At 37.7% G+C, this 124,107-nt stretch overlaps 5 protein-coding genes and 1 long non-coding RNA gene across 12 annotated transcripts; 3 read left to right on the top strand and 3 right to left on the bottom strand.

Moving 5' to 3' along the window:
- Positions 1–19,907: 19,907 nt before the first annotated feature.
- On the bottom strand, positions 19,908–21,829 carry LOC127799804 (uncharacterized). Its single transcript, XM_052334023.1, has 6 exons — positions 21,702–21,829; positions 21,434–21,597; positions 21,123–21,388; positions 20,610–21,005; positions 20,376–20,510; positions 19,908–20,249 (listed from the first exon to the last, which is right to left on the bottom strand). Exons 1-6 carry the CDS (start codon positions 21,827–21,829, stop codon positions 19,908–19,910), a joined length of 1,431 nt encoding a protein of 476 aa, XP_052189983.1.
- Positions 21,830–26,671: 4,842 nt separating this feature from the next.
- On the top strand, positions 26,672–28,395 carry LOC127800157 (ethylene-responsive transcription factor ERN1-like). The gene has a single exon (XM_052334613.1). It carries the CDS (start codon positions 26,811–26,813, stop codon positions 27,975–27,977), a length of 1,167 nt encoding a protein of 388 aa, XP_052190573.1. The 5' UTR covers positions 26,672–26,810; the 3' UTR covers positions 27,978–28,395.
- Positions 28,396–30,852: 2,457 nt separating this feature from the next.
- LOC127799521 (SNF1-related protein kinase catalytic subunit alpha KIN10-like) lies at positions 30,853–71,830 on the bottom strand. 2 transcript variants are annotated; one of them, XM_052333627.1, is made up of 12 exons: positions 71,651–71,830; positions 71,415–71,554; positions 69,497–69,695; positions 52,685–52,869; positions 52,348–52,530; positions 52,092–52,223; positions 45,822–46,007; positions 39,423–39,512; positions 38,942–39,025; positions 38,433–38,573; positions 37,865–38,104; positions 30,853–31,233 (listed from the first exon to the last, which is right to left on the bottom strand). In XM_052333627.1, exons 3-12 carry the CDS (start codon positions 69,684–69,686, stop codon positions 31,120–31,122), a joined length of 1,545 nt encoding a protein of 514 aa, XP_052189587.1. In that variant the 5' UTR covers positions 69,687–69,695; positions 71,415–71,554; positions 71,651–71,830; the 3' UTR covers positions 30,853–31,119. The 2 variants fall into 2 exon arrangements, with proteins under 2 accessions (XP_052189587.1, XP_052189586.1); XM_052333626.1 differs by having other exon boundaries at positions 71,415–71,830.
- Positions 71,831–80,314: 8,484 nt separating this feature from the next.
- LOC127799049 (uncharacterized) lies at positions 80,315–81,182 on the top strand. The gene is made up of 3 exons (XR_008022527.1): positions 80,315–80,430; positions 80,712–80,772; positions 81,045–81,182. It is a non-coding gene; the product is annotated as an uncharacterized LOC127799049 (long non-coding RNA).
- Positions 81,183–89,652: 8,470 nt separating this feature from the next.
- LOC127800393 (uncharacterized) lies at positions 89,653–94,992 on the top strand. Its single transcript, XM_052334979.1, has 10 exons — positions 89,653–89,828; positions 90,551–90,876; positions 91,148–91,231; positions 91,627–92,112; positions 92,433–92,568; positions 92,662–92,824; positions 92,991–93,119; positions 93,999–94,193; positions 94,303–94,425; positions 94,615–94,992. The coding sequence occupies exons 2-10, from the start codon at positions 90,621–90,623 to the stop codon at positions 94,723–94,725; spliced, it is 1,683 nt and encodes a 560-aa protein (XP_052190939.1). The 5' UTR covers positions 89,653–89,828; positions 90,551–90,620; the 3' UTR covers positions 94,726–94,992.
- A 5,003-nt stretch (positions 94,993–99,995) lies between these two features.
- LOC127800479 (protein IMPAIRED IN BABA-INDUCED STERILITY 1-like) lies at positions 99,996–110,051 on the bottom strand. 6 transcript variants are annotated; one of them, XM_052335095.1, is made up of 8 exons: positions 109,418–110,051; positions 107,778–108,062; positions 107,281–107,598; positions 106,060–106,287; positions 105,476–105,561; positions 103,366–103,474; positions 101,926–102,066; positions 99,996–100,551 (listed from the first exon to the last, which is right to left on the bottom strand). In XM_052335095.1, exons 1-8 carry the CDS (start codon positions 109,742–109,744, stop codon positions 100,366–100,368), a joined length of 1,680 nt encoding a protein of 559 aa, XP_052191055.1. In that variant the 5' UTR covers positions 109,745–110,051; the 3' UTR covers positions 99,996–100,365. The 6 variants fall into 6 exon arrangements, 4 of the variants coding, with proteins under 4 accessions (XP_052191055.1, XP_052191057.1, XP_052191054.1 ...); XM_052335094.1 differs by having other exon boundaries at positions 99,998–100,529; XR_008022818.1 differs by lacking the exon at positions 99,996–100,551 and adding an exon at positions 102,777–103,262.
- Between the last annotated feature and the right edge of the window lie 14,056 nt (positions 110,052–124,107).

Genomic DNA, 124,107 nt, shown 5'->3' with positions numbered 1-124,107 from the left:
ATGTTCTTTCTCTCCTCTAAAGGCTTGGGAGACATTCTCTTAGAGAGATGAATTCCATGTTGAATGGGAATGAAGCCTTTCTCAGAATTCTCCATGCTAAACTTCTTTATCATTTTTTCTATGTACAGGCTCTAGGAAAGACTTATTTATCTCCTCACTATATCTCTATAGACGTAAATTCCCAAGATGTAGGTCACATCTCCCAAATTTTTCATGGAGAACTTATTGGACAACTAAATTTTCGTCAACATCATGTCAATATCATTCCTCATAAAAAGAATTAGGGTTGCAATCGAATTAAACCAAACCGAGTCGAGCCGAGCTTTGCTGAGCTTAGGCTAGGCTCGAGCTCTAACTTGAGCCCGAGCCCTATTAACCTGAGCTAATCTCAAGCTCGAGCTCAAATTTTTCAGAACTATGTTTAAAAAAAAAATGATAATCTGATATGCAAATAATCAACAAATATAACTTTAAATTGAACATAATAATCAACAAATCCCAATAGTAAACTAGGTATTAATTGATTAATCTTCAAGTCATAGCATATCTTATTATCAACACATTTTAATAGAGAAAGTGTATTAAAGTTTTGCATTTAGTTTCTCATCGTCAAAACATTCTCAAAATCAAACACAACAAAATTTAATGATATTATTATAATAATTTAAAGTTTGATAAATTTATGTTACATAATATTTTTATAAAATTATGAATAAATTTATTAATGTATTTATAAACAAGTCTATTCAAGAGCTATTCGCAAACCTCTAATCGAGCCAACTAGTGAACTAACTAGATGAGTTTTATTGAGCTCAAGTTTGACTCGTATACAAATCGAGCTTCAAAGTTAGGCTTAAGATCGGCCCATTTACTTTAACGAACGAACTCAAATGAGATTTTATCGAGCCAAACACCAAGTTACTTGTGAACGGCTCGACTCATTTGTGACCCTAAGAAGAATATAATCCATGTACAAGATAAGGAACGCTAGCACACTCCCACTAACTTTCTTAAACACACAAGCTCACCTGGATTCCTAATGAAATCAAACTTTTTGATCTCATTGTCAAACTTGATATTCCAAAAACAAGAAGCCTGCTTAAGACCATAATTGGATCTCTTAAACTTACACACTTTACTATAATCTAAGGATTCAAACCCCCGTGACTATTCCATGAATATATCTTCCTCGAGATAACTATTCAAGAACATGGTCTTAACATCCATTTGTCAAATCTCGTAGTCATAGTACAATGCAATGGCTAGCATCAACTTGATGGATTTTAGCATAACGACCAGCGAAAAAGGCTTCTCATAGTTAACACCTTGCCTTTGACGATACCTTTTCGCCACTAGCTGCACCTTGAAGGTCTGTACCTTTTCATCAGACTCGATCTTCCTCTTATAAATCCATTTGCCCCCTATAGGAATAATTCCTTTAGGTGGATCCACTAAACTCCATACCAAGATGGAAAACATGGATTTCATTTTCGATTACATGGCCTCCTACTAGTTCTTAGAATTGATATCTAATATAGCCTCTTCATAAGTAGTAGGATCAACAATTTAATCACTATCTCCATACAGGAACACTCCATGTATCTCCTCCATAAGTAATCTATATCGTTTTGGATGATGAGATACTTTACTAGACCTACGAAAACCTTGTGGGATGGGATTACTTGGATCAACGAGATTGAGATCGGCCTTCTAACCAGGTGTGACTTGTGGCTCAAGAGACACCTCTGCCAAATCTATTTTTCTTCCAACACTAGCTTCTTGAAGAAACTCTTTCTCCAATAAGCAATCCACCTCTGCTGATTAAGACTCCTTGATTACTAGAAAAATAGAAATAGTACCCTCTACAATGTAAATGATATCCCACAAATCTACCTTTGTCAGGTCTATGCTCTAGCTTATCTATTTTGAGCCTTTTAACATAAGCAGGACAACCCCAAATCCTAACATACTTAAGATTGGGTTTCCTGTCATACCATATCTCATATGGCGTTGTCTCAACAAATTTTCTTAGTGCCCTATTATGGAGATATATTGTCATGGAAAGAGCATAACCCCATAGTGATATGGGCAAATCAGTGTAAGAGATCATAGAGCATACCATGTCCAATAAGGTACGGTTTCTACACTCCCCATTTATCTATGGTGTAGTAGGAGGAGTTAACTGAGAGATGATGCCACAAGTCTTGAGGAAGTCACTAAATTCAGTACTTATGTATTCTTTATCTCAATCTGATCGAAGTACTTTGATACTCTTTTTTGTTTGGTTCTCTACTTCTGCCTTAAACTTCTTAAACTTTTAAAGGGCCTCGAATTTGTACTTCATTAAGTACACATAACCACACCTTGAATGGTTATCGGTAAAGATTATGAAGTAGGAGTAACCATCTTGAGCCATCACAGAAAACAATCCACATACATTTGTGTGGATTAATCCCAATAACTCATTGGCCCTCCCACTTTGTCCAACAAAGGGTAATTTGTCCATTTTCCTGAGAAGGTAAGACTCACAAGTCCGCCAAGGTTTAGAACCTACTAGATCGATAAACCCTTGCTTAGCCAACTCGCTAATCCTCCTCTCATTAATGTGGCCTAGTTTAAGGTGCCATAGTCATCTAAGATGAACATTGTCATCGCAAAAATGCTTTTCACTACTAGTGGTTGTAACATTTGTATTTCGATCTCTCATACTCTCGTGCATTTCAAGAATGTAAAGACCATTCACCAAAGTATCCATGCCAACACATTCATTTCTAAAATGAATATAGCACATATTATTTGCGAAACAAAATTCATAATTATCTCTTACAAGTCTCATAATGGACACTACATTTCGAATGATATTAGGCACATATAAACAATATTTCAATCTTAATATGTGCCTAAATGGTAAAAGTATAGAAGAAGTCCCTATAGCTAATGGATCAACACATGCTCTATTTCTTACTCTAATGACTACTTCCTACTTTTGAATCGGTCTACTTTCCTCGAGATCTTGCATGTGAATATATATGTGAGATGTTGCACCATAATCGAGAATTCAAGACACGGGATGGCGACCAATCGAATTGATCATTTCAATAACAAATAAGGAGGAAGTACCTAAACCCTGAGCTTTAGATTGCTCAATTCTCAAGCTATATTTATTACTTTGGGCAGTTCCTTCCCTAATGACCATCATTCTGGCAATGGAAACACTTTCATTTGCGTGTTCTTTCCTTTAATTGTGCTTTGGATGAGTCTTTCTTTGGCCCCAACTTCTTCTTCTCCTTATCAGAACTCTTCTTTTTGGAAGATTTAGAAGAAGAGGATATGACAAGAAAACTTTCTTTACCCTTTATCCTTAAACTGGGCCTAAGATATCCTTAACATATTGAGTAGCTCAGGGAACATACATTGAATCTTATTCATGTGGAAATTAACAACAAATTGAGAAAATGAGTTTGTCGACGACCGAAGGATCAGATCGACCTAGAGATCATGATGCATAGAAAATTTAAGAATTTATAACTGACTAATCAAATTGATCATCTTGATGACATGATCCCCTACATTTGAACCCTCTACCATGCGTGCCTGGAACAACTACTTTGATATCTCATATCTACCTATTCTACTTTGTTCCCCGTAAAGATTGCAAAGATTCATAATCATACTTGTAGCATTACTCATGTGCTCATGTTGACGCTAGAACTCGCTACTCATGGAGGCTAGAATATAATTCCTAGCCCGCATATCATGCTCCCTCATTTCTTCCCACAAGACATACTACTCAACACTTGATCCTTTAAACAACGAACACGGGACTATCTTATCAGTACATATTCAATTTTCTCCATTCTTAAAATAATTTTTAAGTTCCTTAGTCAATCCTTAAAGTTTGGTTCAATTAAAATTTGTTTGTCCAAAATTTGCAAAATTGGGTTTAAAAACTTTTCCATTACTGAATAAGAGACAAAGCTACAAAAGAAAATAAACAAAAGATTGTTAGTTGATTTTATCTTGCATAACCATCTAGTTTTGGTCTCAAACCAAATGGTACCTCCCACTAATTTTTTTTAATCCCACATTTCCCGAGTGGATAAACACGAATCCCAAAAAGGGCTCATAATGGATGATTGAGTTCTCTTACACATGAGTACCCTATAATGCTATGGTAATTTCTAACAATACCCGTGTATTCGAGTAGACAACTCTTGCATTCCACATCTCATGTGGGGTTAGATCTTCGACCCCTATGCCATCAAATCTGCAACACTATGGTGGTTTTTAGACAAATGATAGTTAAATTTGACCCAACACCTTAGTTAATGATCCACTTTAATGTAATATCCCAAGAGCCCAAAGAATGGTAGTATATATCGAGGATAAGTAAGGAATGAAACAACACTAGCTGGATACCTTTTGGACTAAATATAGGCAAAGAACTCCCGAGTTAAGTGTGTTTGAGCTAGGGAAGCTCAAGGATGGATGACCCATTGGGAAATTTGCATAGGCCTATTAGGGTAAGTTGTTTTGATCCTTCATATCACTCGATGCGAGATGTTACAAGTGGTATCAGAGTTGACCCTTAGAGAAGGCGGTTTGATGAGGGCGGGGAGTGGCACCAAGGCTCAAGGGCTTGTACAAGGAGCGGCTTCTAGTAAGCTTCTAGGATGGCAGCCCCTAAAGGGAGACGATATGGGACCAGTTGTAAGGTTGCATGACGAGGACGTCATATGCTCAAGGGGGGCAGAATGTAATACCCCAAGAGGCCAGAGAAGGGTAGTATATATTGAGGATAAGTAAGAAATAAAACAATACCAGCTAGATACATTTTGGGCTGAATGTCGGCAAAGAACTCCCAGATTAAGCCTGCTTGAGCTGGGGAAGTTTAAGGATGGGTCGCGTAGGCCTATCAAGGTAAGTTATTCCGGTCCTTTCTATCGCTTAATGTGGGATGTTACATTTAATGTCTATGACCGCAACACTATGGTGGTTTCTATGTCATATCCGTGTGGGTACACCGATAACATCACATGTTTTAGACAGGAAACTCAGTCCATTCTCATGAAATGCATCCTCCTATATATGGGCATCCAGAGTACACTCAATCCAACGACGGATTCCTATGATGATGGAGGGCCACGATAAATCATATTTACCGCTTTAATCTAATATTAGGTTTGCATATTTTGGGAAGATTTCTAGTCTTTATTACAAGTCTCACTTTGCACATGCAAATCTTTTAATTTTGTATCTCATACATAACAAAAATAAATGCATATAAAATAATCGAATGATCATTGACTTTAGCTATTAATTAAACCTGAGCACTAGATTTAATCAAGGAAGCATAAGAGACATACATACACAACCACATATTATATATGTAGCTTCTAGGCCCATCTTGAGTCACCAACTCTTGATGTCTCCATGCTCCATCACATCAACTATTGATGCTTCTTCTTCAATTTTACATAGATTATTGTACATTACAATTTAAATCTCCTACATAAAAAAAATGGAGACTTATGTCTCTTACATACCGAATGAAAGAATAAGTTATATATTTAATTGAATTAAATACCTGTAACATCCATCCATGCATTCAATCACATTGAATCTAGTCCATGATCATCCATTAAATCACATTGAACAATAGTGTATCAAAAATAAATTATTTTATTTATGTAATGTATGCCACTTTTCAAACTAATAACATCTCATGTAACATATTTTTTGTTTTGTCACACAATGTAATCTCTTTGCATTTGGACATCCACCACACATCGTAATTGGCCAGCATGATAGTGTTCACAAGTGTCGAAAGTTTTTTAGCAAAATTAGAAAACGATCAACCGTTTCTCAAAATGTTGACAGTTCTCCCATTGCTATCAAATGGTGGACTATCCTAAAAAAATGATCAACTATTTTTGGTGTATTTTCCAGGACCAATTGATAGTTTTTAGCACAGGTTGACTCCAGTTTTGGGTCTCCCAAAACTGTTGACCTGTTTCAAAAACAATCGACTGTTCTTTAGGGCATACTCCAAAAATAGTCGACAGTCCGAACAACTAGTCAAGAGCTTCTACAAATTTCACAAAAATAAAAAATAAATCCATGTCCGAAACAAGCAAAAGATCACACAAATACACCGCATAGGCTAAATATACTGAGCCGAGGCTCTGCTACCATTAAAAGGAATGCACCAATACTTAATGTATCATGCAAAGAAGTCACTGCGGTTTTCAAAACTTTTTCAAACACACACACACATCAAACAAAATGCAGAAGTAATTGTTACCTCATTCATACACATTTAGAGAGTAATTAATGAAGAAATGACCATTTTATTAATTGCAAGAATATCATACATGTATTTCCATTACATATTAGATATCATCTAAATCTAGCATTAGGGCATACATCACTGACAGGAGGAAGTCCTAGGAGACTCATAGGTCTCTCGAAGGCCTCTTCTGCGAGGTGTTTCCAATAAATGTGTAAACTGATAACTTCGATAGTTGAAAATCTTGCAGAAGATAGAGCTTATATATTAGAAGTTTTAATTCTAGTTGATATTGAAATATCAGGGTTGCTTATCTCGAATCCCCACGTTTTCCTATAAATAGGTGACCTTTCATTACAAAAAAAATTACATCTCAAATATCAATTAAAATTTTATATTCAACTTTTCAACAATCTCCAGCGTCGAATTAAGTATCAGGGTGCTTGATGCCCTTTAATCATTCTCTTTCTTGCAGTTCTCGAGCAACTTGACGATGAACTTCTCACCAAATAAATTTGTTATTGTGTTCAAACAACAACAATATAATACAAATAATTTTACGTAATGGGTCTGTGGAAATTTCATGTGTGTTAATGGAAAAATTGTGTAAATTTTTTGTGCTTAAGACATATGACATTTCCTCAACAATTAAAAATCATGGAATTTAGTCTTTGATGTACAAAACGTCACGATTATATATCTCAACTATTAAAAATTGTTACTTAAATCCTTACTATAACAGAACGTTAGCACGTGTATGAACATACCCATTGTTACAAGTGACATGTCCCGTGAATGTCTAGGTTAACAATATTTGAGTAGGTCAATTGGTTTGTTGTGCTCTCTCAACAATTAAAAAATATGGCATTTGGTCCCTAATGTGCAAAATATTAATATTCTGTATGTCAACTATTAAAAATTGTTACTTTAAGTCCTTAATTTGATTGATAATAAACAAAGATGTTAAGCTCAAGGGTAAGTAAATATGATTTTGATGATAACAAAAATATTTTTATAATATAAATATATTTTTTACTCATGCAAAAAGTAAATTTATTTTGAATTAAAGGAGACTTGATTTTAGACATGTTTTCTTGTTTTAATTATTTATGTCTCAAAAGTTTATATTTGAATTTTCAAATCTTGAATTAAACGAGAATTATTTTTAGACATGTTTTCTCTTACTTATGTAAAAAGTAAATTTATTTTGAATTGAAAGAAAATTATTTTTAAACATGTTTTCTTGTTTTAATCATTTATGTCTCGAAAGTTTATATTTGAATTTTCAAATCTTGATTTCTCATGTAAAAAGTAAATTTATTTTGAATTAAAGGTGAAACATGTTTTCTTATTGTTTGAGAAAGTCTAAACATTTTTTTAATTTCAAAATTCATATTAATCTTTTCTTTAATGACTAGTGTTAAGAGTGTTCAAAAAAACCGTTGGATTGCGATTTCTAGCCAAACCGAACCAAACCGGACCGAACCGACCGATTTTTTGAATTAGCGGTTCGGTTTGGTTTGGAAAACTGCCAAACCATGTAGTTCCCAGTTTGGCAGACCAACAGTTCAGTTCAAAACCAAACCTCCCCCACATAATATATAATTAAAAAAAATTATAAATTATAAATATAAAACCCGCAATGCTTTTCGTCTTCAGCTACCTCTCCTATTTCTCTCCCATTTCCTTTCAACCAAACCCTAACCCATTTGCACCAACCCACCCACTGTACCTTCTTTCTCTTTCCTTTCCCTCAGACATCGTCGATCAGTGCCAACCCACCGGCAGCCCCCACGTTGCAGGCTCTAGTCGCAGCTGACGCACCTCACACTGGGCGTTCCACTGGCACCGACGCCCGTCGCCTCCTTCCTCCTCCCATTCCGATCACCAATCGCCGGTTGCGGGTATGCCGAGTCTCTCTCTGTTTCTATTGTTTTACTTATTTTTAGTCTTCTTCCTGAAAAACTTTAACGACTTCGTCTTGTATTTTCTGTTGTATTGAGAATGCATTTTGCAATGACTTTATTTAGTGAGTCGATCCTTCATCTCTGGGTTTTGTTTGGTTGCTCAGAAAGCGTAAGAATGGAGGTTTTTAGTATGTGTTTAATACATAAACGTGTTTGTGTATGGATTCGGAATGATAAGGACCTAAGAAATATTAAAATTATTTAATTAAAAGTTAAAAAGGACCAATTGGTCAGTTCAATCAATTGTCTTTAGTAATAGAGGGTTTAGATTTGATGTATCTGGAATATGGCTGCTCTATCAGTGGATCCATTGATGGGTGAAGTTTTTGAGTCCTCTTGGTTTTGTACTTCATGCCTAACCTTGTTGGTTGAGTTACTGTTATTCAAATGTAGATCCTTGTTGTGTTGCAAAAATAAAAATTTAGTACCAGTTCGGATCAAAATGAACTAAACCAAAATAGAAAAAACTGAAACCGCAGAAATCGAACTGCGAAATGTAGTGCGGCTCGGTTCGATTTTCCACACCAAATCAAACTACTTGGTTTGATTTGGTAGCAAACCAAGCCTGTGGTTCAACGCATTAAACAGGCTCAAAACCTGCCAGATCGAACCGCGAACACCCCTAACTAGTGTGTTTGGAAGATGTATATATATAGGGTAAGTATGGAGGCTCAAGGTGAAGAACAAACTTGATAGAGCATTCAAACAAGAGTGAGAAGGTTTGAAATACTGGAAGTGTGCTGGCTGGTGGAATTCTCAACCGTTGGTAACTTGTTTGTAATTGTCTTTGATTGTAAGTTTGTTATTTTTACTCACTTGTTGTGTGAGGGGATTGTATTTGCTAGTAATGTGCTAGTGGTTCTTGCTTGGACAAGGGATTGTATATTGGTTCTAGCTCCAATTAAAAGCTAGTGTTGATTCTCCCTAGTGGAACCTCAAGCTAAGGCTTGAGATAGAGGATTAGGCTTTTTAGAGACGAACCTCTATAAATTTCTCTTATTCCTTGTGGTTGTGTGATTTTATTGTAATCATTACATATTAAGATCACAAATTTAAGAATTTTCAAAAGAGTTAAAATTATTAATTATTTTTTGAAAAACCCAATTCACCCCCTCTTGGGTATTTTTTTAGGCAACAAAAGATGTTATCTTCGCCACGTAAAATGTACACATAAAAAAAAGAAAGTGCCATATCATAACTTTAAATCCCAAATAAATAAATCTCAAACACCTAAATATCTTTTAATCACTAACTCAAAAAACGCTACTAATACAAATGTTAAGTTCAGGGGGGGAGAGGGGTTAAATAAGTTTTTTCACCCTATTTAAAATTTGAATTTAAGTAGAAGAAATTGAAATAAGAATGCAGTAAATGAAAGAAATAATGCAGTACACTGGATGTAAAGTGGTTCAACCTTAATTGCTTAGTCCATTACTTTGGTTCACAACTAAGGATTTGGCAAACACACAGTGTATTCGATTATCTTGATTTTTTCTCACAAGGCTTAGCCACAACCACTGTCTTTCAAGGATGAGGCGTAACCTATACAGTTGGCTTTTTCTCACTAGGCTTAGTCACAACCATTGCTTTTCCAAGATAAGGTGTAACTTATTACAGTTAGCTTTTTAAACTTGAGTCAATCAAAACCAATACATAGTCTTTCAAAGGATTAGATGTAACGTTTACAAGTTTCACAAATGATGTGAAAGGATTTCTCAAGAGAAAAATAGGTAATGAAACAGTAAGCCCTAAAGCTTTTCTCTTGAATGAGAGAGTTACAAGGTTTTGAATAAAGATCACTCTCTATAAATAAATTTCACAGATAGATTTTGAAAGATTGAGCTTATGAGAAGCATGAAGGATTTTAGAATGAATGTTGTAGGCTCTTGAAGGTAGCTTTTAAGTTTATAATCAGTTCTTCTAACCTTCTTTAAGCAGCTTCATCTCCTATTTATAAATTTCTTGCATTGAATGTTAGCTAACATGGAATATAACAATTGGAATGTTTCAATTGTCTCACAATTGCCACTTTTTGTCTTTATAAACATTAAACAACATATATTAATTCATACAAGGACACTCATGTTGTCTTAAATGCATTAAATAAACTAAAAAGTTAAAATCTGCAAGCATTCAATGCGCCCAACGACTATATTTTTTAATGTCTAATAGTCGATACTTGACTATCATAGTCTCACTCGAATAACATAGCGTCTTACTCGATTAGACTTTTCAAGTAATCGATTATAGAGAGGGCTTACTTGAGTATGACCAAGTCATTACTCGACTAACACAGAAGTCACATAAACTTGCATTACTTACTCAATTACCAGGCTAAGATTACTCGACTAATATAAATCTTCACTCAACTAACACAAATATTTACTCGATTAAAAGAATACTTTAGTTGATTGAGAAATAGGCTTTACTCGAGTAAAAAGATGCTCAGATTTATGAAGTTTTAAAGATACTCAATTTTTCAAAAAAACTCACTCGAGTGACGAAAGATCCTTATTCAATTTTCAAAAGCACCATACTCAATTTATTTTCAAGATAGTAGAACTTTGCATAACATACTCGAGTAGGAACTTATGATATTTGATTGAAACAATCCATATACTCAATTGTTTTTGAAAGCATGTTGAGCAATACTCAATTGAGTTTTGTTAAAAAAGGGTTTTTCATATTTAATCAATTTTCATAAAAGTTTTCTCATAAGTTTTATAATATATTAGACTAATACAAAGATATACTCAACTATTTTGAAAATACATCTGAGTATGAGATTCATCAAACTTAAGAGTATTACAAAATGTTTTGGAAATACAAATTTTTCAACAGCTACCTTATTTTATTCTCACTCACAAAATATGACAAGACTAAATAGATTGATTAGTCTTAAGAGGAGGGTGAATTAAGACCACCCTTAATAAGATTAAGATATTAATAAAAACAAAATTACTAGAAGTGCAAATAAAGTAAGAATGTAGAGCACAGTATTTTGAGTGGTTTAGCCCTAACTATCTACTCCATTTCCTTAGCACTTTATTAAGAATTTTAAGCAACTTACTATTAGTAGTTTTTCATAGGCTAAGTTATAATATTTACACAGCTTTTTAATAGGCTCAAGCTGGAACCTTTACAAACACTTGACACTATATGGATCAAACACTCTATAAAGAGTGCTTTTTATGGATCAAACACTTGACACTCTATAAAGAGAAGGAAAAAGGTTTTTAAAAAATGCACTCTCAAAGAAGCCGTAAGGATTTAACACTCTATATCAAATAGGCTTCTCATTCGGGTTCAGAGAATAAGGATATAACTATGTACTTCTAACCCTTTAAAAAAAAATCTAGCTTTGACGAACTTGTGCTTTTAATCAAGATTTTGATTCTTTCTATTCAGATTAGTCTTCTATATGTTATCTTCAAGCGTCAAATATTTATAGTTTTCTTTATTCAATATATTTGGCAGATTATCCAATGGATAATTCATTAGGCTTGAAAACCTCCCTTTTGTCTATAGCAACAGTTATAATTAAGTTTGAAGATCAATCATAGGTAATTTTAGTGAAAGAATATTCAGATAACATTTAATAAAGTTCTGTTTGTCTGAAAATGAAGAACAACTACATTTAATGTAGTCATAATGCCTATATTTTTCAAATTTTAGAGACAGTTAGTCTAGTAAGATTAATAGTTACTCGAGTAGAATTAGAGGTTACTCAAGTGTTTTTAACACTTAGTCGATTAAGTGATTCATTACTCGACTATTGAACAATTTCACTCGATTAATGTTTTTAGAAAGAGATGTCAATACTTGATTATACAATTGTGTTACTTGACTAAAGAAAATAAGACTCGATTAAAACTAACTCATTGTCGATTAATTTTTTGAGTACCTTACTGTCTAAAAACTTTTGAAGAATAATAGTCTATTAAACAATTTTGTTATTTGACTAAAGAAGATAATACTCGAATAAAACTAACTCTTATTCGATTAACTTTTTGAGTCCAAAAACATTCAAAGAATAATACTCGAATAGCACAAATGATACTCGATTGAATTAAAGTATTAGTTGATTAATTCTTTGGTTACTCAATTTAAGTCACTTAAATGTCTCTATCATTATTCAACTAATTATAAGCAATTACTCGACTAAGCTTAAGCTTATAGATAACTTGATTTTACTCGATTACACAGTGAAATTTGGTCTGTTAACATATTTGTTACTCAACTAAATATTTTCATTACTCGATTAAAAAGTGATTACTCAATTGAAATGTATTTGTACTCGATTAGAACTTGAGACCTTTTTTGTGACATTCTTATTCAACTATCCTACTCGATTAATAGTATTATTACTCGACTAAATTAAGTGATTAGTCGATTAAAATTTTGAATCTTGAATTTTTAGTATATTTTACTCGACTATTTAATTCTTATTACTCGAATAACTTTTAAATATCAGTTTAACTCGGACTTCTTAGAGATAATTACTCAACTAATTACTCAAGTAAAATTATGTTATTCGATTTACTAAGTGTATTACTCGATTACTTTTCTATTTTTATATTTTATTTCAACAATTTGTATTTTTATTATTCGTAGGATATGTAAACATCAAAATCGATGGTTCAACGAGGATTAATCTCCATTCTTTCTCTCTCTTACTCTCATGTTCATATCATCTTTTGTGTTTTAGGATAAGAACGTAAAACAAATAATTTTTAATAGTTGAGATATAGAATGTTAATGTTTTACATATCAAGAATCAAACACTATATTTTTGTCGACGTTCAGAATTGGTCGACGAAGATTTGTAGGCCCGCACCGGTATGGTAGATCCAAAAGAGGAATAGTGAGGTATCCGGTCCGATTTGCTGAGTCGCAAACCCGTCCCTGCAAGGTACTCCAAAGCTCAAGTTAGTGAGCGAGCAAGTAAGTGTATTGGGTGTTTGTCAGTTGGCAGAAAAGAGTACATACCTCGGCCCTCAAAAGGGCTGGTCGATATATATATGAGCAGAAGCTTCTCTGCATGCTCCGTACTTGTACAGGCGATGGGATGGAATAACTGGCGGGGGCATCCCTACTGCAGCGAGGTGTCGATGAGACTTTCATTAATGAGGATGGGATCTGCCATTAATGAAGATGGGATCTAAGGTGGATGTCCAGAAACCTAGGCGCGACTATAATGATGTTGTTGTCAGAAGACCAGGATGGGACTGGCATAGGCCGGCCAAATGGGCTTAAAGGGTCCAGTCAGGGCGGCCCTTGGCCTACCGATATGCCGCGACACACGCCCCTTCTACAATGTGAGCTGACGGGCTAAGCCGACGAGCTATGGAGATCATTGGGAACTTGCTCAGAACATAGCTGGGGGCCTCCCCGAATACGCTGACGAGTTAGAGGTGCTACCGGGAGCTCGCTTGGTTCCGACGTTTGATCCTGGGCTTCAGCATTATCTGAGCTCACTTTGACGAGCTCAGTTCGATTCTTACTAGGCTGAATCACTACATTAAGTCCAGCCCACACAGAGTAGAGCGAGAAAAACCCATAACATCAAGCCCCTCAGCTCGCAGTGCGATCTACGGGCTGGGAGCTGACACATACCCAGCTACATTGACCTTCAATACATCTTTTCAACTTTCCACCCAATCATTTCAAATCACGTTGTTTCATGCAACACGTCTTGTCTGTGGCGCATTTATTGTGCATGTTTCTCGTAACTGCCAATCATCATGTCCGTAGTCCCCGCACTTTTGCCCACCGCCATTGGATCTGGGGAAGCTCGTCAGTCTCTTTATCCAACGGCAGGCGTTCTGAACCATAAAAATGGGGAGGGGGTCATTCTACTCCCTCTTTATCGTCTTGTTTCAAAAATCCCCCTCGCTCCTGCAACTTGCTTTCTTTTGACTTCGAGATTTCATTGCCGCTAGTTTCGAAGACCCTTTGCCCTAGTTTCTCTGCTGGTTCCCGTTCCTGATTGCTGCAGCTACTAACTTAAGAACAGTAAGTTCCTCATATTCCTTTAACGTATTTCGATTCTATCTTCGGTCTTTCCATTACCTCTGCCTCCGCTCCCCGCCACTCGGCGATGGTGGGGCGGCTTATGGGAATAGGATTTGCCTATCCCAGGAGGTTCAACAAGCTTAGAAACCTCAGCCCCCCTTTTTCTTTTGAGTAATGCCCTGTTGCGAAGCGCTCGCAACATGACAGGTAGAAGGCATCTTTAGGAACTTTGATTCAACGTTCTGATTCTTTTCTTCTCCTTTTTTTTTTTTTAGATGTCGACATCAAGTTAGAGGCGCCGCAACCATAGGGTAGAGAGCGATGACACCTCCAGCTCTTTGGGGAAAAAATGAGTAATGTTGCTGCGGACTATTCAGGACGTGGCTTTATCTTGTTCAGAGGTTGCTGAGATAGCTCTTCAGTGTACCACCCCCGTATTAACCTAGCGATTTGCCGAGGAGCGTATGGCTCGTGAGATCTTCAAGCGGTATCCCTCAAGGCTGACGATCGATGAACTAACATCGTATGCCGCCTCATACCGCTTTCCTTGTGGGACTCGTCTGATGGTCCCTTCCCCTGATGACCACGTAGCTTTTCCTCCCATGGGATTTGTTGCCATTAGCCCCCAACACTTAGAGTTCAGTTTTAGGTGTCCACTCCAGGCCTACCTCATAGATATCCTGAACGACCTTAAGCTCGCTCCTTTCCAGTTAACTCCTAACTCGTACGCCCAAATAACCTGCCTAGCCATCCTTTTTAAAAAGAACAAACTTTCTCTTCCAACCCCTAGAGTACTTAAGTACCTTTACTCTCTCAAGGGTACCAAGGATGGGCTGTACTAGATGGAACATCGCTCCTCGGACTGCAAGAGGGTCTTGCCTCAAGGAAGGGCCAAAGGCAGGTCCAATGTTGGAGACTACAAGTCCCAATGGTTTTACCTGTCCTGTTCCTCTCTGAAAGACCTCAACAACTTCAGTTTTGTACTTGTGCCGAGTGAGTAGAAGTTTTTTTTTGCACCTGTAATCATCAACTCGGTCATGCCTATCTTTGCTTCACATGTGTCTTTCTAATTTTACAGACGTCACCGGGGGGGCAGCCTGAACTAACCATCTCCGAAGCGCAAGATCTTCAAGCAGCTTCGGACTTAAAAATCGACGAAGACGATTGTGATTTCTGTGAGTCTATTCTTTGCGATTATCAGCTCACCCCTCCCTTTAGTATCAAGGAAATCAGGAAGGGCGACATCAGGATATGTGGCCAAAAGGAGGTAAGGTCTATTTTTGATGACGCTGATTTTGATGGGAGCTCGATTAGGGAGAGCGAAGCTCGTGGTGAAGTTACTGTTGCAGCTTTACCGACACTATTAGAGGCGATGAAGCTCCAACTCGAACGACCTGGTTCTTCCATGATCTCCGGTGTCCCTAAGACCGTTCGTGCGGCCTCTTCCCCTGCAAAAGCTCGAGGGGCTAGGACTCATACTGAAGAAACCAGCTCGAAGCGAGATCTCGATAGTATGCCTTGTGCTGGTTCCGCACTCGTAGTCACAGCTTTCGTAAGGCCGGTTACCACAGACACTTCCTCGCAGCTCAGGGCGGCCAAGGCTGCCTTGAGTCGTGGAAAATCCGTGGTTCGCGAGGAGACTTCTGGAAGTAAGAGGAAGGCCCCTCCGACCTCACAACCTGCCCCGCAGGCCTAGGTTGATAAGAGGAAGAAAACAAGCACCCCCACAGGACCGAGCGCATCCGATGTAGTGGTTGGTGGGATGTACTTTGCCCCCTCCTTGATAATATGGACCGGGTACTTGGTAACTATGCCAAGAGCCTAGACATGAAGGAAGTGTCGGGTGAGGCGCTTGAGGATTACATCGCTCGCCACAGTCTTCTGGTGAGGTTCTTTTCCCATTCTTGCGTTTCTTTATTTCACCCTCTCTCTTTTTTCTTTTTTTTTTAGCACGCTGACCCCTCCAATTTTGTAGGCTTCCTTAGGCGTCTTCAAGCTGAAGGAAGAGAGGGCTCATGCCATGAAAGAAAAAGAGAAGCTCGAGGCTGCTACCGAGGTGCTGAAAAAGGACAAGAAGAAGCTAGATGAGAGCATGGCCTTTGTGACCGGTGAATCTAGAAAATATCGGGGAAAGGTTGAAGGCTTGGAGGATTGAGTAAGGGAGGCCGAGCGAGCCAAAAAGGAGACCGAAGATGAGTTGTATCGCCAAAAGAAAATGCTCGACTTGGCCTATTCCCAAGCCACCTCAAAGCTGAACAAGGCTGAAATGGACTTAGCTGCAATGCAAGGCGAACTGGAGTGGGCTCGGCAGGAGGTTGATCAGCTGAAAGTCGATGTCGAGGTTCGGGTTGCGAGGGAGCGTGAGGAGGTCGAATCTGATGTATGCAACGCATTTCTTTTTACTTTGTGGAAAGCACATCCAGATCTCGACTTCTCGTTCTTTGGTGAGGAAGCGGTGGAGGCGATGAAGAAGTATGCCTCTGATGCTGCGGACTTGAGAATCGCTGCCCCCGCGTCTGGACCCAACCAGGTCATGGTCGATCTTTCTGTTGAGGATACCACCAACCCTATTTCCCAAGATGTGGCAGCTCCAAACCAAGATCCTTTAGGATGCTAGACTGTTGTTTTCTTTTTTTTTTCTTTTACTCTTGTATCTGAATTTTGGGAGCAATTCATTTATTTCGTTCAATGGATTTTCGCTTCTTTATCATTTGCTGCGAACTTCGAAAACACAGCATAGAAATGAGCTTAAATTCAGTTAACTTAAGTATACCTTTAACTTGTAAACAAGAAATTTTGAAAACAAGCGGCTTTAAATAACACATTGAATAAGATATTGTTAGCTCGAGCCGCATGCTCAGTAGGTCATGATCGCGAGATCAAATCCAAACTAACGTGCGGTAGCTTGATAGTTGTTAAATTAGTTCACATTTTGCCGTCAAGTTATACACCCAAGTAAGTCATAGTTTGCCCCCAGCTAATGTACCGTGACTTTTGAGGGTTTTGGCGAGGTCAATGGTGAACACTCAGGCAGGTTGCAATTCATGCATTTTGTTAAGATAAGAGGACCCCGGCCGGTGAACCATGACTCAAGAGTTTTGAGGGTGGTGCCTTGTTTTGGCGCCAAACCATGACGCTGCGGTCAAGATGAATGGGCTTCGCTTTACCAACCACGACCTAGGGTGAAGACTAAGATGAATGCTCAGATAAGCCACAAACCATGGCATGTTGGCCAAGTTGAATGGGCCCCAGCTCGCAAACCATAGTCTTATAACCCTCCAATTATTTTCTTATTCTTATTCTTAACAACCAAAGCGTGGGTGCAAAAATATTTATCAGAGATAAAAGATACGTTAATATAGTTCAAACAGAATTTTGTTGCTTGACTTAACGAAGAAAATATCAACAAAGTTGAAACGTCGATTGGTAATTGAAAATGCGAGAAAAGGGAAAAGTGTTTGCTTATCGAAAATATGGTTTTAGATGCCCCGCGTTCCAAGCTTGCGGGAGAGTTGCTCCGTCCATGTGGGCCAAGTGATATGCTCCGTTGTCGAGATTTTGCTTCACATTATAGGGGCCTTCCCAGCTTAGGCCCAATCTCCCTTCACTGTTCTTTCGAGCTTCGGGAAGGACAAGGCATAACTAAGGTCGTCGACTTTGTAGCATCAGACTCGGACCTTCCGATTATAGTATCTTGCCACGCGTTGTTGGTAAGTTGCCACTCTCAAGCCAGTTGTCTCCCTTGTTTCCTCAAGTAGATCGAGACTTGAGGCCAGTAGTCGGTCATTGTTCTCTTGGTTGAAAGTAGCTCTTCGCTGGCTTGTTACTTCATTTTCCATTGGGATCATCGTCTCGGATCCATATACCATAGAAAAAGGGGTTTCTCCTGTGGTTGTGCGAGCTGTAGTTCGATAACCCCAGAGCACGATTTGTAGTTCGTCCACCCAGGCTCCCTTTCTCGATTCCAACTTGGTCTTTAATATTTTCTTCATTATCTTGTTCACGGCTTTGACTTGACCGTTGGCTTGTGGGTGGTCCACGATTGTGAAGCTTTTCTTGATCCCTAGTGACTCGCAAAATTGTACGAACTGCTCGCTGGTAAACTGGGTCCCATTGTCGATGACTATTTGTTAAGGGACACTGAACCTGTAGATGATGTCGTTCCATACAAAGTTTTCTACCTTTGTGGTAGATATCTGTGCGAGCTCCTTTGTCTCTGCCCACTTGGTGAAGTAATCTATAGCCATGATAGCATGCTTACATCCGCCACGAGTTGTTGAAAGTGGCCCAATCAGGTCAATGCCCCATATGGCGAAAAGCCAAGGGTTGCTCATTTGTTAAAGATAGACAGGGGGAGCTCGTGGTACTTTTGCGAACCTTTGGCATGCGTCGCACCTCCTCACCAAGTCCGTAGCATCTTGCTTCATGGTAGGCCAGTAAAAACCCTGGCGAAATGCCTTCTGAGCCAAGGATATTCCCCCAGCATGATTGTCACAGTGGCCGGCATGGATTTCTTCGAGAATCACTCGGCAATCAGGCTCATCAATGCATCTAAGTAACGGGACTGAGAACCCTCACTTGTACAGCATATCGTCACAAATACAATATCTGGCCGCCCAGGCTCGAAGACGTCGTGCCTCTAGTTTGTCGCTTGGCAATTATCCTCCTTGTAAATAGTCCACAATCGGCTTCATCCATGAATCTGGCCTTAGCTCAATTGTCACTGTCTCGACTTTTTCCTCCGTGCTCGGTGCTACTAGGAACTCTATGGGGATGGCTCCCAATGAGTCAACTTCTCCAACCGAAGCCAAACGTGTTAGGGCATCAGCGTGAGAGTTCTGGCTCCGCGGAACATGATTTACTTCGCACTCCTCGAAGAAACAGAACAATTCTTGAGCTTTCTAGAGGTACGTTACCATCTTTGGGCCCTTTTCCTGATACTCCCCTTGTACCTGACAGACCACGAGCTGGGAGTCACTGAAAATTTTTAATCGCTCTGCCTTAACTTCTTTTGCTAAGTGGAGACCAGGTAGCAGTGCTTCGTATTCAGCTTCATTGTTGGTCGCTCTAAACCTGAACCTCAATGTGTAGGGGATCTTATGTCCCTCTGGGCTTACCAGGAGTATGCCAGCTCCAGACCCGTGTTCGTTGGACGAGCCGTCAACAAATAATTCCCAAACTGGCGAGGTTGGGGGGGCTGGTTCTTCCACTGGTCCTGTGAATTCTGTAACGAAGTCTGCCAGTACTTGACCCTTTATGGCCGCTCGTGTCCTGTACTCTATGTTGAATTGAGCGAGCTCAATAACCCACTTGAGTAGGCGGCCGGATGAATCAAGCTTCTGTAAAATCTACTTCAGTGGATGTTTGGTCACCACACTAATCTGATGAGCTTGGAAATAGGGGCGTTACTTTCGAGACGCGATCACTAGGGAAAAAGCGAGCTTCTCCATGGGAGAGTATCTTGTTTCGGCATCGAGTAGCCTGTGGCTTACATAGCATACCAGGTATTGGACCCGATCTTCTTCTCGAACCAGAGCGGCGCTCACTGCGTACCCAGACACCACTAGGTAGACAATCAGTTCCTCCCCTTCCTTTGGCTTTGACATAAGGGGAGCCCGCCCCATATATTCTTTCAACTACTGGAAAGCAGTCTCCCACTCTTCCGTCCATTCAAACCTATTTGCTTTCTTCAGAACTTTGAAAAATGGGATGGATTTATCAGAAGATTTGGAGACGAAACTACTAAGGGTCGCGACCTGTCCATTTAAGCTTTGCACTTTCTTAGTCTTGGTGGGTGATTGCATGTCAAGTAGAGCTCGAATTTTCTCTGGATTGGCCTCAATACCCCTCTCATTGACCATGAAACCCAAAAATTTTCCAAAAGCCACACCGAATGAGCATTTGAGTGGATTTAACTTCATCTGGTACTTCCTCAGAACCTGGAATGCTTCTCCCAGGTCGCTGACGTGGTTGGCGACCTATCTGGATTTCACCAACATATCATCAACATATACTTCCATGGTCTTTCCGATCAAATCTCCAAACATCATGTTAACTAGCCGTTGGTACGTCACCCCTGCATTTCTTAGTCCGAAGGGCATTACCTTGTAACAGTATAGTCCCCAATCCGTCATAAAAGAGGTATGCTCTTCCTCGTCGGGGTTCATAGGGATCTGATTGTACCCGGAATAGGCATCCATGAAGCTCAGAAGCTGGTGGCCGGCCGTTGCATCCACGAGCTGGTCAATTCTTAGCAGGGGGAAGCTATTTTTTGGGCAAGCTTTGTTTAGATCAGTGAAGTCAATGCAAGTTCTCTACTTCCTATTCTTCTTTTTCACCAAGATCGAGTTTTCCACCCATGTCGGGTATTGGGCTTCCCGGATAAATCCGCTGGCTAAGAGCTTGTCTACTTCTTCCTTCAAGGTCGCATACCGCTCAGCCGTTATTGGCCTCCTCTTCTGACGAATCGACTTATGGTTGGGGTTGACATTGAGCCGATGTTGCATTATCCTTGGGTCTATTCCCACCATATCTTCGTGGTTCCATGCGAACACGTCCAGATTTGTTTCAAGGAATTCGGTCAGTTGGGATTTTACCTCGAGGAAGAGACCTTTGCCCACCTGGAGGTGCCTTTCAACGTCTAAGCTACTGACTGCAACATCTTCTAGCTCGTCCGCTGGGCTGGCGGCTTGGTTGCAATCCACGTCGCGTGGGTCTAGGTCGTGGCTAACTCCCTGGCCATTGACAACTCAGGCCTTCCCTTCGGAAACCATATTTATCTTTTTTCCTTTGAGCCCTATTTTTAATGCTTCCTCGTAACAGCGCCTCATTAAATGCTGCTCGCCACTCACACAACCGGTCCCTTTCAGGGTCGGGAATTTGATGGCCAGGGCCTTGGTTGAAACAACTAGGTCCAGGTTGTTCATGGCGGGCCTACCCATGACGACATTGTAAGCGGAAGGACCGTCAATGATGAGGAAGTCCGCAATTGTCGTGGCCTGGAGGTCTGATTCCCCAATTGTTAATGGGAGCCTTATACGTCCTTTCGGGATTACTGCATCGCTAGTGAACCCGTGTAGTGGCTCCAGAGAGGATGTCAGCTGGTCCGGCCTTAACCCTATTTAGTCGAAACATCCCTTGTACATGACATTCACCGAGCTACCTGTGTCGACCATGACCCTCCGTACTTCCATATTACCAATCCGAGCTCGGATCACAAGGGCGTCATTGTGCGACCAGTGTACGCCTTTAGAATCATCTTTGGTGAAAGAGACGTCTTCCAAAGCTATCTTGGCTTTCTTGGAAGGTCCTTCTTGGCTGCCATCCCTGACAAACAGAAGGTGGACGGCTTCCCAAACATATCACTCGTCCGACCTGTTAAAAGTTCCTGCGATATGGGGCACTCAATGGATAGTAAAGATAGTTCTCACCGTAGGTATTTGGTCCTGCTCGGGAGCTCGGTGAGGACTTTGTTGAGCCGGATGTTTGGGCTGTTGATCTCTAGGACGCACCACACAGTCACGTAGCCGACCCCTTCTAATAAGTTCTTCAATTGCATCTTTCAGAGCCTAGCACTCAGAGGTGGTGTGCCCCACTTCGTTGTGATAGGCACCGAATTTTCTCTTAGTTCTGTATTTGTTGAGAGTTTTTAGAGGGTTAGGCCTTCCGAAATCCTCCTTGTTGCATTCTGTGGCGAAGATCATGTCTTGGGAGTCATATAAGATACTGTAACTTTCATACCGACCTCGGCATGCTGGTCATTCAACCCCCTACTCGAACCTCGCCTTTTGCCGCCTGATCGTTGGGGCTTCATCCTCGACCCTCCTTGCGAGAGTCTTCATCAGCCCTCTTCTTGCTTTAGCCGGTGTGTTCTGCCCCCTTCTTCTAGTTGCTCGGCTTTTTTAGGCCGAATGCTTCCTCCCACCAGACCTCCTTCGCAGCTCGTTCGTAAAATTCACCGAGGTCTTTCACCGGGGACTTGTAAATGCTTTCGTAGAGTTTCCCATCCTTCCGGAGCCCGACGGAGATCGCGGTCGGGATACTTTCATCGGAAAGGCTCTTGATATTATTCACTTTGTGCCTGAACCTTTCTAGGTAATCCTTCAAAGATTCGCCAGACTGTTGGAATACTGTAGCGAGGTGGCATGTTGGAGCGAGTTGCCTTTGGAGCGACCTATACTGATCTATAAATTTCTTTTGGCATTCCTCCCAACTGCAAATACTGCAGGGTGAAGTCTCCTTAGCCACGCCCGGGGGATATCTCCCAAGGTCGCAGGGAAAGCTCGGCATTTGGCCAATGAACTGGAGGTTTGTAGGTCCATCTAGACATTGAAAGTGTCCAGGTGGTCAAAGGGGTCGCTGTCCCCATTATACTAAGGGATGCTAGGGACCTTAAATCTGCGGGGAAGGGGCTCCAGCTCGATTTCCCTAGAGAACGGGGTCCTTTCTTCAAGGCTTTCCCTCCGATCGTACGCCTCATGCCTGGCCTCCAGCTGTTGGATTCTCAACAGTAGTTCCCCCACTATGGGGTCCTGATTCGTCGAACGCCCGGTGGGGAGTTGTTCTTCCCGTGCGAAAACTTGTCCTGAGTGATGGCGGTCTTGCGGGGGAGGTCGCCCCCTATTCTCACAATCAGAGGAGTCGCGGTGGGTGCCATGGCTACTGCTGATCCCGACCGAGGAATCCCCACGTCGTGGATTCTCAAGTCGGCAATTTCCTCCATGGATGTATTTGTGGTGATTTCTGCAAGGGCTTGCACCGGTCCTTTGTTTGGTGAGGTGCACCCCCGACTCCCCATCATAGCATCGCCGCTCTTCCGCCCTTTGAGAGTGTAGGTTGGAGGAGCGGATCGAGCCAACTCGTCGCGTGTCCTTTCTAACTTTTCTTTCCTCTAGAGAGGGTCTTCCACCTATAGGTCGAGAGGCAGTCACCTGCGCATGTGCTGTCTGGACTTGCGTTTGCGCTAGCACTTTTACTATATTAACGAGCTGCATGACAGTGTTCTCCAATGTTTCTTGACATTGCTGCCACATCTGTGTTACTCCCGCGTCGGTGGTGGAGTCACGGGTGGGTAGGGGCACCGCGAAGGGACTCCATGGATGGCTTCGATTGGAGGAGGCATGGAGGTGGACACCACAACTCCCCCAGCTTGTGAAATCTCCAGCATAAGGTCGGCATGATTCGCAAGTCGGTTGGTCGTTGCTCTGGAACCTCTTGTGTTTCTAGTTTTCGGCATTGATGTTTTACCGATGTTTTACCAGAGCGGGCCCTTCTTCTAGCGCCAAAATGTTAACGTTCGGAATTGGTCGACGGAGATTTGTAGGCCCGCACTGATATGGTAGATCCGAGAGAGGAATAGTGAGGTATCCGGTCCGATTTGCTGAGCCACCAGCCCGTCCTTGTAAGGTACTCCGAAGCTCAAGTTAGTGAGCGAGCAAGCAAATGTATCGGGTGTTTGTCAGTTGACGAAAAAGAATACATACCTCGACCCTCAAAAAGGCTGGTCCATATATATGAGTAGAAGCTTCTCTGCATGCTCTGTACTTGTACAGGCGATGGGATAGAATAGCCAACGGGGGCGTCCCTGTTGCAGCGAGGTGTCAACGAGACCTTCATTAATGAGGATGGGATCTGAGGTGGATGTTCGGAAACCCAGGCGCGACTGTAATGATGTTGTTGCCAGAAGGCCAGGATGGGACTGGCATGAGCCGGCCAAATAGGCCGAGGGAATGGGCCTAAAGGGTCCGGTCAGGGCGGCCATTGGCCTGCCGATATGCCGCGACACGCCCCTTCTACAATGCGAGCTGACAGGCTAAGCCGACGAGCTATGGAGATCGCTGGGAACTTGCTCAGAACATAGCTTGGGGCCTCCCCGAATACGCTGACGAGTTAGAGGTGCTATCGGGAGCTCGCTTGGTTCCGACGTTTGATCCTAGGCTTCAACATTATCTGAGCTCGCTTTGACGAGCTCAGTTCGATTCTTACTGGGCCTTGAGCATTTGGGCCAAATCACTACATTAAGTCCAATTCACACAGAGTAGAATGAGAAATACCTGTAATAATTTTTAATTATTAAAGAAGAACGCATGTGTTTAAGCTAATTTTTAATGAATTAAAATATAGTTTTGAATACTAAAATATTGATGAAAACTTACTAGGAAATAAAATAAATAGACGAGGGATATTTCAGAACTGTGTTTGTTTGTATTATATAGCGATGGTGAATAGATTAAATATTTGTTACTATTTGGCTGTAAAAACAGTAAGCATAATACTTTTATTTTACAAAAAAAAAAAAAAAATCACCAAATTTAGAGGGCAGAAGGCTTCTGGACAACAAGGCAGGGGTTCCCTTACAGAGTTCCTTGTTTGGTTGGTGGGAAACCGATAATGAAAAAGATGAGAAAGTTTTGAGCAACACAACCACCAACCAAACAAACAAACACTATTCGATTTATTGAAATTTAAATATGCCTGAATTATTCATCCAGATAAGTTGAAAGAGAGGACTGCGAATGTGGTGCTACAAAAACCATCATATATTCTAATTCTTAAAAACATCAAACAAATTGATAATTTTGCATTTTACAACTATCATTATCAAATGTTTTTTTATACTATTTGGGCCGTAAGAACAATCTGCCTGGGAGGCCCAAATAGCTGGGCCCATGAAAGTGGTTACTTGGGTTGGGCTAGCCTACTGAACTCTTTGTATCACAAAAATACTTTTATTCTGTCGTACCCCCTTAAATAAATAACCATGCTACATGTACTGATGAAATGTAAGATGTACAAATTTGATGATTAAATTGAACATAATCCGATGATGAAGTCCGACTAGACTTCATAAATTAAACTTCATCATCAATTATTAGGGTTCATTAATCATGAAGCTCAACTGGGCTTCATTAGGGCTGACAATTTTGGACACAACCCATTACACGACACTGAGTTAAGCGGGTTAAGGTTGGGGTTAATCGGGTTCGAGTCATAAACGAGTCAGCCCGCTTATGACATGATTATATTCGTGTCTTAGACGGGTCAACCCGTCTAACCCGTTTAGACACGAAATGACACGTTTAATTAAACGTGTTAACGGGTTGACCCGAACACGTTAACACAATTATATACGAAATGACACATTTAATTAAAAGGGTTAGTGGATAGATTTGAACAAGTTAACATAATTATACACGAAATAACACGTTTAAAACTAAATAACACGTTTAACAGGTGACGCAACACGACCCGTTTAAATTAAACAGGTTAACAGGTGACACGACACGACACGTTTAGTTAAATCGGTTAAACAGGTCATGTTGTGTTACACGTTTAATAAACGTGTCGTATTTGGGTTTAAGGAATTTGACATGATTATTAAACGGGTCGTATTCAGGTTAGCCTGATACGTGTTATACGTGTGTCTCGATATGACACGATTACGACCCACCAACACGAATTGCCACCTCTAGGCTTCATCATAGGATGAAGCCCAATCGAGCTTGCTTCGTGAAGCCGGATCGAGTTTCATCCAGACGCAGCAGTGACAAATTAGGTGAAGACATTTTTAAATTTTGACACATTCGATCATCCTCTTAGTAACCCAATTATTTGTACAAGCAATATTTTTCTTAAATAAATTACCCTTTTAAATCTTCTTTTTAGATGTATAATTAACGTCGTTATCTCCGCGTAATGCGTAGAGATATATAAATCGAAAGAAAATAATTAGTTATACTAATCACTCGGTTTAAACAAAACAAATAAAACCTGGAACCTGTCAGTGTCAGCTCAGGAGGCTTTTGGGCGTGCTTATTGTCTGGGTTGGGGCTTTGGAATAGCCGTTTTTCTTGACATTTAACAGCAACGACTTTGGCATTTAGCATTTGATCATGAAAATCCTTATTATATTTATGGTTAGATACCCAAAGTTAATTAACTTGTCCATTGTCATCCCATATAATGCTAACCGTTACCATTAGAGTAATCATCAAGGTACAATAAATATACATTTATTAAAACAATGGTTAACATTACCCAGGCCATATAATAAACCCTTTCTTGGTTGAATATTGCTAAAAGTGTAACATATAAATAAGAGAAAGCAAAATTAGTCACTTTCCACACTCTGATGACTTCTATGCTTGATCCCTTCAACACAGTTTAAATAATTATTCACCACTTGTCAGCCTCATATAAGAAGAGAAAGCAAATTAATAAAGATGGTAATAATAAATAAATAAATGAAAGAGAAAAAAATAGTAGAAATAATAAATAAACCCTTTGGCTGGGTCAAAGCATCTGTGCGTGTGTGTATATGTATATGAATGATATGAGGGGCATCCAAATGGTTTGATATATGAAGCTTAAAAAAACGAGAACAAATAAGTGCGAACAAACATTAAAGACTAATTCAGCTCTGTACTTTCATTTGAGAGGATCTTCCTCCCTCTCTCTCTGTTTGTGTGTGTGTATATATATATTGTGCGGCTTCTGGCAGTGGCACCATTGGAAGAACCAAAACCAGAGCAAGTAAATAAATGGCTAGGAAGAGAAAGCCCAGTGAAGGAGCTGAGGATAACAACTCTGAACAAGGAAACTTGGCCTGCTGGGATGAGGAGATGGTAAAGGAGACTGCTGAAGCTGCAGCACTGGGCGCAGCCCGGCGAGCTCGAAAGAGATTTGTTGGGGTTAGGCAAAGGCCATCAGGCAGATGGGTGGCTGAGATAAAGGACACCATTCACAAGATCAGGGTGTGGTTAGGCACTTTTGACACAGCAGAAGAAGCGGCAAGGGCCTATGATGAGGCTGCTTGCCTGCTTCGAGGCGCCAACACTCGCACAAATTTCTGGTCGCCTTCTCCTACATATTCTTCAACTCCAGCCCTTCCCTCTAAGATCACTAACCTTCTCCTCCATAGGCTTAAAGCAACAAACAATTCTTTAGTTGCTTCATCTACTACTACTGCACTACCTATTAGCCAACACCAGAAACAGGCATTCAGAGACGAAGTACCTGACCTTTCAGATATTTCTGATGCTCAATTCACTGATTTCCTGAATGATCCTGAAGACTACTCCATTGACAACATGATCACCAACACTGGTATTAATACTGATGATTACACAACTACAAGTTTTGAGTCGTGTTTAACTGATAAAGAGAAGCCGGATTTTGAGCATGCCTGCAGTGATCCAGCAGAGTCATATAGTGTTGATGGAAATCGTGGAGCGGGAGAAATAGAAGATGACGAAGAAGAGGGGAGTGATCTAGGGGTTGGGGATTTGCAGTTTGTAGATGAAGTTGGATCACCATGTTACTACTCTCCTTTTGAGATTGCTGAAGAGATAGCAGAACCTCTGGAACAGGATTTTTGTGGGGATGAACCATCCTCCATGCTTGGAGAGGCAATGAAGAGGATGAAATATGAGCGCAAGTTCTCAGCTTCGCTCTATGCATTCAATGGTATACCGGAGTGTCTAAGGTTGAAGCTTGGCTCGAAGAGTGTCAACCCCAGAGGATATTCTGATCACTTGACCAGTCTCAGGAATGCATGTAACAAGAAGCAAGAGGAGATGATATTGGAAGGCAAAACAAACGAACAGGAGGAAGGTGAACAAAGTTCAACTATGGAAATGGGATCGTCTGATGGTGAGCTCTCACTCTGGAGCTCCCTTGACCTCCCACCTATCTGTTTTGTTAATTGACTAGTAGACATTTCATGATCTAATGGATGAGCTAACAAAGATAATTAAATGCTCTATCTTGTGCTAATGTTTCCTTTCAACATAGAAGGCGGCAATCCTACTTAGGGTCTGGATTGCATGTAACTTTACTTTACATGTTCAAGAGATTTTATCAATTGGGACTGAGGGGAAGCAAGGATCATTTATCTGATGGCAATAGATGTGATAAAGAGTTGGAAAATTTGAGGCTTCTAGCTCTACAGCTCCAGGATTTAATTTTCAACAATAAATATCATCAACTGCCCTGTTCTGCATACCACTTTCCTGGGATTATTGCCACTTTCTTTTTGTTGTATACTGGGAGAATCTCAAGACAGAAAATAGTTCTTTAGAAACTCTCATTGGCTATACTAATAGGTTACTCAAGTTTTCATATATATCGTGTGCTAATAGTGTTTGATTCTTTTGCTGTTTTCTTGCATGTGAGTTATTTACTTTTATTTTCTTGCTAAGTAAACATTAAAGAAAGAAACCCAGCCAAAGGCATTACACAATCCAGATCCTATGGGACTGCAACCATAAGAACGGAGGAAGATAAAAAAAATAACTAAAAAAATATAGCCAACAATATTCCACAAGTACAAAGAGCAAATAAAAGGGAATAGATCTACAAAGGAAGATAAAACTTATAGATCAATTCATTTGCAGTCACTTCATCATCGCCTAGCCCTGCACTCAAAAACCAACTCCAATCACCAATCCATTAACAATCCAAGGAACCTAGACAAACGTCCAAAAGAGGCAGCTACAAATAGCTCTAACATCCCTAAAAATGGATGATAATGACCTAAGAAAGTCCATGCACTCTCTAGGAGATGTTGACGCTACAATCACTGCAGCATGGCTCTAAAACCATTGTAATGGGAAACGGATCAGCCCAATGGCTCAATGAGACCACTAATCGCTGATGCTGGGCTTCAACTCCCAAGCTTAATTACAATGCTATTCGAGTTAAGGCCTGAGTGTAGACACCAAGGTATCAAAACTATCCCTGGATCCCATGGTTGTATTGTCTGAACGAAACTAGCTTCCTTATGAATCACCATGATTGGCATGAGAGCCACCACGAGTCATGAATAGAGTCAATTTGAGGGATTCCATGTGGAGGGTTAAGGTTGGACCAAGTCCTAATCTGGAAGGAGGACGAGATTGGGTTCTGGCCATGAGAATTAAGATTTAACAAGGCGAGGGATGTATCTGGAAGGGGATCAATTTTGTGTTCTGGCCAAGAGGGATTGAGGAACAAGGGCGTGTCATGGTTAGGAGGGAAATAATAGAGAGGATCGATTTAGGGTTCTGGCCAAGAGGGATTGGTGAACTAGGGCGTCTGATGGTGAGGGAGAGAATAGAGATCCCGACACCAGTGACTGAGGAATGCCAATGATGGATAGATCCATTTGCAAGAAACAATTTGAGAAACATTTAAACCCTGTTTTCATTGCTATTTTCATGCCGTTTTCTATTTTCAATTTTTCAGAACACTCAAAATGTTTTTAATTACCCATTTTCAAAAATACATTTTCCAAAACACGAGAAAAATTTATATACAAAACTCAAAACGCTGAAATCACATTTTGGCTATTTTTAGCCAAAACACACTCTTCGAATTCAAAACGTGAAAAATACTCTCCATCCTCTTAAAGACTGAAATCCAAGTTCAACTTTTCCTTCTCTCTTTTTTTTTCTCTTTTTTCTCTCTTCTCTTCTCTTCTAGGCTCAGCTATTGACCACGCCTACCATTGCCATCACTGCTGCGAGCTGTTGTCGACCTCCCCCTATTGTTCAACTATCGAACGATTGAGCATCACGATTGACAAGCTAGATTTGCCAAACTATCGTCGTCAACCGCCCCTTATTGCTCCCCTCGCACCGCAACTGACAACCCAAATTCGTCGCCTCCGACTATCGTCGTTCATCTCCAACCAGATCCCCATCATCGTCTATCTCCAACCATCACTGCCATTAGAATTGCGACCTCACCTCGCCTTTGCCAATCATTTCTTCCTTCTACGATTTCTTCCCCCCCTGTGACTCCTCTTAAAGTTTTAGATTTGAGGTTTAGTTTTAATTTTAGAATTAAGATTTAACTTGATGGTTTATAACCTCAATGTGGCTATAATAATCTTGTGCAACAGTAATGAAGGAAATCAGAATATATATGCAAGGTTTTTTGTTTTGTTTGGTTTGAATACTAAACTAATATGTATATGACATTTCTCCATTAATTTTTCTTTCCAATAACATTTTTAGAATTCTGTAATTTCAATGGTTTATAAGCACTCTACAATTTTAATGCATCATATACATATGGTTGAATTATCAATTATCACTAGTTAATCAATTTAAAATCTTTGAATCAAATTTATAATTTACTAAAAAATGTTTACATTTTACTTTGAATAAAATATCATAAAATAATTTTTTAAAATTCTAAAATAAATGTTTCTTTTTTTAATTTTTTATTTTAAAAAATAATTTTTTAGAATTACAAAAACAATGCATTTTCCCTAATCTCCAAATAAACATTCAAAACACAAAATTAAAAATAAATTTAAAACTTCAAATTAAAAAATAAAACACAAAAATAACAGTCATTGGTGTGCTTCAAAGAGGACAGCAACGAGGGTGTGGCTTGCAAAAGGACGCTGAGGGTTTTACAGGGGGGTTGCAGATTTGAGAAACGATGGCAGTAGCTGTGGGACCAATAGTGGCGGTGGGAGTTAAATTTTTGCTTACACCATAATCTTGCTTCTGATAATAACGTTAAACCTATGAAGTCGAACTAATTTTCACCCCACTGAGATAAATTAATCCTGAAGATAGCTCGCACGAGAAGGATATCAATTATAGACCTTCCACATTGCCTCAGACAACAGAAAAGGAAAAGAACAGAAGGTGATGCCATTCCATCATATAAAAGAAATTCAAATGAACCTAGGCATCATTAAAATTAAGCAAAACAAAAGTTGCAAGTTCAAAATAACTTGCTCGCAGAGCATATAAACTGACCACAGAGACAGGTTATATACAGCATTAAGTTATCCTTCACAAGAAGCCCAAGATTCACTTAACCATAGGCCTCCAGCTCGTCTGGCTTATCCTTTTAGAGAACCCGGAGTTGAGCAAGGAAAGCAGCACAAAGATCCAGGAATAAAAGTTGCGGGCCCTGGACCCTCTGAAGATCAAGCAGATATTTCTCCTCACGAGTTTTGTAAAGCTGTAACACAAATTTGGCATTAAAGCAAATTCAGTTCGACCAGCTCCACTATGGTTAGGATTGCAATAAAGAATGCTAAAGAACAGCATGTTTGGATTAATGAGATCAAAACCCACTAGCCACAAATATACAGACCAAGATTTATCGTTAATGATTATTGCTCTTTTCTGGAGAACATTAACTTGAAAGACCTCTCTTTCCGAGAACCAGCTTTCGTAGTGGTTTTCTTTTAGAGATGTCCATCCATTGGTTTGTTGTTTTGCCTTTGATAATGTTTTGATGATGAAAAACTTTATATATTTGGCATTTGAAAATGAATAATATTTTATATTTGAAAATTGAAAATGATCAATCCAATAAATGCCAAAGGATAAATATGCTTTCAATGTATGCAAAATCTTTTATATGTATTTTGAAATCAAATGTGTAGAGAGTGTTAAAATATTTTCCATATCATGAACACTCTATTTAAAGGAAAATTTGTCGACCGTTTTGTGCCTTTGAGTTTTGGGCTATCGAAACAAAGCAAAACGGTCGACCGGTTTGTTAAAACTGTCAACCGTTTTTGGCCTTTCACAAAAACAGTCGACCGTTCTCTTGAATTGTTAATAGGGCAAAGTTCAACTCTTGATTGTTTTTGTGTTAAATTCAAAATCTATCAACATTAACTATATAATGCCGACTTTTTTCTCAAAACTGTTGACTTGCTAAAAATTGTCAATCAGTTGACAAAAGAAGTCTACCTCTTTTATAAAATGACGACCATTTGCCCAAAGCCATAGCGTGCTTCAAATTTCTCAAAAAAAACTGTCGATCATTTCTTCACTGACATATTTAACGACTTTTGCAGGCTCTAAAAATTTCCAATGGCTCCAAATAACGGCTCGGGAGCAGCCTATAAGTATCAGCCCAAGGATGCACTAGAGAGGCTAATGAAGTGATAAGAGCTTACAAGTGTTTTCATTCTTTTCAATAATGCTTATAGTTTAAATTTTTCTCTCAACCAAGGCTATTTATCTTATATGAAATATCTTGTTTAAGCCTTTTTGTATTTATTTGAGAGATATTGTAACGGAGAGATTCATCTCTCAGATCATCTCTTTTGTAATTCATTGTTGTAATCCCTAGCGGTTGTGCTAGAGGGCCTACTTTGATATAAATAGGAGGTTATAAATTCTTAGAGATTTTGCTAGAAGGCCTACTTGGTTAAGTAGGAGGTGATAGTGAATTTTGAAATCTCTAGTGGGAACTAGAGTAACGGAGTAGACTGGGTTGAGCTGAATCACTCTAAATTCCTTGTGTCTAGCATATTTTGATTCATTCTTTTGCTTATATTTCACTGTTTCGCTATCTATTTTTTAAAATCTCCACAAATTTTAAAATTTATAAACACCCAATTTACCCCCGCTCTTGGGTGTGGGGCGCCATTGATTACACAAAGCTAACATGGTTGTCATGAAAGGAGAATATCAAGGTAATCTGACAATTCCAAGGTATACCAGCCAAATTGAAAGTATGATGTCTATAAGAAAAAATACAAGAGTATCCAATCAACATGGTATAGAAATTTATTGTACGGCGATCTTGCAGAAATATAGTTAGCCCCTGTAAGGTTTTTTTGTCTTTTCTTTTTTTTTTGGGGGAAGGAAACAACAAGCCAAACTTTATACAGATGCTCCTTGATATCTACTTTCCAAAACTCAAGACATGTTTCAGCTTTCTTGAATACATGGATAGTAGTATTATGTGGAGATTATGGGTGGCTGTCTAATTGATTATTTTCCATCTGTCTAAATTAGTGTGATTCCTAATTGCTAAGTTTCCTTACTCTGTAAATTCCGTAAAGTCAATGTGCTTCCTTTTTGTATAAAGAATAAATCTTTCTATGTAGCCATAAGTTACCTAATTAGTATACTATAGATGTATCTTCTCAGTTTAGGTTTCCTAAAGTCAAGATTGTATTCTGTATATTTATACTGATCAAAATGATAAAAAAGTGAGTTTTTCTTCTCAATTATTTCTGCATGGTATCAGAGCCATCCCTAACCTAAATCCTACACACCCGTAAACCACAGCATGGCTGGAAAAACTAACCTATCTTCGGAGATCATCCCTGGTACATCCACCAACATGGGAGCCACAGATAATAACATCTTTACCATCACTGGCCACAAGTTGAACGGGCAAAACTATCTACAACGGTCCCAATTCGTAATGATGTTCATATGTGGAAGGGGGAATTACAAGCCAACTAAAGGAAGCAAATCCCCGAATGTGGAAATTCGAGAACAACATGGTAATGTCATGGCTTATTAACTCTATGACTAACGAGATTGGTGAAAAAAATTTATTGTATGATACTCATGATATATGAGAAGCTGTTAAGGAGGCTTATTCACATGTTGAAAATACATTTGAGTTATTTGACATTGAGAGCATACTTGGAGATCTGAGACAGGGAGAGTCTAGTGTTACCAAATATTTTAATTCCCTGAATAGGTATTGGCTGCAACTGGATAAGTATGAGAATATCCAGTGCACTTGTACAGAAGATGCAGCCATATACAAGCAGATTGTTGAGAAAAAGAGATTGTACCAAGTTCCTTATAGATTTAAACAAAAACTGAGATAGAGTGCGAGGGGGAATCCTAGCTAGGTACTAAGCCTCTACCAAGCATCTGAGAGGCTTCTTTATAGGTTCGTAGAGAGGAGAGCAGGATGAAAATAATGATGAAACCCCCTGCTTCAAATCTGGAAACTTCAGCCCTAACTATTCGGGAGAATCAACAACAAAACAAGCAGAAAAAAGGACACCCTTGGTGTGATCACTACCATAAAACCAGTCACACAAGGGACACCTGCTGGGAGATTCACGGCAAACCAGCTGATTGGAAGCCTGCTCATGAGAGGAAAACTCGAGGCTATACAGCATCCATGGAGGAACCTAATACAGTCTTTTCAGCAAAGAACAGATGGAACTGCTGAAAAAGATGTTTGGCCAGTCACAAACCACTCCACCTACAGTGGTTGCCTTCGGATCCATAGCACATGAATTATCAACTGTATGGATTGTTGACTCAAGAGCCTCAGACCACATGACTGGATATATTCAGTTATTGACTAAATTTGATCCCTGCCATGAGAATTGAACAGTCAAGATTGCAGATGGATCCCTATCAAGAGTAGTAGGGACAGGTTCTATAGCTCTCTCAAAGGAACGTACACTAAATTATGTTCTCTTGGTTCCTAACTTACTACAATCTATTATTAGTCAGTAAACTAACCAATGATCACAATTGTGTGGCCAAGTTCTCAAACAATTTGTGTGAATTTCAGGATTTGGATTCAGGGAGGATGATTGGCAGTGCTGAGAGATGCTCAAGATTTTATCTCCTAAGACAAAGGGCCTCCAGAGCAAACCAGCTCATCCCGACAGTTGCTTAACCTCAGAAAGTTCTGTTTCTTCCCCTGTTTTTCCTTCTGATAATAATAGTGCAATTATGTTATGGCACTATAGGTTACGTCACCCAAATTTTGTCTTATCTTCACAAATTGTTTCCTTCATTGTATAAGAATAAAGAGTCACATTTGTTTGAATGTGAAATTCTAAACATATTCGAAACAATTATCTTATTCAACCTTATAAACCATCTCATCCCTTTTCTATGATTCATAGTGATGTGTGGAGGCCTTCTAGGATAAGAAATGTTATTGGTTCTCATTGGTTTAAAGATCATACTCGCCTTCGCCTTACTTGGGTATTTCTTATGAAAGAAAAATATAAAGCTAGTCAAATCTTTCAAAGCTTCAATTCTATGATCCAAAATTAGTTTCATACCAAAATTCAAATTCTATCATTGGTAACTATCTTTCAACTCAGGGGATCATTCATCAAAGTACATGCATGGATACCCCCCAACAAAACAAGGTTGCTAAACATAAAAACCAACATCTCTTTTGTTCTCCTCCGATGTCCCTAAACACTTTTGGGGTGAAGCCATTCTTATGGCAACCTATCTCATTAATAGAATGCCCTCATGAGTCCTTAATCATCAAACTCCCAGTCAGATTGTTCTCCAATCATTTCCTCACTCTCAGGTTATCTCAAACATTCCCCTAAAGGTGTTTGGTTGTTCTGCTTTTGTCCATATTCATCACCAATTCCGCAACAAACTTGATCCCAAATCCATTAAATGCATATAGAAGGCTATTCTCTCTATCAAAAAGATTACAAATGTTATTCTCCTGAACACAAGTGGTTCTATACACCAATGGATGTAACCTTCTTTGAAAATCAACCCTATTATTCTAAAATTGATATTCAGGGGGAGGAACCTCAAAATAGCTCCCAGGACTATCATTTTGGGAATATTCCAGCCACTCCTAGCCCACTGCAGCCAACCATTTCTAGCCCACTGCAGCCAGCTACTTCTAGTCCACTGCATCCAACTGTTCCTAGCCCATTGCATCAACATCCTTCACAACCTAGGCAACCAACAACCAACACTGAACTCCAGGTCTACTCTCAGAGGAAACCTAATCAAGAAGAGATTGAGCCACGAACATGTTTTGACACTGATCAAGAACCTGACTCGAATATGGAGGTAAGATGATCTATATTGGCATATTGCATTATGAAAGGGGGTTAAATCATGCACACAACACCTAATTCAAAACTACATCTCATATAGGGGTCTTTCATCTACTTTTAGTGCATTTGTTTCATGTTTAAACAAGGTGCGCGCTTCACAATATACTATACGCCCTCAAACAACCAAAATGGAAGAAGGCAGTTCTTGAGGAAATTCAAGCCTTGGAAAAGAATGAAACTTGGGACATAACAGAATTACCAGCTGGAAAAAACCCTGTGGGCAGCAAATGGATATTCACAAAAAAGTACAGAGAAGATGGACAAATTGAAAGGCATAGGGCTTGCCTAGTGGCAAAGCGTTTCACACAATCATATGGTATAAATTACCAAGAGAACCTTGCCCTAGTTGCTAAATTAAACACTATCAAGGTACTACTCTCCCTTCTGCCAATTTAAATTGGCCACTCCAATTAGTCGTAAAGAATGCTTTTCTAAATAGAGATCTAGAAGAAGAGGTCTACATAGAAATTCCTCCTGGTTTTGAAACTGAAACCACAAAGAACAAGATTTGTAAACTAAAGAGATCACTTTACGGACTCAAGAGCCTAATTCAAAAGATTCACAAAAGTAGTCGGGAAGCATGGATATGTTCAATGCCAAGCTAATCACACTCTCTTTGTCAAACATACCTTGGGAAGTAAAATCTCTATCCTCATTGTTTATGTGGACGATATTATTGTTATAGGAAACAATTTTTTTGAAATAAGATGCCTTAAAGAGGTTCTTGCAAAAGAATTTGAAATTAAAGACTTTGGGAAACCTAAGATACGTCTTAGGAATGCAAGGTTAAGAGATGGGATCTCAATCTCCCAAAGGAAGTACATCTTAGACCTTCTAAATGAAACGGCAATGATGGGTTGTAAACCAGTTGACACTCCCATGGAATCCACCACAAAACTAGACATTGGTAAGGAAAGTGTTCCGATTGATAAAGGGAGATATAAAAAACTAGTAGGAAAACTTATATACCTCACATACTAGACCAAATATAAGTTTTTCTGTAAGTATGGAGAGCCAATTCATAAATGACCCCAAAGAAAAACAAATGGAAGCAGTATACCACATCCTAAGGTATCTAAAGTTAACTCTGGGCAAAGGATTGATGTTTAGAAAAACTACCAATAGAGACGTAGAAATTTACAGTGATACAAATTGAGTGGTTCAATTCAAGACCGAAGGTCAACTTTTGGATGTTGTTCATATGTGTGGGGAAATCTCGTTACGTGGCGGAGTAAAAAACAATATGTGGTTTCTCAAAGCAGTGCAAAGGCTGAGTTTAGAGCCATGGCTTATGGGTTCTATGAAGGGATATGGTCGAGAAGATTACTACTTGATATGAAAATCAATGTTGAGAAACCAATAAAGGGTACCATGTGATAACCAATTTGCTATTAGCATTGCAAAAAGTCCGATGCATCATGACTGAACAAAACATGTGGAAATTGACCGACATTTCATCAAAGAGAAGTTGGAAAAAGGGGTATTCCTACTCATTTATACACCTACAAACAGCCAAATTACAGAAATTCTCACTAAAACATTGCCAAGGAAAACATTCGAAGAGTTGAGTTGCAAGCTTGGTCTGAACAATATATTCAGCCTAGCTTGGAGGGGAGTGTGAAGATTACGGTTGGCTGTCTAATTGATTCTTTTCCAGCGGTCCAAATTAGTGTGTTTCCTAATTCCTAAGTTTCCTTATTCTATAAATTCTGTAAAGTCAATATGTTTCCTTTTTTTGTGTAAAGAATAAATCTTTCTATGTAGCTGTAAGTTACCTAATTAGTATAGATGTATCTTCTCAGTTTAGGTTTCCTAATTAGCTGTAGGTTTCCTAAAGTCAAGATTGTACTCTGTATATTTATACTGATCAGAATGATAAAGAAAGTGAGTTCTTCTTCCCAAATATTTCTGCATATATTACTTGGAAGTTAATGAGAAATAACCACCATAAGAGAAGGCATGCAAGGCAGGGGAAATTACCTGCAATTCAAACTTGACCACATTGGGTGATCGGTTAACGGCATCATTCTCTATAATGGTAGATTCATCTGCAAAGTAATTATTACTTTGCATAGGATTGATCATGCCTTCATGAATACTAGGAATGTCAGGAATCCACCTGCACTTCATGTTATAGTGCCCAATCTTTTTCCAACACACATTCAGTTCTTGCAGAGCTTTCAGAACTTCTGTCATTATCTCACGAGGATGGGCTCGAGACTGTGTAAAACAAAACCAGCAATCTGTTCAGTGATTATGAATTAAGAATTGTACATTTAAATTGGATTGGTACAAGAACCAATTCAGCCAGCATCTACAAATACGATAGCCCATACCTCTTATGCAAGTTAATAAGACCAAACTATATCAATAATACTAACCAATAGAAGATCAGTTAATAAGCACCATATGTCGGTGGAGGCATTGAGAATTCTCACAAGCCATGACAGTCAACCTAATCCCTCCATTCATTTTTCCACATCTATTGCAGGTTGATTTCCTGGCATAATTTCTGAAACATATTAGCAAGAAAAATAGACAGCTTTACCTGAAGGCCAAGCGCCCATTTCCTCTCAACTGGGAACTGGGGTCTCGAACCCATTCCTTGATAATCCATGTATCCTGGAGTACGTTGCCCAAAAGCAGAAGCAGTGGAATCATTTGAACTCATGCGGTTGAAACTATATTCCTACAGAATATGCAGGAAACATTTCACATAATGTTCTTTTGATTTAGGGGAGAGACAAATGAGCAACAAAGAAATGATTTACAACCGTATAAGATATTGCAAATAGAGCTTAAATAATGTATTACTACACATTTTAAATCTAACAAGCAAGAAACATTACATTTCATACCAAATTATTTGAAAAGGTTAATGCAACATCAGATCAATGACATCAGCTATTAAGTTGTCACTTCAATAACTCAATCTTTTAAGTAGATGTCCATTGCATACAGACACACAAATGCTTCTTTGTTTATGAAAGAAAGAATAAAGGTGATAAAAACATGGAAAAAAGAAGCATAAAAAAAGTTGGTTTATGAAACACATACCACAGACTCCTGGAACTCAGCTCCAAGATAACCACTGGAAACACGGAACCGGTTGTCTAATAGCAAATAGTATGCCACAGTACCCTGAAACATGAGCCAAAAATGAGGACATGGCCATCTCAAATTTACCAGAAACAGGTCATTAGCTAATGATGACATAGGATATAATGGCCTTATAGAAGGCAGGGCCATGGATAGAGATGGTTGGAGATCTATAATTCATATAGCTGACCACACCTAGTGGGATTTAAGGCTTGCTCTTGCTGTTGTTGTAGGTCATTACCTTAACAGTTATCCTGTTAATTCAGGCTTCTAGAAGACTGAGTACAGACCTAGCTTCAAGCTTTATTTGCATGAAGTGGTTTCCTGACTCAATCTGTGATGTCAAACTTCTAGGTCTAGAGTTTTTCCATTGCATCGAGCAATGGCCACCACCTCTCATAACTAGGGAAGCAGATTAGAGTAAATCCTGAATGACTACCTCATTCTGTACTCGGCTGCGAAGAGAATCAACGAGGCCATTCCTATCAAATCCCATCTTAACCACTTCTTGTAGAATCTCCTCATCAATCTGCATTTAGCATTACCAGAAATTGCTTCTCAGAAATAGAAAATATGAAATATAAGGATTCACTTGAATTTCCAGGTAAAACCCACAAGATCATACTCAGAAAGCATGAACACTAGAAACTATGACAGGCATATCTAAATTAAATTGAACGCAACTGAGAAAAACATCTCCACCTGTGATACAGTGAAAATATGAAAATCATTAAATACTGTGCTTGGGAAAATAATGAAACACAATAAAAGGCCAAAATACTATTTACCTTTGTTTCAACAGTTTTCTTCTTTCTCCCCTTTTGTTATATTTTCCTTTTTGTTTGTTTGTTCATTCATTTATTTGTCATGTGTCTTACTTTTGTGTAACAACTATGTTAGTAATCAAGAAGGTCTATCAAATATGAAATATAACTCCTATAGAAACCTTAAGAAAAGAAACTATAGGAGTGAGCAGAAAAAATATGGATCTGGGCAGAGTTACAAAAATTTATAAGCAATTGGAATGCACACTCCGGAATATGGTACACATCTAAACCAACCATAAGTTTCTTCAGATTTTATAGCTTTCCTTGCTAAATAATGGGGATTATGAATCACAAGAAGAATATTTATTTGCATGTCAAGTAATAAGAAAAATGGAATATCCAAATCCTAAAAACTATATGGTTGATGTGGATATATGGTTTGAAATGAATAAGTTTGGACTTAATTATATCAAAAATACAGATCCAATCTAACAAGAAGAACACACCAGACCTAAATCCCAAAGCCACGAGTTGGGGTCAGCAACACGGGTCCTAGAACATCCACCATCTTTATCTACGGTTATATCCTCTAGAATGCCAATACATCCGTGCCAAGCTTAAGACATTCCCACCAAGTTTTTCTTCCGGTCTTTTTCTATTTCCTTTGGTGCAAACTCATTATGTTCCATCCACTCTTCATTGGTGGGTTTATTAATTTTCTTCTCACATGACCAAACTTAATAGTGTCTCATGCATTTTATATACAATAGGCACCATTCTAACTTATTACATATAGCCTCATTTCTAATTTTGTCTTCTCTTGTATGGTCCTTTCGTCTTTTCTTGTATGGTCACACAACCACCTTAACATTCTCACTCAATTATGCTTATATTTTGCATATGCTGGTGCTTAACTACCTAATATTTTGTGTCATATAACAGAATTGATCTAATAACTGTGATAATTTTTTAAAAGCGTTGATCTAATAACTGTGATAATTTTTTTAGCTTTTAAAAAAGGTCTTACAATTGCATAAAATGTTGGAACCACTCTCTGTTTTAATCATCACTTTAATTTTATGAGTAATATCCTCAAAAATCTCCATCTTTTCAAATAATTAATTCGAAATATCTGAACTGATCTTTCTTAGGAATGATCTGACACTTCAGTCTTAAAATAACATCATTCACACTTTTAATCTTACTAGACATAAATATATTCGACTTCCATCTGCTCAACTTGAAATATTTAGATTTTAAAGTGTGTCTCAATATTTAACCTGAATATGTTCTCTTTTTTCTCTATTAAGAAAATGCCATCTGCAAATAACATACACCAAAGCACCTCTCTTTGATGTGTTTACCGAATTCATCCATCACTAGACCAAAGAAATAAGGGTGCAAATCCTTGCTGTGATCAAATTTTAATTGAAAAAACCTCAGAACTCCTTCACAAGTCCAAGCACATGTCTTTGCTTTACAATATATTTTTTAAATAACCTATATATAAGCAACTTAGAGTCTCTTATTCTTTAAAATTCTCCATAAAATTTCTGTGGAGACTTCATCACACGCTTTTTTTATGTCTATAAACACTAATGTAATTTTTTTTTTGTGTATCTTAGACCTCCCCATCAAATGTCTCAACAGTTACACAGCTTTCATTGTTGACCTACTAGGTATGAAACCAAATTAACTTTTAAAGACCTTGATTTGTTTTTCTTTAACCTTACTCAATCACCCTCTTCTAAAGTTTCATAATGTGCCTCATTAGCATGATCCCTCTATAATTTTTACGACTTGAATCGCTTCTTGTTCTTGTAATAGGTACTAAAGTGCTCTTTTTCTATTCATCAAGCATCCTTTTTGATTTAAGGATCACATATAATAGTTTTGGTAGGCAACCATAAAATGCATTCTTCTCCCATACATTTCCATGCTATTGAGGTATTATCTCATCCAACCAATTTACCATTATTTATCGTCTTCATGGTTTACTTCACTTTTTATAGGTATATACATCTACAGAACATATAATTTTTATCTTTCGCAAAATTATTAAAATGTTAACAACATAATATTTGTTTCTCCATATTCATTGAATGACTTGGAGAAATACTCCTTCCATCTTTACCTGCTTTGCCCCTCATTTACCAATATCTTTTGGTTTTCGTCTTTTATGCATTGTACTTGGTTCAAATCTCTTGTTATTCTTTATCTTGCTTTAGCCCGTTCACATATCTCTCTTCCTCCATCTTGTGTCAAATCAACTATACAGATTTTCATAAGCTTTTAACCTCACTCCAGGAACTACCTTCTTTGTTATCTTTTTGTAAAATAAGGATTTTCAAAATTTTCATATTGTAGAAGATTTGTAATAAGTTCTCTTGGTCTTAATTTTTTCTTATACTTCCTCACTCCACTATCATGACTCCTTTTAGTTTGGAGCTTTTCCTTTCAACTCTCATAGAATGGTTTCTGCCATATTTTGAATTATTGTAGCCAACTAGCCATCTCATTCCACAATAAATTTGTCTCACCTTCTACAATTCAATCTCTTCCATCAATTTTTTTTTTTTTTTTTTGAATTTAACTTAGTTTTCAACTTGTAAATCCCGTCGTTTGGTTTTTAGGCCCTACATCTAATCATCTTTCAGGCACTCTCCTAGTATAACTTTATAATCCTTACACAATAAGAATATTTTCATCTAATAAAAGAGAGTTTGTTTAGATTGTTAATATGCTATTTTTAATATGTGATCAAATGTTCATCCCACTTCTTAAAAATAGTATTAGCTATGATGAGCTCATATGCAATAGTGAAATCCAAAATAGCTTTTCCCTCATTATTTCTTTCCTGAAGCTATGATCTCCATGCAGGTCTTTGTACCCATTCACTTCTCTACCCACTTGACCATTCAAGTTACCTCATGTAATGATATTACGAGTTACTTATTCCTTGCAATAACCCTTCTAAATTGTCAAGACCATAGGTTTCAAATCTAGGGTTTCTAATTGACAGTTGAGAAAGATGAAAGAAAGAGAGAGAAATGAGAGAATTTAGAGAAAAACAGAGAGAAGAATAAAGGGAAACAAAGAATGGATAGAGAAAAAAAATGAGAGAACATCAATTAATTCATTCATAATCCCGGTACAAAGTGGCATAGGCTTATATATAGTTATCCACAACAATTATTTATTGTAGTGATTTACTTACTTGAAATAATTATTTGGTTATATTGTTAACAGATTCTACTCATGGTTATAATTGTAAAATAACACTTCCAACTGTTGTTTTTTGTTATCTCCTAATTCTTCGGGTCATGACATTTCCCTTCCCTTCAAAATTTTCTTGTCCTCAAGAAAATCAAAGAAACTGAGGAAATTGAGCAAGGAGATCTGATAGAAATTCCCAAGTATCGTTAACTAAGTGCAAAGGGGTCCATAGAACGAGTACTTGAATAAGTAAAACTTGGTTCCTATAGATGCTTCTTGAATATGGCCTCTTCTATCAATTCCTGCAATTTTGCCTTCTCTGCTGCTTGCTTCACTGTTAGCCTAAGTTCTTCACTAAGGCCACTTATAAAACTCAAAACAAAATATGTTTTAGAAAGAGAGGGGTTGATAATGATCATTAGTGATTTAAGTTCTTCAAACTTGGTTTGATATTCCAAAACCATTCCAACCTATCTCAACTTATTGAGTTCTTCAATAACATTAGTCATTTTCTTGACCCTAAGTCTCTTGCAAAATTTTTCCACAGAGTCTTGCCAACCACATTCTTCTCTAAGCCTCGCCAACCTTGAAACCATGGATTAGCAACATCGTTCAAGTAGGCTGGAGCTAGGTTAACCTTTTGAGACTCTCCTATGTTGTAGAATTGAAAAAAAATTTGACATCTCCTTATCCACCATCTAGGGCTCTTTCCATCAAACATAGGAATCTCCAATTTTGGCACCTTTTGAGACTCTCCTATGTTGTAGAATTGAAAAAAATTTCGACATCTCCTTATCCACCATCTAGGGCTCTTTCCATCAAACATAGGAATCTCCAATTTTGGCACCTTTTGAGACTCTCCTATGTTGTAGAATTGAAAAAAATTTCGACATCTCCTTGTCCACCATCTAGGGCTCTTTCCATCAAACATAGGAATCTCCAATTTTGGCATAGGAACAACACTATGAGTATAGAAATTATTCACTGAATTGTTTTCCATCCTTTATCATTCATCCTATTAGACATAAACTCCATGTCATACATATTTTCCACTTCTATTATAGGAGTTCTACTTTGTCTATGATTTAAGCCATTACCTTCCAAGATTGGGTCTCCATTCTCCTTGGGTGGAAAATCCCCTGATAGGCTTAACTGTGGAATCTTGGAAAACACCTGCAAGAATCCATCCATCCTCTTGGTCAAACCCACCATTGAAGCATCCAACTTGTTTTCCAATGACTAAATACTTTCTTGATTCTTGCTTGCCCATTCTAGTCTGCAAATTAGTCACCAAGGAGTTAATTTGGTTGACCTACGACTCTAGTTGCTTCATTCAAGTACCATCCACCATGACCCTAAACTTCCAGATTCAAGCTGTCGTGGATGGCAGTCCAAGAACCAACCACTCTGATACCAATTGTCGAGACCCTAGGTTTCGAATCTAGGGTTTCTAGTTGATAGTCAAGAAAAAAGAAAGAGAGAAATGATAGAATTTAGAGAGAAAACAAAGAGAAGAACAAAGAGAAATAGAGAATGGATAAAGAGAAAATGAGAGAACTTCAATTAATTCGTTCATAATCCTAATACAAAGGTGCATAACCTTATATATGACTATCCACAGAAGTTATTTATAATAGTTATTCCGTTATTTGGTTATATTATTAACAGATTCTGCTAACAGTTGTAATTGTAAAATTACACTTCAACTACTGCTTTCTACTATCACCGAATTTTTCAGGTCATGACATAAATCCTCTCAAAAGTTTATAGTTCATCTCTTCTCTGAATCAGACTTGTGGTGTATATGCACTAATAATATTCATAATCTCTCCTTCCTAAAACAATTTCAAGTACAATAATCTAACTTTGTTCCTAGTATTCCTTGCAATAAGCCCTCTAAATCTTCTCAAAATTTTGCCATCATCTTTTCTCCTAATATAGATGGTGGTTCATTGTGCTTATGATGTGCATAATATGTTCTTGCAAAACAACTTTAACTGCAATGATCCTATCTTCCAACCCATTCACATCCATTACCGCATCCTTTAAAATCTTAACTATAACAATTCATACTCTATTTCTCTTAGGTCGCCTGTGGATATAGGATCTCAAATATGTCATTTAAAATTTGTAATTTGAAATGCTAGTATTTCACATTTTGCCATTGGAATTCGTCTATTTTTAGTACAAATCTAGGGTGAATTTCGACCCAAATCTAAATGCTTTCAACAAAAGTGTGTCCAAACAATGAACTTTGATTTCAAAGTCAAAATGGGAAGGTCAAATGATCTCATCCAAACACAGCCTTATAAGTTTTTCCCTGAGTATTTAAGTCTATATCTTGACTAACCCAATATTTTAGCCTTCTCACCAACCCAACTCAAATCTTGGAAACAAATAATATTGACTCTTTTCCTAATCATCACATCCACCACCTCCATATATTTCTTGTTAGTTTAATTTTAGACTGAACAAGATTCAATTTTAAATCAGATATCAAGATAATAATATTCTTGGCTTGAAATAAGTAAAAGGATTGATTTAAAAATCAACCCTAAGCATCCTCCCATGTGTCTCCCAATTATAGTGCATATTATGAATTTCCCATCATTTAATGTTAAATTCATCCAAATATTACCAGAATATAGTTATTAATTGTTTTCTTAGAAGTTCCAATATAATTGGTATAGACCACTGGTATGAAGCAATATACCAGGACAACATATACAAATATCTATCAAGTAAATAAATGTATTTATTTATCCAAGGTCAGCATTAATCCTCGCTGCAAAATTATAAGCAGCACATACAATCTAACTCCAATTGGAAACAATAATTAAAAGTTTTTCCAGTACCTTTTTTGCTTGCTGCATTGTATCTGGTGGTGGCACGGCTAAATAGCGCGGAAGGTGAGCTTGAAACCAAGGGTGCTGACGAATCTCAGGAATAGTGATTCTCTTCATAGGATCAACAACAAGCATCCTTGGAATCAAATCTCTTGCACCAGTAGATAAATGGCTAGGAAGAGTATATATCCCACTCTGGAGTTCAAAATCAATGACAGTTCACATGCAAGAGTAGCAGTCACCATTTTAAAAAGATGATACAAATGGTAAAGTAAAGCCTAGGCAATTATGGATCTAAAACTTAATCCAGAGAAATGGTTGATACTGACAGTAAAAGAGGTTAAAGTTCAACCTAGAATCTCAAATACCATAAGGTAATTGCCAGTAAAATCATCTGAGTACATATAAACTGGTAAAATGTTAAAACTCTTTAGATAAGTAGGCTTTTCTTTTTCCTTTTTCCTCAATTTTTTTCTTGGTGACACTCTTAGCAATTTTTTTCTTGATAAATCTATACACTTCTTTACTGAATCTTATCTCCATACTACTGCATATAATAAACTTAGAACTTCACATGTATAAACCAAGGACATAAAGGGCTTATAATAGATAAATCAACAAAGGAATGCTTCACACGCATACAAATTCACTTTTTGAATTAGATAAAAATTAAGACTTCAGAATTCATTAAGCACACAAAAATCATCTTTAAAACCACTGACACATCCCATGGACTAATGCCATATCTCAATTAGGCTTCACATTGATGCATATCTCTGCCACAATTAGAAAAAATATTACCATTAAATTTTAAATTTATCAAACAAAATATCTGTGCCATAATTTAAATTTAATTAGAAAAAATAAAAGCCAAGAGAACATGCTACAAGACTTTACATACATGCCATAGCAATGAAAACCTGAAGATGCATATTTTGACAGAAAAGACATCAAAGAAAGCAGTTACTGAAATAAAGTTAAAAGCATATGAAAATTTGCACCAACAACTTGACACAAAAGACAAGAAAAAAGATATATATATATATATATACGGGCTAAAGCATGAGGAGAGGAATTTGAGCCAAGTGCATAGAAAGACCAAATTCATTAAATGTTAGCAAATGGGGAGTGATCAGGGAGAGATGGAAAGAGTATTTCTTGAAATTATTAATAAATACACTAAAATAAATGTTACATTGAGACATCTTCCTAATTAAGAAGAATTACATGTTCTAGATCAAATTATCATAACAAATGAAATAAGCCATGAAAAAAAAAAGAAAAAATGATAAATCAGTTGGATCAGATGATATCCCAATTGAAATATGGAAATGTATACATTTAATAAAATACTTTTAACAGTCCTTAAATTGAAGATAATGCCTGAAGAGTCGAGAAAGAGCACTACTGTGCCCATTTATAGGAATAAAAGAGATGTTCAAAGGTGTGAAAGTAATATAGGGATCAAGTTAATGAACAACCATACTATAAAAATTTGAGAGAGTAATTGAGCAAATGTTAAGGAAAGAAATTAAGGTCTTAGCAACTAATTTGGTTTTCTAACTGGTAGGTTAGCTATTGAAGCTATTTAATAAGGTGTATAGTGGAAAGGTTCAAAGATAATTAAAAGAATTTGTATGACATTTATAGGCTTGTAAAAAAAGCCCATGAAAAAGTTTTCAGACGAGTCCTGTAAAGGATTTTAGAGAATAAAGGAGTTTGAATTTCTTATATACAAATTAAAGACACATCACCAAGAAAAAAAGTGTCCTGGAACTTGTAAGGAGAAATTCAGATTTTTCTAATTACAATTGAACTACATCGAGGATCTTATTAAACCCTCACCTCTTTACTCTTGTGATAGATGAACTCAAAAAGCACATTCATGAAAAGGCACTTGGGTATATGTTATTTGTGGAAGATATTATTTTGGTGGATGAGATAAAATAAAAAATAAAAAGATATGATTGCTAAGCTTGAATTAGCCTTTGGAATCTAAAAGCATCAAATTATGCAGGTCAAACACCAAATATAAAGACTGTTCATTCAACAAAAAATAGAAGTGTGAACGAAGTCATGGTGAGAAATGAAAATCAAGTTATTTTTATAAATGATCAGTTTAGATATCTTAGATCACTTATCCAAAAAGGCGAGATTATCAAATATGTTACTCAAAAATTTAATGCAAGATGGCTAAAATAGAAGTCTATCCAGCATCATGCAATCCTAAAATCCCTTTAAAGCTAATGGGGAAGTTTTTTTTCTGATGGCTATAAAATTAGCTTTGTCATATAGCTAAAAATGTTGGGCAATTAAGGAATTTTTCACCAATTCACTACTTTTTAAAAAAATTGGCAAAGTGCCTGTCATGACCCCAAGGATATAATAGTAATACATGTTATATGTTTTTCCTATTTGCTGTATTTTCTGTTATTGTTGTTAATACCTTCAATTGTAAGCCTATAAATAGGCTTGAGTAGTTAGAGAAATGAGCTTAATGAATGATTTGAATCTCAATTCCCTCTCTCAATACTCTCCCACGGCTTTTCTCTCTCTCCCTCAATTCTGTTCTGTTCTTCCTTACCCTCTTCTCTGCTCTATCTTCCTCACTCTTATCCAAATTCCTTCCTAGACCCTAGCTAAACCCTAGGGTCACGACAGTGCCACCCATTTAAAAATATTTACCAGAATAACAGTGATGCCATGCTGGAGAAGTGCCAGCATGGCTGGTTGCTAAACACAGAACTGCCTGTGTCACAGACAGGTCTATGCTCAACACAGACAAATGTAGGCCAAAGCTCCTCCTGCACCAAACAGCACCATAGAATTCCTCTTCCAAATGCCTGAATTTGCAGGCCAACTGCCTCCTGATACTGTGACAGTGCACCCTGAACTTCTGTTATTTTCACTACCAAATCCTGAACTCTTGAAACTAAAGTAACCTAAAACCCATAAACTTATGTTAAACAACAAATCTGATTGTTGGGTTTTGGAAAATTCCAGACAGTGATGAGAAATGGGTTATCTGGGAATTTGAAATCCGCGGACTGAGCTTTGGTGATGAGAGACCAATTGAGATATGCCACTACAGCATTTGAGTTTGTGGGCTTTGGAAGATACTAGACCATGATGAGAAAAGCTTGGTCTGATTTTGTGTAATTAAGTACTTACCGAAAATGGAGTTCTCAAGTGAAGCAGCAATGTCATGTTATTAAATAATTACCTTGGACTCGAAATGGACTGAGAATTTTCATTAGAAATTGTGCGAGTTGGAAGTGGAGTTCTCAAGGGAAGCAGCAATTTCATGTTATTAAGAAAGGGTGTGAACTGCGAGTTGGATACCTTTTGTGGCATAGCAGGTTGGGGTCCATGGATTGACAGTTAGAGAGCAAGTGCCTAAGGATTAAAACAGCAACTCAGTGAGAGAGACAGCAATGGAGATTTCAGCTGACTGGAGAAAATAGATGGAAATTTAAAAGAGGACAGAACTGCTTGTTCCACAAGCAGGTGTGTTTAGCATATAAACCACGTGTCACACTGGCAGGTATAGCCTAAACCCATCTATGCCAAGGGCAGTTATGTGTTTGCAAGGCAGTCACCCTGGTTGCTCTGACATGGCATCCAGGTGGCCACAGAGGTGGTAATTGGGTAAATATTTTCAAAGGGTGACATTTTGTCATTTTTTCATAAAAAGTGGTATATTAGTGAAAAATCAGCAATTAAGTACTAACATTTACAAATTATAAGCATAATTGAGATGATGAGTTTACGGTGGATATTAAGTCATACAAAAAAGAGAGATTCAACACAAGATTATTCATAATAAGGTTAGATAAGTGTCAATTTAAGATAAGATGTGCGATAAGCGATTAAAATGCTTTAGACATGTGAGAAGAATTTTAATAGATGCACATGTGAGGTAACTGGATGAAACGGAAGAAGTTTCTAGGGGGAAAAAAATAAAAAGATTGGAGAAGACCAAAGAAAATTTTGAGAAAAATCCTTAAACATGATATGCTATATTATGGCTTTACAGAAGATATGGCTACCATAGTTGTCAAACTCTCCAAGTGCACTAAGACACAAAAGCATTTGGAGCATAGGCACAGGCATGAGCCTTTCGAATGCGAGGAGCACATATAAAAAAAAGTATAAAAATACTTATACATCATTATTTTCAATATAAACCTATAAAGAGGTAAATGCAAACTTATAAAATCATAAATAATAAATAACCAACAATATTTAACTAAATAATGGGATGTTTTATTGTTTTTTCAAAGTTCTTTTAAATTTTTTTTCCTGGTTATCACTGGCTAGATTTTAACAAATCAATCAAAAAACAAAAAATAAATTGCATAAGAGCAAAAGGTGTGTGCCTAGCACCTCAAGTGAGGCGCATCTTAGCACCTTGGTGTGCACCTCATAGAGCAAGGCACCCTCAGCTAAGCCTTGAGCCCAGGTGCGCCTTTGACAACTATGATGGCTAATAGAGATGATTGGAGAGCTACAATTCATATAATCAACACCCTTATTGAAATTAAGGCTTGTGATGTTGGTGGTGATGATTTTTTTACCCCCAACCAATGAGAAAAATATTCATTTGTTAGTCAACATGTGAGGCATTTGAAAAGCAATGTTTTCAGCCAGCAGTCATGGCTAATGAAGATTTATAAGGAAACCAGAGGCATGACTAGAATATCTGACCTCTTTTTTAGAGAGGACATCTCTAGAAAACTAAGTTAGATTGGAAGATTAAGTCTCCATAACAATGATATCACTGCCTTGCATGTTACATATAGGTAGACAACTGGCTAGGAATTCTTTCAAGAAATAGAAGAAATTGAAAATACAATGGACTACTTTTTAGTTTTTATTAAATAAAAAATTATATACAAGGGACCATTGTTGTTAAAATCCCAATTTTATGCGTACGATTTTACGATTTTACGATTCGAAGACCCCCAAACGATTCAAATCCCATGTAAAATCCAATTTGGGATAAAATCCTATAAAATCTCGATTTTACATGTACGATTTTACGATTTTACGCTTCAGAGATCCCCAAACGATTTTACGATTCAAATACCTCCATTGATTTAAGTTGTAATTTAGAGAATGCTTCAAACGTCTCAATGTCACATAGCATCTGACATTGGAACTTATGCAATGAATTGTTATATTTTGCCTCTAAATTGAACTTGATTTAACATTGATTGCATAAGTTCCAATGTCACACAGCATCTAACATTAATTGGATAAGTTCCAATTTACTTGATTTAAATTATAATTTTTACTTGATTTAACATTGATTGCATAAGTAAATCAAGACAAACAAGTAATTAATTAATGGACCACCCAACTCCAAATCGGGATATTACTTGATTTAATCAATGTTAAATCAAGAAAAAATTGCAATCTAAATCTAATGGAAGACGTTGGAAGCATCTTCTAAAGAATTTTAAACTATATTTTACCTCTAAATTACCTATATTTTGCCTTTAAATTGCCTATACCAACCTACTAGTTTTTGAGCTATATTTTGGAAATATCATCTTTTGAATTATAATAAGGAATAATTAGGTTATTAAATGATATTAATTCATTTTCTACAAAATTATGTTATTATAAACAGATATTTACAAAAATTAAAGGGTATTTTTAATTATCTCTAAAATCTTACGATTTTACGATTCGATTTTACGATACGATTTTATGAACCCTTTGTCGATCCCACTTAAAATCCCGATTTTAACAACCTTGCAAGGGACTACCAAAATAACAACCTATCAATACTTAATCTTACCAAGTGGGGTTGGCTACATGAATCCTATCTCGCCAATCATCACAAGGGACTACCCAAAGATAAGACATAAGTCTCCTATCAAAGACAAAGTTTATGAATGATAACCAGATATTTACAGCCAGACATCCTCACAACCAAAACATGATTAGTTAGGGAGTAACATTAAGTAAACACATCATGATTGTATAGTTAAATCAGAGGACTTTAGAGAAATCAGAGGCATGACTGGAAGGTTCAACTTATCTAAAAGGTACATCTCTATGACAAAAAGTGAAGTTTGATTGATTAACAAAATTATTAGAGTAATAGCCACACACACACACACCCCTCCAAACTGAAACCCAGTACTTTTAAGTAACATGTGATGATGGTAATATTGTGGCAGCCCAAATAATTATTTCAGTTACGTTAAGAAGAAGTAAAAATCTAGCATTAACAAGGATGCTAGTTGAAAGTAAGATAATTTGATGTACCTTTATTTTCTTAAAAAGGTTGGGAATATTTTCGTCATCAAAAGGCAGAGTGCCACAGAGAAGTGCATATAAGATGACCCCACAGCTCCATACATCTACCTCAGGTCCAGCATACAATTTCCCAGATATAACCTTCAAAAGTTGATGCATATATTAACTTTGGAAATCTCAGCAGTTAACTTTAAATAAGATATAGCATCAATTAAAAAATCTGCCAACTTTTTCGATGTAAAATTATATCCCATGGATACTACACCTCTGGGGCAGCATAGTTTGGGCTTCCACAACTTGTTTTCAGGAAATGACCATCCCGCATGATATTGCTCAAACCAAAATCAGCTATCTTCACATTGTACTTGGAATCCAAAAGCAGATTTTCAGGCTTAAGATCTCTGTGAACCACCATATTCCTGTGGCAGTACTCCACACCAGAAATTATCTGTTTCATAGGAAAGGCAACACTTAATTTTTTACACAAAAAATAAAATAAAATAAGGTCTGAGCCATTTATTAGATGCATCGATCACTGGAAGAAATCATTTAGCAAAAAAAAAAAATCACCGGCAGAAATCTTGCATGTTAGAAACTTTCACCTGTTGGAAAAAATTGCGAGCCTCATCCTCCTGTAACCTACCCTTCTCCACAATATAATCAAACAGCTCACCAGCTTTCACATACTCCATCACGACATAGATATCTGTTGGTGTCTCTATAACCTCATAAAGTCTTATTATGTGAGGGTGCATAAACAACCTTAGTATTTTGATTTCTCGTCTGACTGCCAAAAATAAACAAGAACCATCATAATCCAGACCCAATAGCAACAGAAGTGAAGTATCAACATTAACTGTATAAAGCACATAAAACTGTTGAGCTACCATGTAAGAAATGGTATGTTTCAATTTTGCTTTAATTCTTTGCTGATGAAACCCAATAAATATATTCTTGCAACATTAAGTTAACATAGAATGTGCAAACAAAAACAAACTTTTTTTGTAAGAAAAATACATTGAGAGCAAACCTCCATATAACCCTGAACAAAGAGAGAGAAACTTATAAAAACGATAATCAACAAAACTAAAGAAAGATTTGCAAGACAAACAAGAATCCACCCTAAACCACTGGTGAAAAGAAACAAGAATATTTCATTAATGCGACAACACTGTTTGTCAACCCCTGAAAAAGGTGACAAGTTCCTTTCTGCACCAAATATGCTATATGACGCAAAAAGGGATAAGACTCCAAACCTGAGCCTATCTCCAATTTGGACAAGCCCACCTCCATTGATCCATGAAGTCAATAACTGAAATTGGCATAATTCAATGAACTCCTAAGATAGAGAAGAAGAGAGTCCAAATATCACAGGTGATTGAACCTTGTAAAAGTAAATTATCCACCAATTCTCCATTCCTTTTATAAAGAACAAACCATTTGACGACACTTCCATAGATTGCCGAGGCTAGGAATGGAACCAAGGAAAGTTATCCACAAGAAAAAGGCCACCTTAGAAGGAGCTGGGAACTCCACAAGGCCTTCTAAGGAAAATTCACTCTACCTTTGTCAAAAAGGTTGTATAAAATAGAAAGTAAATAAAGAATCAACTTCCTGACCTTGAAGGTTACGTCCGAACAGAGGGGGCAAAATAAGTTAACTAACCTAAAAGAGAAGCACAACAAAGTGTCAGGACCCAAGGGTTTTCTAGGGCAATAATTGTAATTTGCTTTCCTTTTTTGCCATAGTTGTCTTTAGCTATAGGCAGTTATGCTTATTATTGTACTGCACATGAGTGCATGTGAGAGGCTTTTAGGCTATATATAAGCCACAACTAGAGAATGGGAAGGCATGTTTTGAAATGATAATTGAATTCTCCCATTTCCCTCTCATCAATTGTCTCTCGATTTCCCTTTGATCTCTCTCCCGATCCCTTTGATTTTTCTCTAATCTCTCCCTTTCTCTGTCCATTATCTCCCCCTTTTTGTCAAATTCTCCCTCCAATCCTTTTTGTTCTTGGCCCTAATTCCCTCAGATTCTCCCAATTTTCAATCCAAACCCTAGGCTAAACCATAGTTACATGAAAATTTGGTACTAGAGCAGTCAATCATTGGCTGTGATTTTGATTCGATTTGAAGGTGAATAGAGCCGACTGTTCCAGTTGTGAATTATGGCATGATTAAGGTCCAGATTGTAAGGCGTGTGAAGGTGACCTCGGTTGTGGAGACAAGCATAATCCTTAAGCAAATCCTACGAAGTCAAGCCAGGCGATTTCCAATCACCTCACCGTCCAATTCGGAAGGCATCACATAGCGAGGTTATCCTCACAACTGTAACATACCAACTAATCAGAATTCCTGCTCAATTTTTAAGGCGACTTGCCAGGTAGTTCCGACAGTACTACCGATGACTCCTAGAGCAGTTCTAGTTGACTAGAAATCGCAAGCGAGCAGACAAAGCGTCTTTGATGGGAAGTCCGACGACTCATAAAAGCGAAAGAGCAGGTTAATTTGCGACTGTTTTCCGAGACCGTTGCTGTGTGCATTTAGTAAGGCGAAGCAAAGCATTCCAGCGAGTTCGATTGGTCTTGGCTGTTGAAATCGAGACCAATCATAACCGAAAAGGAGAAGTAACTCTCAACTCAGAAGTTGCAGTTGGTTTTGATGCAGATTTTAGACATTCTTACAATTGATCAAGCAAAGCGAATTCAATTTAGCTAATTTCTGATGGTTCGCGGTTGGATTCTAGAATTTGAGCAGCTGATTCATGATCACTACGACGGATTAGTGAAGCTGATCCAAAGGCGAATCAGGTGTTGAGATAGATTGGGTCACAAGAAGCAGAGCCGATTAGGTCATAGAAAGTGTGGGATTTAAGATGTACAAAGCTCCTGTTCCTTGGTCTTCGACTTGTCTTGTTCGTGAGATTTCTGCCATGGCCAATAGCACACGTGTGAAACAATTGGAGTCTCAAGTGCAGCAGAAGAATTCTACAATCTCAATTGGATACAACAGAAATCATGAGGAGTTTGGCCAAAATCATGAGACATGGGAAAAGAAATTTGATAATAATTTCAATCAAATGCACAAGGAAACAAGCAGTGTGATACACGAAATGTGCAAGAAAATAGGACATATGTTACGAAAACAACTGCAAGAGTTTGCGATGGTGTTGTCTAAGAGGTATCAGGTTAACATTCCTACTAAATTCTTCAATAACCTGGGAAGAGATGTTTCAGATGACCATCTCGGAAGTTCTAATTGAAAGATGATTGATTTAAACAATCAATCATCGAGATTGAATTACCGTAACAGAGAACTCTTGGAGGAGAAAAGTATTGAGAGTGAGCCTTTAGAATATTCCGGTGAACAAAAAGAAGAAGGTGTTGTTGAATTACCGACATGGGATCATGTAGTTTTGACAAAAAAAAATTAGTTAATGGTGAGGAAGCTGGCGCTAGAACCTTCCACAGGATTATGATTTACAGGAACCAGAGGAATGAACAGAAGCAACCTAGTTAATGGTAATTCAAGATTTCGAAGATGAAGAGAGAATGGACAAGGAAACCCATGTGGATCACATTTTACAGTTGCAGGAAGCTGGTGATTCAGTGGGTATGCAGGCTATAAATCATATTGGAGATGAGAACTGCTATGAAGATGGCTTTCGTGCATCTGATAGTTCGAACAAGGATGTTGTTTCATTAGATAATCCGACTAGAAATCATGTTCGAGATGAAGGTCATGATGGAGGCCATGTTTCAACCATTGAGGGACCTGTGGAACTTTCTTATCCCCTCCTATGCAATCAATATGTCTAAACAGGAAGGGAAATTACAAGGACGAACACTAGGACACCATTGGAGGGGAAAATTGTGGAAGATAAATCTTAGGTGTATGGTAATGAACGGGAAACAGCTTAGAAGGAAGAGTTTTCTACTGTTTTATTTGTTCAAATTCTAATTGGTGAGCGATAGTGTTAGATTGGCTCTTAGTTGGCAAAGAAATTTGAGTCCCTTACTATTACCTAGAAATGGTATGATTGGAGATATATCCTCAACTAAAATATAAAAATCCTCTTTTTGGGAGAATAATACATTATGTTTACTCCTTTGGGAATGCCACAAATATATACACAATGGATTCTAAGAATTCTTCTAAATTTTAGAGATTAAATTCCTACTTTGTAGGACTAGATTACAGCAACCTTAAATACAAATAAATCTAATCAAAAATAACTAAGAAATAGAAGATATAATAGCAATATAAATCAAGAAAAATCACAGAGAATAAACCAACAGATAACGAGCTCGGCAGCTCGGCCTTCCATCAGTTCAGCAACTCAGCCTAACAGCCTCCAATCTACACTCCCCCTCAATCTAGGTTGAATATATTATTCAAGCCAAACTTAATACTTAGCTCATCAAATACTCATCTTTATAATGGCTTAGTCAGAATATCTATGACTTGGCTATTTGTAGAAGTGTAGCTTAGCTGAAAAATTCCTTCTTCAGACCTTGCTACTTCCATGCCTAGGAAGTATCTTAAGCCTCCTAGATCTTTGATTCCAAATTCTCTCGCCAGGACTTCTTTAAGATCTTTGATTTCAGAAATATTATCTCCTGTAACAATTATATCATCAACATACACAATAAGAATAGATATTTTACCTTCCAAAGAATGTTTGATGAATAAGGTATGGTATGTCTGACATTGGCTAAATCCATAGTTCTTGACTGTCTTTGTAAATTTCTCGAACCAAGCTCTAGGAGATTGTTTAAGCCCATAAAGAGATCTCCTTAGTTTGCATACCTTGTTTCTTGTGAGATTAGTTTCAAATCCGTGAGGAATTTTCATATATACTTCTTCTTCAAGGTCTCCACTTAGAAAAGCATTCTTCACATCTAATTGGTAAAGTGGCCAATCCAGGTTTACAACTAGGGATAGCAAGACTCTAATAGTATTTAATTTTTCCACCGAAGCAAAAGTTTCTTGGTAATCTATACCATGAGATTGAGTGAACCCTTTTGCAACTAGGCGGGCCTTAAATCTGTCAATTATTCCATCTTCTTTGTATTTGACTGTAAATAACCCACAGGATGTTTTCCAAGGGGTAATTCTGTAATCTCCCAAGTCCCATTCTTTTTCAAGGCCTTCATTTCCTCGAGAAGTGCCTCTTTCCACTTAGGATGTTGAAAGGCCTCTAGAATAGTTCTAGGAACCTGCACCTTACTGATATTTGATATAAATGTTCTGAAATTAGGTGAGAGACCTTTGTAAAAAATGTAATTGTGAATGGGATGTTGAGTGCATGATCGTACTCTTTTTCTCAATGCTATAGGCCAATGTAAATCTTCATCCATAGCCAGTGCTCTAAAACGCGGCCAAGACAGCCACCTAGGTGCCGCCCAAGTGCTAGGCGCGATTAAGCCCTAACTGGCACCCTAGGCTTTGGGCCGATTAATCCGGCCCGATCAACGCCTAGGCAGCACCTAGCCGCCTTGGTCGGGCGCGGCATGGGCCGCCTACCTACCTGGGTCACGCGCGGCCTGGCTGCAATGATTTGTAAGAGTCGTGTAGAGATGGTGGACGAAGGTGCCTACCTACCTGGGTCGCACGCGGCTTGGCCGCTGCGATTTGTAAGAGCCGTGTAGAGATGGTGGACGAACTGTCCTCACCATTCCATTATGTCGCTGCTCCTAGAAGCAGAAGAGGAGGGGCGAGCTCTTTACCTCTTATAGTAGTAGTCATTGAACAAAGGGAGCAAAGAAGAATGTAACTCGTCTAGGAGACGAGAGATTTAAGGGGAAGAGGGGGGGGAGAGAGAGACCAAACACCAAATAAACCAAAGCAATGGTTAAAAAGCACATGTTGAATGGTCAACAGCTAGGAAATGTGGGAGAAATTTGTGGGGGAAAAAATCAAGAAAAGTACATTTCATGGGTTAAATTATTGTTAATATATAATTTAATTTGAATGTAATTTACTATTAAATGAAAGCACAAAATAATGCAAGAAAGCAACAAATGTTACAAAATAATGCAGGTCTATGTGCTGAAAACAGTAGTTTTCCTAAGCTCCGCCTAGGCACTAGGCTCCGGTCTGGCGCCCAACTAACGCTTAGCACCTTTTAGAACACTATTCATAGCTGAAATTTTAGAATTCTCACCTATAGTCATGGTATTCTCCTTCTGTAACAATTCCGGATCTAGATTCAAATTAGATTTTTGATCAGTTCTAGGACATGCTAGTTCCCACTTTCTTTTTGTTTAGACTTTTTTCGAGAATAAACTTGAAGTTTATGAGGATAAGAAGGATTATGGCCAATAGAAGGTGAATTGGAAGAAGACCGATCTGCTTCTGACTCCTCAGATTGTAGGCTGGGAGGAGAAGACAGATTTGTAAGGCTTGCAAGTGGCTGAATTTCAGGCTATTGATTTTCTAGCTATTGTTGGTATTCCCAAAACTGATATTCTTGAGGATTGTTTGGTGTATTCTCCCCCTGAATATCAAATTTGGGATAATAGGGCTGGTCTTCAAAAAAGGTTACATCCATTGAGGTGAAGAATCTCTTAAGACTTGGAGAGTAACATTTGTAACCTCTTTGGTGGGGAGAGTAGCCAAGAAATATACATTTTATGAACTTTGGGTCAAGTTTGCTTCGAAATTGAGGGTGAATGTGAACAAAAGAGGTGCAGCCAAAAATCTTGAGAAGAAGTTGAGAAAAAAACCAGAGTGTGGGGAAAAGAAGCAAGGAGAAGTTCACTTGGAGTGTGATGTTTGAGAATTCGTGAGGGCATTCTATTTATAAGATAGGTGGTCGTAAAAATAACCTCACCCCAAAAATATTTAGGAGCATAAGTGGAGAACAATAAGGATCTGGCCACTTCCAATAGGTGTTTATTCTTACGTTCTGCAACCCTATTTTGTTGGGGTGTATCTACACAAGAACCTTGATGAATGATGCCTTGTTGTGACAGATAAGTGCCTAGAATGGTATTGAAGTATTATTTGGCATTATCTGTTCTTAGAACTTGAATTTTAGCATTAAATTGCCTTTGCACCATGGAATGGAAGGTTCGAAAAATGTGGCCAGCTTCAGATTTTTCTTTCATGAGAAAGACACAAGTAAGACGAGTATGGTCATCAATAAAGAAAATAAACCACAGAGTCTTGATAACATTTTTGAAGGCCCCCACACATCACTATGGATCAAAGAAAACGGATAGGATGGAGTGTAAATTTGACTAGGATAATTATCCGAATATGTTTAGAATGTTGAGAAATTTCACATTGAGACGTGTAAATCTGAATTCTTGAACAAAGTGGGGAACAATTTCTGAAAGTAAGCAAAGTTTGGATGTCCTAATCTATAGTGCCACAACATAATTACACTCTTATTTGAATGAAAAGTAGAGAAACAAACAAGTGGAACAAAATAGCAATTGTTGGAATTTACTTCAGTTTTTGAATCAGTTCTTTTAAGAACGTAGAGCCCCGAACATGCCTTAACACTGCCAATCATCTTTCCTAAAGTCTGATCTTGAAATTCACACACATCTTTTGAGAATTTTGCAACACAATCCATATCAACAGTGAGTTTACTAATAGATAAGAGGTTGCAGTCTAGGTTAGGCACAAAAAGTACAACATGTAGCGTGAAACTAGTGGACAACACAACCAATCCAATACCTGCCACCTTTGATAATGAGCCATCAACAATCCTTACCTTCCAATCTTTGTCACATGGCTGAAAATTGGTTAATAGTGCACTATTTCCAGTCATGTGGTCAAAAGTTCCTGAGTCAACAATCCATAGAGTAGATAGCTTACTTGCCGTAAAAACATGTAGAGGGTTAAATTTGTGGGCTATAGAACCTGCTGCTATTGTAGAGGCCTAAAGCTGTGTTTTACCAAAAGTATTTTGCAGCCACTCCATCTGTTCTTTGCTGAATAAGCTTGGATTTAAGGCAGTAGCAATGTCTTCAGTGGCTGTTAGGTTACCCCTACTCCGCCTTTCACGTGCTGGTTTCCAATTCGGAGGCTTGCCATGGATATCCTAGCATGTATCCTTCCTTTGACCGATCTTGTGACAATGGTCACACCAAGGACGGCCCTTCTTTTGCTTGATATTTGTTGGGTTGCCTCCTCGGGTAAATAGGGCAGAGTGTTCCAGACCAGTTTCAGCCTACTTTCTTCTCTATGAACCTCAGCAAACGCCTCATTGATACTTGGTAGAGGTTTTATGCCAAAAATCCTACCTCTCATGCCATCTAGATTTTTATTTAAACCAACCAGGAACTTATATAACCGCTTCTTCTCCATTATTTTCTTGTATTGTGCTGAATCTTTAGTGCACTTCCATTGAATAGTGTCACACTTATCCAGTTGAAGCCAAAACTTATTCAAGAAATTGAAATATTGAGTGACTTAAGACTCACCTTGTCTTAGATCATCAAGAATACTCTCTATCTCAGACAACTCAGAGGTATTCTCAATATGGGAGTAGGCTTCCATAGCAGTCTCCCAAATTTCTTGTGATGTGTCATATAATAAGAAATTCTCACCTATCTCATTGTTAATTGAATTAATCAGCCAAGACATCACTATGTTGTTCTCGGCCTTCCAGATCCAGTGTTGTGACTCCTCCTCCTTCGGTTTGCTGGCAGCTCCGGTTAGATAATCATCTTTTCATTTTCCACATATAAACATCATCACCGATTGTGACCATTGAATGTAATTTTGGCCATTCAGTTTGTGATCGGTGATAGTAACGGATTGTTGTTATCCGTGTTTACAAAATTGGTGGTTTGGAAAGGAATAATCTCGGATGACTAGTTGCTTTTTCTAGCCACGATGTAAGTCGATCAGGTCCAGCAGCTATAAAAGGGATGGATTAGTGAGGCGGCGAATAAAAGCTAGGGTTTAACAAAGAGAATGGAGAAAAGAATTCTCCTCTGATACCATGCAGAAATCCTCTTTTTGGGAGAATAATACGCTATTTTTATTCCCTTAGGAATGCCACAAATATATACACAATGAATCCTAAGAATTCTCCCAGATTTTAGATATTAGGTTCCTACTTTGTAGGACTAGATTACAACAACCTTAAATATAAACAAATCTAATCAAGAATAACTAAGAAAGATAAGATATAACAACAATATAAATCAAGATAAATCACGGAGGATAAATCAACAAATAACAAGCTTGGCAGCTTGACCATCAACTCAGTAGCTCGACCTAACAGCTTCCAATCTACATCTTCTAATGTTGTGAAGGGGTGTGGATTTGATAAGGAAGTACGAGGACAACATGCAATTGGAGGACAACTACAGAAAAGAACTGAAGCAGGCTTTACAATTGCAAACAAGGTCTTGCACGAGTTGGACAACTCAATTTTTCAAGGAAGGTTATGGTACTTTGTGCCAGTAAAGCAAAACACTGCTCGGGAGATGTCCGAAAGTATGGCTTCAAACAATTAAATCTCTATCGAGGTTTCAGCTAAGGAAAATAGTTAAAGGAGCCAAAAGTTCTATTGTGGAGAACAAAGCCCCTGTTGCTTTGTTTGTTCTCATTCCAATTGACCAAGTAGGATTTTTGTCTACTGTAATGAAAGATGGAGTGAAGACTAAAATTGATGTTGCAACAACTCCTAGCTCTGCTTCTGTCAGACAGTTTTTGTTTGGGTATCCGAAGCAAGTCTACATTACTCAATCATCGCATCTACAGGTTATTGCAGATATTTTTACAGTAGAAAAGGACCAGTGGTTTGTCTGGAATACATTAATTGCAGCTATGGATGTGTGTCTGCCTTCCTTACTTGTATTAAATGGTGATGAACTATTAAAAGAAGTCACGGGCATAGTTAGTCATCCCTCTGGACTCCAAACAGCCAACATTAAAGGAGCAATGATGGGGAAAGTTGGTGAGAACAATAGTCTGCAAGGTTTAATTGCTCACTTTGACCAATGGAGAGTGATTGATTTTGGTTGTGTTCCAGTTGAGGTGTACATGAGAGCTACTACAAATTTGCTATGCATACCGAGGTTTTTCGAAACTTCTGCATCCAAGCTATGGAAAAGGAGGAAAAAGCATATTAGAAGCTATGGAGGTTTGGCATTTCTTGAGGACAAGAAATGTTTTAAGGCGGGGGGAAATATCATGACCCAAGGGTTTACTAGGGCAGTAATTGTGATTTTCTTTCTTTTTTTGTTATAGATATTTGTCCTTAGCTATGGACACTTATGTTTATTGTTATACTACACATGGGTACATGTGGGAGGCTGTTAGGCTATATATAAGCTACAGCTAGAGGATGGGAAGGCATGTTTTGAAATGATTATTGAATTCTCCCATTTCCCTCTCATCAATTGTCTCCCAATTTCCCTCTGATCTGTCTCCCAATCCCTCTTATTTCTCTCTAATCTCTCCCTTTCTCTGTTATGTCCATTATCTCCCCCTTTTTGTTCAATTCTCCCACCAATCCTTTTTGTTCTAGGTCCTAATTCCCTTAGATTCTCCCAATTTCCAATTCAAACCCTAGGCTAAAACCTTAAGTACACAACACAAAGATGTTCTCATCCCTCACAAAGTAGCTTGTGGACATCAAGCATCAAAGCCAAAATGAACCCTAGAACAAATAATGCAGAAAAATACTCAGGGAGAAGAATAATCTATCTTGTTCATTCGAATATGGCACATATATATACATGAGTATAAGACATCTATACAATGTAGAAATCTATTCTAATTTACAAGATAACTATGCTATCTAACAAATACAAAATAACTATCTTTAAAATTTAAGAGTACAATTAAATCTAAATGAATTATCTTGAATTATCTCCTCTCTTCCGTGAGCTTTATCTTTCCTATACTTTTGAGACCTTATCTAGCTACATTCCTAGATTCTTTTATCCTCCCGATTTCTTCTTATTCTCCATACTCCCCCTCAAGTTGGGCTAAATATATTAGTCAGGCCAAGCTTGTTGCTTAATTCATCAAATGTTCTTCTTGATAGAGCCTTAATGAGGATATCTACTACCTGGCTGTTAGTAGGAGTGTAGACAAGCTGGAATACTCCTTTTTCTAACTTATCCTTAATGAAGTGCCTGTCAATTTCTACATGTTTTGTCTGGTCATGGTGGACTGAATTCTTGGCAATACTGGTAGCCGATTGGTTATCACATAATACCTGTATTGGTTTTTCCATAGCCACTTGTAACTCTTGTAATAACCTTCTCAGTCATATTCCTTCATAGAATCATTGAGCCATAGCTCTAAATTTGGCCTCTGCACTACTTGTAGAGACCACTGATTGTTTTTTGTTGCACCAAGTAAATAGATTTCTCCATACAAACGAGCAATATCCAAAGGTTGACCTTTTATCAAGAATTGAACTAACCCAATCAACATCACTATAAATTTCTACCCCTCAGTTTGTTGTTTTTCTAAACATTAACCCTCTGCCTGAAGTCAATTTTAGGTACCTTAGAATGCGGTATACTGCTTCCAAGTGTTCTTCTTTAGGATCATTCATAAATTGGCTTTCAATGCTTACAAAAAAACCTATATCCGGTCTAGTATATGACAGGTATATAAGTTTCTCCACCAATCTTTGATATCTCCCTTTGTCAATCGGAGCACTTTCTTTGCCAATATCTAGTTTTGAAATAGATTCCATGGGTGTGTCTACTAGTTTGCAACCCATCATATTTGTTTCATTTAGTATATCTATATACTTCCGTTGAGAAACTAAAATTCCTTCTTTAAACCTTGCTACTTCCATGCCTAAGACATATCTTAGGCTTCCTAGATCTTTGATTTCAAACTCCTTTGTCAGTATTTCTTTGAGACTCTTGATTTTAGGAAAATTATTTTCTGTAACAATGATATCGTCCACATATACAATAAGAATAGATATTCTACCTTCCAAAGAGTGCTTGATGAATAAGGTGTGGTCTGTTTGGCTTTGGTTGTATCCATACTTCTTGATTGCCCTTGTAGATCTTTCGAACCAGGCTCTAGGGGACTGTTTGATCCATAGAGTGATCTCTTTAGTTTGCATACCTTGTTTCTCGTGAGATTAGTTTCAAATCCATGGGGGATTTTCGTGTATACTTTTTCTTCTAACTCTCCATTTAGGAATGTGTTTTTCACATCTAATTGATGGAGAAGCCAATCCAAGTTTGCAGCTAGGGATAGCAATACTCTGATAGTATTTAACTTTGTCATCAGGGCAAAAGTTTCTTGGTAATCAATACCATAAGATTGGGTGAAGCCTTTTGCCACTAGGCGAGCCTTAAACCTGTCAATCTTTCCATCTTCCTTTTATACTTTATTGTAAATACCCATTTGCAACCCACAGGGTATTTTCTAAGAGGTAAATCAGTTATATCCCAAGTTTCATTCTTCTCCAGGGCCTTGATTTCCTCAAGGACCGCCTCCTTCCACTTAGGGTGTTGAAAGGCTTCTTGAATAGTGCGAGGAACCTACACTTTGTTTACATTTGAGATAAATGTATCGAATTTAGGTGAGAGACCTTTGTATGATATGTAGTTGTGAATAAGATGTTGAGTGCATGATCGTACTCCCTTTCTCAATGTTATAGGCCAATTTAGATCCTCATCAATAGTTGTAATGTCAGAATTCTCACTAATAGTCGTCTTTTCCCTTACCAACAAATCCGGATCCAGGTTAGCCTCTTGATCAGTCTTGGGACATGCTTGTTCCTCACTATCCTTTTGTTTAGACTCTTCAAGAATAAACCTGAAGTTCACGAGGATGAGAAGGGTTAGGACTGATAGAAGGATTTAACACTTGTTCCTCAAATTGCTATTGTTGCTGGTTAAAAGGAGAATCAAGTTGTTGGTTAAGAATAGATAGAAAATCCCAAAACTGATATTCTTGAGAATCATTTAGAGTGTTCTCCCCCAGGATATCAAGTTTGGGATAATAGGGCCGATGTTCAAAAAAGGTGACATCCATTGAGATAAAGAATCTCTTATGCTCAGGAAAGTAACATTTATAACCTTTTTGGTGAAGAGAGTAGCCAAAAAAGATGCATTTGATGGATTTAGAATCAAGCTTGCTCCGAAATTGGTGGTGAACATGAACAAAGGAGGAACAACCAAAGATTTTTAGAGGAATGTGGGAAATGACCCGAGTGTGAGGAAAAGAGGTCAGGAGAACCTGACTTGGAGTTTGATGTTTGAGGATCCATGAGGGCATTTTGTTTATAAAATAAGTGGCCGTAAGGATGACCTCACCCCAAAAATATTTAAGAACATGGGTGGAAAATAATAAAGATCTAGCCACTTCTAATAGGTGTCTATTCTTGCATTCTGCAACGCTATTTTGTTGGGGTGTATCAACACAAGAACTCTAATGTATAATGCCTTGATGTGAAAGATAAGTACCAAGAATTGAGTTGAAGTATTCTTTGGCATTATCGGTTCGTAAGATCTAAATTTTGGCATTAAATTGCCTTTGCACCATTGAATGAAAAGTTTAAAAAATGTGATCAGCTTCAGATTTTTCTTTCATAAGAAAGACCCAAGTAAGACAGGTGTGATCATCAATAAAAGAAATGAACTGTTGTGTCATTTGTATTAGATTAGGATAGATGTGTAATCAGAAACATTGTATCGCAACATTTATATTTTTTCTTGTTGTAATGTCAGATGTATAATTCTTCTAGAATGTTTGTTTTTAGAAGGATGACTGACCGGTTAATTTAGTTATTTCCGATCAGGAGGTCAGTTAGCTATCTCCTTGTAAATCACGGCCCTATGGCTTATAAATAGGGATCATGGGATAGGGGTAGAGGCATCAATATTGTGCGCCTCATTCCGAGAAGGGTTATTTTCGGTTTCTATCTTGTGTTTGGGATTGAGGGAGAGAAGTAGAGAAAGGCTGGGTATAGCTTTGTAATCTCGGAATTCTGCTAAGCTTCAAGGTATATGGGCTGGGTAGAATTAAGCTTTTCTTTGTAATCTTCCTAAAGGGTTCTCAAGATAGTGGATTGGAGGTGCTCTAGCAGTATGGACGTAGGTCTCATTTTGAGACCAAACCAAGATAAATCCTTTTGTGTTCTTGTTGTTTATGTTATTCTCTTGTATGTTTCATATATCAGTTGGGTTCTTGGGTGGGAGAGTGTCAAAGGTGAGCTATTGAGTTGAGGAAATCTATGGGAGTGTTGTGTTTATCTCTAACATGAACCAACAAGCCCCAGTAACATTTTTTACCCTAGAAGGCCCCACATGTCACTATGGATCAAGGAAAAAGGATTAAATGGAGTGTAGATTTGGCTAGGATAATTGTTCCGAACATGCTTAGAGTATTGACAAATTTCACATTATAACACGTGGATCTTGATTCTTAAACAAGGAAGGGAACAATTTCCTAAGATAAGTAAAGTTTGCATGTCCTAATCTATAGTGCCATAACATGATTGCACTATTATTGTTAGAATGAAATTTAAAGAGACAAACAGGGTGTTGAGTGGAGTAGCAATTGCTGGAATGAACTTGATTATTCCCTGAAGTAGCCCCTTTAAGAATGTAGAGTCTCGAACATGCCTCAGCACTACCAATTGTCTTTCCCGAAGTCCGATCCTAAAATTCACACACATCCTTTGAGAATTTGGCAACACAATCCAGGTCAGCAGTAAATTTACTAATTGATAAAAGGATGCAGTCCAAATTAGGCGCCAAAAGGACCGATTTGAGGGTAAGTCCCTTGGATAGAGTAATAGAACCTATTCCTACCACCTTTGCCAGCGAACCATCTGCAATTTTTACCCTCTAATCTTTCTCACATGGTTGAACATTGGTTAACAGTTTGATATTCCCAGTAACCCAGTCATGTGGTCAGAAGCTCTTGAATCAATAATCCATATAGTAGATAATTCTCTCTTAATAGTGAAAGCATGTGAGAAATTACCTTTGTGGGCTATTGAACATGCTGCCACTGTAGAAGACTGAGAGATCTATGTCTTGCCAAACATATTTTGTAACCATTCCATATGTTCTTTGATGAACAGATTAGATGCTAATACTGTAGTGGTCTCCTTCGTGGAGGCTAGGGTGCCTCTACTCTTCCTTTCATCAGTCGACTTCCAATTTGGTGGCTTACCCTGGATGTCCCAGCAGGTATCCCTAGTGTGTCTTATCTTGTGATAGTGATCACACCAAGGACGCCCCTTCCTTTGTTTTAATGTTGTTGGATTGGCGAAATGCTCCAGATTTGGAATTGTAGGTTTTAGCATGATCTTCAACCTACTTTCCTCCCTACGAACCTCAACAAACGCCTCCCTGATACTTGGTAGAGGCTTTATACCTACCATCTAGGTTTTTGTTCAAACCTATGAGAAACTTGTATAACCTCTTCTTCTCCACAATCTGCTTGTACTTCACTGAATCTTCTGTACACTTCCATTGGATAGTATCACATTTATCCAATTGAAGCCAATACTTATTTAGGGAGTTGAAGTACTGTGTGACATGGGATTCACCTTGCCTTAGATAATCAAGCATACTCTCTATTTCAAACAACTCAGAGGTATTCTCAATGTGAGAGTAGGCTTCACTAGCAGCCCCCCAGATTTCTCGTGCAGTGTCATAAAACAGAAAATTTTCACCTATCTCATTGGCCATAGAGTTAATAAGTCAAGACACTACCATATTATTCCCAGACTTCCAAATCCGGAACTTTGGTTCTTCTTCCCCTGGTTTGCTTGTGGCTCCAATTAAGTAATCATCTTTCCATTTGCCACATATGAACATCATCACTGACTATGACCACTGAAGATAATTCTGACCATTTAACTTATGTCCAGTGACTGTGAACATATTGTTGTCAATGGTTCCAGAGTTGTCGGTTGGTAAAGGAATGATCTCGAAAGACTGATTGCTCCTGCCGGCCACGATGTAAAATATCAAGTCTGACGGTTGTTGGAAGAATGGATTGGGGAAAAAAACAGAGTTGTGCAGCAGTTAATGCCTAGGGTTTTACAAGAAAAGAAAAGTTTTGCTCTGATACCATGCAGAAAAATACTTAGGGAGAAGAATAATCTATTTTTTTCATTCAAGAATGGCACATATATATACATGAGTATAAGACATATATACAATGTAGAAGTCTATTCTAATTTACAAAATATCTATGCTATCTAATAAATACAAAATAGCTCTCTCTAAAATTTAAGAGTACAATTAAATCTAAATGAATTATCTCCTCTCTTCCATGAGCTTTATCTGTCCTATACTTTCAAAACCTTGTCTAGCTGCATTCCTTGGTCCTTCTATCCTCCCGATTTCTTCTTATTCTCCACAAATAACAACCTCAAATGATAAAATATTAGAGAAAATGGCCTTAATATTCATAATACCCTTCCAAAGCCTCACTAACTAAGGTGTACACACAAAGCTAGGTAACCGCCTATCCTCCTCAAGGCCATACTTCTGAATTATGGCCTTCCTCCAAAAGCCATCCCCACCTTTTGCGAACTTCTACAGCCACTTGCTGAGGAGAGCTGTATTAAAGGTTCTCAAATTCTTAAGACCAAAACACCCTCCCAACATAGGGAATACACTGTTTGTGCCAACTTATGAGGCCATACCTAAACTATCGTCCAAATCACCCCAAAGAAACTCATGTTAAATCATTTCCAAGTGATTAGGTATTGAAATAGGGAAAGTGACATGTTATAAATGGGAGTGAAAACCAAAATGACCGAGACAAAAAAGAGAGTGCAAAGATATGCCAACATAGAATATAATGGCCACCAATTGCCATTACATTGTCTCATGAGATACTCTTGGGGTTTTCTGATCTAAAGTTCACAGTTGTGTTATTACCTGCACCTCAAAGCTGCAGAGGACAGTAAACTCCTAGATCTGAAAACTCAAAGCAAGGATGGAGATTATCGTAAGCTCTGAAACTTGGAGATAAGCAAAATTTTCTTTTAGTTCACAAAATAGCAACCGTTAAGGTCATTCTATATTCCAGTTTAGAAACTAATATGATGTCAAGTTCTTTGATGATAACTGTCATTTCAGTATTGTGGACAAGAAAGTAAAAGCACTATATCCACATTAAGAACAATTTTAGTAACTAGAATAATTCATCTTATTGGAGAAAAGAAAGGAAACAAACAATGTCAATCAATAAATGCCACGCTAAACAGCTATAGAGCAATTAACCTAGCAATTACTCTCCCACAGATTACACATATGATGGAAATGCAGAAAAAGTGAACAACCTCGAAACCAATTATGGAACCTAGTTGTCAGTAGTAAACTTTAATAGGAAGATGCAATGAGAACATCTTATAGACTTTTAACCTATAGAATGCTTCAATCCATTTCTAAACATAGTACAATAAAAGGTCATCATGCAGATTATGCATACCTTTCTCTTCCATTTCCATGTTCCTTATCTTGCGGCGGTTAAGGATCTTGACAGCAACTTTATACCCTGTCAAAACATGTTCTGCAATTTTCACCTTACCAAATGAACCAATGCCAAGCGTCTTCCCAAGCTTATAGGTCCGGAAGAACATATCCACACTAGTGCCACCTTGACCAGATGGTCCATCCATTTCCCTGTCCTGAAAGTATGATACAGAAGGTCCAAAGAAATAAATGCAAAAGAAGAAATGATATAAAGGTTAAACATGCAGTCAAAGCAGATGCACAAGAAATATGTGTGTATCTTGACACAACTCAAAGTGGCTGTTCATTGATAAGAAATAATCCTTGTACCAAAATGAGTTGCACTTGAAAAAGCTCAACTTCCAAGAAAAGACAATGCACTGACAACTCTCCGGTTCACATTGCTCTTCCTGTCCTTAAGAGCCAAGTTTTAGTGAAAACATATTATTTATTATTTATAATATGCAAAAGAATTTAAGAAACAAAATCAGACTGCCACCCTAGTAGTGGCTGTCAAGTTGGTGGGCAACAAGCTCGACACCAGGACTCAATGGAGAAAAGGGGCAGTTGGTATAGCCAAGTGAGGAAATATAGAGGAATTGGAGGATTCCTGATGGCAAAAGAGCAAAGGAGAGAAGTAGCTTTTGGATTTAACGGAGAAAGCCCTATATTTGGTTTGGTGGATGTGGGGGTGTTCAGTAATGTCATCATTGTCTCAGACGTGTCAACTGCCTGCTGGCCCTCACAGGTTCAAGTTGTAAAAACACTCTCTTTGCAATAAAAGCAAGGAGAAGGCTACATACAAATACAACCTTCCCTTGACCTCACAAAGTGAGAAGCATTTGCATTGGGGATGCCCTTCTTTTTTTCAGGCAACATAACCTATCAAAGGCTACAAAAATAGAAATTTGTTATCTATTACACACCTTAAGTTGCCTATCCAGTCCACAATAATGGATTGTTAAACGTGACACTAGCTCCAACCTTGAAACTAACAATTAAGCATACGTATAATTTGGAGTCACTAAAAATCAACTGATCTAAAGTGGAATAATATGACAAGTCCACAGTTGTTCACATCCACAGATTTCATCAAGTGGAGCAGCATAATTTTCCTTTTTGAGATGTTTTGTTTTAATGGATGCCTTCTCCGCATTCATGGATAACATGAATACATGAATACATAGTATTCCTTTATTATGAAACCAAAACAATTGAAGAAAAATATATTTGACCTTACATGGCAGTCAATGCATGGCCACGTAGGGGAACACTGAATGAGAGCGGAGGAGAGGAAAATGATGAGTGAGACATGCATAATTTCAAAATATTTACCTTACAAAAAACTGTAATATCAAATTCTTTTTAAATATAACAAAATAGAGTTCCATGGTTATAATCTGAATGTTAACAGAGACAGAAATAGAAACCAATTGGCTCCCTGCAGTTGTTCCAGGAGAAAGAATTAAGAACTGCATCCAATGTTGTATAACAAGCCAGCTATAACGCCACACGAGACAGTTCAGGTTAATGTAAACATCTGGCATCATAACAACGAATCAGTCGCACTAATTTCTCTCGAAGGGTTTTGCAAACTCCTCGAATGTGAAAAACCCCCAAAAGTATTAGATTAGAAACCAATCAAAGAAGTGTTCTTTTGTAGTGAAGTTAAGCATCCAGAAAATTAAATTTTAAAGAAAACCCCTTTCGGAACAAACAAAATTGAAGAGAAATGACCAAACCCTAATTCACATAAAATCGCCACTCGACGTCAGGGGAATAAGATGAAAACTATCAATGTAAGACCAAAACAGCAAACGAGCGTAGATGCCATAGATCTGAGTTCGAAAACCCAAACAAGAACAGTCCATGGATAATATCTCAGCATTCTGTACCTGAACAAGCAAACTGGGACTTGGAGAAGACCGAAGCAGAAAGAAGTACGATTACAATAGAAAACGAGCTCCGTGGGGGAGTCAAAATCGCGAAGAGCCAAAGAGTGGTTGAACCAAATCTCTTCAACAGACCTAGAAATCTGGGAAATGGAAAGCAATGGGATCGTGGGTAATTGGTTTTGAATATTCGGTAACGGTGATGGAGAAGCGGAATTGCCAAGTGTTGAGTGATTCACCGTCAATTCTGTCTTTCTAAATAAGAGCATAGATTCCTACTCCATCTCCATCCACGAGCGCTTGGATGGATAAGCCTTGAATTATTCTCGATTTCTTCTTTCCCGTCCCTCCGGCCTACTCAGCCTTGTGTCATTCAGATTCACTTCCCTGATTTGATTTCCCCCAAATTTTAAAGGATCGTCTTCTCCGCTTCCGCTTCCCCTTCCCTTCCAGAAATTAAGAAAAATAAAATAATTCATTTCACTCTAAATTTCTTTATTTTGATTAATTTAATTATATTTATTTACTTATACTTTTTAAATAATTTAATTTGATCGTCAAAAAAATTATAATTTTAAGAGTAAACTAAGCCATAAACCAAAAACTAAACCAAAAACAATTAAAACATATTTATTTTTATATTTTAAAAATAAAAAAATATTAAAAAATTAAAATAACAAAAAATTATTTTGACTGTTTTCATCATAAATATACTCAAAAATTTTCAAAATGCGAAAAAAGTTATAGATAAAAAGAACATATTTTTAATAATTTTAAAACAAATACTTAAAATACAAAATTCAAAATTTAAAATTAAAATATAAAAAGAACATCTCCTTAACACTTTACGGGTAAAATGAACAATTTTATAAAGAAGCAAAATAAAAAAGTTGAGAGACCATTTTATTTCTTTTTAAATTAGTTATTATGCTTTTACGGGTTTTAAATATCTCTTATAACTCTTTATTCATATACACTTTTATAATTCGAATGGTAAAAAGTAAATACAATTTTAGTTGAAAGGAATTTTATTCATAATAATTTGGGATTTAATAAATAGTGAACATTCTATTCTTTCATAAGAAGTATAAATAATTTATCAAATATATTTGTGGAAAAAAACACGTGAATCATGACCAATGGCCGAATGTTTTATTTTGGGCCAAGTTTGATTTATAATGAGTATTGTCAGGCTGGGTTTTGGAATTGGGCTTTAATTTGAGTGCTTTAGACATTGCCCAATTATGAGGAAGTTCGAGATATTGTTGGCCCAACCCAATACACCACTCTTGACTCTAAAAGACTCTCAAGCTCATTTAATTTAATATATATATAAACTTGAATCACTTAAATAATGTTAGTTAGTTTATATTAAATAACGTTGATGTGACAACTCAAGTATAAAGACGTGTGACTCACCCTATCAAATTGTTGTGTTGAAAAAATTAAGTGGGTGGACTCCCACAACATTATTATATTTGAATTGTCACATTAGTGTTACTTAATATACATTAAGTAATATTATTTAGGAGATCAAAACTCATATATTTATTTTTAATTATAATTTTATGATTAAATATGTTTTAATTTTTTTTAAAAGTCACAGAATTTATTTTTTAAAAAACGAGAAAACATGTTTTTTGATGCTTTCCAATTTATAATATAAAGTCAAAAAATCAAATATATATATATATATATATTCTAATTGAAGATTCAATCATTCAATAAAAAATTAGATTTGAAAATATAAAATATTTTCTTCCCTAAACGCTAAATTTCAGGTTTAATTCATATTTGATGATTTGTCATTTAATAATTCAATTGATTATAATTTTGAATATACAATGGACTCATAAAAAAAGTCTGCCTTTTGAATTAGATAAAAAAATAGAAAAAGAAACCTTTTTGGAACCAAAAAAAAAAGTCAATAAGTGGGTCTCTCCGTTTTATCTCATGATTCTCATTATAATTTTTAATTTTTTAAAGAGAAAAATTAATGGAAAAAAGAAGTGTAATGTAGAAATTTGAAGCTTCTTGGTAACTATTGCTAGTGTTATTTGTTCTTTTAAAAAATATTAGGTGTGCCAGATATTAATGAGTTGTTGTGAGATTTAAAATATTTAGCCACTCCTTAGTGAGTTCTCTTATAATGTCAATAGTCAATGACTTTTCATAACTCATAAGAACAATTTGCAAGTTATCCCTGTAACTTGAGTAAAACTTCTAATATGGACCTATTTGGTATGAGAGATAAAGAGTAGAGATTGTGGTTACAATTTAGAGGTGTTTATTTAAATTGCTAATGTTATTTTTCTTTTAAAAAAAAATTAAATGTGCCAGATATTAATGAGTTGTCGTGAGATTTGAAACATTTAGCCATTTTTTAGTGAGTTCTCTTGCAATGTTAACACTCAATGACTTTTTATAACTCATAAGAACAATTTGTAAGTTATCCATGTAACTTGAGTAAAACTCTTAGTAAGGACCTATTTAGTAGAGAGATAAAGAACAGAGATTGTGAATTGTGGTTATAATTTACATGTTCATATGTTGATTATGTTTAAATTTTCAATAATGCTAAGTTGACACTCTCAGTCAACCAAACACTCAACTTATGCCCTTTTTAACCCAATTAAAATTACCCTTCCAAATCTATAATCTGTAAACCCCAGTTAAAGATACCCTAATCCACTTTCTTTCCAAAACCCTCTTTACCATTCACAGTCAATTATTGTTGTCCACCTCCCCTACACTTTTTGTTGCTACAACCTACTACACTATCCACCCCTATGTTATAGCTCGCTATGTCGCCCTCATCCTTTACACCCCATTTTCAAGAAAGCCTCCACACTACCCATAATCAGGTGTCACTTACCACCTCTCTTACTGATAAAAAAAAACTAAGCAAAAATAAAATAAAGCAAAGAAGCAATTTTAATTCATTCATTCGTATTGAGATAACCTATATATAGGCAATACAACTAGTTGGCTTAACCAAAGCCATAACAATAACCATATAAAAATAGGACCATGAACTCACATGCCTACTAACTGCTGCCACTATAATCAAAGAACTAGAGATAATAAAAAGACCCACTAAACAACTTCCTATAGGCTAGGATAACATAACAAATTCAAAGACTCAATAAAATAAATTAATATTATTGAAGACTTGGTCAAATGACCCATTACACGAAGACATTTTATCACCCTCCCTTAAACTGATATCTATAGAAATCAATTTAGGAATCAATTTGCAATACCTTTCCTGAGACAGCCACAGCTTCCTTTGAAGAACAAACTCCAAGCATACTTTAAAGCTTCATAAAAATAGCTGGCATGAGTGGTTTGGTCAAGATATTTGCAATCTATTCTTCACTTTTTCATAACACCATCCTTACATAAATCACACAAAAAATGATACCTCACATCAATGTGTTTGCTTCTCCCATGTAAGACTAGATTTTTTGATAACTTTATTGTAGAGAGATTATCACAAAAAATCGTAGTTGGACCTTGTTGCTGGTTGTGTAAAACTTCAAGTAGCCTTAATAACCAAATAGCTTGACATAAGCTTGATGTTGTAGTAACAAACTTAGCTTTTGTAATCGACAATATCACCATTTGTTGCTTCTTAGATGACTATTAGACAACTCCAAAGCCAATCATGAACACAAATCCTGATGTACTTTCCCTATCATCAAGATCTCCAGCATAATCATTGTCTGCAAACCTGATCAGACTTGAATTTCCATCATTTTTGTGCAAAATTCCATGGTTTACAGTGCCTTTCAAGTAACGAAAAATTCTCTTTGCAGCTAAGAGATGAACTTCAACAGGATTCTGTATAAATCGACTTGCTAAGCTCACAGCATACATGATGCTTGGCCTAGTTGAAGTCAGATACATAAGACACCCAACAATTTGCCTATAAAGAATGGCATTCACCTTATTTCTTGACCCATTTTTTGTGAGCTTCAAGCCAAGTTCAGTTGAAGTTGAAACTAAAGTACAATCCTTCATTTTGAATCTGTTCAAAATCCTCAGAATATATTTTTTCTGTAAAATGAAGACACCACCAGATGTTTGCACTATTTCAATGCCTAAGAAGTAATGCATCAACCCCAAGTCTGACATATCAAATTCACCCATCATGATTTCTTAAAATCATTAAGCATGTCTTCATCATTACTGGTGTATATGAGATCATTAACATATAAACACACAATAAGTATCTTCCCATCTTCTTCAAGCTTGGTGTAGAGTGTGTGCTCATACGAACATTTAAGAAAACCTTCCACTGAAACATAATCATCTATACGACTGTACCAAGCTCTAAGAGCTTGTTTTAATTCGTATAATGCTTTCTTTAACTTGTATACCTGATTTTCATGGCCTTGCTTCACATATCTAGTGGGTTGTTCAATGTACACCTTTTCTTCCAAAATGTCATGCAGAAACGATGAATTCACATCCAATTAATAAATGAGCCATGAATTCTAGGTGGTTATAGATAACACCAATCATACAATATCTTTTTTTTTTTTTTTTTTTGCAAGTAAAAAATGAATTAAATAGAAAAAACCGCAAAACGTCTACAGCTTACGCTAAGGCATAACCCAGACAAAAAAACAAACACCCCACATCAAGCTAACACAAACTAGAGAAACACATGACAGTGAAAGAATAAAAGAATGCCTCGCATAGGATCCACACCCGTAGGATGAGCATCCTTAGAACTATGTTAAGCCTGAGCAAGGGCGTTCTTCTTCTTCCTTTCTCTCTTACATTGAGACTTGGTCTTCACCAACACATATTCCAACCCAAAACTATATGCCCTATTATATATTGAAACATCATCTTCTATACCAACACCCTTACCAATTTCTTCAATAGCCAAGCCACCATTTCCAAATAACCCTTCCATAAACCCCTCCAGATCACCAATAAGGGGAACATCCCTCTCTTCTTCCATAAGAGTACAAAATCGATTTTCAAACTAGGTCCTTATATCATTATGATGAGTAAAAATAACCCTAGAGTCATGCTCAACAATCGCATGAAGAGACACAAGAGGGGATTCCTTACTTAATACATTACCCGTTAACTTGCTTCTTGGAACCTACCCACTAGCACTCCCATTTCCTTTTTGGTTCTCCATATCTGACACCATAGAAGTCTTTGGAGCTAGAGTAGGAACCTTGGGACAATTTGAAACTTTATGACTAAATACCCTGCAATGGGAACATGTAAAGGGAACCCACTGATATTCCATCGAGATTCTCGCTAAACTAGGCTCTCCAATACACTCATCAATACCTTTAATTGAATAGTGTCAAGTCTTGCAACTAGAGCAAACACCTCTTTGTAATCAATATCAAATTCTTACTTGTACCCTTTTGCAACGAATCAGGCTTTGTATTTATCAACTTTTCCATCTTTATTCAGCTTTGTTTTATAAAGCCATTTGACTCCAATTGTCTTCTATTCTTTGCAAAGATTTGTCAATTCCTGGGTGTCATTTTTCTTAATAGCCTTGATTTCTTCATCCAGAGCTCTCAACCACTTTGCTTTTTTTATTACTTCTTCGAAAACTACATTAACACAATCTGTAAATAGTGCAAAGTGGACAAGTGTATCTTAATTAGGAAGTTCATCTCCACTTACATAGTCCATCATCCAAGCTGGTCTCTTTGTCGTGCATTGAGGTCTTACGCTTGCTATTGATGTCTGGACTTCGTTAGAGTCACATGTAGTATCAACAGAAGGAGTTAACTGCATTAATGTTACTTCTTCTTCTACTTCTTCTTCTTCTTCTTCAAAACTAATAGGTATTTGCTACTGTCCAATGTGACCAATTCCATGTGTTCTCCTCATCAAAGACAACATCTTGGGTAATGATAATCTTTTTTGTGATAGGATTAAACAATTTGTAGGCTTTCGATTGTTCACTAACCCCAATAAATACACATTTTTCTCTTTTTGTTGTGCCATAGAATTCCTGAGCTTTGTTTAAGCCTCTTCAAGAGGTCTCTCTCTTTCTCGACAGCAAGAGCAACCTTTCTCGGAAGTGACTACAGGTCCTTCGGCAATGGCAGCCTCTCCTAGAAGTGGTGGTGTCCCTCAGCAATGCTAGCAACTTTTTCGAAGAGAGCTGCGTTCTCTCGGCAAGAGGTGCAAGCCCCTCAGCGTGTGGTCGCGCTTTCTCTCGGCAAGGTCTTCCGAGAAGCTCTCCCTCTCGTGCTTTCTTTCTCGGCCACGGTTGCAGCTCCCTTTTAAGAAGCTTTCTTCCGACAAGGCTGCAGCCTGCCCTCTCGGGAATGCCTCTTTCCGAGAGCTTACCTACCCTCTCAGGAATGCCTCTTTCCGAGAGCTTTCTTCTAGCATGATCGCTCTAGCCCTTTTGGGAAGGCCTCTCCCCGAGAGCCTTCTTCCCGCAAGCTTCTTCCTCGCCCCTGTTTCTGATATATATTATATATATGTGTGTATAATGCCCGCGTGATGGCCAAACTATTTATGAATATATAAGTATGTCATATATGCTTGTGTGATGGCCAGTGATGTGGCTTTATAGATTGGGATGATCTTATATAATATGCTAAGGTTGATATGTATTGTGTAAAGTGCATGTATATATGCATATATGGGCATGTGGCTTCAGCTAGAGGCATGGTCACGAGACAATGTATATAATGTTAGATAATGTATATAATGTTTATATGATTTCGCATGTGATACACCTACAAAATGTATTATAATATGTCAGCATCCGTGTAACACAATATATCCCTTAAGGGAGCAATGGTCAAGTAAGAGCCCTCTCAAGACATCTCTTACTAAGGCTGGAGCTGCGCCCGAGCAGGTCCCTTAAGGGCTGAGAACCTGCTTCGGCGGCCCGCCATGAGGCTCACCTTCTCCCGGATGACCCCTTAGGCAGTTCGGCCCTCCATGGGGGATTCTTCTTAAGCCCGTTCGAATGCTACTAATGTACTATTCTTCTACTCGTACTGACTTAAGCATCAGAGGGCATACGTGGGTGAGGAATCCCCACGTGCCTTATAACTTGTCCTTGTGAGTGCAGATATGTCCCGAGCACACAAAAAACCACTTATAGGAGCTCCCGAGGATGCTCTCAGAGGTCCACCTATGATCTCAGTCAGCACATCGAGAACCAAAACTACCCAACGCCTATCTCCACCAGCAGACTCCTACTAGCTGTACACCTCGCTCTATCTCGACTCCAACTTTCCTATTTTACAAATTTTTATTGTCATAATTTTCGGACTACAACACCTTTGTCATCTAATTTATTCCTCATCTCATCTAAAATGTGTGCATATGCAATGCACCCAAAATGTTTGAATTGATCAATGGTTAACTTCCATCCATTCCAAGCTTTTTGCTGTGTCATGTTTTTAACAGCATGTGTGGGACTCCGATTAAAAATATGGATGCTCTAATTCATTACGTTAGGCTAAAAACTCTTGGGAATTCTTCATTTTGTCAACATACCTCTTACCATGTTCAGAATAGTTTGGTTCTTCCTCTCCGATGCACCATTTTGTCGAGGTGTGTAGGTTTTTGTCAACTGCCTTTTTATACCATACTCATTACATAATTTTGCAAATTCAAGTGACGTGTATTCTCCCCCACGATCAGTATGAAGAGTTTGGATGCTTCTCCCAACTTCATTCTCTACCAAAGGTTTAAAACTTTTGAATACTGTAAAAGCTCCAGATTTCTCCTATAAGAAATAAACCCAAGTTTTCTGACAATAGTCATTAATAAAGGAAATAAAGTATTTCTTTTTTCCATTGGATACCTGGTTAATAGGACCACTATATTGGAATGGATCAACTCCAATGGTCTATGGGTGTAACACCCGAGATTTTGTTTATTTCCTTTCTCGGTTCAAATATGTAATATCCAATAACTTTCAATTATGATATATACCAAGGATATTTAAGTTCAGATATATGATGAAATGAGACACTTTCAAGTGGTTACGAAAATCCTAAGATAAAAACTTAGTTTTCAAAGTAATGGCAAAATCGTAAATACTAAGTCTGGGTAAGAGCGAAATTCTTGGAAAACTCGGGCACAAGTGTAATATTGGTAAACTAGCCAAAATATTAACCAAAAATATCAAGGATTAGCCAATGAATACCCTCCAAGTGTCCTTGTGAGGTGGAAGCATCCTATTGGGTGTTTAAGGATAAGGTCAACGATGGCGTGGCACAAATCTATTGGCCGGATTTCAATTAAAGTCTTAAGGTGCCTTAGCTTGGAAGTTGTAATAATTAACTTTGCCCCAAAAGTCTTAGAATGGCTTACCTTGGAAGAAAGAGATTGGCTTACACTAAAAGCCTTAGAATGGCTTAGCTTGGAAGTTGTAATGATGAACTTTACCCTAAAGTCTTTGTAATGATGAATTTTACACAAAAGTCTTGGAATGGCTTAACTTGGAAGACTTGACTTGGAAGACTTAAATTGTAAGAATTGTATTGGCTTACAAAAGAAGTAGAGACTATCTTGGAGGCCACGTGAGGGTTTGGATTGGAAGAGAATAGAAGCTTGTATGGGAAGCTAAAATCAAAGAAAGAAATATTCAAAGTTTGTGATGATTAGTCTTTATTCTAAAAGTCTAAAGTTGGAAGGTTAGGATTGGCTATGATTTAGCTTGCAAGGGAAGAAGATGATAAGGCTTATCTTGAAGGTGTATTTGGTGACCTAGGATTAGAAGAAGAAGAAGCTTGCATTGGAAGATTGAAGAAAATTCAAAGTTGTAATAATTACTAGGATGGAAAATGAGCAACTTGGAGGCCAAGTAAAATCTTGAGGATTTGGTCATTTAAAGGCTATTTAAAGGGAAGGAATTAAGGCTACGAGAAGCTAAGAAAAGAGGAAAGAAAGCAAGTGTAAGGAAAGAACAAAGAAAAAGCAAAGAAGAGAGGAAAAAAAGACTTGATTGGAAAGTGGACAGCCGCGAAGATCTGCCAACAGTCTTCCAATCGGAGAGGTAAGTATGATTTCTTTCTATAATCATGTAGAGGACTGAAACAGGAGTCCGTAGGTTCAAACGGAAGTCGATTCGGAGTTAAAATGAGAAAGATATAGCAAAAATACTAAAGGGTGTCAAATCTGCCCCCAAGATGCGAAAATAGGCGCCACCTCTTCTTGGGGCGCGTGGAGGCCCCTTTTTCCATTATATTTCACATATGAACCCCTTATTTGATTATCTACAATCCAATATAAGATTACATGAGTTTTAGTTCACGAAAATACGCGTTTTGTCTACAGAAATACAAACCCAGTAAGGTGTGAAGCCTTAAACATTCAAATCTTGTCCAACCAAGTTGAGGTAAGTACATTATGAACTATTTATGACGTTTAAGCATGCCCATGAATTATGTTATGTGGTCCCTCATGTTATGTTATGTTCACGCAAGTTTCGGGACCGGAGCTCGGTAGCGCTACGCACGAGGATTCGTGCCCCTGTAGTTGGTGGAACCTCTCGTGTCTCCATATGTTATGTTATGTTATGTTATGTCATGAGTTGTTTAAATACATATGATAGTTCTCTTGTACTTACTGAGACTCGCAAGAATCTCATCCCATATTTTTCTCCCCCAGGTGATTATGAATGAGGAGACTGGAGAAAGGACGTAGAACATGGTGGCTCCTTTAAAAAGGATTTATGTAAATCTAGTGGCTATTTGAAGATAAATTTTAATAGTCAAAATGATGTTTCTCTCTTCTTGTATTAGAAAGATTTTCAATATTACACTCTTATGATAGATGTAAACTATTGCTACACCATACGTTCTTAAACCTTATATAAGTTTATGAACAGAGCCAAGTCTCATTTTAAGTCCGGTTTTTCTCGATATGGATGCTATGATATTTGCTAAGTCCTCATCTCTTCTATTGAAGCCATGTTTTCAGTATCAAACTTTATATTTACACGAAAAATACTCTGAATCTTATTATGTTCAAAACTTTACTTAAGTTTATTAAAGTTTTGTTTCTCAAGTTTTCGTCTGCGCTAAACTTTGAATTTCATATGGATATTATTATTGTTAATCATGCTCTTAAGATTACGGGTGTCACAATGGGCTTTCCATGCCTTTTCTTTGGGAAATTGCTCACAATGTTGTTTCTCAACCACACATTCTTCACATACATTGGAGGGAAGAATAATATGAGGTAGGCTTGTCACCATATGCTTCTATGAGAGAGTTTTTAATCTGTTGAAGTTCAAATGGCCATAGCTGTAATGCCAAAGCCATGTTGGATCATTCGTATTTGCCATAAGGCAAATGCAAGCATTCTTGATTTGTAGAGGGAAGAATCTGTTTGATCTCATCTTCACATGAGCAATTAAACCTCTTTTAGGATCATAGATATCATAGGCTCCTTCTTTGATTGTAGCCACATATCCCTTCTCTTGTGGTTGTCCCACACTCAACAAATTGCTTTTAAGGTCAGGAATATAAGAGACATTTGAGATGGTTTCAATACTATAGTTATATGTTATAATTGTCGACTAACCTTTTCCATCTATCAACAGTTTGTTTCGTAGGTTCTCATGATGGTCAGTTTTTTTAATGCATTTAATGCTCCCAACTACCACCAACGGTTTAATTCTTGTCTCATCTCTCCATCAACTATAAATAGGTGGTTGAAACATCATTCAAAGCTCTTAGATGATTTAATACTCAACCTACTAAGTGTCTAAGAAGTGATAGAGTTTTAATTTTCTTGTGTTCTCTCATACCAAGTGTAAAGGTTGTGCTTCTTTTGTATCTATCTATGTTCTAACCTTAAATTTTCATTGAGAAAACTTGTAACTAAGAGGTTAAGCTCTTAGAACTCTCATTTTACTTTTGTATTCATTTGTTCCAAGCTTGTAGAACTTGAGGGCCTATCTAGGTGATAAGAGGTTGTATTCTTTCCTAGTCTTTGGAGTAGAGGACCTACCTGGTTTAAATAGAGGGTGTTAGTGGATTGAGTTAAAAAAATTTTAGTGAGGAGTTAAGGTAGTGGACTAAGCTTGGATAAGCCGAACCGCTATATATCTTTGTGTTCTTGTGCACTTGTTTCATTTAATTTCCTTTTAGCTCTCTTACATCCCTCACTTATTTCTTATAACACTATTTTACATTGTGTAAAATATTGAAATCAACATTTCTTTTTAAAATCATTAATTCACCCCCCTCTTGGTGTGTGTCCTAGTACTTATTTTCTATCAGTTTACCCCATCAAATACTGACAAAGGCGACAGATTCTATTGCTAACACATGTCTTCATATACTAGCAATACGAAACCACATAGATGAGCGTTCCCACCTCTCAATTGGATGGTTCAGCTTATTAGAAAATCTTGTATACCAATACACAAAACAACTATGTCGGTTCAAGTCTAAGGATCAACACACTATCAAAACCTGATGACATGGCTATTATCCACCAGGCCATGTGGCCAGTCATCAGTGTCACATTCGGATAATCGTTTCCTAACGACCACCCATATGTTTACTAGTGATATCTTATGTCATATGGCGTGTGACACACTATCCTTCCATTAGTATCCCTATACTAAACGAGATAGTAACCCCTGTGTTAGTCCATACTTGATTAATCGGAGTTCCCATGCTTGAACGAGATAGTTTAAGATATTTTGTTACTAGAGAATTCTATTACACAGTCTCAACACCTTGAGAATAAGATTCTCAGACAGAAGATCTAGAGACTCATTCATATAAAGTAGGGGTGTTCGTGGTTCGGTTTGGCCGATTTTAAACCGGTTTAAAACACCAAACCGTAAAGTCGATTTTGCACCAAATCAAACCGATCGGTTTGATTTGGTGCGAAAAACCGAACCGAACCAAACCGCAGTTTGCGGTTCGGTTCAGGTTCGATTTTTGCGGGTTCAGATTTAAAGTACATTAATTAGATTAAATTAAAATTACACTAGAATTATTTACGTTATTAAATATATTAATTAAAATTACACTAAAATTAGTTGTTATTGAAACACAATAGCCATCTCCCCTAGTTCTGGTCTTGGACAAAGATGGTTTCTATTCTGTTCAACCCAACTTATTTTGCCAGCCCAAGACTTATGAACAATCCTCTAGCAACCTGAATACTAATCATTTAATCTACCTAAAACATACAATATAATGTGGAGAGAGTCTACCTCAATCGGCAAATCGGCGATCGAAAAGGGGGAAGAAGGCGACGGGACTACTGCAAGGCAACGACGGTGTCAAGAGGTGATACTAGCAACCGGCGAATCGACTATCAGAAACGATGGGGGAAGAAGGAGATGGGATGCTCAGAGTCGAACTGCTGCGAGGCAACGGTGTAGACGTCAAGATAAGCATCTGGTCTACTGCGAAGTGCGACCAGAGCCTGCGACGTGGGGGTCGCCACTCGCTGGTAGGTTGGCGCCTATCGCCGGTGATCCGAAGGTCCAAGGGGAGAGAGACTACGGCGGGTGGGTGGGCTCGGGTTAGGGTTTGGGGGAAAGGGGAGAGAAAGATGAGAGGAAGGAAGGAGGCCGATGACCCCCGGCCCTAGCTATTTTATATTTTTATATTTTATTTTTTTAATTATATTATATATATACTCGGGCGGTTCGGTTTTAAACTGAACCACCGGTCTGCCAAACCGCGCGGTTTGCGGTTTGGCAGATTTCCAAACCGAACCGAACCACACATTCAAAAAATCGGTCGGTTCGGTTCGGCCGAAAATCGCGGTCCAGCGGATTTTTTGAACATCCCTAATATAAAGACTCAGAATTTGCATTCTCCACAATTTTAGATGATTCGAGGGCTGCTACCACTAATGGAGGCCATTAGAGTAGTCCCTAATTTGAGATGACTACAAGAGCATGCTATATGATGTAACATGTTTTATAGGATAAATATTTGTTTTTCGGGTTGTATTTAATGTTACATGAATGAGGTTTTGATTTAACAGTTGTGACTTTGATGGAACTTTTATTATGGTTAAAAGAATGTCTACGTTGGAGATTCTTATTTTATTGATAAAATGAGTTTTATTTAAAATGTCGAGTTTGACAACAAAGAAACATTTAAAAAATGAGAGGTTTGAAGCAAATTGGATTTTTGTCAAAAATCAAAATGTTTTTTCATGACTAAGAAATGTAATAGGGTAAATAAGGTTGATTTCAATCCAAACATGTTGAGAGAGAGCCCATGAAAAGAGCTATAATATGTCAAAATTTCATGAAAAATTTGACATCATTTGGACATCAAGCAGGCACATTGGTTGACTTTGGTAAACTAAATAGATGAATTTGGTCTATCAAAGTGTGGTAATGAGGGTAAATATTAAACTAGTGAACTTTGTGTCGACCAAACTAGTGAATTTTGATAGAATTAACTAGTAATGGCCCCACAACGCAAGAGGGGAAATGAATTAGGTGATTAAAAACTTTGGTTTAAATTGAATATTTTCTGCCTCAAAGTGGGGATTTAGTGCAAATTAAAGAGAATGATAGAAATGCTTGATAAGATAAATGCTATGAAAGTAAAGGCAAGCTAGACACAAATAGTTTTTGAGTGATTTAGCTAAATGACCTAATATTCCACTACTTTAACTTTTTACTAAAGATTTTAAAAACTTCACTAAATCCTCTTACTTGATCACAAGTGGGCTTTCTAGTTCCCAAGATTATGAATTACAACATCTTGCTATCAAAATAGGCCCTCTAGCACACTTGGTAGGAAAATACAACAAGATTACAATAAGAGAAAATCTAAGAGATGAATATCTCAATTACAAATTCTCTTAAAATAATTATAAAACTTGAAGCAATAAATATAATGGTAGAACACAGCCTTAATAGAGAAAAATGTAAAACACCTTGAGCACTTGAGAGTAGTTGGGGTAATTGAATGCTTGCGATGCATTCTCTAACTCTCTTAATTGCTCCACCAAGTTTGAATTTATAGTGCTTGATGAGCCATTTGAAAAATATGGCCGTTGGTGGTAGTTGGGGGGTATTAAATGAGCTCCAGAACTAGCTGTTGAAAAGTGTGCAAGAAAAACGGTCAATAGATTCTAATAATCGATCAACAGGTTAGTACAAAAATTTGAAACATAGTCAACATGAGGAGAAAAAATAATAGACATGCTAAAAAACGGTCGACTTGTATGCAATGACTATCAACCTCTTATGACCGAGAGCCAACTTTTGATCAGTCGATAGACTATCAAAGTTGGTCGACAATAAGGCTAAAAATGGTCGACTATTCCTTAGAATCGATCGACAGTTTGTCCTTTGCTTTTAAAAGATTTTTGCTTCATTTCCCCAACATTTTAAAACTCATTTTGATAAAACAAATTCAAATGAATCTTATGATATAAAAACTTGATTTTTCAAGGCCCTCGAGATATGTTTTTCACTAGAGTAAAAATGTTTGAAATTGATTTTCATTATGAACCGTAATCAATGAATAAAATGAGTCAGGTAATAAAGACAAAACAAAACAAAATATTTCTCTCATTATAAGATAGTAACGTTTTTCATTATCAAAGCTAAAATCAATAGCAAAATAACAAGTTTAGTCTTCCAAAGTGTGATGATGAGCTTTCAGTTGTTCGAAATGGACTTTTAATTGACTAAAAGGGTACAAAAGTTATCGAGACAAAGTAGGTCACACGAACCACAATCTAGACCTACAAAATTCAATCAAGAACGGGGTATACTCATCATTACAAATGTTTAAAGTCAAAGAATTCAAGTTATAAGAAATCAAGAAATAAGGCAAAATGAAAAATTAAATTAACCACTCATATTAAGAAAATTGTCCCAAACCAAGACGTTGAACTTATCTCAAATGCGAGTTGAGCAATTAGGAAACCATGGGATTTTTCATTAAGTAAAAACTCGTTGTGCAAACCTAGTTGATATAAAAAAAAAATTGAAAAATAAATGAAAATGAAGAGCTATCTATTATAGGAAGTGGCAAGCGATGGTTGGCTATGGGCAAAGAAGAGGGTTTTGGGAAGAAAGCGGGTTAAGGTTTTTTCAACTTGGCTTTACAAATTATAGATTTGGAGGGGTAATTTGGGTTAATGGTGTTTGGCCATTTAAAGAATGAAGAAGGAAGTGTTTAGGTTGAGTGTTGCTCAAGTGTCAACTTGAAATGTCAACCTAGCATTTCCATTAAAGTTCTATATAAACTCAAACTCGAATCATTTGTTGAGAAAGTTAAGTTCTGTATAAACTCAAACTCGAATCATTTGTTGAGAAAGTTAAACACGAAAATGACCCAATGATAAAGTAAAATTGAACAAGTTTGACCCAAATAAATTTAAGTTTGATTAAATAATGTGTCAGTTTCAAAATCCATGCAAAATCCTAAGAAAAAATAATTATACTTCAAAAACTCTAACACAATTCATAAACATGTTTTAACATAATTTCTAAAAGATAGCTGGTATAGGCAAAAGGATAATTTTTTTTTTTCATCTTAACCAAAATTTAACCCTTGCTTTTACATACATACATTGTGTATAGATGCAAGGGTCAAATGTAGTCAAAATACTTGGTATGAACCCGTATTCGACTCAAAATACTTGGTTGAACCTTGACCAAGTATCATAGTCCTAAGCTAAGCGAAAAACGAAAGGAACAAACACATATTATTTGAATGAATAGTAAGATTTGATTTTATAAAATAATCCAAATTAATAATCTTATTACATAAAATGCTTAAGGAAAAATTTCATATATTTAAAATTGCATCGACCACCCTTATATTTTCTAAAATAACACTAACCTCCCTTGAGGATAACAAACTACACCAAATGACCATTTTGCCCTTGTATTTTAAATATTTTTCTATCTCCTTTCCTCCCTCTCATTCTCTCTCTCTCTCCACTCTATCACGTTATCAACAATTAGCAAAAACTTACCTATCGGAGATCAATCTTTCTCATTACCAAAGGTCGAGGATGGTAAAGAACCCCATTATGCCCACTGGTGATGGATTCAATCTCGATTGGAGAATTGAACCTAAAAATTTTAAAATGAGATTAAAGATAAACGGGTATTTAATTTGTTCATCTTTGAACCTAAATCAAACCCTACCTAATTAAGAAGTTTGATTTAGTTCAAAGATGAGCCAACATCGTTACAAACCAGGTCTTTGAAGATGAATAAATTGCTTCCCATCAAAGGACTATATATGATCACCATCACGCCTCATCTGCAACCCCTTTGCATCACCATTGTGTCTCATTGGCAACACCATTGCAACCTCTTTGCAAACACCACCATTCCATCCTCTTTTGCACGGCCCCTCTCTAAATCTCCTTATATTTCTGTCTTCTCTCTTTATATGGATTAAACTTAAATATAAAATTATCAATGTAATTTAAACAAATTTCAAATATAATTTTATAAATTTACGTAATATTTAAATTCCAGCCCTAATTATGGTTGTTGGGGTTTGTGGTGGTTGAGTGAACCAAAATGGCTCCTATTAGAGAGGATCATGTGCTACTTCTCGCCCCTCAAAAATACTGTCTGCCTTTCTGTCTTCTTCTTCTTCGTCTTTCCATCATCATCTGCTTCTCTCTCTCTCTCTCTCTCTCTCTTTCTTTCTCTCTCTGTATATATATATATATGTATAATATCTCAGTGAGGCTGAGCGGATAATACTGGAGGGGCAGCATGTGCCCATTAATTCCATCTGAACTCACAGCTGCGGAAATTCAAGCATTCAATTAATTGTTTATTATCTCCCAGTCCTCACACTTGTATGTATACCTAAGCAGATCTGGTGATGTACCACTATCACCCACCCAGCTCATCAATTTCCCATAATTAAAGACTTAGCGCACGCTTTGAGGTTTCCTGAACTGCACTGCACTCAATACTCAATTGTATTATTATTATCAAATATATTTCTTTAATAATTCCTTAATTAAAAATAAAAGAAGTTAATTATCAACTTGTTCATTGCCCATGTGAAAATGTTCACTGGCCTTTCCCAATTAATTAATTAATTAACGCTCTAATCACTTTCAACTTTCTCAAATAATTAACCGTGGCATGCCATGCTATTTATTGTATATATTATTATTGTGCCATAAGAATAAGTTTAAATTTTATTAATCTTTCATGCATAGGCTTACTTTTTTAATGATTTAACATAATATTCATTTTATTTTCCAAATTATGATTTTTATTTTTAACTTGCAACTATAGGAATACTTTTTTAAGTTATGCTATTATATATATATATATATATGTTAATATGCCAATAATAAACTAGCTCCTCACTTTAAAATTAAATTAAGTTAGCAAGATTCATTTCACCTCCCAATCCCATTCTTAAATTTTCACGTCATTTGATGTTGTTTCTAGGGAAGAGTGTTCAAATTGAACCTTATTATACTATATATATATTGGCATATTAACATATATATATATGTTACGAGAGATTATGTGACATGTATTTCAAAACTATATAATAAAAGTTTAAATAAAATTACATGCTTTCATTCTTAGAAAGTTCTTTTTTTTTTTAAATGAAAAAAAACCGTAAATATAAACTAATAAGTTCATGAAGTATATTGTGTTCTAATTATTTTTTAATAAAAACATTAGGAATGATAAAATTTTAAAATCTGAGAAAAAAAGAGAGTAGATTGTTGGACAAGGAATAATAGATAGGCGGGGTGCATGGACCATGCAGAACCACTGGTGCCTATGCATGGAACCTTCATTTACCACAAATGGTGTCAAAACATGCTATTTTTGGATCTTGAATTGGCTAAGTCGGAAAACAAAATTAATAATTACTAAATACATAGCTTAATTTTAAATGCCATGCCACCAGAGAGAAGAGAGAATATTATAAAAAAGAAGAAGTTTTGATTCACAAATTGGCTGTGTTTTCTATAATTTGAAAAAACAAAAGTTGTTCATAAACGCTAATCAATGTACATCTATTTGTACAACATTAACGGTTGTTCGCAAATGGACAAAAATAGAAGTAAAAACATAGGAAGCTCCGAGACCAAAACTAATCATCCAAATAGTAAAAAACAAGAGAAAAATCCGAAGGAAAAAAAGTAAATAAAAAGAAAAAAAAATGTAAGGACGTGGCTATGGCTGTGGTTGTGGCTGTGTCCCGCAGAATTCATCTATATAATAAATAAGGGAGAGTTCAATCAGAAAGGGCTGGTTCGGGTTTGCATTTTCGGACCGCCATAGCCGGAGTAGGACCCATTCTCGGACTCTGTGTCTCTCTCCGGTGCCGGTGCGGCTATCTCAGAGAGAGAGACAGAAAGACGATTCAAATTATCTCAACGACAATATAATAGCAACAACAACAATAATAATAATCCCCCAATGCCCCCACGCTTCAGGTTGTCTTTGTTTTCATCAATCATCTCTCGTCTCTCCTTGCCTTGATTTCGTTTTTCCCAGCCGTTTTCTGGGCCCGTCCCTTTCAACATTGTATCTTAATAATAGCTTAATTGCTTCCTCATCATCGTATGATCCACGATTTATTATATGTTCTTTTTTTTTTTTTTAAATTTTGGTTTCCTATTTACGTTTGTTTACTTTTATCTTCTGAAAAAGACTTGGTTTTTTTGTCTTCTTTTTGCTCAATGCATGTGGACCCAATTCCCTCGTCCTCCCCTTTTCATGTATCTTTTTGTTTGATCCGTTTCTTGTAAGTTTTGTATGAATTTTGACCTGGCTGCGGACATTAAGGTAAGCTCTCAATGATTTAGTGGTGTATGTGCTGATAATCCAAATTAATTAGGATTCGTTGTTGAAGATGCTATTATCTTAGTTGATTAGATTTATCCAACATTTATCTCTGATTTTTGGTAGATTTTATCTGAGAGTTGAGTACGGTTTATCTCATGGTAATCTGCCTCTATAGATAGGCTATTAGCATTTACAGATCAAATTACAGAGAATACACTTTTTGTATATTTTGTTCCTACATTGTATGATATTACATGGTACATTGCTTTGATATGATATATATTTGCCCGAATCGATTGTAAAGAGATGTAGCAGATTGGCCGGTGTAAGTGATTGGTAATGTGGCTGCTTCCTCATTTTGTTGTTGCAGAACTGTAAGGTTGGCATGACATATGCAGTAAGTATCCATTGTGAATACTAGTGGAACAAAGCTATTCACAATGGGTGCTTGTCTATCCACACCGGCCAACCCGGTTAAGTTGAGGAGGAAGTACCATCTCCAGTCCAGGAAAAAGCATGGAAAGCTTAATCCTGATGGAAAACGGAGACGGGCTGGTAATTCAGGAGCTCTTATAACAGATTTTGCTGTTAGTGAGTTTGTACAAACAACCACCACCCGGAGAAAAGCTGAGGTTTCCAATTCAACACTCCATGTCACCCAGTTGCAATGGCACAGCAGTCAGCTTGATGCTAATGGTATATTCTCTCTTCCAAATTTTAGAGACTTTAATTGGCTTTTGAGTTTGGTTGACCTCAGAGCAATGGGATTCTACTTGATTGGATGACCAATTATCATTTTTTTGGCAAACTAGAGAAAGAGGAACTATTTGGTTGTAACAAAAGGAAGTGTTTTAGATTTTGAGCAGGGGAAAGATATAGAACCTAGTTATTCTAATTGTAAATTCTGGGTTTGTTTAAGGAGATGGCTTACTGAGTTGGAAGTGACGCAATAAATTCGTTTTTGCAGTAATTTGTCAAGAGGAGGCGTGGTTTGACACACTTAGTATTCTGGAGTCTGACCCAGATGATGACTTCAGCAGTGTGGTTGGAGGTAAGAAAGGTCGATTTTTCTTGATAATGTTTGAAAGATGAGCGGTGTCTTACATAGAAAAACTGAAAACATAATATGTATCCGACATGGCAGCATACGTGTGCCAATGAGCTTAAGCTGCTTTAATTTAATAGCTCTATTAAATTTTTGAGATATCTTTAAATAGTGAGTTAGCGGCAATGTTTTCACATTCTTTGAGCTGTCGGAACTCAGGGGCCGACATGTTAAATGTGCTTATATTCACAAAATACTTGGAAGATTTTTCTTCACATCTCGGTAGATTTGTGCATGTGCTCATTACTATTCCAGGCCACTTTGTGTACTGATGATTAATTGATGAAGTAACTAGCTTCGGTTGTTCATATCTCACAAATGTTTTTATTCCTCTTCTCCAGCAGAGTCTTTCCCCCGTGTTTCAACCAGCCAAGTGCTACAGTATGGAACTTCATCATGCTTTGTAGATAACAGGTTAATCCAGGAATACCACGAAAAGTATATGAAAATTGACGGTGGGGAACCAGAGAAGTTTATGAGCAAAGATGGGTTTAAGGACTCGAATGGATTTGCACTTTTAAGTGCCCAGGGGTATGAACTTGCATGCTTGGGAAAGCCTGAAGAATTATCGGCCAAGAAAAAGAATTTACTGGACAAATCTCATGGAAGCGTTAACTGTGCAAAAGAAAACAAACACGACTTAGAAGAGAAAAAACATCAGAATCTTTTGATGTCCAGCTTACCTAGGTTAGTTCCTTCTGTAAGCTTTAATGACAGGACAGTTAGTGCAACAAGTCCAGCCCAACAAGCACAACGGAGGAAATCAACAGTTATTAGGCTTTCATTGAAGAGGACGTCTGTTGATGGAGAGGAAACCAATGAATATAGTAAGCATACTGCTGATTCATAATGCTGTAGTATTACTTTCTTGGTTGTAGCTTGGCAAAGCCTAATCTGTTTGCATAAATGGTTAAATTGAAGTATACTTCAGCTGACACCTTAAGTATCTCTCTCTACATACAATATATAATGTTAACTTATCGGTGCATTTGATTCTATATTAAATAAAAAACATTCTAATTGATTATTTTACCTAATGCAATGATAGATAACTGTCGGTTTGGTTTTATGTTATTGAAAAGTTCAAATGCAGTTAATTTGAGATGATACTTTAACACTGCGCGTAAGCATTTCCATATTTGTGCAGGTACTTCAAAGAGATTCTTATACCATCCTAGGGCAGGTCACCTAATTCCATGTTGCCAGGAAGGGAAGCCAACTTCAGGATGTTGGTCTGAGATTGAACCAATGAATTTTAAGCTCCGTGGCGAAAATTATTTCAAGTATGTGTTCATTTAAAGTGTAACCAGTGACAAAGAATGTGTTTGGTAAAGTGTTTGTTATAGTATCTCATTGTCTGACACGTCACTATGCAGAGATAAGCGGAAATGCTCTGCTCCAAATTCCAGTCCATACACTCCAATTGGTGTTGATATGTTTGTGTGCCCAAGAAAGGTTAATCACATCGCACAGCACCTCGAGCTTCCTTCTGTTAAAGGAGATGGGAAGCTCCCCTCACTCCTAATTGTCAATATTCAGGTGCTATTTCCATACATCTCTTAGCTTCTGAACTTTTTATTTCAAGTTCGTATCATTGCACCTGGTGGAATATGTACGTCAAACTTCATTGGTTAAAAATTGAAAACTCGTGGCTTCTTAGCAGTATCTCAGTACTTAACCATGCACTTATTTTGCTTTATGGCAGTTGCCAACTTATCCTGCTTCAATGTTTCTTGGTGAGGCTGATGGGGAGGGCTTGAGCCTTGTTCTCTATTTCAAACTTTCTGATGGCTATGAGAAAGACATCTCTTCTCATTTTCAAGAAAGCATCAAGGTACTCTTGGTTAAATATTATTGTTCAAGCATATTCTGTTGAATTAACTTATTATTATCATTTGTATGGGACGTTGTTCTTGCTTGTCCATGCTAGCCATGTGTTTTGTTGGTCCTCTGTGTTTGGCTCTGCCCTCTTCTCCGATATCTAAAACCATCCAGGCCCATGTTCACTGGATTACCCTCTTTCCTTTAGCGGGGTGGGCTGGCATTCTGTTTCAGAAATACAATCATTATAACATGCATCCGTATTCCTTACATGCACTAGATGGTTGTCCATCAGATTGTTAATTTTTCTGTGCCTACAATCACAAACAAGCAACAAGGATCAAAACTGAAACAGAGCTAACTGTTTGCTTAAGTTTTCATACTGCATAAGACTTCTAGGCCAGTTGACAGGTCAACCTATGTATTATCATGTGTAGATTTCCTCAATCCTATATTGGCTGTCATATTATACGAGGTTTTCCAACTTTATCTGTCATGTTCTTCTCTCATGTGTACCTAATCAAGCTTGTGGAAGATTGGGATTTCATTCGTTTCTCCATTTTTTTGTTTTATCAGAGTCCAACATCCTACTTAGTCTGATTAAGAATTATACAAATCATCTCGTGAGGAATTTACCTAGATAGATCATTTTCAGTTAGGTGCACACCATAGAGTGACCAGAAAATTCAGGTAGACATATATTAAGCTTCGATAAGTTTGCATTTGCATTCACCAACCAGGGTAAAAGAGTATAATGCTTGGCTTGAATTCTGAGTTTAGTTGCTTACATTATGCAGTTTCATCTTTATGCACTTAAAAGAGTATAATGCTTGGCTTGAATTCGGTTGAGCCCTGTGCTTCCAGTTGGTTAAAACAATGGTTTATGCTACAGAGATTGGTGGAGGACGATATGGAAAAGGTTAAAGGCTTTACCAAAGAAACTACAGTTTCTTTCAGAGAGAGGCTAAAAATCTTGGTTGGAGTGGTTAATCCAGAAGAACTTGTGTCAAGTTCTGCGGAAAAGAAGCTTTTAAATGCTTACAATGAAAAGCCAGTCCTGTCACGCCCCCAACACAGTTTCTATCAGGTGGAAACACAAACACCTCATCTTTCCCATGCATATCTTAACAGTTATGCCTATGCCTGTACTGGTGGATAGTAGGATTTGTTATGATTTTCATTCCACTTTTTTGCAGGGACCCAATTACTTTGAGGTAGACCTCGACATTCATAGATTCAGCTACATTGCGAGGAAGGGACTTGAAGCATTCCGAGAACGTTTAAAAGACGGAATACTGGATCTGGGTTTAACAATCCAGGTATGTATTACTTATACTTTGTTACACCCAACATCATCTCAAATTATGGGCCTGTAAGTCTAAACATAATGGCTGTTAGCTTTCGTTATCAATTGATGAAGATGATGATGATCAAACTTTGCCTTTCAACCATCTTTAGAATTGAACAGTCTCTTAACGCGGTCTCCGTGTTGTGTTTACCGCGAGCAGGCGCAGAAACCAGAAGAACTGCCGGAGAGAATGCTATGCTGTGCGAGACTGAAAAAGATCGATTTTGTCAATCACGGCCAAATTCCCACTCTGGTAACCAACGACGAATGATTTTCGAAGAGGATCCGACAAACAAATTAAAGCTCTCCAAGACTACCTGCTGCTGCTGCTTGCTGTATGGATGATGAAGAGATTTTTTCTTTTTTGGGGATTATTATTGTATATGTATGGAATGGAATTCCAGCCTTGTCGTAGAAATATTATTGGAAGGAGAAATAAAAGGAGTTTGCTATAGAGTATGAAGAAAAGTTGGCTTCATCTTCATAATGTGTGTAAATGATGTTATAACATCAAAAATCCATTACTACTACTGCTATTATATGCATGCATACGTACGATGTTGTCGTTTTAGAGTTTCATAGCTCGGATATTCACATGCTGTCTGAAGCTATTTCTAGATCAATAACATCATCAACCCCAACTACACTGCTGCTGTCGGATATTCACTTCACTGCTGCTTTTTCAAGTTTGCTGGAATGTGATAGTTTCGTTTGCTTACATAATGATGATGATGAACCCATTTCCCCAACTACTGCTGCATAAATGATGATGACACCCCCTAAATCTAACTAACGAGCAAATGAAGAAGAAGAAGGAAGGAACCGAACAGGGTTTGTTAATGCTTTAGAAACATTTTTACAATCCGAGTCCTATAATATCATGTTATAAAAATAATAACATCATTTATGCAGAGACTTCCCTTTCCTTCTTCCACTTTCCCTTCCCCTTCCCCTTCCCCTTCCCTTTCTCGAGAGCCTTCCCTTTCCTTCTTCCACTTTGTCAAATTGTCAAAGTTAACAATTCCTCTCCAGAACTTTCTTGCTTGTTGGCACCAAAATTGTATTATTCCTTTTGCTTCTTTATCATTTTTAACACCTTCTTCCGTGACTTTTCAATTTACTATTAAAATTACGGCTGCATTGGTGAAATTGGACAAATTCAATTTATTATTAAAATTACGGCTGAAGTTGTCAAATTGAGATTTTTCACTTTTCCTCCATAAATAGAGGATATCACCCGCCCACACATAATAGATCTTCTTCAATTCATTACCTATTTATCTTTGATATTACTTTCTCTTTTGTATCAATATTTGTTAGATTTTATTTCTTTGTTGTTCTTGCCATCTTGTATTATTATTGCTCTGTAATTAGTAATACAAGAAGAACTTATTCTATTTTAAGGGGACATTTGGTACGGGAGAAGTTTTTAAATTTATGGGATTCATGATTCTTGGGAATGTTCTTAAAAATCTTTGATTCCCAGGATTTATGCAATTCTATATTTGGATAGATTTAAACATTCCCAGAAATTTTGAGTATTTTTTTCTGAGAATTTTACATTCCTATGTTTGGTTTAAATATAACATTCTTGGGAATTCATGTTCTTTTTTTCAAAATTATCCTTATTTAATTTTTTATTTAAAAATGATAAATTTCTTCTACTATATAAAATATTGGGACCCACAATATCTTTAGAAAATAAAAAAATGTTATTTTTTTACACATTATATATATATGCATGTGTATATATATATAATATATATACATAATAATATATATGTTTGTATGAATATTTACTTTAATATATATAATATTTTATAATAAATAATATAAATATATTATAATATATAAATATATATACATATATGTATATATAATATATTTAATATAAATATATCATATATATAATATATATAATATGTTTGTATATGATTATAAAAGAGTAAGGGGTGTTTTAGTCTTTTTATTTGTTAAAAACATTCATAAGTTCATGAGAAACTTGGATTCCCAACCCCCAATGAAAATCTTTTTGTGGGAAAGTTGCTTAAAAATCATTCTCGGGAATCCTATTTTCCAGGATTCTTTTTATAAAAAAATTATACCAAACATGGGAATACAGATTCCTAACCTAACATTTCCAAGAATCTTAAAATTTCTCCTGTACCAAACGCCCCTTAAGAATAATTACTTTTGATATAATCATTATTGTGTATGGCGAAATCTACCTTTAAGATAGTGACATTGCATCTTAAGTTTAATTATTTTTATCATCATCGTTTTATTTCTATTCTACCTTTAATTTTTTTCAACATATCAAACCTAGTCATTTTTCAAACTCTCCTTAGTATTTTTCATGTCACTAACTTTGTAATACTTAAGATTTTTAGACTTAAATATGATGTAATACCCGATATTTTTAGATTCAAATATTTGAGAAAATAAGACATTTCAAAGGGTTATAAAAGTCTTGAGGGAGAAGTTCAATTTTTGAGCTAGGGATAAATATTGAAGTTCGGGTAAAAGTGTAATTTACTTAAAATTTTGAAGTATTAGCGTAACAAATCTTTTCTCTAGGAGTATAAGTGCAATTAAAAAAATGGCTGGATCAAGTTGCAAGAGGTCTAAGTGCAATTACTCAAAAAGTTTAGGCCAATGTGTAATTCTTGAAATCCCGTAACTAGACCATTGGAGCAGCAAACTGAACCAACTAATCATGGGAAGTCATGATTGCGGATTTAAAAAATTATTCCAATACAGCTTTGGATCATTTTTGGATTTCAAACAACATTCCATTTCAGCTTTGAATCACTTTGGAGTCCAAACCCTATTTAAATCAAGTCTAGAGACATGTGGCAAGCCATTATTAGCCATTTGGGGAGAAGATTTGAAATAATTGTAGAAAATCTTAGAAGATTTTAAATAATTATAGAAAATCTTAGAAGATTTAGAATAATTGGAGAAGATTTTAGAGGATTTGGAATAATTATAGAAGATTTTAGAATATTTGGAATAATTATAAAAAATTATGAAAGATTTGTGAAAATCTTAGAATATCTCAGAAGATTTGAAAAGATTTGGAAAGATCTTAAATGATTGAAATATTTTAGAAAATTTGAAAAAAAATTGAAATGATTAAGAAATATTATAATATAATATAACATAACATACTTGGTGGTCAAGTTTCAAGCCTTATAAATAGGAGATACCATTTGGAGAAGTTGGAAAAGGAATGGAGAAAGGAGAGAGATTGAATATTGAATTCTTTGAATATATACGATGGCCAGGATACGTTGAGACTCAGATTTGAGAACCGTTGAAAGCCTAGCACAAAAATCAAGATTGGACGAAAATCGAAGTGTTCTAGGTTTCGTTCAAGGTGAGTGTTCCTACCTAAAATTTGGTTTATTGTGGGTGGTTAGACCCTATACTTGATTTGTTTTATACAAAAGGTTTAACCTGTGATAGATTGATTTCTTGTGGATGGTTCATCCAAAATGTTTACTTGCGTGTGTATTGAAATACGTGTATTAAAATGTCGTTTTATATAATGCATCATTTCATATTGTGGTTATGGCATTGGCATGTGTGTTGGCAATGGGTAGTGTTTTCGAGTTGCTTTTGAATGGGAACGTAATCCTACGTGATTATGGTGTGCCGGGTTCCTATGTTGATGTTGACCCTCTTATAACGGGAGTGGTAACGATTATTCCCGAGGTGCCGGGGAGATGCGTTGATGTTGCCTTTTTTAAGCTATAACTGCGTTATGCCAATGTGTCAATGTAGTTATATTGCCTTTAGAGAGATTGCTCTTTCCCTGTGGTATGGGTTAAGCGTTGTATGAGATTTTCTTAAGTTGGGACATGTCGGAATATGTCAGTTGTTTATGGTCTTGCATATATTCATGAAAATGTTTTGAAGTCTAATTTAGATGATTCATCATCTAATTTGACTTATTTTTTTGAAATATTCAAACATTTCAAGTGAAAACAGAAGCGTCAAGAGAAAAGAGGTTATCAAGATGTAGTATTTACATAAGTGATCTATAGTATATCTTGTAATTACGTTTGAGGTATTTAGTTATTATTGCTGAAAGATAAGTCTCTGTGTATTTTGTTTGAAGATGCCATGTTAAACAATGATACAATTCTATGTTATGAATAAAGTATTAAGGTTATGTACCATTCGAGATTTCGATTTTACTTTTGCATTTATAATGATATTACCTGTCTTAGTTTATTGATTATTAAGTTTGATATGCTGAGAAAATAGAATGAGATTGTTGTGGAAAGATTTATGTTAAGTGTACGTTTAAAAAATATTCCCAAAATCCTAAGTTAACATACACTTGAGAAAAGCGGAGTGTTACAAACTCAGACAAATATCATTCTACAATCTCTACTATGCCGAAGGTTCAACCCTTCTCCTCCACATTAGGAAAAAAAAATTACAAGAAAAAAATACAAATTAAATAAATCAAATGGAAAAGTTACCATTTTACTTGCATATATTTTAAATTTTAGTCTCTTTTTTTTCTCTTTTTAATTTGAAGACAAATAAAAATATGATGTAGTTAAAGAATAAAAAAAAATGAATTGACAATAGTCAAAGTTTTATAAAAACTTATTAGGTTGGAGTCAATCATACATCAAAACTGAATTTTATTATTCTTGTTAATTTATTAATATATCGATTATGTTTTTCATACTTACAATTATATTCATCCTATAACATTAACAACTAGAATTGTGCTATTTTTCTATTAAAATAGTTCTATTGAAATAATAAAAAAACTTATTTATGGGGGCAATTTCTCTGCCTATAAGCTACCTCCATGTGGGCCGACCTCAAGACCCCAATTGGGACAAGGACCCTAAATGAGTAAAGTAATAAGTTTGGTCATCCCTTTAGGGATCCTTGAGATCTACCACATTAAGGATCTGATGATGAGATTGATAGGGTAAAATTTGAAACTCAAAATATTAGATTGAATATCCTTCCAAAAATTGATAAAAAGCATCGTTCTTGAATATCTCAAACTTAGATTCATATCTTTTTTTGTCTATTTATAAAAATTATTATTCACACATAATAGATATCATATCTCAATTTAATTTTTTTATTTCTATCTCTTGTCACTTTCCTAGTTGGTTTCTATTTAATTTATATTTCAACTTTTTTGATTTAAACATTAAAAACCCTTTTCATAGACAACCCTAAGCAACTTTCATTGTAGGAGTGTGAGAATCTATGAAATACTCACAAATAATTTTACAATCAACAAGAAATGACTCATTATATTCTTAGCGGTGACTTTACCATCGTCGTATAAAATTTGAAAAATATTAAAATTCTTAGAACACCCTTAATTTGTTATATACCAAGTTAGTAAAATAATTTAGATATAATAGTTACACTTTTCTTTCTCCCCCTTTATTAGTAAGAATTAAGAGGAGCCTTTTGAAATTCGCTTTTTAACTATGAAAAATAATGATATGGCCACCATGAGGCATGCCACCTTTAGAGTTTGAATAAAAATGGACTATATTAGTAGCACAAACTATTTAATAGAATAAGAAAGGTACAACCTTCAAACCAAAAAAGATAAAAGTAAAAGTAGAACTGTCAACTGAGAGAGTGCATTATCCCCTGAAAACACACACACCCACACACGTATATAAGCATAGCTCTCAACTAGAAGTTTATAATGCTTCAAAGCAGTTGAAGTTCATAATGCTTTCAACTGTACAACTAACTTAATGTGGCATATTCAACTTGCTGCTCATCAACTCACTGAAATCCCTTTCACCACCAACTATTCACTGCTCAAGTATGCACATGCATTCTAAAATGTGAATCAAACTGCCTCTTTCTTCTACTTGTTAAACTGCTTGCAATTAAGAACAGCGAATCAAGCAAGGTAAAGAACTGTAGTTGTGTCAGCAACCACCTCCACAAGCTGCAAATTAGAAGATACTGGCGACTTTGGGGCATTAAGGTTGGAGGTAAATGTTGGCCAAGAGGCAGCACCAGCATTACCTCTGTGATGCCCCCAAATTCCTTTGCAATACAAGCCTGCAGAAGCAAAAAAAGACAACTTCCCATGGACAGTCAATACTTGTTCAGAAGCTTAACTTTCAAAAGAATAGAGAATGTTGATAAAGCCCCACAACACAATGCCCCGTTATACACATTGCAGTTCTATTGATATATGCACACACATATGAGCTGACATTCACTCTAACTATCATCATAGATCTAGAAAAGGCCTATGATAGGGTCCCTCGAGAAGTATTATGGAGGGTTTTAGAGAAGAAATGAGTTCAAATAGCCTATATACAAGCCCTTAAGGACATGTATCACGGTGCAGAAACAAGAATCAGAACATGCGGAGGGGTTACTGAACCATTTCAAATTACAATGGGACTGCATCAAGGTTCTACACTAAGTCCATACTTATTTGCTTTAGTAATGGATGAACTAACTAAACACATTCAAATAGAGGTGCCATGGTGTATGCTATTTGCAGATGACATAGTGTTGGTGGATGAAACAAAAGAGGGAGTGAACACTAAGCTTGAATTGTGGAGAAACAATTTAGAATTTAAGGGATTTAAATTAAGTAAAAGGAAAACAAAATATATGGAATGTAAATTTAGTAAGAATGCAAGAGTGGAGAATATTATAATAAAATTGGAAGACCAAATCTTACAAAGAAAAGGCCATTTTCGATATTTGGGATTAGTGATTTAAAAAGATGGAGAAATTCACGAGGATATCATGCATAGAATTAAGGCAGATTGGCCAAAATGAAGAAATGCATCGGGGGTGTTATGTGATAGTAAAATCCTATTAAAATTGAAAGGAAAATTCTACAAGATCAGCCCTGTTGTATGACTCAGAATGTTGGGCAGTCAAATACTAGCATGAGCAAAAGACGAGCGTAGCAGAGATAAGAATGCTAAGATGGATGTGCGGCCATACAAGAAAAGATAAAATTAGAAATGAGGTTATTTGTAATAAGGTAGGAGTAGTGCCAATCGAGGAGAAGATGAGAGAGACTAGAGTAAGATGGTTTGGTCATGTGAGAAGAAGACCAAGAGATGTTCCTTTGAGGAGAGTTGATGAAATGGAACAATTAGTCAAAAAAAGAGGTAGAGGCAGACCCAAGAAAACTTTGGGAGAGACATTAAAATTTGATATGAAGTATATGGGCCTAAATGAAGATATGACAAAAGACAGAAATACATGGAAGTCTAGAATTCATGTAGCCAACCCTACATAGTGGGACAAAAGCTGGATATGTTGTTTGTTGTTGACTTCTTTATGCATGATTATGTCTTTCGTAAGACCATTGTATCCTATGTCATGCTTACGGGTTTTCATCAAGTTTTCTTTAGTCTTCCTCTCCCTCTTTTGTTACAAAACATCAAAATAAAAGCTTAAGTTTTGAACTGAGTTTTCTTCTTACCTCTGTGAAACCATGATCTACTAACAGCTTGCTGGATATGGTTTTCTTGCCCCCCTTCATTGAGTCTAAATGGTTGGGCTGACAATTCTCCAGAGAATTGTACTCTTTCCTTTTGATAGTGATAATCCTGATACTCTCAGACTAACAGCATGCAAAACAATTAATAGTTAGTGAGGAAAGAAAAATTGTTGCAATAAATTATTGAAAATTAAAAGCAGAATGAAAAAGTGAAACCCAATTATTAGTCACTTAGTTTCTGAAGAATTTCTTGGTAAAATTTCTTTCTCATTCATTGACAAGAGAGCTGTACATTATATAGAAGAAAGCCTATTCTAAATATGGACAGAATTCTAATTACAAGGAAAGTATCAACCTAGGGAAAAAAAAAAGGAAATACTCCTAAACTAAAGCAGTTTCTGAATTTAAAATAGAAAATCTAGGAGTAATTTCAAGAACCGTAACAGTTTCCAACTACAGCCAAGAACGATTATTTCTCTAATAATATCAACTCGATTAGAGTTCCTGCAGCAATTGGGTTTATGTTGAAGAATAGACCCACACAATTCCCCCAGGAATGCAATTTTATCAGCTTAAGTTCAACTAGAATGTCATAGAAAATGATTGGCGAGCTAGGATCCTAACCAACCTACCTAACCTACCTATGGGAATAAGGCCTGGTGTATTGTTGTTGAAAATTTAACCAGAACAAATACCAGTTTCTTCGACTATATGAGAATTCACTGGTATAATATTTCTGAGAATTTCTGTGTTGTTGAGCTTTTGGAGACTAATTTACAGAGTTTCCCCATGATTGTCAACTGGGGTTGCACCCAGCCAGTTGATAAACTTACCCTTGTGAACTCTCAGGTGCGGTTCAAGTCAGATGTCTTAGAACAATCTGGATGATAAGTTTGGCCCTGTTGCCTCAGCGGCATGATCTGTAAACTTGTGCACTAGTTGCTTCTAGAATCAATGTGGAACTTTCTTGAGTGAACCCCACTCTCTTGCCCCTTGGTCTCCTATGCATCCCTTGGACGCAGGATTCTGGAAGGCATAAATCACTCAAAATTTTACTTCTGGAACAGGCTTGGCTTTGTGATCTATAGTTGAGACAGCATTCTCTTTCCATCTTTTTGACCATGCAGAACTGCTTGATGCAGTGACTGGGACAGAGTGAATACTATTTATTTGAGATACCTTTGTTGAGTTGCCTTGGAAGCCTCAGACACAGTATCAGATGATGAGTTCAGCAACACCTAAGACTCAGTAGCTCCTTTTGCATTAAGAACATCATCACTATTGTTTCTACTAGTAAATTGAGTAATGGCTTCCATCGCCTTCATAAAGAACAAGAGAAAATCAGCAGCAGCCAACTTATAACTGCTGGGAATAGAAATAAGGGGCAGGGGAAGGAGGGGAGGGAGGGAGAGAATAACAAACCTGCATTGGTACCACTTTAGAGATGGAGTTTGTTTCCTGGAAAGCTTTACAGGCTCTTCTTGCATTTCTTGAAGTTCCAGGTGCTCGTAGTCTGGTGCTAGACTTTCTTCTGAAATGATACTAGCACTTCAATTTTCAGACTTTCAAATATACAAATAATACAATTATTTGGAACAGATAAGGAAGGCATTTACTATCTTTGGACAGATAGCTAAGAATTTTTATTTGAAGGGCCATGTGGACAGGGGTGGACCGATCAAGGGCCAAGTGGGGTCAGCTGCCCCCACTGAAAAAGAAAAGTTGGTGGTATTAATAAATTAGTAATATATTAATATTACATATATTATGTGAGATGGCACCTTATGTTAAGAGTGACAATTTGATTGAGTGGTTCAAGTGCCAAATTTTAATGCTTGTTTGAAATGTCCTGTGTTGGAATCCTATTGCTGCCATTTGAAACACAATAAATATTTTTTTCTTATTTACATACTATTATATTGGCCAAATTTAGATTGGGTCTTTCTGCTACTATTGAACTTGTCACAATAAATATAATTCTTACAGTGTAGATATTGGCTCAAGACACATGCATATTTATATCATGCATTGTTATACCTTAAATAATTTCAACATTGCATCACCATGTGAATAAGTTGAGCATTTAAAACCCTTAAATAATTCCAACATTCTACCATGTGAATACGTTGAGCGGTTTAAACCTTAATGGTTTTAAGCACTCTTTACTTGCAAGGTTTTATTTAAAGATTCAATCTATTAAGAGATGGCTTTTGGAGGCTAATTTTCTGTCACAATTTTTTATTTCTCTCTGTTCTCCCCTCATTTTCTTCATCTTTTTCAAGCTTCAATCTTGAAGATTTATTGTTTACTAGGAAAATTTTTGTCCTTTATTGTTGAGACAAATTTAGATGTTTATGCCTCTCGTTTTATATAATTATATTGCTTGTTTCAGTTGAGATTTGAGAATCTAAGATGATTTATTATACATGTTAAGTTATGGTTTTAACCAATTTCTCCCCAGTAGAGCTCATAGCACTCGATACTCAACTTGAAACCTACATTGCCGACTCCTCAAATTTTTATTTTTCTACAATATCAGGGATTGGAAAACTTGCTCAAAAAATGGTGCATACAAAGAAATAATTTATCCTTAGTGTTTTTGCTTGTGAAGTTGTCACGAAAAGTAGTGCTTGGAACAAGAAGTGTGGAAAAGAGCTTTTTCTGCAATAAATATCAGCAAGACTTCACTGCACAAACGAATGAGAGATGAATGGATAAATGATTGCCTAGTCACATATTTTGAAAGATATATATTTGACACTATTGAAAACGAAGCTATTATACAATGGTTTCAAAACATGAGATCTCATAGAGGAATATTATAAATATGTATTGAATTTTTTTTTCTTTTTTTGGTATTTGTTTTTGTAAGAAAATATTCTCAATGTATTTTTGCCCCCACTGAACTAATTTTCTGCATCTGCCACTGCATATCGGAAACATCTATTGAGTGCAAATGCAGGTGAAATTGTTAGAACTGAGGAGATGAAAATAATGAGATTAACTCTCTGAGGTCCAACAGAACTAAAATAGTTTTGACATCTCTCAGTCTTCAGAGGATACATGTGGCTTCAAACTGTGTAAATTTATTGTTGAAAATAACATGGTTCATGCACCTAAAAGCTTGATATCTCCTGATTTTTACCTATCCAGTTTTACAAGCTAGCATGGGTCATATGTTTAAAGAACCAGCTTTGAACATATAAAAATCAGCAGATTCCAAGAACCTAAATATAAAAAAACAAGATTCCTTGGCACAAAATGCATGCCCAGGGCATGTCCATATCATTTTATCAGATAAGTGAATGAACAACACCTGCAATGACCCATAAACAAGAGTGACCACAAAAGTTTTACAGTCAGATACGACTCAAAATTCTGACAGCATGTAAACTTTAAATGCTAACAGTTCTTTCTCTCTTTCATCCTCTGATATTAGCATACTTAAACATAAAAGCCTCTGTTCTTGTTTATAACAGAAGAAAATCAGCTTGATCATAATTATTGAAGTGTAAGGTATGATGTACTTCACCTCTGTGCTTCTTCATGCATTTTTGCATCAACCTCTTTGTTCCAGGGGGACAACCTTGATGGATCATTAGGCTTTGTGGCAAAATACTGAAATGAAATCAAATACAAAAACATTGAATGAGAAAACTTCAATGGAAAATGGAATTTTGTTGAGTAAATATTGAAATAAATGGAGGACAAGCCTTGCTCCTTTGTGACTACAAGGTCACAGATTCGAGTTCTGCAAACAATCTCTTAGCCAAAAAAAAAAAAAAAAAAACAAAAAGAAAGAAAGCAAGGAGAAGCCTATGTATAAATATAACCTTCCCCCAGCCCAAACAAAGTGGGAAGCCACATGAGCTGGGGAAGCTTTTTTTAAGGATTGAAATAAATTTGTGGTGATCCTCAGTGTATGGTATAAATTGAGAAATAACTGGGAGCAAGTTGTTAGTTCAGTTGCAAAAGCAACATCAACGTTCTTAATATCCAATAAAAGAAAAGGAACAAAAAATTGAATCAGCTGCAGCATATTACACAACAAATTGGTACCTTTCTAAAAATTCAAGTTATTGTGTAAATAAACGTTCAAGTTATTCTAAAAGTTACCTCGGAATCAAGGGCAGATGAAGCAGTCCCACGCTTGTGAGGTTCTATGGAAAGAAAAGTTTCTAGAAGGTCCAGAGCACCTTTTGGGAGTTCTCTATATGTCTCTCGAAGACAGTTTACATAAGTAGGTGGGGTTTCAAGCAGAGTTGCAAGAGGAAGTATAGATGTTTTCCAGTACTCATCAGGTGGAGAACCACAAAGCTTGAAGATTTTATGTAACTGTTCAACCTGAACATGAAAATAAAAGGCGCTCATTGATTTTTATGCCAGGGAAACACTAATGCAAAACTAAGGCTATCAGCATGGGAGTGAGTACAAAATGCATTTGAATAGTTATATAAATATGTAGAGCTGAAACATTAGATGCTATTCTCTATAAAATCTAATTGTCAAGCAAAGGAGTTTTCTTTTTACTAGTTCAACTCAGCATGGGAAAAAAATTGACCTTCCTCCCCCCCCCCCCACCTACAAGGAAAAAAGAGGGAAAAAAAAGGTGCACTAAACACACATGAAATGAAAAATGGAGAAAAAATGTTCTCCATGTAGTTTGTACAACAACATTCTACAGTGTGCATATTCAGTCTTGCTTTTAGATAATACGACCCTTAACTATGGAAAGGATTTCTGTGCATGGAAAGGATGTCTGTGCAAAGAACTGTCTGTCTAGTAATATCAGAAGCTTGGATAAGAAGATTTTCAAGAATTTGTACTTAAAATGACGTTTTAAGCTCTTTCCTGGAACATCATAACTGTATCTGAGCAGGGATGGAAGGTTAAAGAACATAGAAGATAACATTAAGAACCAAATCAGACAGCAACGTAAGTAGTTTTCTATGACAAGGAACAAATTTTAATATTGCCTTCCATCTTAAAGATTTTTTTCGCTTTTTTTTTCTTTTTTCCTTTTTGTTTCACTTTTCCTCTTTCAAGGTAGAAATGGTATGGTTGCTCCTTCGTTTTGAAAACAGCCTCTTTGCAGACTGGGGGGAGGGGGGGGGGGGGGGGGGGGGGGGGGGTGGGCCAGCAGGGGGAGGCTGTGTACAAATATGACCCTCCCCCAACCCTTGCAAAGCAAGCGGCCTCATGTACTGGGGACACTTTTTTTTTACATGGACTAGTGGTTAATCAATGCCTTCTTGTAGTACGAAAATGTCATTGCCTTTTATTGTCAAGAACACAATAAAAGTATGATATCAGAAAAACATGACTTCAATAATTCACCTCGGTTCTTCCCTTAAGAATAGGTTTGTGGGTGTAAAGTTCAGCAAATACACAGCCCACACTCCACAGGTCCACAGATGCCCCATAATTTGTTGAGCCCAATAGAAGTTCAGGCGGCCGATACCATAAAGTCACTACATGACTAGTTAATGCTTGTTGGTGCCTTGCATTAATAAAATTTGCCAAACCAAAATCTGCAATCTTCAAAATTCCTTCATTATTAACCAAAATATTGGATACTTTGATGTCTCGATGCATTACTCCCAGTGAGTGACAGTGGTCAAGTCCAGCTAATAACTGTCGCATATAACACCTAATCTATGGAAAGGCAGAAAGCAAGCATCAATCAAATATTCAACTGCAAGGTAAAATGAAAACAGCAGGGGTGGATAGCCTCACTTTGGAAATAACAAATAATACAGAAGGAAAATTATAAAGAAAACCATAGTGCCTTTTATTTCTGTGCAACCTGATGTACAAAGTGATTGTTAACAAACCTGTGCATCGCTGAACTTGATGCCAGAAGATGATAATAGTCTAGAAAGATCATGCTCCATATATTCAAACACAAGGTATATGCTGCTTGACGAGCCACTAGCAATTACCCCCTCCAATTTCATGATATTTGGATGATCAAGCCTGCGGAGAATTATAATTTCTCGTGCCATAAACCTCACACTCTCCACTTGAAAAGTGTCAAATTGGACTTTCTTCAGAGCAACTATCCTACCTGTTTCAACATCGCGTGCACGGTATACAGTGCTGTATGTCCCCTTTCCAATCTACATTACACAGAAACAAGGGCCAGCATCAGACAATTAAAATTTGGCATACTATCGATGGGGGCAAGAGGCAGGAACATGAATCTAATAATGTTTCACATATCAGCAAACAATACAAGAACTCATGTATCACCAATTAATTGTTGCAAATCTTACCATTTTTAATAGCTACTTACTAAAGTGACTTGACTAGTTGAATGAACACAATAGACTTCCACCTCCTAAAGAGATCTCCTCAAATCCTAATCAATCCGTGGCATAAGTAACAATCTGCATAGATCATCATTTAAATACTGAACTGCACAGGCAATTCTAGTTGCTATGTCCAGTTTTCCATAAGCTTTTCCTCCAGTTGCTTCTGGGAGAAAATGACAATAACACAGTGGTTTTGTTCAGCAGGTTGTACTTTATTTTGTTGTTTCTTATACATTTTACATATATGTGCACAGATATAAAAGGACACTGGGACCAAAAGCAGGTTGAAAAAACCAGGTATGAACTAGTTAAGTGAAGAAGCTCATGCTAAAGAAAGATACCTCATGCAAAGTAACAACTCAATGACATTTTCCAGGATAAATGGTCATTGAAAGAAGGAACTCAAGAAAGCATTTCTGTACCCATAAGATAAGTGAAGGAAAAATGAAAATCATAACAGTAGTGCCTATTTACAGCCAAACTTACACCAAAATGTGTACACCAATAAAATCACTGAGCAACATTATAACATGGGAATCAAGTACTAAGGATTCAAGCCAGGCAAAAAGACAAAAGCTTATATTTCTCCTGGTGGCTGAGGAAAGGTCTTATAAAGATGATAGGAAACTCCCATGTGTTATAAGTTGATCTAATGAATTGTTTACAAATTCACTAGTATAATTGAAAAGCTTTGGGATATTGTCTTTTTTTTATCTGTAAGTAGGATATTGCCACTATGGATAATCTGAAGATTTAAGAAAAAGAAAGAATTTTCACTTTGGTTTTATTGACACTATTGAGTTTACCATACAATGAAGTGATATATGAGCTTGGAACCTGAAGGGTGGAGACTGGAGAAGAGGAAAAAAGTTTGAACCCTGAAATTTATGTCACACGTAATGATTGTAGTTCCCCAACTGAACAAATTTTCACATAAACGGACGCGCAAGAAACTTATTTGGGGGCCAAGAATTAGTCATTCAAATTCTGTCAAAACCATTCAAGAAATTGCTTGGGACTAGGCGGTTTCCCCGGTAATTCACAATGACCCTGATTTCCAGAAGCTAACAGGAATGGATGTTTCAGGAATAATGAGAAATGGGACAAGAGCAAATTGGAATCAAATAGAAAAAATGCGCAAGATTTTGGGAATTCGTTACCTTGTCCAATTTCTCAAATGAGTCAGCCCTCAGGGGTAACCATCCATCAACGGCATCGCCGGCGACAGAGCTGAGCCAAGGCGGCCAGCCGGCAGCGATCTGTTCTAATTCTTTAAACCTCCCAAATCTCGAGCCGAAAAGAGGTCTTCTCCTGCAATTCCCTTTCTTCACTGACTTGGATTTGTTTAACCCATCCACCGATTCCTGCTCAAGCTCCTGCTTTATTTTATCCAGATCCCCAAACCCGAGCCGTTCATTGGGCAAGGTGATAGTGGAATCGAAGCCATGCCACGAAGACCTCGACTCTTTGGAGGTAACGCAACCCATTTCATGACCCCTAAAACCCAAGAAATCTGATGGACCGATTGACGGAAAGCCAGATTGGTTTTTGGGGGAAATGGGTTGGAAGAGGGGGAGATTTTTTATTCAATTCCCAATTTTAATTTGCTCAATTCAATAGGGTTTGGAGATTGGTGGCTGAGTGATGATCGAACAAGGAGGTTGAAGAAACCCGTCAAAAGAGGAGATTAAATTTGGATGCCGGAAAGTTGGTTGGTTCGCCAGCGTTGTCCTGTTTCAATTTCATTTGAGAGAGCGAGAGAGCGAGAGAGAGACAGAGGGCTGAAATGTAACCGTTGAGTGACAGACAGCTGAAATGTAACCGTTGAGTTGGGGTTATGATTTTTACCATTTTACTAGTAAGTGCGGCGTGGCGGAGAAATCATTTACAGGTTCAGTGCGATCATTTAAGGTAGCTTTTATTAAAATGAATAAGATACGAAAGTATTAAAATAAATTTGAAATGATTTTTGAACTAAAATATGAAATAGTTAAGATAAAATTAAGAATTATTCTAAATTTTTTATCAAACTATTTGTTAAATTATTTGGAATGTATTAGAGAACACATACGTAATTTTTTTCTTACATGAAGGGACCAAGATATGCTTATCTTGAAGGAGATGAGAGATATGCATATTTTAAAAGATTAAGATAAGAGCTCATTAATAATTTTTTCAAGAATGATCAGATAAACTTAACAAACATGTTGAAAATGTGCATCCAATATTTTGACTTTTCCACCCCATATCTTGATTAACAAACATCCCCTAAGAGTTACATCTTAAACTATACACATATGTGTAAATAATTAAAATACCTCTCATGTCTCACCTTGTCGCCTCATCACCTTAAGTGAGTAATATTTTATTCATACTCCTTATTGGCTCATATCAGCTCATGCTACTTCACCGATTTAGGTAAAGGGTATTTTTATTATTTTAACTGTATTGTATAACTCAAAGAGTACAAATAGCATTTTGAGAAATTTTATTTGCAACCACAATTTTTTCACTTTGTAGTCACAGGTAATAAAAATTTTACAATTACTCTTCGCAACCACTTTTATTACTCTTTGCAACCATTTATATTTCAAAACAACCCTCGCTCACATATACATCACACACAGCCACAACCCATACCTTGCACACACATCCCCTGCACTCTATTGCCGTTGCATTCTCTTACTTTGTCACTCGCCATCTGTCGTCAGAGTCGCCTCGCTGTCTCGTCGGAGTTTCTAGGTAATGGATTTTAAAATTGAGCAACGTTGGAGGGGTTTCAACGCTGGGGTTCAAAGGCATGTGAATGCCGGCGTTTGACGCCTCTGAACCTTGTGGTTCGAAGGCGGTGGGTTCAACCATATTCTTCAATGCTCAACCACCCACTATTACGCAATCATCTACCATCGCACTTTCTTCTCACCAGCCAAACTCTGTAATTCATTTCATGTTATTTCATGCCCATCATCGCAAAGCCATTTTCTCCTTAACAATAAAGAGGTCACTCATTCCCTGTTGTTTCACGCCCACCATTCTTCAACCATTTTCTTATTAGTCAATTGGAGTTTAGCCATGGATGACTACACTTAAATGTTGACAACATGGGAAAAGTTTGACAAGGAAGAGAACAACTACTCAGAAGAACAATACTAAAAATCATTCCACGGATAAGTAAGTACACGAGTTGTAAGAGTTGTAATACTATCTGTCGTCGTCGTCGTCATTGGAGACTTGCAAGTCGGGGAAGTTGGAGTTCCCCGAACCCCAAGGTTCGGGGAACTCCAAGCTGCATGACATTTTTTTTTTAAAAAAAATTCTATTTTATTAGCTTGTTGTTCTTTTATATCATGATGATAATGAAACTACTTTTGCAATTGACCAATTATTTGATGTTATTCAATTGTTTACTACTAATGAGGCATGAGAGATTCTTAATAATTTTTTTTGAAATTATTATGAACTCCAAGCTGTCTATACAGACATGCCAGTCAAGCAACTCTCCCATGCATATGTACTAGCTAGACTAAGGTCATATAACAATGCTAGATAAGAGACTAAAACCATAATACCACTCTTGTCCACAAGTAAGGTACAACCTAATAATTAATAAATATAACAAATAAGCCTTACTAACATAGTGAATCTCTTCGTTAAAAACTGAAGTTGGTACATTACTGAACATTTTTTCCAACCAATCTAACTTCACATATGGGCCTCTTGTCTCAGTTATCTATCCTATTGCAGTAGCAGCTAAAACCCCAAATAATCGACATAGTAAGTCATGTGCTTCATTACTTTTCAAATAGAGGATAGATACAGAACTGTTAGTGACTGGTATCTTTAGAATAGCTGTTGGACTATCCAGGCCCAATCTCAACCCTCTCCTTAGGCCCAATCTTGGCTCAGCGCCAGCCTGCCACGACATCATTGCAATTCCACTGGGTATCCGCGCGGCCGCCTCAGATCCTGTCCTCATTAATGGCGGATCTTATCCACATTAATGAGGGTCTCGTTGTCACCATGCTACCACATGAGAACCTCCACCAGCGCTGCATAGTCAGTCCTATCACCTGCAAACGCACGATGCATGCATATAGGAGGACATCTCATCTTCTTATATCAACCAGCTCTCTTTAGATCCAAGGTATGTTCTGATCTCTGACCTACTGATACACTGTCTCTTCTTACTCTCTTACTCACTCAGCCATCAGAGTGCTTGTAGGTGCCAGCCGTCCCTCGGATGGACTCGTCGCTAGAGCCCACGCCTCGCCTCCGATCGTCCTCTTTTGGTCAAGAAAGAACATCTGGCGCCCACCGTGGGGCTCAGTTAAACTTACCCACCCCATAAGCTCACCAAAAGCCTTTCAAACCAACATCCCTGTTATCACACCATGGTGCGGACCAGAAGCGCCCCCCAAGAGCCAAATAACCCCGATCACCCTCCACAAAATTCTGCTGTCATAAAGGTCCTTCTCCAGACGGTTTAACAGCTCTAGAATCGAGTAGCCGAATTAACACAAAACCAACAGCATGACCAACACAACGAGTGAACTGATTGTGATGCAAAAAGGAAGTCGTCACCAACACCACCAGGTTACCCTCACCTTCCACGTCCTTGTACTTCCACAGTCATCTCTTCTCTGACCATTCCCTTACCAGACGGCTTCCACCCTCCATACGCCTTGAAACCCTATGATGGCACTACCGACCCCTAGGATCACCTCACCACTTTTAGTGTCGCCATGTTGATAAGTGGAAGCATGAACTCGATCATGTGCCAGTCATTTCCTAACACCTTGAGAAAGTCGGCCATGTTATGGTTCTTGTCCTTGGAGCCGAACTCTATCCATAACTTCTCCGAGTTAGCCACTCACTTCCTCACTCATTTCTCCACCAGTCGAACTCATCGTAGGACTTCGACCAGTCTTATCAACCTGAAATAAGGCGAACACGAGCCACTGCGGGCATTCATGAACAGGTTCTTTCAAGAAGCCCTCTAAATCAAAGATCTCAACCTTGTGGTATCCCTACACGCCATTATGGCTGGAATAAGAATAGGTCCCTTTGCCGATTCACTGGCTCAAAAGCCCCCCGCCACCCTGGTTGACCTTAGAATATGCTCGGTAGGGTACATCAACATGGAAGAAGCCTCGGCCGCCCAGCGCACGAAACCTAAGCTGCAAGTACAATAGCAACCGGCCCCCCAGTTGGGACCTCTTCCTCAGCATTAACACAGCCACATGAGGTACCCCCACCAAAACCAAGAAGGCCGAGATCATAACAAAGGCTGGAGAGAACCACCCCGGGCCCTCAAGCCACCTCAGTTACACTACAACGCGAACACAACAAGGCGGGATCGAATTTTTTGAGAAGTTTACAACACCAGGGTCATTCCACTCCTATGTATCAGCAAACAATGACCCCCTCGCGGGAACGTCGACACCAGCAAACGGTGTGATTACCACTGCATGTTTGGACACACGATCGAGGAGTGCGCCGCCCTAAAAGACCAAATAGAGTGGCTGGTCAGGAAAGGCTATCTCAGTCAATACGTTTACAAACCAGACCAAAGGCGATCCCCCCAGGGCAACCTAGAGAGACAAAGAAGCTGCAGCCCTCAGAGGCGGCACCAAGTAGGCAACAGGCAAAATGCTAGACCGCCCTCAGGAAACCCGGTAGCCGGGGTTATTGACACCATCTCTGGAGGCTTCGCGTGTAGATGAGAATCAAGCTCGACAAGAAAATGACATCTCCGGGAGGTGATGTCAATAGATAGCGCCAAAAAGAGACCAAAGAGAATTCCCTGCCACCTCTTAATCTCCTTTACCGAAGAGGATTTCGAAGGTATCGACGAAAACCTTGACGATCCCATGGTAATCTCAGTTGTCATCGCCAACTTCTAGGTGAAGAAAGTCCTCGTAGATCAGGGCAGCTCGACCTACCTGATGTACTTATCAACTCTAAAGAAGATGAGAATCCTCGAAGGAAAACTAAGACCATTCGATGGAAACCTGATTGGTTTTTTAGGAGAATAGATAAGCGTCAAGGGCTACATCGACTTACTAACTTCATTTGAGACAGCTCCCCTTGTCAAGACAATCTACATCCGATACCTAGTCGTTGACTGTCAAACACCATACAACACGCTGCTCGGTCGCCCTTCTCTCAACAAATTAAGCGTAATGGTGTCCACTCCCCATCTAGCCATGAAGTTCCTAGTAACAGACACTAAGGTTGGAACTGTTCACGCCAACCAAAAAGAGGCTTGGCAATGTTACCACAACGATCTCCGAATTCGAAACCCCAAGCCTGGTAAGGACAGTAAGGGAAGTGACACTCCAGGGAACAACGATCAAGCGGTAAAGACAAATGGCCAAGCCTCGCACTCCAATGTGCACATGACAGAATTAGAAAAACAAAACCAGCCAGCAGATGACTAATGTCAACCTGAGACAAAGCCCAACCTCGAAGAACCAGACTTCTGCTCAGAACAAGCCATCTGTGGCACGAGTGTCGCACCAGGATCAATATCAGCAGCAGAGCTCGCCACCTAGCTGAATTTGAGTCGTGAGGAAGTAAAAGTGCACCCCAACCAAGCAGCTATACTTTTATGGACTCATTGTTATGATATTCCTTGCTAAATAAAGACGGTTGCTCCCATTTATTACTCGTCATAGCTTCACAAAAAGCGAAAACACGGACTTTCCTTCAACATTCCCCAATAAATCCCGGTGTAATCCCATTTTTTCTCCATCACCCCAAGACTGCCTCTCAAATAACCCTAGCCTTGCCTGATTAATTAAATACGAGAGCAAGTCGTCTACAACCTCGACTCACATAGTGCACATGCCAAAACAAAGACAAATGATCGAGCGAACCACCATCAAAGCAAGCCGAAGTAAACAAGGTATGCCAAAAATTCCAGATTTTACGAAGAAAATTCAAATACAGGTACAAACGCAGACCTCGGGTACAACCTCATCATTGCTCTAGGCGCCTCGAGCCCGCCTCGGCCTTATCGAGCCATACCTTGTATAATATCCTAGTATTTTGAGAATAATAATAATTAAATTTTTTTGTTTAAAATATTTGGCATCCATTAGAGATTATAATTGAGAAAACTAATGGGCTTAGAATTAGTGGGTTAAGTTGAAAAATGAAAGGCTAAGTAAATGGGCTTAGAGTTAGTGGGTTAAGTTGGAAAAAAAGGAAAGGCTAAGTAAATGGGCTTAGAGTTAGTAGACTAAGGAAGTAAGCTTAAAATTAATAAATTAAATGAAAGAATAATTTATTCAAAAGAAGATTTAATGAAAAATAATTAAAGATAGTGGGTGAAATAATTGAGAAATGTGGGAGACAAAGTAGGGTGTGGACAAATAATTTAAAATTATGAGTGAGATTTAGTGGAAAATAATTAAGAAATGTGACAAAATAATTAAAAATAATGGGTGATATAATTGAGAAATATGGGAGACAAAGTAGGGTGTAGACAAATAATCAAAGATAATGGATGAAATAATTGAGAAATGTGTGAGACAAAGTAGAATGTGGACAAATAATTAAAGATTATGGGTGAGATTTAGTGAAAAATAATTAAGAAATGTGATAAAATAATTAAAGATAATAGGTGAAATAATTAAGAAATATGGGAGATAAAGTAGGGTGTAGACAAATAATAAAAAATAATAGGTGAAATAATTGAAAAATGTGGGAGACAAAGTAAGGTGTGGACAAATAATTAAAGATTATGAGTGAGATTTAGTGAAAAATAATTAAAAAATGTGACAAAATAATTAAAGATAGTGGGTAACTATAATTATACTAAACTTAATTCAACCTTCTATAAATAGAGAAAACTTGAAAAGTTGGAGGGCTTGAATTAGAAAGAGAAATGTTGTAAGAAAGAAATATTTGAGAGTGAGAGAGAGATTTGAAAAAAAGAAAGAAAGAAATAGAAAAAAAGAAAATATAGAGAAAAATACCAAAACATTCCTAGAAAAATCTTATAGGCTAGGTTTAGTAGTTCATGTGAAAATTTATGGTAGAATGCGTTGTTGGATATGCAAACAGAGGCTTTGTTGTAGTATAGAATAATACCAAATCGCTCCGCGAGAAGGTGAGTTATTTTTGAAAATTTTTTATTCAAAAATTTCAGAAATAATTGAATGATATTTTAGAAATTTTGATGATGAAATTAGAAGATAAATGCATGATTGGTATTTATTATGGATTTTTGAAGTAATAGATGCTTGAAAATCAAAGAGAAAATGAGAAATAAATAAAATATGGATTCTAAAAATTATGAGAGAATTTCTGGGGCTTAGGAATACCGTTTTAAGATTTATTGTGAAGAGAAATTGAGAAAATTTTGTGAGAAAGTATTTATTTCATAATCTTGAGGAAATAATATGAGGAAATGAGAGAAATTAGAAAAAATAGAGAAAATTAGAAATCTAATTTTCTTAAATAATTATGATGCCCAGGGTATGCCAAGGTTCATAATTGAGTACGATTGGAAATCCGACACGAATTTTGAGACAAAATTACGCTAGGGGAAAAATTATCTTTTCGCAAGGTAAGTGGTACTTCCCAATTGGATTTAGTTTTATGAAAATACTTAAGTTGTTCGACCCCAAAATTCGATTTTATGTAAATGATCTTATCATATTGTCATACTTTGATGTGAGTATATCATGTAGATTGCATTTATATGTTTTGATTTATGAAATATGCATATGAGCATGATGAGATTCATGGTCATACGTTGTATGTGTAACATCTTGTTCGAGCGATAGGAAGGAGCAGAACAACTTACCCTGATGGGCCTACACGAACTTCCCAGGGGGGTCACCCATCCATGGATTGCCCCAGGTCAAGCACGCTTAACTTGGGAGTTCTTTACCAACATTCAGCCCAAAAGATATCCAGCTGGTGTTGTTTCCTTTCTTACACTATCCTCGATATATACTAACTTCTCTGGGCTCTCGGGGTATTACATTCTCCCCCTCTTGAGCACATGACGTCCTCGTCATGCGACCTTACAACTGGTCCCAGACCTTCTCCCCTTGGGGGCTGCCATCCTAGAAGCCTGTCAGAAGCCGCTCCTTGTACAGGCCCTTAAGCCCCGGCGCCACTCCCCACCCTCATCGGACCGCCTTCGCCAAGGGTCAGCTCTGATACCATTTGTAACGTCGCATGATAAGGACATCATGTGCTCAAGGGGGGGAGAATGTAATACCCCGAGAGCTCAGAGAAGTTAGTATATATCGAGAATAGTGTAAGAAAGGAAACAACACCAGCTGGATATCTTTTGGGCTGAATGTTGGCAAAGAACTCCTAAGTTAAGCGTGCTTGACCTGGGGCAATCCAGGGATGGGTGACCCCCCTGGGAAGTTCGTGTAGGCCCATCAGGGTAAGTTGTTTCGGTCCTTCCTATCGCTCGAACGGGATGTTACAAATGGTATCAGAGCCGACCCTTGGCGAAGGCGATCCGATGAGGGCGGGGAGTGGCGCCGGGGCTTGAGGGCCTGTACAAGGAGCGGCTTCTGGCAGGCTTCTAGGATGGTAGCCCCCAAGGGGAGAAGGTCTGGGACCAGTTGTAAGGTCATATGACGAGGACGTCATGTGCTCAAGGGGGGGAGAATGTAATACCCCGAGAGCCCAGAGAAGTTAGTATATATCGAGGATAGTGTAAGAAAGGAAACAACACCAGCTAGATATCTTTTGGGCTGAATGTTGGCAAAGAACTCCCAAGTTAAGCGTGCTTGACCTGGGGCAATCCAGGGATGGGTGACGCCCCTGGGAAGTTCGTGTAGGCCCATCAGGGTAAGTTGTTCCGGTCCTTCCTATCGCTCGAACGAGATGTTAACAACACCAGCTGGATATCTTTTGGGCTGAATGTTGGCAAAGAACTCCCAAGTTAAGCGTGCTTGACCTGGGGCAATCCAGGGATGGGTGACCCCCCTGGGAAGTTCGTGTAGGCCCATCAGGGTAAGTTGTTCCGGTCCTTCCTATCGCTCGAACGGGATGTTACAGTATGGGTTTGGGATTAGGTACTGGTGCCATTGTGTTGCTAAGGGTGCACCCATACACCCCGGTCTGGCATGGAGACTGTAAAAATAACGGGTAATCTTAAGGTATAGTCGACCCAAACATGAGAGTTATGATGTTATATGCATTACATACATACATGAGTATTAAATGTTTTGTTCCCTTACTTAGATGATTTATCATCTAACTTGGGCTTTGCCCCTAGAATATTCAAACATTCTAGATGGAGATTGTAGCAGAAACAAGAATAAATGAGGCATGAAATGGCACTTAGCAAAGTGCATGATGAATTGTATAATGAGTTGAATGTATGTTATGTAGCACATGTATTTAAGTTTTGCTACTTTGAATTCTGAATGTTTTGAGAAATGATGATGTATAGTCTCATTTATAGTTAATGATGATGTATAACATTATTTATGGTTAATGAGAATATAAGAATTGATTTATAATTAATGTTAAGATGTTAGATTCGACTCTAGCTTCCGTATTTAATGTTTATGATGATTCTTTTTCGAGATAAATGTTTGAAAATTTTGGGATAGATATGAGAAGTGATATGATTTAGCAATAGTTTTTACGAAAAAAAATTTATTATCTCAGAATTGTCTTAAGTTATAGTGCGCTCAGAAAATGGGGCGTTACACCTTGTATCAGACAAGCGCACAAGACCTTAAGCCAGACTCGATCCTCCTTTAAATCGTGCTTGGGACCCAGACCGACATGGTCAGTCCGCCTGGCGCGGACCTCGGGCACAGGCTCATCATTGCTCTAGGTGCCTCGAGCCCGCCTCGGCCCTATCGAGCCATGCCTTGTATCAAATAGGTGCACAGGACCTCGAGCCAGACTCGTTTAAACCATGCTCAGGACCCAGACTGACATGGTTAGTTCGCCCCGAGCGGACTTCGAGCATAGCCCCGTCATTGCTCTAGGCGTCTTGAGCCCACCTCGGTCTTATCGAGCCACGCCTTGTATCAGACAGGCGCATAGGACCTAGAGCCAGACTCGATCCTCCTTTAAACCGTGCTCGGGACCCAGAACGACATGGTCAGTCTGCCCCGCGCGGACCCCAGGCACAACCTCGTCATTGCTCTACGCACCTCGAGCCAGCCTCGGCCCTATCAAGCCACGTCTTGTATCTGACAGGCGTACAGGACCTCAAGCCAAACTCAGTTCTCCTTTAAACTGTGCTCGGGACCCAGATTGATATGGTCAGTCTGCCTCGCGCGAACCTCGAGCATAGTTCTGTCATTGTTGTAGGCGCCTCAAGCCCTCCTTGGCCCTATCGAGCCACGTCTTGTATCAGATAGGCGCACAGGATCTCGAGCCAGACTCGATCCTTATTTAAACTGTGCTCGGGACCTAGACCGACATGCTCAGTTCGCCCCGCGCGAAGCTCTAACACAGTCTCGTCATTGCTCTAGGCGCCTAGGCCCTATCCCAAAGTCGTGCCATGTAATAGACAGGCCTGCAGGACCCCGAACTTCCCTCGGTTCGATCCCAGAATGTTTTACATCAAGGCACAACCGAAAAGAAGGTACCCAAAAGGCACTTACATTTCATTACAAACAATTTACATCTGATTACAAGCCTCACATCTATAATAGTTTTATGGTACACTTGCCTATCACACTACAACTGCCGCACGATACAAATGCCTGGAGACCTAACAGGAGACAAGCAAACGAGTAAAGCAAGGTCAAGCAACGGTCATTGCATAGTGCACTCCTATAGATCACCAGCAATCGCTCTCCCCATAAACCGCTTAGGAATGGATGGAACCCTTTTGTACTACCTGACATCCTGTCCTTAAAGGGGTCGGATTCTACCAACATGACAGTTGCTCCTGATGAAAATCTGGGACGACTCGCCGCCTAGGTAACCCCGACATTTCCAACTTTCAATCTTGGAGCTGTTAGGCGATCCCTGGCCCCAGCCTGATAATATCGACGTTAAGGACCCAAGCCTTTGGATGCCAGAGCACAATACTTACACTAGAGATGAACTCCGAGAAAGCCACATCACCCATTCTATACACGACATGTCTCATCCATCCTAGTACTACCCTTGTCTCAACACACTCAACCACAGACCTCTCGACCCCTACCGTACCACTCATGAAGTTGCTATTTATAGGATCACCAACAAAAACACCACACCCGGGTGCGAAATTCCCACTGTAAAACACTAACCACATTCCCCTAGTCTCTTAGAATGAAGACGAAAACAAGCAAGGACAGCATGGAAAGAAACCCAGAGCTTCCCTCTCCAATTTTATAAGCGCAATCGCCCGACGGTCAGAAGGCCCTCACCATCTCCTAAAAATTAAATTCGGCCAGGCTCTGAAAAATCACGCCATCAATACAGTCATATCCCTACGTCAAAAAACAAAAAGCCACTCCTACCGTAACCAATCAACGCCCTCCACGTGTTGATAAAAATGCCTTAAAAATGAAGCATTTCGTTATAATAAACACGATTGGCGCCAAAATGTCCCCTCATCTATAACCTCGAAGCTTGCGCCACACGTGCAGTCCCCCCAAACCTCTGCCAAACTCAAAGAGTGGGCACCCCGAGTTCTAGGATTGGGAACCAACCATATCGTCCAACTCAAGAACCACTACATTCGCACTCAAGCCCTCGGCTCAAAAAGAAAAAAAAAATACGACATTCCAGAAAGAAACAAGGAAAGCGCCTCGCGAAAAAGCAAAATTGGACATTCCATAGCAAATGGCAAGTCAAAAGACAGCAAAAAGTCACAATACCACAAGGCCATACAAAATCAAGAAAATATTGCAAAAACCTACAACAAAAGAGTAAATTAGCCCAGCTCGGCTAAGGGTTCAACATCATCGGTAGCACCTTCCCTAGCTCCACCCACCTCAGGAGTTTCCCTTGAACTCCCGACTTGCGTCTCTTCGGTCGGGTCAACAAGACGGCCTCCCTCAACCCTCATATATGGCTTGTAGGGCTACAGGTCCAGGCTGGGGAACAAAGTTCAAACGTTTAAAAGAGCTTCCTTGTAGCCCTTCAGATACTCGTTTGCGGCCTCCAATACCAGAGTCCTACCGGCCTTCGCCATTGATTGGGTAGCCCCGAGCACCACTCATAGATGGGTAACCTCTGCCCTTGAAAATGAAGCACCGCCCTGGTGGCCAAGACGGCTTATGACCTCGCGACAACTAATCAGCGACACCTCCAACTCCTCCAGCCGTTGACACAAGTCAGCCGTCTCCCTGGCCACCTTCTCCCTCGCCTCGCTCTCTGCCGCCTCTCGGACACGTTCCATCTCCTCTCAATGCGATCGCTTGAGGGTAGTGGCCTCCGAGCGGAAACCGAACTCCAACGCCCAGTACTCCGCCAAAACCCCTAGAACCTAATCCTTCATTCGGTGGTACACCGCCTGACGGTTCCTCGAGGCAAAAGGACCAAACACACCCACAGATGGCACCCGAGCAGATGACTCAGCCCCCCCGGTGCCCCTTAGACGCTTCCCAGCCGGTGATCACCCTTCATCACGAATAGTCGGGAAAACGACGCCTCATGCAGCGTTGCTGCTAGCATCCCTTTGATGACTAACAGGGATAACCTTCGACATCCTTCTATTAAAACAACAAAGTACTGCTACTTGTGAGGAGCGCACAGGAAGACAGATTTGGAAAATAGTGCGCCTTTGAGAAAGAAATGATGGAAAACCCAGAGGTAAGGGGACGCATATTTTATACTGTTTCACACGTCACGACCGAAAGAAAGCAAAATGCCATTAGACGTCTAGCAGAACATTAAGAGCCCTCCATTTGTCACGCACCTATTGCGCATTCAAGTTTCTCAAGGGAATCAAAAGTCGTCGTCCACACCTACGACGGTACACATTTTCGGGTGTAGCGCTCCATATCCCAAAGTCCTGCATGGTGTACACACCAAAGGAGTTCCCCCACTGCCGGAGTTAATCCCCACCTTGTAAAGAGTCAAAGTCCAACTATAGCCAGAACCCCAGAAACATACCCAAAGCCTCACCAGGCCGAGCGTGACCTTTCCTTCTCAAGCTTAGATAGCATGCACGAGTAAGAGCTCGATCATGCCTCGAACGCGTCTCGGTAGTACGAGATCCCCTTCTCGAAAAAATGCCTTCAAATCTTGAAGCCATGCACGACGCGTAGAGAATAACTGTTTTGCTTACTCGTCTCAGGCCGACCTCGAAATGACTCTAGAATCGCCATCCCAGCAAAGGCAAAATCAGCTCAACCGACCACCTCGGTCCCACCTAATTCAACCCTCCAAAACTAGCATGCACGAGCAAGAGCTCAACCATGCCCTAAACGTGTCTCGATAGTATGAGATCCCCTTCTTGAAAAAGCGTCTTCGAATCCCAAAGCCACACGTGGCACGGGTCGACTCGTAGAGAATAACTACTCTGCTTACTCGTCTCGGGCTGACCTTGAAATGACTCCAGAATCGCCATCCCAGGAAAGGCAAAATCAGCTCAACTGACCGCCTCGGTCCCACCTAATCCAACCCTCCAAAATTAGCACATACAACAAAAACTGCTTAAGCCCCCCTTTTTCAACTCGAACGCTTGTTACTCGAGGATCCGACCTAGGGGGCTGTGGATTGTCCGGGCCCAATCTCGGCCCTCTGCTTAGGCCCAATCTTGGCCCAGCGCTAGCCTGCCACATCATCATTGTAATTCCACTGGGTATTCGTCCAACCACCTTAGATCCTGCCCTCATTAATGGCAGATCCCACCCATATTAATGAGGGTCCTGTCTCCACCATCCTACCACTTGGGAGCCTCCACCGGGGCCGGATAGTCAGTTTCATCACCTGCAAAAGCACAATGCATGCATGTAAGAGGACATCTCCTCCTCCTATATCAACCAACTCCCTTTAGAGCCAAGGTATATTTTGATCTCTGACCTACTGATACACTGTCTCTCCTTACTCTCTTACTCACTTGGTCGTCGGAGTGCTTGCAAGTGCTAGCCTCCCCTCGAATGGACCCGTCATCGAAGCCCGCGCCCTACCTTCGATCATTTTATTTCGGTTAAGAAGAAACAACTGCAATATCATCCAATGTTATTGTCATCTTACCAAAGAGTAAATGAAATATGTTAGTCTCTAGTTACCACATCTTTGAAAACGCCGACACAATTGCAGGATTTGCTAAACGATAGGTGCATTCCATCAATGGCGTCAAATGAGCCCCTACAACTACGTCATGGATACGCTGCTGATTAGTCAATGGGCACTCAGGAATTTTTTGGCCATGACTTTTACATTTCAATGAACCTCTCCCCTATTAAAAAAAAAAAAATTAATAAATTTATAATAACTTCTATTATTGTAAAATCTTTTCATAATCCATTTATTAATTAAATTTACTTTTTCATTCCATATGCTAACAGCAACATGATTTTTAAAACTCTTCAAAATGCATACATCCTTAGTCCTCTAGGAAATGGTTCAGAAAAATTATTTTATAATGACTACTCGGGACCACTAGTGGAGGGTTGCTCACAAGGTTGTGCCAATGGTGAGCCAAAGGTACAAGTGGTTGCTTAAGAACATGTGTCACTGGTTCTAGAATGGATGCATCAAGCATATTAGTATGAGCCTCGACCATTCGCCTCCTTGTGGAAGTTATCGAATGCTGTCGAGATGAAGGTATGCCACCTCCTCAAGTAAGCACCATATCTACATAGTAAAATAAATGGGGCTATACAATTAACACATGACAATTAAAAAAACTAATTAAATTGCTCATAATCTTTCAGTATCAATCTATAATAAACAGCAAACT

This window comes from Diospyros lotus, chromosome 4 (assembly GCF_014633365.1).
Source record: "Diospyros lotus cultivar Yz01 chromosome 4, ASM1463336v1, whole genome shotgun sequence".
Taxonomy (NCBI): domain Eukaryota; kingdom Viridiplantae; phylum Streptophyta; class Magnoliopsida; order Ericales; family Ebenaceae; genus Diospyros; species Diospyros lotus.
Note: the sequence above shows the minus strand (reverse complement) of the source record. Positions and strands in the feature narration are given on the sequence as shown.

Bases quoted from the DNA above. Each gene is read 5' to 3' on its own strand.
- LOC127799804 (XM_052334023.1), bottom strand. From the start codon at position 21,829: ATGCAATTGAAGAACTTATTAGAAGGGGTCGGCTACGTGACTGTGTGG. The intron at 21,598-21,701 runs GTGAGAACTATC...TCTGTTTGTCAG, and splicing joins AGCAGGACCAAATACCTACG to GGATGGCAGCCAAGAAGGAC. The intron at 20,250-20,375 runs GTAATGCCCTTC...AAATCCAGATAG, and splicing joins GGGGACTATACTGTTACAAG to GTCGCCAACCACGTCAGCGA.
- LOC127800157 (XM_052334613.1), top strand. From the start codon at position 26,811: ATGGCTAGGAAGAGAAAGCCCAGTGAAGGAGCTGAGGATAACAACTCT.
- LOC127799521 (XM_052333626.1), bottom strand. From the start codon at position 69,686: ATGGATGGACCATCTGGTCAAGGTGGCACTAGTGTGGATATGTTCTTC. The intron at 52,224-52,347 runs GTGTAGTATCCA...CAACTTTTGAAG, and splicing joins CAAACTATGCTGCCCCAGAG to GTTATATCTGGGAAATTGTA. The intron at 39,513-45,821 runs GTACTGGAAAAA...TGCTAAATGCAG, and splicing joins CAATGCAGCAAGCAAAAAAG to ATTGATGAGGAGATTCTACA.
- LOC127800393 (XM_052334979.1), top strand. From the start codon at position 90,621: ATGGGTGCTTGTCTATCCACACCGGCCAACCCGGTTAAGTTGAGGAGG. The intron at 92,825-92,990 runs GTGCTATTTCCA...GCTTTATGGCAG, and splicing joins TCCTAATTGTCAATATTCAG to TTGCCAACTTATCCTGCTTC. The intron at 94,426-94,614 runs GTATGTATTACT...TACCGCGAGCAG, and splicing joins ATCTGGGTTTAACAATCCAG to GCGCAGAAACCAGAAGAACT.
- LOC127800479 (XM_052335094.1), bottom strand. From the start codon at position 109,744: ATGGGTTGCGTTACCTCCAAAGAGTCGAGGTCTTCGTGGCATGGCTTC. The intron at 103,475-105,475 runs GTGAAGTACATC...GTATCATTTCAG, and splicing joins ATGCATGAAGAAGCACAGAG to AAGAAAGTCTAGCACCAGAC. The intron at 102,067-103,365 runs GTTTGTTATTCT...GCATGCTGTTAG, and splicing joins CTAAAGTGGTACCAATGCAG to TCTGAGAGTATCAGGATTAT.